We start from the raw sequence: 121,896 nt of genomic DNA, 5'->3' as shown, positions 1-121,896 counted from the left end.
GCCATAAGGTTGGGAAATCGTGACGACTGTTATGAGGTAAAGGCACCTGCAGAAGTTGTTTTTGTGATATGATCTCCAACGTTACGCTAAATAGTTTCCTTTGCCGTAAATACAAATATTCACAGTAGATTACAGCAGTGAGCAAAACTATACTGTAACATGGAAAAATATATTTTTGGGGGGGATTCCCTGACATTTGTATTCAGTATATGATACAAACCAGAAGTCTAATCTGAAACATTATTATTAACAACCATTCATCACAACCCTGGGATCCACAGGCTGGTCCCAGCAGATGTAATGCATCTACACACTAAAGCTTGTGGAAACACAGCCTCTCTTTGTCGGCTCATGACAACAATCACTCCGCTCTTCAGGAGTCTCATTGCGGGAGCTTCCAGGGGTTAGTCGTGCTCTTTAGACTTCTCCGGGACGACAACCTGCTCCTCCTCAAAGCAGAGCTTGAAGAAGGTGAGCACTGAGTTTAGCATGTAGTGTTGGCTCTTGGTGGAGGCCATGTTGTGTCCTTCGTCCGGGAAGATCTAGGAAATAGAAAACAAGGTGTCATTCATTTAAACTTGTATATGTGTACACTGCAGTGTCGAAAGCATGACTTTCTTGCTGAGGGTTAAGGAGAGTTGACACCAAACGCAACGCCCTCGACGCTGATGGCCGGACGCCGTTGAATCAGAAATGGAGGAAAAATACATCGTAGGTGTCTGTGTTCAGCGAGAGCTCTACGATAGCAGCTACTAACTGTACAGGGACCGGATCACATCTAACTTAAGAATAATGTTTCAATCACAGTGACTACGCAATACCTGAGCGTTGGAAAAAAACTAAACTTCAATATTGACTTTCCACACATAATGTAATTTAAGGATCCCAGTTGATCAAATGGTAAGTGCCGATCAGGAACTATCTGATTCAACAGTAAGATGACCAGATCACAATCAGATCAGACTTTTTCTTTTTTTTCACACGCAAACATGTCTTATGAAACCACGTCCATGATAGCATGTCCATGGCATTTCACAGCTAAACATATCCAAAATATCGTTCTGAAACTAGAGAGTAAAGTGACGGAATATTGACATTTTGATCCGAGTTCACAAACTTCACACAGCAGTGATCAACAACTACCTCAGAGATCCTCTGCTCTGATTGGTTGTTTTCCGTCGGGCGAGGTGGAATATTGCAAATGACTTTAGGAGGACACATATTTCACAGATTGACTCCTGTACGGGTCAGGATCAACATGTTCTGACTCCCGACTCGTCAATAGAGACGACCTTATACCTCAAACTCTAGGTATCCCTCTTTTGGACGTGCCAGGGACGACGTGTCCATTGTTAGATGGATAACAACATCTAAGTAGATGTTGTTATCCATGTAACAATGGGTTTGGAAAAGATTATGGTTGATGTAACTTTTATTATGCGAGTATCGACTGAGGTGACAAAATAGGTCAACAATTACTCTTACTTCCACACGGGGGCGCGTCAGACACTGAAGAATCGTATTATCAGACGTCCAAACTGATGTATTTGGCGAGTTGGGATTGAGACCGTGTTGTCAGGATATGAGCAAATATGACAAACAGTCATTTTTTCATTTAAGTTACTCGCTGTGGCTTTAAACCGTTTGACACACGATGATGCTAAAATAAAATAAAGTCAGAGAAGAAACATCCGCAGTCACCTGGAGAGTGTAGTTCACATTTGACGCAGACAGCAGTTTGACCAACTCAGCAGAATGCTGGAAATGAACGTTGGCTGAAAAAAAGAGAGCAGATAAATGAAATGAAAAATTCATCCCAGCCGCAGTACTCAGTCCATTACACTTCCACAGTGTGGCGTTAAATGAAAACTTAATTGTCGAGCCAAATCACTCGCTCAGCTAATCATATTTTGCAGCAAGTCAATTTATCACGTCTATTATTAAATTCTGTATAGAGCAGTGGTGTTGCGAAGCACACGGCTCATACCAGGTAGCATCAAGTCAACAATGAGATGGCCAACCAATGCACACGTAGAGTATTACTGCACATAAACATGCCTGTGCATGTAAAATCCCTTACTACACATTCTTAGCAGTGATACAAATAATACACTAAGAAAATATTCACAACGAAATAGCACACAGTATGTGTGGTGTACTTTTGCAACAAGTCAAGTCAATTTCCAATACAAGCGACGAAAGTGAAGAGATGTCTCATTCTAAAATGGTGCCAGCCTGCCAACAAAGCCGATAACACGTCCATGTCTGCTTTGTTGTGCGTACCTGTACCGACGTATACTCACCATCTGCTGTGCCGTGGATAACACGAAGGTTCAGAGGAACCGGTGCTGTGATGTTTCTGAGCAGGCTGGAAATCTGCTGGAGACAGTGAACAGTAAGATGAGCCTCCGTGGACAGAAATAGCAAGAGTTGTAACATCGTCTGAACAACATCTTATTCAAGGTTGTTCAACAATGGCCCCGTCTCCACCCTCCACTCTCAGACGTAAAGTAAAGTCATGTGAAGGCCGTGAGGGTTTAGTTCTGTCCCACGGTTAAATCCTCGAGTGTTTGAGGGCTCTCTGGCAGATATTTAGAGCCCTTTATGAACTCTTTCCGTCAGTCAGCATTTCTGCAGACTTTGCCCAAGGGGAATTACCCACAATTCATAGCAATATGGCATTAAACACCGGTCTACCAGTGGGAGCATGGCAACGTAAAAAAAAAAAATATATGTAGACCTCTCATTTCCTGGAAGATGTTCAAATCAGGGAACACAAAATATGAAATAAATACACACAGTTGTACATTATATGTTGTTATGGTTACGTGATATGTTGCAGTAAAGTGCTGTGCACATTTACACCATTTCAAGCCCTCACAGTCTCTTTCACTCAACGATTTACCAGGTGACCTAAGTCCCTGAGGGTTCAGGGTTTGAGGCCCTAGGGGCACACTGGGACTGGGGGGACACTGGGACTGGGGGCACACTGGGACTGGGGGCACACTGGGACTGGGGGGACACTGGGACTGGGGGCACACTGGGACTGGGGGGACACTGGGACTGGGGGGACACTGGGACTGGGGGCACACTGGGACTGGGGGGACACTGGGACTGGGGGCACACTGGGACTGGGGGAACACTGGGACTGGGGGGACACTGGGACTGGGGGCACACTGGGACTGGGGGGACACTGGGACTGGGGGCACACTGGGACTGGGGGGACACTGGGACTGGGGGGACACTGGGACTGGGGGGACACTGGGACTGGGGGCACACTGGGACTGGGGGGACACTGGGACTGGGGGCACACTGGGACTGGGGGAACACTGGGACTGGGGGGACACTGGGACTGGGGGCACACTGGGACTGGGGGGACACTGGGACTGGGGGCACACTGGGACTGGGGGGACACTGGGACTGGGGGGACACTGGGACTGGGGGGACACTGGGACTGGGGGGACACTGGGACTGGGGGCACACTGGGACTGGGGGGACACTGGGACTGGGGGGACACTGGGACTGGGGAACACTGGGACTGGGGGGACACTGGGACTGGGCCAATAAGCAATGTTAACATCAGGAATGTGTGCGCTTATACTCAGGGGAATGAACAAAGAATATCAAGCTTATGAAAAAGAGGAAAATCACACATTTGAACAGGATCTGTACCTATAGGAGAAAGTAATGTAGAGTACAGGAACTAACAAAGAAGGGAAATGAAGGTTGGCAGCTTTTAGAGACAGAAATAGACTACAGGCTAGAAAAGGCCTCTCTCAAGCACCTCTGTGTCTGCTATACTTGTATTTTGTTAATTACTGGGAATTACAATTACAAAACAAAATACTTGAACACTATGAATTCCCTTTTCCTATTTATTTAATTATACCATCCATCAATGATATTTAAAATCCAGGATTATTCAGGGTAATGTTATGGCGTTATTTAAAATGTAAACACTGCTTCTAAGAAAATCTTTTCTTCCGGTCTGGGACAGCGGACATTTCTGAATACTTTAATAGCCATGAGCTGTTGTGCGCATCAACGTAATCTTGCGAATTGAAAACAAATGGTCATTGTAGTAGGCCTGTCTCACAGCAGCCATGTTGACTTGTAACAGCAGAGGAATCACATCAACAGTGTCTCAGGGCCTTTCAGTCCGTGAGCCAGCATGTGCTCAACCTGCTCCCTGAAGCTGGCATGCAGCCATGATTAATAACATTAGTTACACCTGTGATTCTTCTGCTATGATGTGGAAATGTGAAAAATGTGTCTGTCGGGGATAAAGCCAGAGACCATATCAGTTTAGCAAATTCATCCGTTGAGTCAGAAGCTGAAAGTGAACTGAGAGATTGCTCACGTGAATTAAATGGTGCTCTGAGTGGCATAGGGTCGGATCGATGTGGCGCCGACGTGTAATCATCATAATGTATTCACAAAACTGTATTGCAAATATAAACAAAAAGGCAACCCATGATTGGACTTTCAATCTCTCCACAAACAAACAAACAAACAAACAAACACACTCAACGATAAAAGGCAGCACATGTCTGCGCCTGCAGGTTTGAGGTGTGGTGTGTTAATTGATCGTTAATTGATCGTTAATTGATCGTTAATTGATCGTGTCAATCTGCACAGACCACACCCCTTTTGAGCCTGTTTTGTTTCGCATATTTGTATGTGCATATTTGAGGCTGTATGGAAATGGAAACAAATCTGTATAACTTCCTTAATTTATATGCACATTTGATACTTATGGAACACCTTTGCGAACATTTAACTCACATGACTGTTTTCTACTGTCTGCATCTTCCTGGATATTCATGTAACAAACAATGTGTGGTTTGTTTTAGGAGAAGAAGTATTAAAATGTACCAAATTGAAACAAATTCCCGAGGACCTGAGGAAACGTTCCCTATCTGAGTTTCTTGTTTGGTGACATTTCTAAAGTTTTCTTAAAATTAGCGTGACAATAGAATGTGAACACAACTATTCTCTGGAGGAACCTTCTCTCTAGTTGAGAAATATGTTACATGTTTCAGAAAGGACAATTTTTTTGTGATTCCTGTTCACCCATCCGCTCTACACAATACCCCCAATATGAATAGAAGTGACCTGGGTACTTTGTGCTGGATTTGCAAATTAAATCGACTCCTGTGTCTCTTTTTCATGTTGAATGCGAGAATAAAAGAGTGTCGTTTGCATTCAGCTACAGTGAGTTCTCTACACTTTCAGAGTCAAACAGAGAGAAGAATGAGCATGCATTCCAGCTGTTTACTTTCTACATGAACAACTGCTGGTATCCTACTTGGTATTTGTGATCCTCTTTTGCCGGGGAGCCAAAGTACTTCTCCGTGTAGGCCGACCCTTTAAAAGGATGACAAAAGGAAACAGAGATATTGTGAGTAGCGGCAGCATTGCGGTTTTAATTCACTCACTATTCATTCACGACAACACTTCCAACGCCTTTCAGGATTCAGAATGACTTCTTCACTAAACTAGAACGTGCCATTGATGATTAATGTTGCTCCGCTCCATTTATTAGCCTTCTTGAGTTTGTTTGACATTCTGAATCGGTGGTTTAGTGTTGCTTTGTAAATCAAATCCCACCACCATGGCGTACAGCTTAAATCGGATAAAGAATACACATCAGCGCTGATGACCTATGGAATAATTGGTTTTACTGGCTGTTTGACTGGCTACATAGGCCACAAATTCAGATCATTGTGATATTGTAAGTATGTATGATATTCTATCGCTCTATGATACCATGGAGTCTCCAGTTTGTGATGGGGGCGACAGCGATGCCACACCGGAACATGGAGCTGTGGGACAGGAGCAGGAGAATGGAAAGAAATCCTCCATACGCCTGGAACAAACAGAACATTTAAGAGAATGCTGGGTAAGAAACAGTAGTCATTGGTCATGGTTATTGATTTCATTGATACAGGGGTTATGTTACCTTTCCATAAACTCCAACTCTGTTGCCATCGATGTAGGGTAGTCTGACTAGGTGCCTGAAAATGTAGAAAGCACAAATTAAGTGATCCCTTACTAATGAGGAGAAACAGCAGACAATTATCCTTGACCTTACAAATTCAGCTGAATGTTTGCTAATTTAGCTTTTTATTAGCTCTTTAGCCAGATGCATCAATCCCAATGCGTCCAAAAACCACCGCTTGTCCTTCTGTGAACAACAAGGACTTATTTGACCTAAGTTTGTTCAGTAGCTAACGGCGGTTACTTTTACAAAACCAAAGTAGACCTCACAACTAAATAAATCTACATCGAAAGACTATTCTGAGTCTCTATGCATGTATTATATTATTTATATCATATATTTGAAGGATATACAGACAGAATCCTTACATTATAGTTGGATGTCGTGTCAAAGCAAACAATTGTGTTACCACTTATTAAATCTTAAAAAAATGTATTCCTATTATATTTTTCTATACCTCTTATTCTTTCTTTTCTACTTGTTCCATTTATCTTTACTTCTTTGTTTCATTGTGCTGCTGTAATTTCCCCACATTTCCCCTCTTGGGATCAATAAAGGCGTATCGTATTTCATGCGAGCAGAGCTACGGGGGAACAGCAGGAAGAAAACTATTAAAATACACACTATCGACTCATAAAAAAGGCACTTCCACACACACATATAAGCATCAATGTCAGCCACATTTGGAGAACCTACTGTTTAAAGTTTGTTCTCATTTCTTTTCAGAAAAAAAAACAACTCACTCCAGAGCAGCGATCTGGTCCTGAACGTCCACGGTTCCCAGTCTCTGGTGGACCTCGTGCAGGATCCTCTGACCCTGGAAGCCGCTGCCCCGGCCGTCCAGACGAGCCACGAGGACGTTGTCCGAGCTGACCAGCACCGAGTCCCAGCTGAGAGAGAAGCGGTCCGTCACAGCCTGACCACCGGGGGCGCTGTCACTGTGAGAGGACGGTTTGACTTTAGTCCAAGAATTCCATGTTGAAGAATTCCATTAAAACACATCCAAATAAACTCAGAATAAATATACATGGTGGTTCACGTGTATAAGATAATATAGGTCAGTAGGTCCCAACATGTTAGGCTTGTGACCACTTAAAACAAAACTCTGTCTCCTTGCAGCCCCTCCCCCATTGGTTACGACCCTTCAAATTCAAAGTTTGTTGGAAGTTGGGAACTTCTGATTTAAGGCACACATTGTATTCTTATTTAGAAAGCATTTGATTCTTAGCTTCTTCATTTAATACATTATAGAATTCATTTATTCTGCATTGTTTTTCAATGTATGTGAAAATAAAATGACTTACAGAATTAGTAAAAGCGGGTGCTCCTTTGTTTCATCCAAACCTATTGGGACAATCAACTCCAGACGAAGTGCTGCAAAAAATATTTCTAGATTTTAATATTATGTAATTATGTAATATATATATATATATATATATATATATATATATATATATATATATATATATATATATATATATATATATATTGTATGTATATGAGTACAAATTACAGAACTACAGAACATAACATTCATCTGAACATTCAGGCCAGAGATTTTTAAGGTAAAGTTGAGTCAGTGTGGAACTTTTGTTATGCACTTGAATGAACATTGTGTATCCTTCTGACAACATCAAAGCCCAACAACATGCATGGTCAGGTCAACACAGTAGCTTCCTCCGTCATGATAGAACTCCGGACGAATCAGTTACAGTAAAAAACATGTAAGAAGAAAGAAAGTTTTTCCTGAGTTAGTTGTTTCAACGCGTTCTTTACTCACAACTCTTCAAATACCGGTTGGTCAGTGCACCTCGGCACTGAGTCCTAGCAAGTCAAGTTATATTTAACCAATCTTTTTTTACTAAACCTAACTCATTTGTTTTGTCGCCTAAACTGGGGACCTAGTGTGCCGCTCTCCGATGCCAAGGGGCACCGACCAAGCGTTGGGGTTTGACGAGTTGGTAGTGAGAATGTTTTATGTTTTTGCTTGACTTAAGGTTTGACAATGTCTTCAAACTGCATGAACTAGTGCACTGCCCGCCCAGGACGCTGTCATTCGGGGCGTGGCCGATCGGGGTCCGTGCCCACTTGGATCGGGCCAAGTGCTTGGCTTCCGGAAGTGCTGCTTGCAGCGTTGTCGGGGACGGCTGCACGGATCATTGATTGCTTGTATATTACAAGTTTATTAATATTGAACATGACATGTGTCCAAATTGCACCAACGTCGACAAAGCCCTCCCTCGGGTCACCAACGGCCACCAAGTGTGAAGAAGATCGGACGGTTTTCGAGATGGACACACAGAGACACAGACGGACGGAGATTTCTTACTTTATAGTGAGACGAGAAAGTCAAACTCAAAGATGTTTGTGCAGAAACCTTTGTGGTATGACGTGAGAGGGGTTGAAATGAAGGGGCAGTCATGGCGTCGTTGTCAGAGGTGTTAACTGTGGGAATCAGCAGGGCGAAGACGGTGGATACTTATCAGACCCAATAAAGGTCTGGAAAACTGAAGACCAAGCCTATTAAATGAGTGTTTGGTCTTTGGGGTCAAACTGCCTGAACTTACACCGAAAGAATCAAAGCGTTCTATGAAAATCCCCCAAACTCTCTAAATAAAGCTGAAATAAACACGGCAGTTCATGTGAAAAATAGGCCTCTGTGCACTCAACGTTTGATGTCAGAGCTCCCATTTGACTGTGTTTCTCATTAAAAGGCCTTTAATATGTTTCACACCGTCACTAATGATAAACACAGACTAGAAATAGGCAGCCATATGGTGAGCTGCAGTGTCTAATTGAAACGATTGGGCAATTCTGATTACGAGGGTGTTGTTTCATAATCAGCTCAAAAAGCTGTGCACCTGTTTGCTCAATTTTTCAATTCAATTCAGTTTATTTTGTATAGCCCAATATCACAAATTACAAATTTGCCTCAGAGGGCTTTACAATCTGTACACATACGACATCCCTGTCCCAGGACCTCACATTGAATCAGGAAAAACTCCCCTGAGTCAAGGTGTGTCTATCCTGAAAGTGCACGTCTGACATGCACATGTGAGTGGGCCAACATCACTACTGTTACCAGCAGTGCATTTAGGTGGTAACAGTTTGGAGCTTTAGGCCATTTTCAGCATGCTATTTATTGGGCGACTGTGGCTCAGTGGTGAGCAGGGGCATCAACCAGAGGATCGGTGGTTCAATCCCCGGCTCCGTTAACACCATGTCGATGTGCCCTTGGGCAAGACACTTAACCCCAAATTGCTCCCGTAGCTGTGTCTATGGTGTATGAATGTGTATGAATGTTAGAGGCCTGATGGGCAGGTGACACCTTGCATGGTAGCTCCTCCCATCAGTGTGTGAATGGGTGAATGATGTCATGTAGTGTTCATTGGGCGACTGAGGCTCAGTGGTGAGCAGGGTCGTCCTTCCATCAGAGGATCGGCGGTTTGACCGGCTCCGCTAGCCCATGTCGATGTGCCCTTGGGAAAGACACTTAATCCCAAAATTGCTCCTGTAGCTGTTCTACGGTGTGTGAATGTGTGTGAATGTTAGTTAGTCCTGATGTGCAGGTGGAACCTTAGCTCCTCCCATCAGTGTATGAATGGTTGAATGATGTCATGTTAAAGCACTTTGAGTGGTCGGAAGACTAGAAAAGTACAGGACCATTTACCATTAAGCTATCATGGAACCATGCTAACAGGCTGATGATTGGGCAGCTTGTTAGCATCCTGACGTTTGCTAATTCACAAGTTTTGCACTGTTAATACATGTTTACATTTTTGGTTATAAACCTTAAATTCATCCTGAGGGAGACATGAATGTTGTGACGATCCCTCCGATAGTTCAATACTTCAGATATTTCAGTCTGAAATAAAGTGGTGGACTGACTCACATTTTCTAGTGCAAAAAAAAAAGACAAAAGGCAGCTCATTTCACGACCACGATAGCTCACATAAGTGAGTTATTTTACTAAAATAAGGTGGTAAGGGAGAAATCTAAACATGTATTAACAGGAAGCAGGTTGCACGTAATCTGATTGGTCTGGGTAACCCCGTTTCTTGTGTGCATGGAAACACACTGCAGTTGTATTTCAACCTCAACTGCTTTTTCAACCTCCTGATGATTGCTCATTAACTGGACAGAGTGAGAGGTAGTCGTTGGTGAAATAAAAAAAAGAGAGAAAGTTAGATGATGTTCACATGGCACATAGTTGAAGAAGATTGAAACGTCGTACCAAAGTTGTTGATTTGTACGGTTCTTCTTTCCCACTTGGGTACCCTCCGGTTCAGCAGCGCGTTTCTTAGTGCTGTGTTTATTTCCACAGTCGCGTGCTCTGTGAGAAGACCGGGCAAGAAGAAGAAGACTCTCACGTGAAAACATATTCAACAATAACGAGACAAAACCCTCCACAACTCATCCCCTTCAAAGTGTTCACGCTCTTTATCAAACAAACAAACTGTCACTTTCAAAGTCACCCGAGTTCAGAATATGAAATATAAATAACATGAGGAATCAAGGTCAAACAGCTTAAAATGTGATGCGATGGGACTGGAATCATCAACATCCCTCGATCTGCGAGCCTGGAGAGGACGAAGACGGCCGATGTTTTGATCCCAGTGACTTCATTTACAAAAATGAGTTTGAGTTCATTCGATTGATTAATGCACCTTTCAGGCACACATTTGGAAAATCGGCATCCACCCAAACATAATGAATAAATATAGAGGATGCAATTGATTGAAAGAGTCGTGGTTAGTGCCAGAGTACTTACTGTTCATATCACTTAGTCTGTGGAGAGTAGTTTGGGGTATTCCAGGACCTGTAGGGGGAGGGGCTTTAGGTCAGCTTTATCACACATTTAACCATAAGGTGATAGTTCACCGCAAAAATTAAAAATACATATTTGTCCTCTTACCTGTAGTGCTGTGTATCAATATAGTTAAAAGTGACATTTTCAGCTCTGTTATATTGGAGAGAAGTCAGACATCTCTACTAGTAAACTCACACCAAAACAATATAGATTTACAAATAGCACGACAGGTAAGAAGAAAATATGTTACATTCATTTTGGGGTGAACTGTTCCTTTAATAGACCCGAAAAGACCCAAGCTAAATATAAAATAGCTTGTCATAAATAGTTTTGCTAATAGCTGATAATTAACTGTAATCCCTTGAGTACAGTAGTCACTCTCTCAGAATCTATTTTTAAGATACATATTCAGTGAGTAGTAGGCGTCGTATTTATTTGTTCAGCTGGCGTTAATGAATAAATGTGACACACTGACTCAATTTAGAGGAAGATTAAGATTGGGAACTCTCAAACTGAACATAATTAAGATACAGAGTTTATTCAATAATAATTAACCCTCTGACAATATTTTTGCAGCAATGATTATGTGATACGACAGTGAACCAGGTGCTGAAAAGTGCTGTGAATTAATTTCACGCTCAGTTATGATGCCTCTATGGCTCTACCTCTGCAGCTCAGGAGAACATGCTGATCGTCTGGGCTGACGATGGCGTCGTAGGAGGTGCACTTTGATTTGAAGAGCAAGCAGGTGAGGCATTCTTTATGAAATGGATCCAGTGTGGAGACTCTGATGGAGGAAAAGGTGCATGAGGACAAAAGAAGTGGAGTTCAGAGGATTTACAACCGGCATGTTTTTGGCATGCAGGCAAAAGAAAAATGTTCCCTAATACATTTCGGTAATTGATACGTCTTAACACTGTATTTAAACACATTAAATGAGTTTCCATCTCCCGGTTTCTATGCGTATGTACTTTAAAGTTGAGATGTTGTGTATGGTTAAAAAAACACAACATGTCAGAGCGCCTTGGTAGCTGAGACACGTCCACTGAAGCCGTAGCTTAACTGGAGAGGTGAAACATGTCGGTAAATCAGATGTGTGGCGCTTTGAGCAGAATAATATTCCTCACACTAATACGTGATACAAAGAGAAATGTCATATTTCCATCAGGTTTTCCACATCATTGTCTACTGTTTGAATGTTGCCTTCTGCTGATGTAGTTCTGTAAACTCGGTATGCCCTCTTCTTCTTCTGCAATGGTTCAATGGCAGATTTGAATAAAAAGAGGTTTCTCTCAATGAACCAACTTCTCATATTCCCATAACATTAATAGGCATTTTCTTTTACCAATTTGATGGAAATGTTTGCTGGAAAGCTTGACTATTGAGCTACATGACTCACTTGAGTGGACAAAGCTATTAAATGTTGTAAATACCGCCAGAAATACATAAATATAATCCTTCTGTCGTCTAATAACATTTACGCCAGACAAACAATGTGTCTAATTCTCTCTGCAGGAACGCAAATATGCATATTTCCCAAAATGTCAAACTGTTCCTTTAAGCTACGATGAGGAACTTTCAGTTTGTGTTGCTCTTAGAAAACTACTCACTTTACTGAAGGGTCTCCCTGCAGCTTGGATTTAATCTGATGTGCCAAATGTGACTCGCTGCCACCATTGAAAAGCATTAACTATATAGAAATAGCCAATCTTCTTGCTGATGGTCCCGTTCACTTTTCGAGGTCATATCAGTAATAAATTAAGACTGTTTCATAACCAGTTCAAAGTTCCTCACAGTGACTTAAAGAACCATAACAATAATAAAGACAAATGGGCGTGGTACCTGTAGAACTGCCGCTGTGTTGAGCCTTCCTCTGTACTTAGGAAATAACTGAAAAACACATTACCTGTTATTGGAGAGTTCATATTGTATTGCCTCACATGTCACGTATTGTATGGTGTTAATATTGCATGGCGTCAATAACTCATGCTTACAGTGAGTTTGTGCTCTCATCATAGGCCAGAATTTGAGAGACCTCCCAGCTTCCTGAGGTCAGGTGGCGGAGGTTGACCTCTTGACCCTCAGACTGAGAAGCACGAGGAAGAGCAGACAAAGCATGTCAACATGACCTCACATAATCGAGGCGGTCTTAAAGGGATGCACCTTGTAGTGAGTATTGCACCGAACAGATCAACAATTGGATGCACCCCATTTCTTATCAGTTCAACAAAGACACAACTGAGGGAGCCGTCTTTGGAGCCAAGAGGGTATGGATACAGCGCCCTGCTGTCCGTAATGATAACTACAGACCAAGCCACACATCAATTACAAAGTCAGCCTTATATCCCCTTAATTGGGCTCACCGAGATTCGTAAAAAACTCGACTAGTGCAACAGTGTCTTCACAGCTGCTCGAGTCCTCACTGAGGACCAGAAAGTGGATCACATGAGTCCAGCTCTGAGGTCTTTACACCGGCTTCCTGTCTGTCAAAGATTTGAATGGTTTAGTTCAGATGTTCTGCTCCATCATGTCTCAGGTGGTCTGGCTCAGGTCTATCCTCAGAGTCAAAGCTAAAACTGGAGAAGCAGAGTTGTGTGTCTATGCTTCATATATCTGGCACAAACTCCCAGAAAGCTAACTCTCACTTCTTTTAGATCAAGGCTGTAGACTGTTCGGTTTGCCGCGGCCATTTATTTTATTACAGATTTCTTTATACTGCGCTTTAACTTTTTTTCTATTTTATTTATAATGCGTTTATTTTGCACTTTGGTTTAAGTGTTTTATGTAAAGCACTTTGAATTGCCTCTTGTGTCATATAAATAAACTTTGCCTTTCAATCTAAAACCTTTGCTCCATTTATTATCTCCATAAACTGAATTCATCTGGCACAGAACCCATTGCCCCCGGTGCTTCTACTGTACTCTCCTTAATTCATTCAACTGAATGCATTCTTAATTCTCTGGTGTTTCAGGAAATGTAGTAAGAATATAGTTTAAAATGATGAGAATTCAGATTCCAAATGGAATCACATGAGCAGTGTGAATAATTGGAATGGCCTAAGAGGTCTACGAAAATACATGGAAACAAGAAGTTTCATTTATGCAGTAAATTCAGCAAACTCAATGTGTTAATTTTATTGAAATGTAATAGTTTTACTTGGTTAGAGATCATGGTGATATGGTTGAATGTCCCGCGACCACCGTGTCCTAAGGGCATAGTGATGAAGAACGTTGTGCAATCCTTGGAAAACACTGGCTCCTCATTCTGGGAAAGCAGACAAACAGCAAACATATAGACACTGCCATTAATAGTTAGTAGTAGGTCATATATATATTATGTGTTATCTGCCCTTGTTAAGTCATTTTCCTGTCACTGTCAACGTGGCTATTATTTGAGATTCGATTCATATATTTGACCAGCCATCATATGGAAGTTAAAAGTGTTCCTTACACAATGTATGGATCGGGCAATTAATCAGCGTTGGGTTGTACTAAGCTCCACCCTCTCATGTCACTTCTGGTTCCAAAAAAACTTGATGGCGACATCCATAAAACCACGTTGACTACTTCCACGTCTAACATACACTCTATGGTATTGACACGCTTATGAATGAAAATGGACTGACACACTCACCTGACGATCGAGCCACTTCTCTGATGTCATCACGTGTTTCTGAGTTGGGAAGATGAAGTCAGTGCATAACGCTTCTATCCATACATTGTGGAAGACTAAAGCATTCTCACCAGTCCCGTTCCCACCTTGGTGCAGTCACCGGTCGTGACATCGCACAGTGAAAGTATTGACGTGTTTTGCGCTCGATTCACCCAACGCACGCTCAGCCTGTCCCGTGCCACCCATTTCACCATGGTGATGTAGTACTCACTAAGGCAAGTGTACAAAGAGTAAATGGTAAGTAGTGAGCACAAAATAAAAGACATTATAAAGTTAAAGTCGTACCTCTTTTCAAAACTGTCAGGAGGTGTCAGCTCAGTTGTCAGGGAGCTGCCGTCCAGAGTGACGACATAGAGTCTGACGGTGGGGTTGATTTGTCCCATCTGGAGTGGAAACAGTACAAATGTGCCATTACATTCACGGGCCTGATCCAATCTGACTTAACATCCGCGATGCGCACCGCGTGCACTCCAGCGACATGCTTTTTCTATTTTTACATGCTACCATACTGAACAGTGCCGGTAGGACTTTAACAGAGAATATGATGAGAATACGAAAGAAGTGGCAAACAAAACTGTGCTGCAGCGTGCTGCACAGGCCCCCGGGGCGAGTCGGACGTTTTACTCAGCTTAAACCTCGCTCGAAAATGGAGCTCATTAGTCGACGTGACAAGGGACATCTAGGATGACAGTATGTATTGCACATTCATGCCCGTGTATCCGTACTGTTTATTATTCCTGTCTTCTCCAACCCTTCACTTGCTGCTCTTTTGGAGGCGCAATGGCCTCCTGGAATGGCTCCATTCTGTTCTATTGGTGCCATTAGCCGCACATTACATGACAGGTAAGCAATCTGATGGATCAAACCCATCTGAGACCAGGCTGCATGCTCAATGGCAACGAGCCAGTAAGTGTGCTTTCCCAATACATTACCTTTATTACCCTACAGCCATTGTGTTTCCACATCTTAGCAGGATTTACCTGTTCAGCAAGTGGTAATTAATCATTTGACAGAAAATATTGAGTTAGAGCGATTTCATTACTATCTTAACTTAAATATCCAAACCCCCAAAAAACATGCCACAATAATGCCTTCTCATCAGCCACCTCATAGAAATCAAAAGAATGTTGAATTAATACAATAATATATTGTTTCAATCTAGGTTTGATCTGTAGAAATAAATAAACAACGTTGTGGTTCAAAGTTTCATTGATAATTCTGATTCTATGAAACAAATCAGATATTTTTGTTATTTATGGGTGATACTGTTGGTTGAAATATAATACTGACACCTCAGAACGCCCCCTCTGGCCAATTAAAAATGAGTAATTCAATGAGCCGTTTAATACGGAGTACACCATATTTGACCTTCATTTTAAGTTTGTATTTCTTATGTTAATAGAAAAAAAATGTAATTGCAGTTTCACTGTGCAAATGTTATATTATATTTACAATAACTGCACTGTCATCTTTAATTTGATTTAACTGTACAATTGTAATTAAAAAAAAACAAGCAACCATAAAATTAATTTTCAGGTTTGCGTAATTTATGTTCATGCAAAAAAAGAAAAGAAAGAAAGTGGTTGATACATCATTGATTTCTTCTCACTCAATTCATTTCTTTAACACACTTGTGGTGTTGCTCCAGTGTTGGCCAGAGGCCCTTTTCACATGTTGACATGTTGACATGTTGACATGTCACTGCAGGGTAAACAGGTGTTGATGAAATTCATTTTGCTCCCAATCAATTTCCGCATGTCATAACTCTAATGCTCTACATGGCTGCAGCTGTGATGAGAGAAAAGGAGGAAGATGAAGGGCCATGGAGTCTGCAAAGGGAGGAGGTCATGGTGGACGGTTGGGCCCTGAAACACAGGAAACCGCTGTTTGTGATCCGTTAAGCTCAACCGTAAGTTATTCTACGTAACGTCACATCACGTGAGTACGTCGCATGGCCTAGCTAACTGTGGAGGGATATATATTTGCCAAAACCCAACCGAGGAGGTTTGTTGCCGAGGCAACGCAAGTTATTTCCTGTGAAAACCAAAGTTTGATTTTGAAAAGACAGTCTATGCATGTAACACAATGTTCCATTCCAGTGAACCAGCATGCACATTAACAGGACCTTGACCCACCCAAATGAAACATGGCCATATGTAATGTTGTTAATAATCACACCTGTGTTTTTAACCTGCAATGGCGTGTCAAAATGGTTGCTCTGAAACATGCCTATATTGTTAAGTGAGTTGTTGTGTGTATAGGTCAGGAGAGGGTTCAGGGGGTGTTCTGGTCTTGAAGGTTTTTCTTATTTTGTTCATCAAGTTTTGGTTTGATTTGTAAACATTGCTTTATGGACCTGCAATGCATATTTCATCTTTTGTCACGGTGAGAGTTATTTTTGTTTGGTTTGGTTAATGGACACACTTTTAAACAAAACAGTCCGTCCTGTACAGTAGGTTTGAAATCTCACGCATATCATCAGATTTTCTTATAAAAATAAATGCTGAAAATAAGTGCACCGTATGTTTTCTATGATTTAATCTAGCGATAAAATTAGAGGTTATTGCTGCTGCCCCCAGCAGCAATCCGGGCTTCTCATTAGGAATGTCCTCCCACTTGGGTCATGTGTCGACATGCTTACATTTCCTCTTTAGCGCTGAACCCACAGCTCGGCGGCGGCTGATGGAAATGTCAGTAGTGACAGTAATGAGGTATTTCTTTATGTTTTCAGACACTTGATCCTCATGAAGAGTACTCCCTCAGGTACTTTTACTGTGTATTGACGCACTGTTAGAAAGCCACACAGATTCATCCCCAAGTGACTGAAGCAGAAGTATATCTGACTGCTACACAGCATCAGTGTTCTCATAGATGAAAGGAAGCAGAAGGCAATTAAATCTCTGCCACATTTAATCCAATGATGTCATAACGCTGACCCTACTCAAGGATTCAAGCAAAAGACTCACCGTGTGTGTGTGTGTGTGTGCGCACGGACAATTTTCAAACTGCGTTGGGGAGGTTCATTAATTAGATGCCTTCCTATCCTAAGCCCCTCCTCCCATCGATGGAGCCTGAGGCTGCCCTTTCCCTTATGACCCTCACTCCCCCCGTTTTTCCACCACCCGTCTCCCGTCTGGGAGACATTTGAAGTGCTGAACGTGCGCATCAAAGGACGGTGTGTTCAGTTATCACATTCCTATCCCTCCCAGCGCCACAGATCCCTGCAGACATCTCTCTTCAAAGCAAGCCAAGCCACTGTTACATGAATTAAACAAGGGAAGGATGTACGAACCTTTATGGGTGAGCTAAGGTGGCGAGTCTGCAGCTGTGTTTTTCATAGCTGGTTTAATGGAGTTGCAGGTTGTAGTGGACTCAGCTTTTAAGGGGTTAATGTACATTAGTGGCAAAACCGTTTTGATTTCAGGCCATATACAGAAGATATTGGGCCAAATATTAGTGACTGTGTTGCTTCCCATACGTTACTCTGTAAGAAGATTAATATTACTAGACCAGAAAATTCCATGTGCCACAGAAAATATATGTTCTATTAAAATAACTATGCAACGCTACAGTATTAATAGTGTGCCCACATACAGTATTAATAGCATTTTTGTATCTGCTGCTCTAAAATTAATTTCAATTTAATAAATAATAAAGTGCATGGCTCACGTAAATTAGTATGATGTTATGTGTGATTATGTGCATAAGTAAAGTTAAAACAATTGGTTTTCTGTTCATGGAGATATGAGATTGGAGATTACGCCGAAAATGTAAATGTTTGCTGTAAATCTGTAAATCTACTGTTGAGATTAACAGACAGAAAAAGGTCAAATATTGGTTTCTGTGCTAATAAGTGGAGATGATTTCGCTTGATGAAGTCGAAATCTAGTTTTCAAACTAGGACATGTTATGCGCATGCAGCGTAATTTATTTGAAAACATGCTCATGCCATATTCTAATTCAAAAGGTTATGTTGGCCATAAAGGTAAAGGATGTTCTAGTGCTCATCTACTCTACAGTGAACTGTAATAATCTGCATCACGTTCCAACCATGCCATGTTATAACCCCACTTGAATTGAGAGGTAAATGAAACGTGTGTGCTCTAAGCTTTACCTTTGGATAAGGGTACTCCTTCCCCCTGGGGTAGAGAGAGCCCGTGAGCCGGGGCAGGAGCATGTTGGGAACCAGGGAATCGTTGATGGTGAGGTAGGCCAGTCTGGAGCTGTCAGGTGACCACCAGTGGGCCACCTGTGTGTGCAACACCTCCTCTGGAACACCAGGAGAAGACAGATCAGACCATCCGAGCCGGGAGAGAGGGGCTCGGTACTCTATGCTTAGTCTGTGCTCCTCTTCTTAATCTCAGGTTATTCTAGATGTGGCGGGTATAAAATATTAGTCCAGAGTTTTTACAGTCGCGCTCATTTCGGAACAAACAAGAATCACAAAAAGAGATGCCTGAGGTATAATCCTCTGTTTATACCAGTAGAAAACACAAACGACTCTGTGATAAAATGTTGGCGTTGAACGTTACTGCAAAACAATGAATATGTTTTCACAACTTTTCTACATACATCTGTTTCTGAAACGAAAAGGGGTTTTTTTTTCGCGACATTTCCGCATTAGTGGATTTCAGAGTTATAGTATTTAATCAGCTTGTGGCCCATTTCAAACATGCATTCTCAGTTATGGCTAAGGTTTAGGCGACCCAGCTACTTTGTTAGGTTTAGTAAAAGCAATGGATCTTGTTACTTTTGGTCTCACACAAATGCCGGTCTCCTGGGTGTCGGAGCCGTCCGTCCGCCTCGACCTCAGACTTTAATGAAACGTATTTGTGATGCGTCAAAAACAAATCAGACAATACGTTTCCCTCTAAAAGTAATGAATGGGAGGGTCCTTTTTAGGAGACCATTGTGTGACGAGACACACATGACCGCTGATAAATCGTTACTGCCGCCACTAAGGTTAAGAGGTTCGTGCAATAACACTCCAAAGTTAAGATGAATAGATTGTTTACAGGAGACAGCAGGGTGTATCCCAGTCACACCCCATCCATCCCATCCTTCCCCATGAGGCTTCACAGCAGTATTAACAATGTTAGCGTCTGCCTTAACCCCACAAACAAAAGTCAGAACACAGGCAATATTATTTATGGTTGTACTACACGTTTACAATTGTCATACACAAAGGTGTAGACCATTGTACAGAGTGCACAGATCATAAACACAGATGAGTATGTCTTTGAACAGCGGCCCTCCAGCTTACCCTCGTACAGCCAGTCTGAGATCCCGTTGAAGACGACGCCCTCCTGTCCAGAAGACGTGAGCCTCCATGAGCTGCTCTGAACATCCGTTTGGTAGTAAATGTTGTTTTCAAATACATATATCTGTGGGACAAGAGTAGACCATTTATATATATTGACTTGTGATAAGTACTACATTATAGGGTATAACAACCATCCATGTACACACAGTACAGAACATCTCTATGTCACCCTTAATGCATTTCATTCTTGAAGTTAACAGCACGGCACACAAGGACTGAGGAGGCGGAACAAAGAGACAAGCTGGTGGACTGATCCCACACAGAGAACCCTCTTATTGATGGAGCGGCTCGTCTCCGGTGAGAACACGGAGAGCTGCTGAGTGATGGAACCTCGTCGTGAGCGATGCGACTGACGCACTGAGGCAGGCCTTCGGGTTCCAACCGAGGAGAGCACATACATACGTTATCAAACGGCTAATTACTCCCCCCGTCTGCGCTGGAGGAAGTAATGGAGTGATTCCTCTGTGGCCGGTGCCCTGCGCCGTCCCAACAAGACGTGGTGCAGCAGCAGCTCGATTCGCCTCATTGTCGCCGGTTTGGTTTGTGTTTCCTCTCGAGTCCAAAACAGAATCGTCATGAGCCTTTACCTCCGAATACCAAATATTTCATGTTTACTGTGTCGAACAAGACGTCCTTTTCACCTTTCCGCATGCAGCAGGGGTTTGTCAATCAGCTTATTATTTCCAAAACAGAAAGATATAAAATACACAGTCATTTTCCGCTTAAATAATGATCACGCAATCAAAACGGTTGCTGATTACTTTTCTGTCCATCGACTCATTGATGAGTCAGCAAATCGTTTCAGCTCCACAGTTTAAACACCCCACGTTTTCTAATTAATAACTGGGCTAAATATCCCGAAAACATCCTCCAACCAATGAATGCTCAGAAACGCTTCAGCTGTTAGTTCACATTTCATATTGGTCGAACATTTTCCTGAATCATTTGTGCATTTCCATTTAGACTGTAGCTGCATTATGCAGGTTTACTGATATCCAGAGGAAGGATTTCATCACTGAGTGACTTTATATGAATATTACACCCATCATACTTGTTGAGACAAGGAGGATTGTGGGTCAGTGTGAACTGTGCTTGCATCTGTTTCGGGAGAGACTCACTTTAAATTGCACTTTATCTTACACTGTGCATTTTATTCTATGTCTCGTCTGCAGATTGTTTATTTGTTGTCTACTGTTGTTGCTTGTTGTTGTTTGTTATGTCTAACGTCCTATGTTGCACCACCCACCACGCTAATTGTTCCTTGTAGGTGTAAACCTACTTGGCTAATAAAAAGTTTCTGATAATAAAAAGTTTCTGATTCTGATTTCTGAACTCCGTCTGGTGTTGAGATGTATTGAAGTTATTGTGTTATTGTTTACGGACCTGCACGGGTCATCAAGTGAAAAAGTTTCAATAAAAATATCAAATTCCTATGAACTATCTTTGAACTATCTTTGGGGATGAAATGAGGAAGAGTCATTGCTGTCAGACTGACTTGCCGTTGTCCGGGCCTGTAAACTCACCAGCTGCTGGCCCTGAACGCCCCACGAGGCAAACTGGAGGACCGAATCCGACACCTCCGGAGGATTCAGCTCCCGCACCTCTCTGAGGAAAGGACGAAGCACAATAGTTCAACGGAATTTTACACCAACTCATCGGAGGCATTCATTTCTGTCGACTTGTTATTGATCCTGTAAGAACACTTTCTCGTTATGTGATAATATGAAAGATACAAAGACGCGTTAACGGCTTCTTTGTGTGTCACTGTAATATGATACTATTATTAATATGTTTGCTCACCGTGTATACAGGTTGTAGATCAGGTACGAGGCCAGGAAAGAGTGCTGGAAGATCTAAAGCCCAACACAAGAAAAAAATATGTTCAATATTTCTATGCTCTGGCCTTTGTTCCTCACCAATTAATACTTGGGATGATGAAGACTAATAACGTAGAATAGACACCAGAATAGATATTCTCTCAAATTAATGAGAAATAAAAAAAAAAACATTCTGAGGGCATTTTGTAAACATGTTTTTGTGATGTTTTTTTTCTTTTGGCACACCAGCTTTTTTTCCCTCAACCAGCTTTGTGTTATTTTCAGAGTTTTCCGCTCTGTACTTGTGCAGAATGAGGCTCTGTGTGTTTAATTGGACAGTTATAACAATAACACAGCACAGATTTTGATTTTAGAGGAAGTGAGAGTGAAGGGGGAACAATGGTCAGCTGTGCTCAGCTGTTGAAATGAAAGAGTGAGAGTGAGAGTGAGAGTGAGAGTGAGAGTGAGAGTGAGAGTGAGAGTGAGAGTGAGAGTGAGAGTGAGAGTGAGAGTGAGGGTGAGAGTGAAGGGGGAACAATGGTCAGCTGTGAGGAAGTCTGACTTTAAGACACGTTCATATGGAGCATGTGGGGGGCGGGACTCATATGCAGGCAGATGGACACGTTTCTCCATCATCATCATCATCATCATCATCATCATCATCATCATCATTATCACATATTCTTTTGTAGTAAAATGTACACGCATAGCCTGTTAATCAAAACAATTTAATTTGAATACATGAATATGATAAAGTAGCCGGCTAGACTCAAATTATTGTTAATGTATCATACATCCGCGTATTACTCCACTTCCCAGAATCCACAAGGCAGTGTGAGCGCACTACTTACTGAATTTGATGTCACACTTAGTACGAGTAGGAGATAAGATTGATTAGTTGATATCGCGAGACAGCGATCAAGCATAATAAGCATGTAGCGTATGATGCGTTCGTTTATCTAATACCAATAAAACATACTGGGAACTATGAGGAGTCCAAATTGTGCCTGAAGCAAGTTCATTGAACAAAGCCCCGGGTGTGACCTCTCCCGATATTTAAACTTTTCAAATGGGTAATTCTCCACCGTACATTTACTAAAAGTCAGAAAATAAAAGTGGAGCTGGGAAAGAACAGGATAGGAACTTCATTTGATTATTAAATATATCCTGTAAACCCACAAATGACTTGTTAATTTCCATCCTGCAAGCCCACACACACACACACACACACACACACACACACACACACACAACCATCTCATATCTTCCACTACTTTAATCTCTGCGTGTGCGATTAAAACCCTCCGAGCTCTCGTTTCAGATTTCATTCCATCATTTCATTTAATCACCCGTCTTGGACGATCTTCCACCCGCCCGGCCTTCACCCCTAATTTAGACTTCCTTCCTCTTCACTGCACACAAAAGAAAGGAACTATTATATTTGATATGGCTACTTGACTGCTCTTCTTCTCCCCCCCTCAAATAAAACAGCATCACTCAGCAGAGAGGTGACAGCTCTGAGGACTTCTCCATGAGGCTGTGCCGTGTGTCCGTGTTCTCGGCTCACTCGGGCTGCGCGGCACTTCTACATAATTCCTAGTATTACTACACGAGGGGTGCTTGGCATGTGTCAATTCTAATTACTATATACTTATACTATATATAATGTATTTGTTGCTTTCCACACATCCGAGTCATCCTCACCCTGGTGGAATCTGTGATGGAAACACAAAGCTGGGCGGACAGGAGGGAAGCATCAGACATTCGAGCGGGTGCATGAACACGCGTGTTAGATGGCTGAGCAGCCACGGCAGACAATAAATGCACAGCAAGTCCTTGCTGTGATATCAAGGAGGCAAGAGTATTCATTCAAGATTCTTTCATATTTTTAAAGAAATAAAAGCTGCACTTCTTCTGCACCGTATTTGGAAATAAGTTCCCTACTCTATGTGCTGTAGTGCCGGTAATACCGTTTGAACAGCAGTAATAAAACCGACGGCAAATTCCACGTCTGAAACGTGAAGCATTCTCTCCGAAGGCCAGCAGGGGGCGACTCCTCTGCTTGCTGTAAAGAAGTCCGATTGTACGCAATGGCTCTACTTGTCACTCTTTTTCTGAGGGGATGTTAGCTCGCCGCTGTGCTCTGGTGCGTCACTGCGGATGATAAAACAGGATTAATAGAATGGTCTGACAGGCTGGCTCTGTGATTGGCTTACCCCAGACTCTCCTGAGGTCACTGTAGAAGAGAGGACAAGGGCCGAGGGAGAAACAGTTGTGTATTGTGTAGGCTATTTGGGGCGACTGTGGGTCAGTGGTTAACATGCCCGTCTTTCAATCAAGGGGTTGGCAGTTCAATCCCCGCCCTAGTCAATGTGTCCTTGAGCAAGACACTTAACCCTGCATTGCTCCCCGTAGCTGTGTATAATGTAACATGTAAAGTGTCTTTGAGTATCTTGAAAAGAGCTATATAAATTAAATGGATTATTATTATTATCCATCACACAGTGTTTTGAATGGACTCAGAGGCTCATTCAGTGAGTGCCTATATGGGCCTCGGTGGTCTACTGAATGACTCAGAAGATCTTTTGCTCCAGCAGCGGTCCAATTTTTTAATGAACACTTTTAGATGTGGTTTTTAGATGAAGCATCTTTCTGCTGTTAATCATGTCTCAAATGGCTTTTTTAAGGTGTTTGTTTGTTGAGTGCTGTGACAACTATGTCTATTGTTTGTTGTCTGTATGAGAATGAATACATCTTCATAACCGGACCGTAATCACGGTCCCATTTAGAATCAAACTGTCAGGACTCAGCCAGCCGGACTCCCTCCTCAGCCCGTTGGAGGCGGGGCCAAGCCAGGTGAGCTCCAACTCACACCTGAAGCCACTCAGCTCGTCCCACAGCTGCAGCTCGTCAGCTCGTTGTATTCGGGGAATAAAGATCAGGACTGTCTGTGCTGACGTGGTGAGTTCGTGCCATGATGTCTGTGGACTTTCCCCTCCTCGGGTCTTTAGTATTTTCTTGTATAGATTATTTTCTGTTCGACCATCAAGTGGATTACCTTTTTTCCCTTCCCCTGGAGAAGAGGAGTTTTTTTTGTTTCTTTTGTGCTCAAATAAACTACGCCGTGTGTTCGGCTAAGACTAGAACCTTCCTGTTGTCGTGCGCTTGGGGGTCAGAGACAAACCGTAACAGTCCGTACTCGCCATGACGACCCAGCCGACACGCAGAGTGGATTGTCCAGCTCTGTTCAGGTTGCCCTTAGTAGGCAGCTGCATCTGACCAACACCCACTCTCACCAGCTGGAGGCGGCCTCCGTTGCCGTGCAGAACCTCCAAGCCCAGGTCCAGCCGCTCCACGCTTCTGTGGAGATCCTGACTCGTCAGCAGGCGGCATCGGCAGACCAACAAGCCGAGATCCTGCTACAGCTGCGGGCGTTGACGATGGCACTCACCACCCAGCCTGTGAACCCGCCCCCTGTGTATCCCTCTCCGGTTAACCCTGCGGTTTCCAACCCAGTACCACGGGAGCCTCTCCAGCCCACGACCGTTCGAGGGCGATTTTGAGACTTGTGCCACCTTCATCATGCAGTGTGAGTTGGTTTTCGCTCACCAGCCTAGCAGGTTCACCTCTGACACCGCTCGAGTCGCGTATGTGATTAACCTGCTCGCCGGCCGGGCAGCCCAGTGGGCTACCGCTTCCTGGGCCATGGGTGCCAGCTTCTGTCTCTCCTATAGGGAGTTTGTGGGGGGGAGTATTGTCAGGACTCAGCCAGCCGGCCTCCCTCCTCAGCCCGTTCACACGGTGACACCCGGTACCTCAGAGCGCTGCCAGGGCGCTACGGGCTTGGAGGCGGGGCCAAGCCAGGTGAGCTCCAACTCACACCTGAAGCCACTCAGCTCGTCCCACAGCTGCAGCTCGTCAGCTCGTTGTATTCGGGGAATAAAGATCAGGACTGTCTGTGCTGACGTTGCGAGTTCGTGCCATGATGTCTGTGGGCGGTCCCTCCTCGGGTCTTTAGTATTTTTTTGTATAGATTATTTTCTGTTCGACCATCAAGTGGATTACCTTTTTTCCCTTCCCCTGGAGAAGAGGAGTTTTTTTGTGTTTCTTTTGTGCTCAAATAAACTACGCCGTGTGTTCGGCTAAGACTAGAACCTTCCTGTTGTCGTGCGCTTGGGGTCAGAGACAAACCGTAACACACACAGACCAAAAAGCAAGGTAGGCTTTGGGGCGGGGCTACCTCGTGATTGACAGGTTGATCCCACAGCAAAGTGTGTTTTCACTTCATTAAAGTAAATTGTAACATTGTGGTGCCCTGTAATTGTCTTTATCAGTACTTAGCTCCACCCTCTTGTGTCACCTCTGGTTGCAAAAAACAAGATGGTGACTACCAAAATGCCAAACTCGAGGCTTCAAATTGTCAGTCCACAAACCAACGAGGTCCACTTCTTATACACCTGGTCAACCTATCCTGCCTGCAGCTCCCCATCCCCCAACTCCATCCCTCCCTCTGTTCATCCCTATTGGTATTCATCCACCCTCTCTTTCCTCCCCTCTTATTGAGTCCCATGCAATGCACACCTCTCCCCTCTCTGCTCCTCCAGGCCTGCATCTGTCTCGTGTGACTCATCCCCGGAGACAGACCCCCCCACTCTGAGGCCCAGTTCACACCTGGCCTCAGAGGCCGTCTCCACATGGGACCACCCGTGATCAGATCTCACCTCCCTCCTATATGCAAATAGAGGCATACGTCATAACTGTTTGCAAAGTCCCAAAACCTTGTTTGGAATTAACGGATGTACTACGGAAACAATATTTCATTCACTGTGGAGCTCAAAGGCTGGAAGGTTATTTAGCACATTAGAATAGATTAGATTAGATTTGACTGTATTCATCCCCAGGGGGAAATGTCATTTTTTACAAATATACAATACAATAAAATAGCAGGGAATATTACATTTAAGAATTTAATAAAGGAAATTAAAATGTACAACATAAAATAAAAGTGTATACAGTGTATCTAAAGTATAAGTGACAGCGGTGAAAGGTTTATTGATGTTGTTGAATTTGAGGAGGATTTTACCAGAGATGATTTATTATAAAGTCTAATAGCAGTGATCAGGAATGTTCTCCTGTATCTGGCATGTTCTCCTGCATCAGGAATGTTCTCCTGTATCTGTCCTTGTGAAGCGGCGCTGAAGCAGTCTGTTGGAGAACGTGCTCCACTGTACCTGCAGTAGGTGATCCGGGTTCTCCAATATGGACAATACTTTCTTCAGTGTCCTCCTCTCCACCAACAAGCTGTGACACCTTAAATGTCACTAAGACAACATTGATTGTTTTTTAATTTAGATGAATTTAATACACTTATGCAAATTGCATATATTCTTTTCTAATCTATTCTATTTGACTATTACATTCATCTTGGGTTCATTCACACCTGTCCGGATTACCCATGGTACCCCTACATTCATCCCTTCCTTCCCGGCCTGAAGACACTGCTTCCTCACATCCATCCTCTAGTATGCCGCTGATTTCGTTAAACGGTTGTCCACATGGTCCTTGCTGGTGTTGAGGTCACCACTCAGCGTGCTTTACAGATAGGACACAATGCAGCTTTTAAACTGAGGTCGGCCTGGAGGTCGTTCTGAGACCTCTTGTGTGACATGGTTAATTGGCAAAGCATGTGGTTCATTCATCGGCTTCTAGTTCACCATCGACTCTCCTGAATGCTTTTGCAGCTGATGAATAACAGCGTTCTTTGCTTATTTACACACTACAAGTGCATTGGCATGCTTTTCTGAATGAATCAAAAGCACACTCTTTATATTCTGCACAGAAAGCCAGAAAAAGAAGCAGAATTTTGTGGAAAGCTTTGACGCAGCAGAACAGTGCAGTGGAGAGCTTTGCTTGATTATGATGAATTCACAAGACAACTTGAGACAGTGGTCCAGCAGCAGGCCATTACTCTCCATAGATTCAGGCTGTCACATTGATGATTAACACATCTGCTGGCACCTCGATAGAATTCTGCCGTCTCCATCCCATCAAGCTCACAAAGCTCATTATCAAGCCCGCTTAGTTCGCCGACACAGAGATTGTTCCCGCGGCCAATCGCATTACACATACATCAAAGAGCGTGGGGGGGGGGGGGGGAAGCAATTTCCCCGGTATTAGACACGGGGACAACAATGTGTTCGTGTTGCGATAAATGGCACGTGCTACATTTAGAACTGCGTCTGTGAATAGAAAAAATGTCTTCTGCAGCATCACAAAGTCTCTTTTCTAACATTCACCAAGGGGAGGTGAGAGGAAAAGGGCTCGTGGGTAGCAGCTAAACCATGTGACCCCCCCCCCCCCCCCCCCCCCCCCCCCCCCCCTCCTCCTCCCCGTGTGTCATATTATGCACGACAGTACTACAGCGTGGAGCTGGAGGTAGATGGAAGTGATTCAGCAGAGTGAATTTATCCTCAAGATAGTAGAGGGAATCAAATTAACGTGAACATGTAGAAATGTTCCATCCTAACGTTGATTTCAAACTCTGATAATCCCCTTTATCAGTTCATATTCCGTTTGATGATATGAATAAAGAATTATATCACAGAATGTACTTATTCCCATGAATTACTGAAATATGATCTCCGCACTGCTCTAATGTCCACATATTAAGTACTGTATGTCAACCAATGTTTCTGTATCCTCGACAGACGGCGGTGCAGTCAGAAGGGAGCCGGAGAGCCGTAATTACCTTCCAATAAATCAATGATTAATTAGTCTTACAGTACATGTCGTCACCGCGGTTGCACCGTGGGACTGTGCAGAACACAATATTCAGAGCTGATTCACAACTCTACTGATGCAATAAGTTCTTCAATTATCCAGGTGCCGCTGGCTGAGTTTACGACACTGTCGTTAACCTCATTATTCGATAATTAGATGTGGGTTTTTAGGGGCAACATGCAGCACCAGTGGCAGCAGGTCCTGGTCTGAGTGGTGTCGGTGCTGCACGTTAACTTCATGAAGCAAATTCCTAATTTGTGATATTGGGCTATGTGAAATAAACTGAATTGAAATAATCTGAATTGAATGTACTTGTTTTCAAATTCATGTTTTGTGAGAAAAACAATTGACCACAAACACAATGTTGTTGGGTTAAACAATGTAACATGAGCTTTAGATAACTAAACTACATTGTTAGGTTAAACCAAAGTTTGATTAACTATCAATGTACCGTTCATAAAGTGTTTCCCTTGCGTTGGTTGAGCATTCTGTTGATCACACTTCTGCACCATCAAGCCTCTAAACAGCCGGCAGAAGCTGAGGCAGAACTTTGCTGCACTGTACATACACTAGGTGCAATGACGATGATGATAATCATGCAGAGCTGCCTCGGATCTGCACCTTATCACAACCATCGGATGCATTCTCAGCTTGTTCAGCTGATTTTAAATGCTGAAACGAATAGTATCAGAAGTATGTTTCCCTGTAATCACAACAACTCCCTTCAGTGATCTTTTTAAATAAATCCTCTCTCCCTTACTGGTGGTACCCTGGCTAACAAGTGCCCTCTCCACGCTGCGGTGTTAATGAGTTTCCCAGGGTTGTGTACACAGCCTGCTTCTATCTTTGGAGCCACACCTTGGAGGCCAGAGGCCCTTATCTCTCCTGCATGATGGGATCACATAGCTCAGCTTGATGAGATTAACACAAAGAGTTACTGATGAATGGTGATTGTTTGGTATAATATGTGGGAATACAGACGCAGTGCTGCAGTAAGCAATAGAAATATTAAAGAAAAACAATAGAGCTCAAAGGAAAAATATTGTCAAATTCCGCCAGCAAAAATGCAGATGTATGTTTTGTGGCCACACTTTTGAAGTAACCGTGAGCCTCGAAAGTCAAAAGACAGCCGGCAGGATTTTCTCAAATATTTCTCCTAAGACTACGCGTACAAATCCGTCTCGTCTCATACAGATTGATTTTAGAAAGGTTGAATAGCGAAAAAAACACATGATATGAGAAAAATCTCCGTCAGATTTCAAAGTGAAGAGGTGCAGAGCAGAATGCATGCTGCCTCTCACAGAGCGCTATGGAGGACAACAACAATAGAGGAGGGCAGACTAAGTATCCACTATTGTCCGTTGTAGACTTACATTGTTACATGAATAATTTCAGAATAACGAATGTGAATGTTAACTTTTCACCTTTTTCAACGAGTAGGTATAAAGCAAAGCAGTTTGCTCCCATTAGTAAATTACAAAAATGTGCTGTAACGTGTGTATGAATAATTGCTTCATAAGTATCTGGAATATTTCAAAGCTATTTGTTTTGCAGCCAGGAATCGGTAAGCTAATTCAATGTCATATGTGTGATATATGACGCAGCTAAGTACCATCTATCCAAATACTGTCTCTATAAATACAGCTAAATGACCTTCTGTAACCTCTTGGAGATGGTTTCCTTTTCAGCAGATTATGGCTTGAGGAAGATGTCAAATGTCTTTCTCCACTCAACAAATGTTGATCTATTATTTCAATATTGCTTCGGGATGGCAAAGTCAGACCGACTGTGTCCACCACTTTGGTCCTAACTGAAATAACAATGCAATGACACTTTATGCAGATATTCATGGCCCTTTAGTGCCACCAGCAGGTTCACTTTTGTGGTTTTGAATGAAATGTCTCAACAACTTTTAGACAGATTGTCATAAAAGTATGCTGATTAGTAATTACTTCCCTGACTTTCATCTGGCCCCACCATGAGGTCAAAAGATTACATTTTTCCAATACATTTTCCAAACTGATGTATTTACATATATAGTAGCAGATTATTGTGTTAAGTGAACACTCAATTATTGCACGAAAGATGCCTTGTGCTAAATATAGGGTTTTTCTTCATTCTTCAGAGCTCGCAACAACTTCATGGTGTGAATGAAAGGGCCATCTTCTTTAACATGATTGGAGGCCATTGGAGGTAGGGCAGAAACTAGCTTCAATTAAAAAATCTAGGGAATGAAGCTGTACCCTGAATAAGTGCATCAGGGGCCATCCTGCACGATGATAGCAAGAGGTTATTTTCTTTCAGGGAAATGGTTCAAATGGTAAAATCGCACACGGGGCAAGAGGCACAATACATTTTAATTTATATGTGGGTGTAAATACTAATTCTGGATTTTGGTTCTTGTAGCTTTCAGCACAGTGACCAGGAAATTGTCTCCATTATCAAACCTTTTCTCGATTTCTTTGCCAATGTCGGCATCTGGTAGTTTAAGGACCTCTCAGGTTGTTGCAGCGTCATCCATCAGGGACAAGTAATGATTGTGTATGATTTGTACAGAGTAACATGACTTTTTATACTTGATACATCTTTAAAGCCATTGCTTTATTGTAATCATTTGCTACATGTGCAGTGCCAGTTGGGAAACGGCCGGTTGCTTGGCTACTAAACATCTTCGCTCCCTTGGGTCATGAGCACACCTGCCATCCAACCCAGTACAGCCAAAGCATGGACTAGAGGCTCTGTTACACACTTTGACGCAATACTGGGTTGCACATTGTTGCATCCCAGGAAAAGAAACGTTGTTCAGGTTTGACAGTTTCTTCTGACTTTTGCAGTCTTTATATCTCCTGGGTCATGATATCAACAGTATATTTGTAGGTTTAGCTACGAATGCTGGTTGAGAACAGCCTGAAATAACACACTATTAATAAATATATCCTGTAGCTCTGAAGAGCTCACACTCTATTGTCCTCAACAATTCATCTGCCCAGTGCAAAGTTGATCGGATGAACGGGTGTTGAGAAAATCAAAGGACAGACATATGGAACGAGACTCGTCCCATTATAGTTAGATAGGAGAAGTAATTTACTAGTTTGTATTGTCCATCGAACATTTTGAAATTGGCTCCCTCTCTTCAAAATGCTGCCTCATAGTATTCATTGCAGTCATTTGAATTATATCTGCCTGAGCAACGTCGATAAAAAACTATTCCACCTCTGTACCAGAATCTGCTCACAACAATAGAAAATGCTGAAATAGTGAAATGAAAAGTGCTGTGCATCAGCAGTTGAGCACCAGGCCATACAGAACTGATCGGCCTGATTATCGTGTCTGAGCGCATTCACTCAACACGCACAAACAATCCTCCATCTCCATCTCCACCGGGTAAACACCACGTTAAAGGAAAACCGGCAGTTGCTGGGCCACAAAACTCACTGTTTGTTTTGTGCTATTGCCATTTTAGAAGAGGACATGCTGATGGGGGCTCAGAGTGCTGATCCTCAATGACGCCACCATTGAGGTGGGATTTATTCATTTTTTTGCCAAACCAATAAATCCCAATAAAGGATATACATTAACTTTAATCACTGTGGGACATATGTGGGATATGAATGGGAAAAAAGTCTTTTAAAACAACAATGATTTGTACTGTATTCTAAAAGAAATAGTATTCCTGTCAAGTTTTGGGGTTTATCCACGTATCAAAGTGGGATGCTCGGGGCTACTCTGCTTCTAAAGGGTTTGAAGGTTGGTGTCATTTCTATCCCCTTTGCAAAAGTAAGGAAGTAAACAACATGTTTAACATATAATGCTGTGTTCACACAATGACTCGATTACATACAAAGACACCGTGTACAAACAATAACGAGGCTGTCGTATATATATATATATATATATATATATATATATATATATATATGTTTTATATACATTAGATGACGTTATTTTGAGTGTTGATGGAGCAGCTACAATGTTAGCACAGCCTAGCACCGATCGACCAAAGCTCCGTAAGTATTTTAAAAGTTGTTTGCTTGTCATTTTGCGACGAGAACTAACAAAACATGAATTCATGACTTAACACATGACTTAACAAACCGGCATCATTGTGTAGCTATTTCAGCATCCCTTTTTATTATTTATTGCAATTAAATCACAGCTAAATCTGTTTATTTTGGGTTCATACAGATGTAGTAAACGTGTGGCTTGCTAGATACAGTGAATACAGGTCGATCGTATGAACCCAGACAAGACAATGTTTAGTTTCCCGTGGTAGCTGGGACTTTCCAAAACGTGTATGAAGCAGCAATAGTAGTTATTTCTACCACGGTTGATGTCGGAAATAAGTGGTTTAGTTGACAACAGTTTCCATGGAGATAAGCCACTCCTCCTCTCCGGCGCAGATTAAGTGAATGACGCAAATAACCACAAATGATCCCACAAGTTAACTCCTGCAACTAAGGAAATGCAAAAATTTGCTTCACGTTTGGTGTGAACGCAGCATACCAGCGTTGTCGCTACTGCGGAGTGAAGCTAATGGGGAAGTGTCTTAAAGCTGCATTCTCTCTACTGACCAGCAGGGGGCGATTCCTCTGGTTGTATAGAAGTCTATAAAAAATGACTCTATTTCTCTCTTGATTTATTCCCTCAGTAAACATTGTAAACATGAGTTTATGGTCTCAATCTCTAGCTTCAAGTCTTCTTTAATACAGCGTGATGTTCATTTAGTAAATGATGGTCATTTAGAGTCAAACAGACCATAAAGAGGAGTATGCTTTAGGGCGGGGCTAGTGTGATTGACAGGCCACTGCCTCTACCGGAGCCGTATATGGCGTCTCTAAATCCGCATTCCAAACTATGGAAACTTATGTTCACCGGTTGCAAAAGGTCGATATGGTGAAGACCATAATCATAGATGGCGACAGCCCAAACCAATGGGTGACGATGAGCACGCCCACTTCTCATATACAGTTAGAGCTGTGTGCACACAGCCAATCCCGGCTGTATGGTCTACAGCTGCTGCTGTAGTGAGACAATCACACATTGCATTAAATGGACCAACGCTTGAGGTGACTGGCTGTGAGCAAAACAATGCAATTAGCAATTGTGTTGGTCTATTGCAGGTTTTTCTTGCCTAGAGAAGACTCGATATAACTTAGTACTGGGTTATTACTGCTATAGTCTACTGATATCCAGCCCTGGTGATGACCCTACCTAGATTCTGAAAGGTTAAATTAAATGTCTGTTGTCTAGTGGGCACTTGGCCTTACCTGCTGGGAGCCAAGAGTGGCTGCCAACCCCATCCAAGGCCCTCGGATGGGGTTGATGCAGTTATTTTTTTTTCTGGGGCCAGCTTGTCTCATAAGCCAGCTGAACCTCACCCATGAGACTTGGCTGGACTTGAGGGGCTAGTTTAAGAGTCTAGCAGCCTGGGAGTGCAGCTGCGTGTGACAGCAGGAAGGGTAAAAGTTTCTGCGAGGAGAAGCTGGAAGAAACAGCCACAGCCGGAAGTAGTTGAAGCAGAGCAAATACTGATTGCTTTGACTGATTTAGACCGTCGACTTCTTCCCCCCGTTTGCAAATGTAAGAGGGAAAAAAGGATTGCTTTGTTGAGTGTGACTGCAGGTTTGGCTTGGTGGGTGCATACTGTATATACAGCTCACATGAGTAAGTGAGTGATTAGTGAAAGTCCACAAATACACCCGGGCTACTATTTTATAAAGTACAATAGTACTTTATAAAACCCCTTCTAATTGGTTTCTAAATGACACATGAGTGGTGGTGGTGTGTTGAGCAACAACTGCATGTTTTATATTATGCTCATGTATTGTGCCAGTTGACAAACATTGATTAATGTGTTCCCTATTGTGCCATACAGGGTTGTGAATCATATTATACAGGTAAGTGTTATTGATAATGCATTAGCAGATTGCTCACTTGAGTTAATCTGGTGTTAGCCCGTAACTGTCTTAATCTGGAGGTGATTAGGATGTCTGTGTGCGTCATGGGATTGAATATTTAATCAGACTCAATGTAAAATAATAAATAAAAGATTGATATTGTATTGTGAGTATTATTAGGGTTAATATTATGATTATTGGCATGATTATATTTGGATTATTATCATTTACATTATTATTGTTGTTTTTATTATTAATGACAATAATAATAATATTTAGTAGAATAATGATGATTGTTAGATCAGACTGCAGCATTTTATAAACAAAAAAAGCAAGTTAATTTCGTAATACATTTACATTAACGACTTCATACTCACAGCACTGATATCCACATCAACATATCTTAGAATAGAGCTTTTTTTTTTTTCATTGCTTATTTACTAGTGAAAATAAGAGAAAGTAATGAGCACATTGTCATAATGTGAGCTGTTGAATTGGATTGCATTGAACAGGTTTATTTGTGTTCACCCCCGTGCCATCTGTCATTGTACTCTCATTGTGAATCATCCAATGGCCTCCAAGGACTGATTCACTTTAATGAGCCGAGTGCGACATTGATGATTATTGTCTCGTTTACTGATGATTTCAGCCATGGTTTCGGCAATCGAGCATGATTTTGTGCACATGTGCACACCCTCCGAAAGCACTCTCCTTCTGAAGTGAACGTACGGGCGCTCTCGCTTTGCTTTCGACTCGGCTTCATTGGAAGCATCAAGCGGAACAGATGTGTGTTTCCATTTAACAAGCGGCAGAAAACAGCTTGAATAGATGAGCATGCAGGAACAACATGTTGCGTTTGATAGATCCTCCTTATTAATGTTTGTTTAAAAATACAGTGCAACGCTGAGTACATGACATGTAGAAAAGATGGCAGGCAGACCAGATTCTCCTGATCGGGTGAACAGGAACAACTGGAGCTGCCTCGGAGTAAATATCTGGTGCTTTGATAAAAAGTCGAAGAGCGGGACAACTTAGCAACAACTGCGGAGGTGGTGACACCGTTGAGAAACTACAAATACAATCTACAGTTTAAATCGATGACATTATGGATGGATTTGACAGCGATGGTTTTGGTCTCAACTTCAAAGGAGAGGGGTTTCTGCTCCAGGTCTGACTCACGCCTCTGATTGGTTTCTACAAACAGACAACACATGATGTCACATAAACAAAGTGGAAATACTTAGAACTGATGAAAATAAACCTATAGGATGATTACATTGTGTCTTTTGTTTAGCTTCACCGGACGGTTAAACGGTGACGAGTCCGACAGGGAACGAGGAGAGGGAGGGAGGGGAGTGACAAAAAGGCCCCGATGTTCGGTGTTTTTATGTTTAGTAAAATGTAAAAAATCTTTTAAAGTAAAACATGAAATGTGAATACAGAGTTGGGAAAAATAAAAATGTGCACAAAGACGAAAAAGACCCGCCAAAATAGAAAGAGAAGCAGCAACATTAAAGTCATGTCATCAACAATTGTGTTACACAGAAGGTGTGAGGTCATAAAAACTAGGGGGAAAAAAAATCAAGTCCTATTTTGACGTCCTACAATAAAACAGTATGTAGCCAACTGGGCAATAAATAGAGAGAAGTGTATACTGTTCTAACCAGTTTAGTATGTAAATCGAATTGCCACTGCTTTCCAAACACGTTTCCTCCAACATGTTTGGAACCCTTTGGCAGTAAATCGACACCCTAAACGACAGGATTAGGGGCTCAACTGGACCGGTCGGACACCGGTCATGGACACAGTCTCAGTTCCTCAGGTCCAAGTGGACGTGAGGAGACATCTGGATGGTACGGTGAGATGATCTTTGGCGTTTCAACTGAAAACAGAGACACATGCAGTCACGAGCATTGTCCCGTTGTTGTCTTCGTCCTCATCATGTGCACATTGGAAACAATTGATTCACAGAATTCAGAGCAGACCTCCTCACAAACCGTACGGGAAGGTGCCGTATTTTGAATGCATGCAACCCAAGACAGTATCTCTATGCCCGTCAGGCCCATCGGGTCTGAGAGCCTCGGCATGTGGAGGGGCGGGACAAAGCTGCTGTGTTAGGGAATGAGACCGGGCTGCACACCCTGCTCATTGGCTGGGGCTTCCACCACCACGTGGGGTCCCAATGCTCCTCACTCACGGTGGGAAGAGTCCTGAACACGGCAAAATAATATGAAGAGAGAAAATACAGATAGATGTTAGATCTATAGAGATACTAGGCGGCAACATCCGGTTCTGCCGAGTGATGCCAATGTGGAAGTGTCTTAAAACTTGCATTATCTCTAACAGCAATCAGGGTTCTTCTTCTACTCTTCTGGTTGTATAGAAGTCTATAGAAAATGACTCTACTTCTCTCTTGATTTATTCCCTCAGTAAACATTGTAAAATTAGTTTATGGTCTCAATCTCTAGCTTCAAGTCTTCTTCAATACAGCATGATGTTCATTTAGTAAATTATGGTCCATTGAGAGTCAAACAGACTATAGAGGAGGGTATGCTTTAAGGCGGGGCTACTGTGATTGACAGGTCGCTGCCGCTTTTAGAGCCGTACACTACGTCACTGAAAACCAATGGGTGACGTCACGATGATTATGTGTACTTGTTATACAAAGTCTATGGTAGATAGAGACACCACAACCCTCTTCTAGAGGGTCATAAGTGATGATGGAGAGGGATTACGTTGTATCAGTTTATACTTTTTTTTTTCAGGAAATTGTTGCATATTATAACTTAAAAATAATTAGCTATTAGCTATTTTCCCATATTTTTGTGTCTAAATGACCAATACGGACAACAATTTCCAAAAATGTGTCCAGTATTGGAACGAGCTAAACGAGCTGGAAGGCCCAATGTAACTTTATGTCCACTAAAAGATTGTTATTATTTATAACGTGTATAATATTAGTGTCTGACAACATAATGGAAAGGACCCCTACAGAGAATAAATGTGTTACCTTTAGCTTAAACTGTTTGTTATTGTGTGTCTCGCTCAAGGTGAATTCTCGCACTGTAGATTGAATATCAGGCAGCAATAAGTCCCACATTTTTACAGCATTCATCCTCTGTGGTGAATGGCCATTCTCCAAGCTGCGTGGCCTTGCAGCATCTCTTTCTCTCTCTCTCTCTCTCTCTCTCTCCCCTCCTCCGCTCTTTAACTTGTAGTAGCACTTCATCCGTAAACACGAATACACACGACAAATCAAAATTCAACTCGAAGTCCTCATCAACGTGGACAAAATCCCCACGAATATTCAGACGTGGCAACACAACACTAAGCTCCACTTTCAGTCCTCCAACACAACCAACTCATCACCTCGTCACATGTCAGATGTTCCCTCGAGTGAAACTTATATGACGACCGATACTTATAATGACAATTGCGAGTGGCAATAAGCATTTGAAGCGGATGCACATTGGCGGTGCCAAAGTGCACGGCTGTGATTACATTGCATGTGAGCGTGTGCCGTCTTCAGCGCTCGCCCTCAACACCGGACCAGTTGGTTCCCACTAGTCACTCAGACAGAAATATCTAAGTTACCCTTTGACTTAATGAGGCTGCTGTGGGAAGCCAACAATAGCACCGTTACTTACCTGCATGTCTTGTAAACATATTCATTTGCAGTGGTTATAAGGGAAATTAACTCTAGCAGCAGGTGCAGAAGTAGATGTTAAGTGGAAATAATGAGCTTGCTTTTTCCACTTCTGTCCGTTTATTGTTGAGAGAACATACAGTGTGTACCTTAGTAAAGGATGTTTAAGTGGACTTTCATAAAGGCATCTCCAGTAAGACATATGTCGACAGAAATCTAAGAGTAATATCTATATCAATACAATTTAAACAACCACGGCATCATCCCAACCGTCACGTTATTTAATGAATAGAGAATATATCATACCTGATATTACATTCAATGTAATACCACTGAGGAGTATGACAATCAGCATTTGCAGAGCATGGTGGTGAAAACACCAGTAGCCTACTACTTATTTATACTTTAAATATTTTCCTCATTGTCATAAAATCCCAAGAAATAAAAAAAATATTGAATCCAGCAAAAAATTCTCACAAATGAAACATGTGAATTCCTTCTCATATTTCCAAAGCTGGTGCCCTCCAGCTCGGTCAATGTTGGCTTTAGCTCACTGACTCTGCAGAGATTCGTTATGTGCATGTGGCCTCATGTCCATTTCAGTTCATGAACTGTAAACCTCCAGCATAGCCCCAAGCCAAACACTAGAGCCAGCAAAAACATATGCAAGCAGAATAATAATAATAATAATAATAATAATAATAATAATATTAAGAGGTTCTCACCTGCTTGACATCATATCCCAGAAGAATGTAGTTCAAATCTGGAGAAACTGCAAACTTTGATGCCTTAAAAGTCACCTGTGGGAAGAATAAGAGGTGGATGCGATATCTTAAAATGAATAATTCCTGAGACACACACAAAAGGAGTTCTCAATGCAACGCAGACATCGCTCTCCAAAACCAAGATTGGCGTAACAAATCACAGTGAAAGTTGAGCTGACCTTAGCAGGGTCAATACCTGCCGAGGGGAGGGCTGGGTTGCCATAGTAACAATGAGACATGATGCTCTCAAAGAGTAGAAAGCAGAAAATACAATGTTGCATACAATAAAAAAATGTGAGATCATTGTAATTTAATATTCTTTAATAAAACCAGTTTAATAAAAAACTGGTGTCATCTTGTTAATGTTAGATTTGTACTTCATAAAGCTTTATGAACCCCAGTAGAAAAGAGGGAAACCTTCTCAATGCACTGGAAACATAGCTCACGCTTTAAGAAACAAAGACACACTCACAAATGTTGTGTTCTTCAGCAGGAGCTCTGTGTCGTTGCTCTGCGTGCTGACTTTCATAATGTCTCCATCCCAGCTTCGAAAGATGATCTCCTCATCTGAAAGTATAAACAGGCGTGCTCTTAGTACTGCGTGTCATATCATCATATTTGTTTATTGTTTCTAAAGGGTTTGAGCATTTGAATGAGCAATGATGTTGATAGATTGACCCTGCACCAAGAAACAATTGATTTGTGGTCGACAGAATTCTAAATGGGTCAACCCATTGTTATGTGATTATTGTTTTTGTAGGAAAAAGAAAAAAAAAGTAAAATCCCAGAGTAAATGAGTAAAATGTCATGTTTCTTTGCACGCATGTTGAAATTAATTTAAAAAACGGAGATTTCTCGACAAGAGCGGTCACAGTGATGGTATGCAGTCTTGACTGCATTCACCTCCATTAACTTTAAGCGATTCACAATAGTGCATGTGTTGCCGTGGCAACCTCAGCCACATGGATTTGCTGTCATGCGGGGCTCAAAAGTGTGCATTATTTACGAGGCCACTTGATGTGATTTGCATACAATCGAAAAGCCACCCGACCACTGCTGGCATCTGGAGCTCTATATGAGACCGACGAATAAACAAGGATGTGTTTTCACTTCACAGCTGATGTTTTCAGATCGATTGTTAGAGCGTTGTGTTCGGAGAGTTCACATTCAAAAGACACATTTAACATCTTTGAGATGTTTCTCCAAAACTCTGGATTGTGTTCACTGACATCATCATTCAATGGTTATTAGACATGTTTCACAACATATTGTACATTCATGAATTACCCCCTCTGACTTTGCCGATCCCCGACTCTGTGTTCTTGAGTGAAACATCTCAACAGCTATTGGATGGTTTGACATCTGGTGCTCACGTCCAGGCCTCGCTCAGGATGGAGTGTAATCAATTCAATTTCAATTCAATTCAATTCGATTTCAATTCAATTCAATTCAATTCAGTTTATTTTGTATAGCCCAATATCACAAATTACAAATTATCCTCAGAGGGCTTTACAATCTGTACACATACGACATCCCTGACCTTTGACCTCACATCAAATCAGGAAAAACTCCCCAAAAATAACCTTTGACAGGGAAAAAAGTGAAGAAACCTTCAGGAGAGCAACAGAGGAGGATCCCTCTCCCCGGATGGACAGAAGCAATAGATGTCATGTGTACAGAATGAACAGCATTTACAAAGTTACATAAACACATTACATGAATATGACAATGTAATCCCGTTCATGATCCCTTCACTTTTCATCGAGCGCCATCATCGGGGCAAATGTTAACGCACTAGCACACTACTAAACATCAATATGTTAACATTGGTATTGTGAGCACATTTCAGGATTTTGGCCTAAAATCAGCCCCAAGGAACCCGCCGGCATGGCTGCAGACAAGCCTAGTTATGAAAATCTTTTCATAATATATTCAGCAATATCTGTGCATACCAACCATAGTATGGTTAAATCTCGGATTGTAATAATTGTGGTCATGGCAGACTATGGATAAGGATAAAAGCTGAGGAAAGGTAGCTTGATAATATGAATTGATAAAATGCAAACTCTGCTACTCAAGCCCTTCAGCTTATTTTTCATTACTTTCAGAGTCGCGACACAGAGGAGAGCACTACTTTCTGCACTGAGACTGAGTTGTTATACTAAAATCTTGACTAATTTGAGGTATTGGTCCTTCCGGAAAGGAGAAAAATGCCTCAAGTGGATCTAACGGAATTCCTCTGTTGATCATATTGAAAGCCTACATCTAATATTCTTGGGAGGGGTTGAAATCGACTCACGAGAAACACGCGCAAGAAAATGATTAGAGAACGATAGATGCCGAGGATGCCCCTGAGAGAAGAGTGTAAGACAAGAGAGACGAAAACAACAATAATAAAGACTCATTTAGGAGGATCTGTCATAGGCAGCTGGGCTCAGGGAGATTACACTTCAACTTCCAACAGTGGAAACAATGACAGAAGTGCCTGCAATAACTCCATTGTAATCCCGAAACAACATTACAGTCCAGAGAGGCCGGAAATTCCATTAATGCATTTGACAGGTCTAAATCATTTCAGGTCCCCATCTCATGTAAATGTCAATGAATACGCTCTTAAGGCATCAATCTCAGACAAGAGGGCTATAAACTAGCACACACTCAAAACACTTGAGAGTATTATGACAGGAAAATGAATATGATAGACAGATGGATTGCTTGTTTTCAACAAGAATGGGAATCTTCAAAAGGGTTCTTGTCATTTAGAAAGTGCATCAAACCACAGTCCTCTCTGCATATTGTATATGCAGGGCATGTATCAAATCGATGATTGTATAAAACATCTCACAGCAAATGTAATTGAAAAATGGGGCTACTGTCCTCCTGAGTTGACAACAGTTCCATCTATAAACCCTCCGAGGATAAAGGTGACACGCAATCTCAGCTGTGATTAAAAGTGTCTCAGCTATCAGATGGTTTGTCTCCGTTCTTTAATGCCAAGAATTAAAGGAAATCTCCCGTTATGATGCTGATGGTGCTCTTACCCAACCGATGGCAGGTGGGATGAAGAAAAGAGTTTTAGATAACAGTTTTGAAGCCTCGAGTTCGCAGTTTTCATCAGTTTTGTTACCAGAAATAACACGAGAGGGTTGAGAGTTCAATAATGGGACCAACATCATGCAATTAACTTTGATGAAGTGAAAACGCACTGTGATAGGGTTAAAGTTCTAACTCCCTGCTGTAGAGACCAAACATAGAGACTCTTGTAAGTCTCCCAACTCTTTGGACATGCAATGATAAAGCGTTGCTATGGCTATATTGATATCTTCATTATGTGGCTGTGTGATTGCAGGTTTGAACATTGGAGTTAGGAGTTATGTTCTGACCCTTAATACATTTAGGATGTTTATTTGGTCCTGATAAGTCCATAGCACTGAACTGTAGAGACCTTGAGTGACAGCTTTCACTTTACACATGGTCCTTTGATTGTTAACCTAAACTATATACGGATATGTGCAGCTTGAAGTGAAGAAAACTAAAAAAGGTACATTTAAAAGTACAAAGTACACTTCTGCTTCGGTTGGGACCACGCTATCAGCTATAAATGCTGTATCAGCGCATACAGTGATTGGACGGCCTTATTACACTGATTTTTCTTTTTGTCCGTGCATTTCATTCATTGATTGCTCTCAGGATGTCATTTTTTACAAAAAAATAGCAAACGTGTTTTTGAAGAAGATAACCAACCCTTCCTTTGAAGGAATACGTCACCCACAAAATTACCATTTCATTACTCCACCCCCATGTTATCTTGAACTTTTGAATAAAACTGTTTTTTTTCCGCCTCCACAGAGAACGAAGAATCCAAAAATGGAGAAAGGTCTTAGTGAATTTAAGTAAATGTGTGTGTGTAGGTGTGTGTGTAGGTGTGTGTGTGTGTGTGTTTTTTGCTGTTGTGAAACGCGGCCCCCATTTACTTCGATTCATCAAGACTTTTTGTCCTTTTTTTCCTGATCATGGTTCATCGAGGAGGCATGCAAGCAAAACACACGAGCTGAGTAACTAATATACAGGTAGATGCTTTGTAGGTAAAGTATTTCTTTAGTGCAAGAGCATAAAAAAGAATAATGATAAGAAATACTTCATTCTGGTGATTACATCGGTTTAAACAATGTACAATGTTTTGTTAACCTAAAGCTGCATTAATCAATATTTTTAATATCAACAATTGATTTTATGTAGTATAGAATACTCATTTCTGCAGATATACTGAGCTTTTTAGCTTTTTGTTTGGCTTCTCATCAAATAAAATATAAAATATCAATTTACAAGAATCAAACTGCCAAGAATCGACAACTATTTCGCACACGGATTGCGAGGATGACAGAAACACAGCAAACTGACAGAACTGTATCCTGTGCTGTAAAAACCATTCAGATATGTCATTCCCTTCAATAACTGCACATCAAAGGAGATATAGGTTGTTTGGGAGAATCCAGCAAAGACATGAAGAAAGCTTTCGGAAGGTTCCTCGAGGACTTGTGTTCCCGTCCTCCAGAGACATGCGAGACGTGTGCGAGCATTCGAGGGGAGCACATGTGAAAAGTCGAGTATTCAGAAGTGGAAAGCTAAATGAGGAGCCGGCCTCTGCACACACCAACACGAAGAGCTGAAGTCACCATTCAGCAGAGAAAGGAAGAAGAAGAGCACCATTCCACTCATGGTGTCTGAAGGAGAAGAGTCTCGTGGATGAGCATTCGGATGGTGACTCACACATCTCTGACTCTGACCCCAGCCTGGAAACACACTGATATGGCTCTCTGCACTCACAGTGCACATGGAGGCGAATAAATGATATTGTTTTATTGTTACATACTGCAGTTCACGTTGATATTTTTATTCTTCTCTAAATTCAATCTGTAACATCTGTGATTCACATCAGGAACTTCATATCACACAGACTGTGCTGCACATAGATGTTTGAGTGATCACATGTAAGAAACTGAGCTTTGGCGTCGGAGGAAAGAAATAAGACTATTAAGTCATACTTTAAAAAAAATCCACAGAAAAACCCGGTTTTGTTGTTTGACACAGTTGGAAAAAGTTCCATAATGATTCACCTCTTATATGGTTCTGTTGAGGTACTGCAGCACTTGGTTAAGGCCAGAGAAACATTGTGGTCTTGATTAAATTCAGAAAAAGTTGCGTTAATTAACATGTTCTCCAAACCTTGATCTTTCTCCGACGTTAACTAAAGAGATTGTGTTGGCTAACAACAGACAGGCCTCAGGATGTGAACCCTGGTCTCTGGTTTCTCAGGGTGTGTACAACACCCAAAACCTATTCCCAGGACTCTGTTGCTGTACCTACAAGCAGCGCTTGATACGCTTGAGGAAAAGGCAGCTGTCTCTCAAACAAAAGTTCAACATGCCACCAAATTCAATTTGAAAGCTTTTGATGTTCACAAAATGACGTGTAAGTGCAGCTGATGTGCTGTGTTTGTATGTCTGGACACTTTAAAGGTTAGTCATGGGGCAGAGTGTTTTACTCCAACCCCTGGGACTCTGGCTCAGGCCCTTGCTTGAGAATGACTGCCGAAGATTAATAGTAAATATATATATATATATATATATATATATATATATAATATAATAGCAGCTGCCCTCGATGGACTGGCGGCCTGTCCAGGGTGTCCCCTGCCTTCGCCCTATGTCAGCTGGGATAGGCTCCAGCGCCCCCGCGACCCTAATGAGGATAAGCGGTATTGAAAATGGATGGATGGATGGATAATAGCAGCAGTTTTTAATCAATCAGACCTCTCCACACACAATGCTCTATGCAGTGGCGGATTTAGCAAATTGGGGGCCCAAAGCGAAGGTATGTATGGGGCCCCCCCATCCGATCTTTAAAAGAGAAGGAAAAAAGATTTTACCGACTGAATGGTGAAAAAAAAAAAAAACTTCCCCTTTAAACCCTGCATACACTTCTTTACTCCAAAATGAAGATGGAAAGCAGAGAACACACAAAGTGTAGCACTACACAAACTAATAGTCACGATGGAACCGAACAGAGAATAAAGTTTCAGATAACACCTGTCTTTGCCAAAATGCCAGGAAAACCAGCACTGTTTATTGTGTGTGTGTGTGTGTGTGTGTGTGTGTGTGTGTGTGTGCGTGTGTGAGAGTGAGTGAGTGAGTGAGTGAGTGAGAGAGCTGTACCTGTAAAATGATAATGATAGTAATAATAAAAAACATTGTCACCAACTAACAATATGGTCTATGAACAAAATTAGCTTCTTTCTTCTATCGTGAAGTGAGAGGATACCAAAAAACAACAGCAGTCCATCATTGGGATTAAGAAATATGATTTTTTGCATTGTTAAATGATTACCTTCTCTCTTTTGTGTCTGTCCCTTCCTTTCTCTCCCTCGTGTTTCTCTTCCTCCGTATGCCTGTTTTTACTCTTCCTCTCCTCCTTTTTCTGCTTTTCTCCTGTTCTTCTTTATGACTGTGTTAGTGCTGAGTGTTCCATCTGCTTTGGTCTCTGTCCCTTACTCTCGTCCTCCCTCTCTTCTTCCTGTATTTGTTTGGTCTCTCATGTTAACACCAATCTTACTCTAGTTCTGCTCATAGCACTGGGCTAGGGCTATGAGCAGAACTAGGCAGTTGACTCAAAGCCCCATCATCGACGTCATCGTTGTCAACGTCGTCAATAACAATGTGGGTGACAGTGGGCGGTCCTCTTCATTGTCTCGTTATCCTCACCTAGCGCCACTTCACAGCTAGCTGCTGCTGTAGCGGCGTGTTCAACGCTGTGGGCGTTCCTGCCTGTATCCCCAGTAGCCGTAAAAAGTGTGTCATCTTTGGCAGCGTTTCTAAATATTTATCGGCGTCTTTTCTTTTTTTTCTTTTAATTAAGCTGCTTGGATAACTTTGTTTCATTTGTGCTTTTATTCTTGTCTTCTGAATCGTCTCTGTGTAACTTCCAGTCCTCCTGTCACTCCGGTCACTATCGTTACCGTTACGGACTAGTCCATTTCATGGTGAAAGTAGGGGTGTAGGGCCACGACAGATAACCATGAACTGGACATTTTAACTACTACTTCAACGTATTTCTTAAGAATATGAATACAATTGACCCTGCTTTTGAAGCGTTCATGATGATAAGGGGCTTTTTCTTTTCTTTTTTAGGTTGGTTGGGGGCCCCCCTACTACGACCACTGGTAGGGGGCCCCAAGCAGCCACCTACCTATGCCTCTATGTTAAGACCGCCTATGGCTCTATGTTGACAACTTCAGACTGTATTCAGGTTGCCTGTAGAATGAGTGTAGTAACACAATTCATGCACCAGATGGAGACAGACCGTATTTTGACAGGCGCTTGCAGTGTATTGTGCATATGTTCCGACACGTCATGAAAATGAGCCATTAGTTGCATTGATATGTCCTCGAACACAACTTTTGATCTCAAAACAGCAACGGTAAAACGTGATTTATGGTTATGGCTGTTTTATTCCCGTCTTCGGCTGCTAGTTCAGTGAGATTCAGTCGTTGTGTGGTGCGCTTTGAAAGTGGCATATTGTCTGTTTGGCTAGCATGACGTAGCAAAACTGCTGGCATTGTTTGTCTCCTTCCTCAACTAGGAGAGACAAATGAGAAGAAACCCGGTGACCACCACAATTAACTATTGTAAAGAATAAAATACCTTCATGAAGGTTTATTTACCATGACCATGAACAACCACTGCTGTCATGTAGAAAAAAAACACATGTGACAACTTTTCATAAAACTTCATAATTATGGACAGTGTTAGCGGCTATGTGAATTCAGCTTTGTGACAGATTTACCACTGATCCACTTTGCATCAGGATCATGTATTTGGAAGTTTCTTTGAAAGAGGTCATCCAGTGTCAACTGTGAACCGAAGGGTTTACCACCATCATCTACAGAAGGAAAAGAAAAGAACATTTCCTTTACTGTCAATCTTTATTCAACAATCAGACAATAACAACAGACATCAATACAATTTGACTGTTTTTTAAATTTAAAGTCTTAAAATAAAGTTACAAATAAACATATTATAAATCACTTTTTCCACATACAAACACACACAAAACCAAACTGTAATGTTATGAAGGAACAGGCAAAGGATACAGTAATATTATACAAAGACAAGAGGCTCTACTGCATCTGGACAAAGCTTCATGTTTCATGAATGATTGGAATATCAAGTTAAACCACTTAAATACAATCCTCCATTCATCTGTGACCCTGACAGTCTCTTATATCTGTAGGGAGCCTCACCTTTTGACAGCAGAACGATGGACAGACCAATGAGAGAAAGCACTGCCACAATAACCAGCAGGGAGATGCCGATGCCCTTCCAGTTTCTTTCTGGTCCGATAGGTCCTAGGTCCTACACAACAAGGGAGACAAATCGCATCAATCAATCATGTAAATAATGAAAAAACAGCCACACTAAGGAAATAGATTCCCCCAGTACGGCAACCTGCTGAAGTGTCCTTGGTCAAGACACATCACACCAATCGGTGCACTGGTTGACTGAGCCTATGCATAAATCCAAGGTGACACAGAGGGCACAACTTCCCCCTTTGGGCATTGATAAAGTACGTAAATGGTAAATGAACTGTACTTGTAAAGCGCTTTATCTCGTCTTCCGCACACTCAAAGCGCTTTAACACTACATGACATCATTCACCCATTCATACACTGATGGGAGGAGCCACCTGCTCATCAGGACTAACTAAAATTCACACACCGTAGAACAGCTACCGGAGCAATGTTTGGGGTTAAGTGTCTTGCTCAAGGACACATCGACAACCCTGCTCACCACTGAGCCACAGTTGTACGTAAGACTAAAAGCACCCACCGTGTTCAAGTTGCTGAAGCAAAACAGTGTTTGTTCCCTGGCTTCCCTGAACTCACTGTTCGGATACTCTAGACAAAAGGAGATACTATGGAAAAAAGGCCATATACATAAATGTGTGAAGTATCAGAATATTCAAGTCCACCCATCGCTGTCAGAAGAAAAACTAAATATTGATACTTAATACTTTTCAGTTTGTGAGCTGATTATTGTTTGATGGTATCACACTGTGTACAAAATTTAGCAGCAACCCTTTGAATAGTTTTGTAATCCGCTGCTTTCTAAATAAAACCGCTCAATGCCATTGGTTTGAACACTTGGAGGTCTTTCTCTTCTTCTACCTTCTTTTATCAAACCATTCAGCGTGATATTGTTGAACATGATGAGGAAGTAAGAAAGGTGCTGCACAGACAATGCTCTGTAAAAATAAAACGAAAAGGACCACCAAGGTTCTCTGCCCTGCTCGACACCCTGTGAAGTTGGTTGTCACAAATTAGCAGCTGCAAGGACAGCTTCAAGGATCAATACGCACATTGACTGCTCATTGGTCTCTGATGAAATACTTCCAATCCAGGATAGAAAGCTGAAAACCGGCTTGGCGACGGAATCATGATAATATTTCAGGAGTTACAGAGCTGAGTGGACGGGTGATGATGCATGGCTGCAGAGTCCCCTAGCTGTGAACGAGCCATTGCTTGTGATGGATATATGTAACGGCAGGTCCCAATCGGTGGCATCTATAGACAGTAGAGGAATGGACACAGTCACGGTGAGATCACCCATTGGTTTGTGGAATAACGGTTTTGAAGCCTCGAAATTTCATTTTGGCTGTCGCCATCTTGGTGTTTGACTGTTGCCAGAATGTTATTTCTTCAACCAGATGTGTCACAAGAGCAAAGTGAAACCAAATGTGACCAGAATGTGACAATGTACTTTCATGAAATGAATAGACACAGCGAAAGGGTTAACGTTATTAGACAAAAGAAAGACAACTCCCAGATGAGAAAATGCTCTGGTAGAGACCTGTCAATCACCTTGTAGCCCCGCCCTTAAGCATACCCGGCTTTATGGTCTATTTGACTCTTAATGGACCATACTTTACTAAATGAACATCATGCTGTATTGAACAAAACCTAAAACTAACGATTGGAACCATAAACTTGAGTTTACAATATTAACTGAGGTAGTAATCCTGACATTAGACATTGTGTTTTGTTGTATTTTACTTTCTCATCGTTTGATGTCCCGCAGACCCCAAATGCTTTGTGTACAATTATTGACAGTAATTGCAAAATTCACAATTTAAATTGTTATAAATAAGTATTTCCAATATCTATAATATTACCACACATAGGTTAGCACATGATGAAGATGATTCTATTATGGAAAATACCATAAAGCATTGTAATCAGACTGTAACATAAATGTTTCTCTTCTTTCTCCATGAAACTAAACTAAACCTGCTACTTGGAAAAAACCCAGAGGCTTGTGGAGTCGTCGCTGTTTTCACTCTGCAGAACTTGATGAAAGCTTTCACAGTGTGAACGGGACAGAACAATTCTGTGAAGACCAGGTCCATTTCTGGACGCATCTCAAGCTCTTTGTCTTCCTGACATCAATTATGAAGCCGTATTTCAATTGCAGCGACAGAGCGGTGTTATAAATAAATCCATCTGTTTCCATACCCCCAAGCTACCAAAATCCTGTTTGTGTATTTATGGATCTATTTGCTTTCCAAGTCTTTTCATTGGGGGGCAGATTTGACGATAAATATCCTGGAGACTTTCCATCCCCCCTAGTTCTACTCTTGGTGGTGCCCAGCAAACAATGTGGGCTATGTAGATAACTGGCAGACTTTCTGGGGAAAACCTGATCTGATGGAGAGGAGGCATTCATCCCACTTTGGATGGAGCGGGTCTCATTTCTGCAAACATGGCCAAGTTGATTAACGGACTTAATCCATGACAATCTAGAGTTTAGATCAGGAAGCAGAAGCAGAGTTGTAGTCTTAAACCCTTCTCTGCACTTCCATTCGAGCAGTTACCCACCCTTAACCTTAACTCTATAGAGACTGTGTCTGCCCCACGGCCACTTAAATTAATTAAATCAAAAGTAACCAGAAGAGGAGTCATACAAAATAACCTCATACAAGTTATCACCACTATTTCAGCAGTGCAACAAAACAGGATAATTAAATGTGGACACCTAAATATTAGATCTCTGTCATCTCAAGCTGTATTAGTAAATAATTCAATATCAGACAATCACATTGATTTATTGTGTCTTACTGAAACCTGGCTGAGTCATGAAGAATATGTCAACCTAAATGAATCAACTCCTCCAAGTCATATTAATACTCACATTCCTCGAGGCACCGGCTGAAGAGGTGGAGTAGCAGCCATCTTTGACTCAAGCCTATTAATAAATGTGCTGTAGCTAAATTTAAAGAAGTGATTCCTTCTGCATTTGATTCAATACCACGTCTCAATGTGACGGAGGACTCCTGTGCTAACTTTAGTCCGTCCCAGATTGATCATCTTGTCGATAGTGCTACAGGCTCACTGAGTGACACTAGACTCGATAGCCCTTCTGAAGAAGAAGACAGTGAGGCAAAGGAGGTTTGCTCCCTGGTATAACCCTCAGACCCGCGGCCTAAAGCAAACTTCACGAAAGCATATGGCGTTCCACCAATCTAAAAGAATCACGCTTAGTTTGGCGAGACAGTCTTAAAACATATAAAAAGGCTCTTCGTAATGCCAGAGCAGCCTATTACTCCTCAGTAATAGAGAAAAATAAGAACAACCCCAGGTTTCTCTTTAGCACTGTAGCCAGGCTGACAGAGAGTCACAGCTCTGTGGAGCCGTGTATTCCTATAGACCTCAGTAGTAATGACTTCATGAACTTCTTCAATGAAAAGATTTTAATCAGAAACAATATTTTATCTGAATCAGGTTTTAGAAAAAAAACATAGTACAACCACAGCAGGTCCATCTCGATGTTACCTGCCTTGATAACGTATCCCAGAAAGGATACCTCAGGAGGTGTGTAACTCACATTTCTCAGCTTTCGCGAACAAGTGGTTCTCCAGAAGTCTTTGGAGAACTTGCCCTACATGTAACACATGTTCCTGTGGTGACTTGGAGAAGATAAGGATGTTGTTTAGATAGACAAAAAAGGAAACAATGATCAGGTCTCGGAGAACATCATTGACCAACCCCTGGAAGACAGCAGGGCCTTTGGTGAGTCCAAAAGGCATCACTACATATTCATAATGTCAACTAGGAGTATTAATTGCTGTCTTCCACTCGTCCCCCTCTCGGATTCTCACCAGGTGGTATGCATTGCGGAGATCGAGTTTGGAAAAGACGGTTGCCGCTTGAAGAAACTCAAAAGCAGAGGAAACAAGTAGAAGGGGGTACATGTTCTTGACCGTGATGTTATTAAGACCTCTGTAATCAATGCAAGGGTGCAGGGATTTGTCCTTGCTGACAAAGAAGAAGCCAGATCCAGCAGGAGATGAAGATGGCCTAATGAGACTGGCTGCTAAAGTCATTAATATAACTCTCCATGGTTTTAATCTCCAGAGCCGATAGGGAAAAAAAGTCTACCCCTGGGGGGAGACGTACCCGGGAAAAGGTTGATTGCACAGTCGTATGGGCGATGTGGTGGTAATGAGGTGGCACGGGCCTTGTTGAAAACCTCCTTAGGTCATGATATTCCTTGGGAACACCGGCGTGATCTGGGGACTCAGCAGAGACAGACAGACTAGGAGCAGATGATGGAACAGGTTTCAGACAGACCGCATGGCAATGAGCACTCCATTGTAAAACAGTGCCCGTAGACCAGTCAATGTGAGGGTTGTGTTTCCTAAGCCAAGGATAGCCCAGTATGACAGGTTGTTGGGGAGCATGATTGAGATGAAAGGTGAGTGTTTCTCTGTGATTACCTGATTACCATGTGAAGAGGAGTGGTTTGGTGAGTCACCCTAAAGAGAAGGTGACCGTCTAATGCCGTCTCGTGGATAGGTCTCTCCAGGAGTACCCGCCCGATCCCCAGCTGAGAGGCGAGAGTCTTGTCCAGAAGATTAGCGTCTGCACCTGAATCAATAAGAACTGAGACAGATTGATTCCTCCCTGAGAGGAACAGCTCTGAATGAATCAAAGGGCATACTAAAGTTCACGTTCCGGCTCACCAGCGCCCCCTGGGTGACTGGCGAGCCTTGTCTTTTACTGGACAAGAGCTTACAAAGTGGCTGCTGAGGCCGCAGTACAGGCATCGGTTCTCCTCAAGGCAGCACTGTCGTTCCACCGGGGCGAGCTGAGCCCGTCCCAGTTGCATTGGTTCGGGTGCATCAACAGAACTGTCGGACCTCTGTTGTGGTGGAAATCCTCTTTCAGGCGATCGGCGAGGCGAAGATTGTGAAGTGGCGGAAATGCCCGTTCCCGCAGACGACTGTCGATCTGAATGGCGAGAGCGACCAACTCATCCAACCCAGAAGGAAGAGCCCGAACCGCCAACTCATCCTTTATGCGGTCTGATAGGCCGTGGTAGAAGGCGTCGAGTAGTGCAGAGGCGTTCCAGTCGCTCTTCGCTGCTACAGTGCTGAAATCAATTGAGTAATCTGGCGCAGATCGCCCACCCTGCCGCAAGTCAAACAATCCACGAGCAACCTCCCTACCAGGCGTGGCGTGATCGAAGACCTTTAGCATCCATCCATCCATTATCACCCGCTTATCCGGGGTCGGGTCGCGGTGGCAGCAGGTTCAGCAGGCCGATCCAGGCCTCCCTCTCACCCGCAGCACTTTCCAGCTCATTCTGGGGGATCCCGAGGCGTTCCAAGGCCAGCCGGGAGATATAATCCCTCCAGCGTGTCCTCGGTCTTCCCCGGGGCCTCCTACCAGTTGGACGTGCCCGGAAAACCTCTAATGGGAGGCGTCCAGGAGGCATCCTGACTAGATGCCCGAACCACCTCAGCTGACTCCTTTCGACACGAAGGAGCAGCGACTCGACTCCAAGCTCCCCCCTGATGTCCGAGCTCCTTACCCTATCTCTAAGGCTGAGCCCGGCCACCCTACGGAGGAAGCTCATTTGGGCCGCTTGTATCCGAGATCTCGTTCTTTCGGTCACGACCCAGAGTTCGTGACCATAGGTGAGGGTTGGAACGTAGACCGACCAGTAAATGGAGAGCTTTGCCTTCCGGCTCAGCTCCCTCTTCACCAAGACGGACCGGTACAGCGCCTGTTTTACTGCTGCAGCCGCACCGATCCGCCTATCGATCTCCCGCTCCACCTTACCCTCACTCGTGAACAAGACCCCGAGATACTTGAACTCCTTCACTTGGGGTAGGCAGTTTGCCCCCACCTGGAGGGAGCAATCCGCCGGTTTCCGGCAGAGCACCATGGCCTCAGATTTGGAGGTGCTAACTCTCATCCCTGCCGCTTCGCACTCGACTGCAAAACGCCCCAGTGAATGCTGGAGGTCACGGTCCGGGGAGGCAAACAGGACCACATCATCCGCAAACAGCAGAGAGGTGATCCCGAGACTCCCGAACCGGATCCTCTCCGCCCCCTGGCTGCGCCTAGATATCCTGTCCATGAAGGTCACGAACAGGACCGGTGATAAAGGCCAGACCTGGCGGAGGCCAACACCCACCGGGAACGTGTCTGACTTACTACCGAGGAGACGAACACAGCTCCTACTGCAGGCGTACAGAGACCGGATGGCCCGTGCCAACGGGTCCGGCACCCCATACTCCCGCAGCACCCCCCACAAAAAACCCAGAGGGACCCGGTCGAAAGCCTTCTCCAGGGACCTTTAGCATCTCCTTCGAAAACTGCTGAACTAAAGAGCAAATAGGAGACTGCTTCTCCCACTCGGCAGCCCCCCCAGTTCTTAGCTCTGGCCGTGAGCAGAGACATGATGTACGCCACACGGAACCTCTCTGTGGGAAAGGCGGAAGGCTGAAGCTCAAAGGCGATGGAACACTGCACCAAAAAGGTCCGGCAGGAACCAGGAGCACCAGAGCAACGCTCTGGAGAAGGAAGTCGGGCATCCAACACTGGAACAGCGTGAAGCAGAGGACTGGAAGCAGACGGGATGTCCGGACAACGATCTGTGACAGACAAACTCTGCAGATGATTGTGGAGAGACTCCATGCTGCACTCGTGGCGGCTGGCTAGCGCCTGCATAGCCTCCGCCAAACTGCTGGTCATGGCGTTGCAGCATGCTGGCTAGGTTCGGAGGTTCCGGCTCGGTATGCGCAGAGTCGGCTGTAAGAATTGTACTGTAAGGGTGTGACAAACTGGAACCCAAAAGCACAACTCCGAGACAGGGTTAACAAAGATGAACGTCTTTACTCTGTACAAGCAGGGTCAAAACCAGAAGATCAGTCCATAAGGCGAACAAGTCCGAAAATGGGCAGGCAGAGAATCGAAGGTCAAGGCAGGCAGGAAGTCGAAGTACGGGGCAGGCAGGCAGGGTCAAAACGGGCAGGGTCAAATCAAGCAGATCAGGATTAAAGTAATGCTGGAGAGCTTGGCACAAAAACACAAGACAATCTGGCAGAGGACAAGTGCAAGTAGTGAGTGACTAACGAGGGAATGGGCTACAGGTTAGATGGGCGTGAGAACCAGGTGAAGGGAATGAAGGATGACCAGGTGTGAATGACCGGGTCTGAAATGACAAGAGAGTTAATTAAACTAGAAAACACTAATAAGAAGGGGAATTCGTGACTTTTTTTATTGTCTGTAACTGTTTTATGTTTTATGTCTGAAACTTTGTTTAATGTGCCACTGCTGTCTTGGCCAGGACACTCTTGTTAACCAGGCTTTTCCTGGTTAAACACATTTAAATACAAAAAAAATAAAAAAGATTCTAACTATTAGAGGCAAGATTGATGATCTCTTGCCCTAAACCAGTGCCAATCTGTCCTCAAGTGGAGTGGCCTTCTAAACCGTCTACCTATCTCTTGGACCCCATCCCGACGAGGCTGCTTAAAGACGTTTTTGTCTTTAATTGGCACCTCGATATTATTAATGTGTCTTTGCTAACAGGCCATGTACCACATTCAGTAGCTGTAATCAAACCCCACTAAATTAAAGCCCACTCTTGATCCAGAGGTGTTGGCTATGAACTGATTCGCGACTACTTGAGAAAGTAGTCGCGAATCAGTTCATAGTTTATTTGAGGAGTTTCGGTCAGTATTTAGAAAGCACCATAGCACAGACACTGTGTGAAACTTACAAATGACCTCCTAATTGCATCAGATAAAGGACTCATCTATGTACTGGTTTTGTTAGACCTTAGTGTTGATAAAGGACTCATCTCTGTACTTGTTTTGTTGAACCTTAGTGCTGCGTTCGACACCATTGACCATGACATCCTATTACAGACACTGGATCAGTCGATTGGCATTTCAGGTATCGCACTAAGTTGGTTTAAATCCTATTTATCAGATCGATCTCAATTTGTATTTATAAACGATGAAGCCTCAATGACCACCAACGTCAATCACGGAGTTCCACAAGGTTCTGTGCTTGGACCAATTCTATTTACCTTATATATGCTTCCTATAGGCAATATTATCAGGAAAAACTCCATACACTTTCATTGTTATGCAGATGATACTCAATTACATCTATTAATCAAACCAGAAGAGACCAACCAGCTTGCTAAAATTCAAGCATCTCTTAAAGACATAACATCAGGCACATCTTGTCTCAAAAATGATGCAGAAAAACTGTTTTATGCGTTTATTACTTCCAGACTAGATTACTGCAACTCCTTATTATCAGGCTGCTCTAATAAGTCTCTTAAGTCCCTCCAGTTGACCCGGAATGCTGCAGCTCGTGTACTCACAAAAACTAAGAAAAGAGATCACATTACTCCTGTATTAGCTGCTCTGCACTGGCTCCCTGTAAAATCAAGAATCACATTTAAAATTCTTCTCCTCACCTACAAAGCCTTGATTGGTGATGCACCATCATATCTTAAGGAGCTTGTAGTACCATAATGCCCCACTAGAGAGCTGCGCTCACTAAATGCGGGGCTACTAGAGTCTTCAAAAGTAGGATGGGAACCAGAGCCTTCAGTTATCAAGCTCCTCTTTTATGGAACCAGCTTCCACTTTTAGTCCGGGAGGCAGACACAGTCACCTCATTTAAGAACAGACTTAAGACTTTCCTCTTTAATAGCGCTTATAGTTAGAGCTGGATCAGGTTTGCCCTGGTCCAGCCCCTTGATATGCTGCTATAGGCTTATAGGCTGCTGTGGGACGTTTTAGGATACACTGAGCTCCTCTCTCCTCTTCTCTCTCTCCTTATGGATGAATTTACATCACTCCATTGCACATTATTAACTCTACTTCCTCCCTGGAGTCTTTGTGACTTCACGTCTCATAGGGTCCATTCCCAATGGCCCTGCCTCCTCTGTGCCTCCTGCCTCAAAGGTCTGACCTCATTGGTCTAGCCTCTTTCATGATGCCTAATGCCTGGTGGGCCGGCCTCCTGCCTCGGTGGCCCTGCCTCCTGCCATGGCCCTGCTAATGCCCCCCTCCTCTCTTTCTCGTTCTGTTTCATGGATTGTGGAGATCTGGATCGTGGTCCATGCCTACTACTAATTATTCATACATTTCTGTCATATTCATTGAATGTGTTGTAACTGTAACACTGTTCATCTGTACACATGACATCTATTGCTTCTGTTCATCCGGGGAGAGGGATCCTCCTCTGTTGCTCTCCTGAAAGTTTCTTCCCTTTTTTCACCCTGAAAGGGTTTTTTCACATCGGATCAGCCTTACACCTAGTCCTTGCAGCTTCTCCATATTAACATTCACAAGAGAAAAGTCATTTTCCACACACTTTTCTTCCAGTCCAGATACAACATCATGTTGTTTTTGTTGCCTTTGTCTCGTTTAGCCTCATTAACCAAGGCAACCCTCATTACACGTCCGGGAACATTGTTTGCCATTGTGATTCTTTTTCATCAGATAATTTTTCATAGGCCTCCAATGATATACTGAGCTGTTATGTTCCTGATAGTGTACATTTTCGTGTGTTGGAATCCACTGAGTCTCGTCAGCCCCTGCTGTGAAAATGTGCCATGAAGAGTCGTTCAAACAATGCTATGTATCCATTAAAAAAAACAAAAAACATTTAAATTGCCACTAAAGAAAACTATTAGGCAGTTCTATCTACAATATGAGCAAATTTTGAATATCCAGCTCCCGAACAAAGCAACAACAAATACAACTCAGTTCAATGAAATGTAATTAGATCCAAATCGTTTCAAGTTACCCAAAGAAAACTTTCCAACGCTTTAAGAACCTTAAAGAAGTGCACCATTTTGACCATAAAATAGCATAATCTTTATTTCATTTGTAATAACATAACTTTTGACCTGACCAAATCATTTGTGATTAAACTTAAACTGTCCACATTGTATTCAGTTGAGACAGAGGCTGCTGTAAGGAGCATTTAAACTGAATTAATGCATTTTTTGACCACTTGGAACAAGCTGTAAATTAATTTGACTCGTAATCAATCTAATAAAATCAATATGGCGAGCGTGCTTTGGTTTGTTATGGCTCTCCACCAATTCGTATTCATCCTGCTCTAAGTGCAGGCTTCAGCTGTCAGCAGTGAGACCGAAGCTACACCAGTGAAGTTGTGGCCTGCAAGACCGAAAACAAGATCTGAGAGAAGGTTCAGGTTGATGGTTTGGCACAGTCAAGTGAAAACATTGCGCTTTGAAATGAACAATGTTGCTTGAACAAATATGTCGCTCGAACGGCTATTTCTTAAGTTGACGTCCAAAATCGTGGACACTTGCGCTGAACACATGTTCACTCTTAACGCTTGTCAGTGGCCCTAAAGCGACACACGTTGTCAGAATAGCCGATGAAACAGAAAAGCGAGGGTGGTAAATTGAGAGGTCTGAAACAAGGCTACCTTTTTCTATTCAAAAGGAGAGTGTTTCAGTTTAGGTGTGTTTAAGGTTGGTTAGATTCAACATTAATCTATTTAGCTTCTATGCGTTGCATTTCCATTCAAGCGGATCACGGGACGCAAAGTCATTGGTGATGATGTCACACGGAATAGGTAAACTTCATCAAACTTGTCCACACCTTGTAAGTCAGTTTTTATTTTCCCATGAAGCAAATGGTGCATGGGCTACAGACAAGAAGTCTGCTTTTTTAAACAATGCAAAGGCAAGGTGTTGCTGTTTGTCAGCAGCATGCTCGAAGGCTTCTTGGTTACACAGCAACACTATCCAACAGATACCAAATACAATGATGCTGTATCTCGCCGGCTCACCTGTCAAGAGAGGCAAAGCATTCCCCCAACAACCTCCAACAAACTGAAGTGCACATTCGATTCCTCACTTTGTCTGTGAGACGGTGGAATGTGATTTTACTTCTAGTTAAAATGTTCTCAGCTATCTGTAGCACTGTGCCAGGTGCTGTTTTGAAGATACACAGCTGTAAAAGTGAAGTGCACAGAAAACGAGCGTTGAAGTGCACGGTGTTATAGAGCAGCTAATCTCAGTCACAATCTCTGTCTGAAATGAAGCCTCCAGCTTCTTCTTTATAGGGTTCACTGTGTTTGGAGACCACATAGCTTCGGAATCGGAAGTATGACTGTCGGCACAATTTAACACAATAAGCGATTCACAGAGTAAGATTTATCCCCAGATACATTTTTAAAGAAAACAACAAATTAAACACATACAGTATATACGGAAAAAAACATTTTATGAAGCTCAAGTGGAAGTTCTATAAGGAAGACACTCTTTATACTCTTGTTTATTCATAAGCAACCACTTAGTCTCACAGCAATTACTCCATCAGCTGATTGGGGGCGTGTACGATGAATGAACCAATCGGAGGTGATGCAGTTCTTTAAACCAATCACAGCGTTGTTGGCACACTTTTAAAATAGGTTCTCCTCTCTGCTGCTGTCAGTTGTCATTTCAGCTCAAACCGATGGACCCTCCCCCCCCCCCAGGCTCCTCCAGTCAGCATCAGTCCTGCTCATCATTCATCATCTCGGTGTCTGGACTCCAGGGGGATTCTGCCTTCACAGATATCAGCATCACTACCCCTTGCTTATCCTAATTCAGGATGGAGTCCAATCGCCAAAGACTTTGCACTATATTCAAATATATGCAATTGTAATAAATTATTGTTAAACTCTAAAAACAGGTCTCTCCTGATTGAACTAATGTTATTCATATTCATTATATTTGGTTGGTATTTTAAGTGGAACAACAATATTAAAAGTGGTCTACCATATATTTGAGATTTAAAAAAACAATGACAAACTAAACAGAATTGTCAGATCATAAACCAGTGTCATCCCTGTTCTGAACTTTCTAATCCGCAATGTGGAAACAGTCCCAGATGGTTCCAAAGAGAAGCTCAGGAAAAAAGCTGTAAACTCTTTATTGAAAGTTCGAAAGACGTACATTTGCTGGAACTACTGGTTAGTCTTCATCCATGAATTAAAAATGTGTCTTTTTAACTGTTTCTCAAAATATCTGAGTGAGGGCTCTAGTGTAATAAAACCATCTGCAGATGTTTTTCTGTATTCTCCGGGGAGCCGCTGCCAAATATGTTGTTCGTCTTGCATCCAGTGATGTGAGAGTGTCGTTGTTAGAGGAAAGGAACAACTACAGAGTGCTACTTGGGACACAGGTTCTTTGTTTTAGTTGTTGCTTCAATTGAAAATGAGTTACGTTCCAATAACAGTGAAAATGGCATTCCAAAATATTAGTGCAGATGATGTTATGGAAGAGGTTCTTTTTCAGTGGATTTGGCTGGCTTTATTCAGCCAGACGCTTGAGGCGGCAGCTGCTGCGAAGAGAAAATGACCGGGGGGGGGGGAACCTCCAGAATCTGAACTGCCGACGGCAAACATCAACTTATGGTTCCTTTGCTCAAATTGCCCTCCGATGCCAACAGAAACGGAACCATTCATGTGACAATCCAAGAAGAGTGAGTCGTGTGTGCGTCTCAACAGACAAATGAGTTGTGTTATTGTTTCTGTCCAGTTTAAATGACTAGCGTGTTTCGATAAGTTAACATTAATTCAATGTAAGAGAGAAACTAGAATTCAAATGGAGTACGGTTGTTTTTTTTCTATTAAGGCGTATACATATGTTCCTTCATTGACACTTTGTGAGTTTATTTTGTTTATTAAAGACACTCGGACAGCTTGTGTAACATAGACCTGGGGAATTGATTTCTATATTTATCATCACCTCTGATTGGACATCCACATAATGTTTCCTTTCATGACATACATTTGTCTTGCTTAACACATTTGCTAAACAATTAAGACTCTGCAGGTGTAGCTGAAAAGGTGATCCAGTTTTGTTACTGGCCTTGCAAGGCGTTACAATTCTTTGGTATTGTTAATGAGGCTGGGAGAAGGCAATATACATAGTGGTCTAAAAGGTACCAGAGTGGATCCCTGTTGTGTTTGTATTGTGCAACACGATACACGTTCCTGACAAAACACACAACGTGCACACACACAAGATATACTGTACATGCGGCAACCCCAAGTTCCTGCAGGTATTCTTTCCTGGAAACCAGGGCAGATTTTGACAAGAAAACCTTTGACATATCAGGATCTGAAATTGCAGCATTCAACCCTTACAACAAGCCCAAACACGTATGATTACTTCTCATTGGCTTTGCAGTGAACATCATAATATGTCTTTTGGTATGCTGCCACGTTTCACACTGTGTGTATAGTTGTTGCCATGTTTTTTCTTTTTATTCAACCAGTGGTACATTATTTATTTATTCTTTTGCAATTTCTTGCCATTTTTAGCTTCAACAATATTAAGTAGCTGCATGATTAGTTCCTACTGCACGTGTGTTTTATTCCTCCTGCACACTTTGAGTTTTTAGTCATGGTCATCCTCATATCTCTTTGCTAGTGTCAATGCCTGCACTCAGGATAGTGCTCAGCCATGTTAGTGGTATGAGTATTTATTTATTTAGGAAACCAGTAAGAACCCTCTCTTTCTTCTCCAGCTCTTTATTAACCACATCTCAGGTGGAGACGCTGTTTGTTTGATGTAAAGGGCATTCAAAAAACCTAGCATAGATAACATGTATTTTTAGTGGTAACTTAGAGATGAATGTAATTGTGGATTAATGGCATTGGTTGCTGCTGTCATTTGCTGTCAGGTACTGGATGGAACAGTTTAAAATGGTGTTTTTAGATGTGCTCGCCTCGACAGGCTGCTATTTGGTGGGATAGCCCCACATTTACAATGTCAAGTGCCTTGAGCCAAGCCGTTGGTGGTGAAAGCGGATGGCACAGCTTGGCTGCCACGTCGCGCTGATTGCCTGTTGCACCTCTGCTAGGGCATTGGCTATTTGCCCAGCATTGTTGTCGCCCATTTGCTTGTATTTGGCAGAAGTATTGTATTTTCTTTTAAAACAGATGTAAATGTGATCACCGTGACCGATAAGCAATCCGAGGGATATTGCTGTTAACCAAAACAGCAGGTCAAAATAATCAGATTCAACACGGATTGGTTATTCTGGGGGGAAAAGATTACAAACTGCTAGCTTGTCAGAGAAGCGACCTGAGATGGCACCCATCTGTCGCTCAAAGCGGCCATGCCCTTAATTGGGCATCATTCTTTGTCTTAATATAATTTAAACAGGAGAGTTATGTAAAAATGTACCCTTTGTAAAGTTCAATCAGGAGAGATAAATCAGATGAAGAACATGTAATTGTTTATTATTAACAGATGATATGTGATGATGAAGTCTTGACAGAGTCTTTGGTGCTTTAACTCCACAGGAAGATTTGTAATCGAGTGGCATCCGCCCTGAACAGAGGCAGGATAAATCCCCCCGTGGAGTCCAGACCTGGTGGTGGTGGCTGATAGTATGATGAGTTAATGAAGCTGATGGATCTGTGAAGACTGGGCGGAGATGGGGAGGTGGAGGTGCGTAACAGCAGCAAGTTCAAAGGCTAACCATGTAATTGTTTTGTTGTGCTATTGGATAGAGGAGGCCAGCTGATCAAAACAGCTGATATCATGATTGAGGCCCGAACAATGACAGCACGGACATTATGAGTGAGCATGCATGAGGAGTAAATGGCAGATGTGCCTCAGCATCCAAGAGAATATTCTTCCTGACTGAACCCATTGAGCTTCATTGGTCATGACATTGTACAGGCAACTATTCACCTGATTGAAAACTTAAAAATGTGATGAATGTCAGGAAGATTCAGGAGTTACATAAGCATATCCTCGGAAAGCACAAGTCACACTGCATCTAAAAATGTCTTCAACTATTTGTGTTCAGATTGGACAAAGAGAGGTTTCAGAGCACCAAAGTATAACTGTGTCTTCATCTCTCTCCGTATCTTTGCCCCCCAGTGAAACGCAGTAAATGTTTCCTGCCTATTTTCTGACTTTGGATGTGAATACATTCTGGATGGCATTAATGATTTTCTCTGCAGTCCTGACTCTCTGTTGTAGTCTGATCCTGTCCTGTTTGGTAGCTGATCCAAACCACACAGTGATGGCTGAGCAGGGACCAGACTGGCCAATTGCAGTGTAAATAGGACTGGATCAACGGCTCCGGTGGCAGGTTGAACTTCCTGAGGCGGCGCAGGAAGTACATCCTCTGCTGGGCTTTTTTTCTGATGGTGTTCATGTTTGAAATCGATTTGAGGTCTTGGGAGATGGTGGATCCCAAAAAGCTGAAGGCTTCCAAAAAAACAGGGTTACTCAAAATGGTTTACCTCTGCAGTTTTCAAAACTGGAGACTACTCATTCATCAACCCTTCTCCTGCCGATGCAGAAAGCATTGTCAGTGGTTGGAGTGGTGGAGTGGTGAATACAGACAAGTGTGAGACTGTTACGTTATAAGCGTGTCACTTTGTGAAGGGAAAGGGATGTTCTACTTATTCAATGTTGTACATTTAAGTGAATCTGATGTATCCTCCCAAAACCTGATTTGGTACCAACCTGGCTTGATTTCCAGCCTCAGGGGGTCTTGAATGCTCTTTGTAGAGTCTTTTGGCATCATGGATATGAAACGTTAGTATGCTCATCTATCAACAACGCAAAGCTCATGCTCCATTTCCATTCAACATTTTACCGAGCTCTTTGGCAGACGGGAACAACATTTACATGATGAAATGGCAGCGCGAAATATTCTAATAAATATCCCAAAGGCTGAATATGAGAGATACTATATCACCTTGCTTTGAGTGTGGAGCTGGGACCACTTGACATTTCTGTCGCATGAAAGCAGGAAAGAATGCTGTGCTTCAGCGGTTATTTGGGACAGTGTTAAGAGAAAGTAGGCGTGGGAGATGTCCGTACTCAGACCTTGATACGTCTTCAGGCCTTCAATCGCTAGGGACTATTTCTTTGTGCAATTTGTTTTGTGTCTTTTTTGTACTTGTAGAGACTTGTGGAACAAGGTTGTTTCTTTGTGAAATTTGGCACTGCGAATAGAGGTATAGTATCAGGCACCATGTTCAGAATGGATCTATTCAAAATGTACACTTTTATTGGTCATCAACATGGAGACTCCAAAGTCCATTACTCTGTTCAACCTTCACAAAAGCAGCGCAGACCAGATACACTCTCTCCATTCTTAGATTTCACAATGAAAGCCATTGAAATATTCACTGTTTAACAAGTTTACCAGAGAGAACTCAAATTTACTCAGAACAATTGTCCATCAAGAATAGCAATCAGCGCAAGCTGATTTAGGGATTATGATTCTTTGGAGCTGTTTGGAGTTACAAGAAAATAAATGGCACCCCACTGGTTGCCGAATCCCAATGCTGTCTTTTGCCACAACATAAGTTCCAAAGTAACGTATGAAAAGCAAGTCAAACTAAGTCAACTAGACTTTTGGATTCACACGGGACTAAAAGCAGTGGTCTCCTGGGTCCTGTGTTGGTTTGACCCATACATCAACCCTAACCTCTTTCCTATGTGGACTCTTTATTTGGGCTATTTATACAACATCAACTGACTTCCTTAAGCTTGGTTTATGTTATCTATTTCTATTTATTTTTTCTATTATCTGTGTCCATAACAGCCTAAAACCTAAAGAGTCTGGCTCAGAACGAGGTAGAGTGGCAGTTGGATGATAAACAGTCATGAATAACACACGACTTGTCCGTATGTAGTTATCTACAGGAGATATCTGAAAGAACATGGTAAAATGTTGATGCTGGGCCACTATGCCACAATGTAATAATACAATAAAAGGTTTAAGATGCATCCACCTCTCTTTAATGATCAAAGAACTTGTGTTCTAGTGTAAATAAATATGACATATTTTTCTTACTGAGTGCAGATAACAAGTGCAAAGTCCCAGAAGTGTTTTTCAGTTCATAGTATATCTGAGACATTTCAGCACACAGTGGAGCCCCAAAAGCAAGAGATAGAGGAGGAATGCATCACATTAACACAGGAGGCTGCGAGCATGGTTGAAGAGCTGCTTGCTCTCTCAGTGTTTCTGAGTGCGTTATCGAGCAGGCGCAGCTTGCCTGTTTGGTAAAGTGGGTGGTTGTGGTGGGCTGTGTGTGTACGTGTGTGTGTGTGTGTGTGTGTGTGTGTGTGTCGAGAACCATATGGGAAGTAGAGCAAGGAGTTGAACTGCATAACACTAATACAACAATATTATTGTTTTTCCCTACTCCTCGTTGTACTGCTTCTTTTCTGTGATAGTGAGGAATGTTCCTACATTTCAGTAAATCTAAATGTATGTGAAGTGGGGAATGCTCCCCAGAGAAGGAAGGGTAGGGTTTTCAACGGCTGGCTCCTCTCCAATCAGTGCCAGCATATAAAAAGGCACCTGTTGTCATTGCCTCACTCCCTTTTGTCCCCTACCCTCACCCTGTGGTGGCTCATGGTTCACCTGCTGCTGTTTTGCATTGTTTGGCCATTGTAAATTAGTTGTGCATGTTTTGGGGTTTTATTCATTTAGTTTTGGATGATTTTCGTTGATTCCTCGAATAAACTTCTGGTTAATTTGACTAAACACGTCTCAGTAATGAATCTGTGTCCTTAACAATTCTCAAACTATATATCTTGGGGTCGTTAAACTTATATTTCTTGGGGTGTAAGTCCCCAGGTGGCTTTCTTTTCCCTCTCACCTGAGGCCCTGTCACATATACGTACAATTAAAATGCTGCAGAGATGCGACACACGCATGTCAAAAGTCATGGAAGAGGAAATCTGTGAATGTCCAATCAGTGTTGACGGTAGCTGTAGTCGATTGAAGCAATACATTCCTCAGTACAGGCTATATACCAGAAAGCTGAGATCTCCTAATTGCAGAGTCATGCCAGCAGTGCCTACATGTACCAGAATGCATTGTGCTGGAGCAATGACAGTATAACCCGAGGGTTAGAAGTTCCACCTGACTGCAGGTACTAAAATAAAAACATGGTGGCTTTTTAGTCATTAACCAGCCTGAACCAACAAGGCAAGACGGTCTTTACTATTTTCCATTCCATGGACTTCCCTTGTCAGAACCAGAGGCTGCCCCCCGGACCACTTCCCTAAAAAGGAACTCAACAAAATGGCTTACAACAGTCACTTGTTATCTATGGGAGCGTGTTAAAAAAGCATTTACTCTAAACTGCTGTGTTTCTACCCGCTCAGAAATAATAAAACTTGAAATATTGCATTGCGATCTTTTTGTTGGCTAACTTTTCTTACAAATGTTGCTGAACCCAAACAACAGATACACAATTCACAGAAATAATGAACAAAAGGTACTTAATGCACTTATTGTAAGTCGCTTTGGATAAAAGCGTCAGCTAAATGACATGTAATGTAATGTAATGTACAAGTTATACAATATGTCAACGTAAATACATTATTTAACACTGTTCGCCCATGGCTTCCGCGTGTTTTCCATAACATATGAAGGGACGCCCTGAAGCCTTTGGATTGGATCTGCCAGTCGGGTTTCTTTTTAAAAAACTGATAAATGTTTCTATCTAGTTTCATAAAACCAGGGAGACAGTTGCAAAGTGACGTTTTTAGAGACTTGTGAGTCTAGTTTAGTCAAATTTAGAGATAAATATTACTTTTCTTCTGCACTCCATTTATTTAACAACTGTACTTGTTACTTCAAGATTTTTTATACAAATTGTGAGAATATATTCTCTGTAACTTTGGTATAACGGCTTTAGTTTCCTGTCAGAAAAGGTTGTCAGATTTTGTCCCACCTTTGTCACGCAGTAATCTGCTAATACTAATTAGAACTGTCATGGGGCGTGTCCGATAGTCCACCCCCGGTGTGGACTATCGGCTCCACATTAACAATCCAGAACATTAAGGAAAGAAAACTCTGCACCAGATTTAGTGAATTAATCTGACGGGTTATAACAAAGTGAGTTTTTCATCCACAGACAGGTTCTTCAGACTCATTTGCAGAGGCGAGCAGAGCCAAATTGAGGTCAGACAAAAGGTAGTGATGCTATCAGGCAAATTCATCTCCTTTCAATGAGCTTTTTAATTAAAAGAAAGGAATGTCAGTTAAAGGTAGTCTTCCCATCCTAGATACTTGCTGTCATTTCAGTGAAAAGCAATCAATTGATGTATCTGCAGAATTACAATTAGTACAATTTGCCTTGTGAAAATAAGGTCAGACAGATATTTTATCAGGCAGGTTGTTGGATTATTATATATTGCTTGCTGTTTAGTTTTCCTGCTTCTGTATAGCCTTGTGATAGTGTGGTTGAATAGTGTAGGAATTAATGAGCCTGCCATATAAAGATTCTAAAATAAATCCAAATCATTTGTAAATTAAAAGTTTACATTTGTATTATTAACAAAACAGATTATATGAAATCCCGTCGGCCCCAAAATATTTTTTGCGCATTTTTTTCTACATAAGCCAAATTTAATATTTGGGTTATTTACGTGAATGTTTATACAATCTTACAGAATGTCCACATCCTCTCCCAGAACTCTCAGCGGTTGTGGAGGCGTCGTCTTCCTCCTGAAGTCCACCTCCATCTCTCTGGTCTTGGCCACGTTCAGAAGCAGGTGATTTCTGCCGGCCCGCTCCACAAAGTCCTCCCCTACTGCCCTCCATCCTTTATACACCCGACCACTGCAGAGTCATCAGAGGAATGACCCTGAGTTGTACTGGAAGTCACTGGTGTACAGGGTGAACAGGAAGGGAGACAGAACAGTTCCCTCTGGGGCTCCAACATCACGACCACCGTCACAGACGGCACACGGCCCAATCGGACACACTGTGGTCTGCCTGTGAGGTAGTCAGTGATCCAGGAGACGGTGGACGTGTTGAACCCCACCACCCTCAGCTTCTCAATCAGCAGCAGTGGTTGGATGGTGTTGAATGCACTGGACAAGTCAAAGAAAGTGATTCTCACAGAGCCACCGGTTCCATCCAGGTGCGACTGAGCTCGTTGCAGCAGGTATGATGGCGTCGTCCACTCCTACACAAGGCAGGTAATCAAATCCCTGTGGGGTCTCGTGATGATTTCACCTGTGTCTCATAACACTCATGGCAAACGCTCCAACTTTGGCTCATAGTCGGTTGTCATATAACGCAACCGGTTCTCCCTCATAGCTCATCATGCTTGGTCAGTAGCCCTCCTGTCCCATACCAGTGCATGAGACACCTTTTAGCGTATGCATGAGATGCATCGCTAACTAATTCCAATTTGAACCCATTCAAGTCACTATTAGACGCTCAGAGCAACTGCCGTAGTATAAAGAGCAATAAAGGATGTTTAGGGTGGGCGGGATTTTAGGATGGGTCAAACAGATACAGGACTTTCACCCAGGAGACAGATCTTGTCTGAAACCAAGCCAGTAGAACATTTAAAACTCTCCACTAAGCTACTCTCATGTCCCCCAACTGTTCCGACAAACCTTCCTGTGATGTTTGCACACTATGAAAACAGACTCTTTGAAATAATGTGTCAAGTTAATGTCCTTGTTCCAGATGTTGGAGAGGATCATGATCACCCATTATCACAATCAGATTAACCAACATGCAACATTGTAGTCGTTGAGATCATGTTGCAATCATATTGTGGTTTTTTTTCCAATCAGATGAAAGCCTTAACAGTGTATGGGCAGTGATGAGGTAACCACATGTTGCTGCCATCAAACACCAATATCTCCTCAGACAAATGATTACGGAACAGTGATTCAGCTCATTTCAGATCAGGTTTAAGGTCACTGAATCAAAAAGTGATTATGGATCATGTTGGAAGGCAATGACAAACTGCATAATTTGTTGTACAATGTATTTCTCAATACATTTATCTTTTTAAATAGCAATGTTGGCCCCGAGTTAAGGTTGTTTTGTTGTTTCAAGGTGAAGAATAAACTGTCTGTAATGGATTCCTTCTTGAAGTCCATTAAGCCATATTTCTGTGAGGCTTGTTTTAAAGTTGCATCCATTCAGGAGGTTACTCATTGTTTGGTGTCCAGCAGTAGTCCAGTAAATGAATGAATGGAAGGGCAACGTGTGTAGGTGTGTGTGTGTGTAGGTGTGTGTGTGTGTTAAACTACTACAAACAAAATAGAATATGCTGCGTGAAGAGAGAAGATAATGTATACTTTGTTAAATGACCTATTTAAAACCGTATGAAAAACAATTTCACCCTCAGTGGTTGTTAATTTATCAACAATTAATGGGTGGACATTAGGCACAAATACCAACCACAGTCTAACAGCATACTTTATCATAATAAGGAATCTAACTTTCTTCCTCTAAAGTTGCTTAACCAACAAAACGTTGATGAAGTAATTGGCTCATGGGAGGTAGAGTTGAACCACGCGAGGGAAAATTGGCGAATATAATGCTTAAATCAAGAAAACTTTTATCAACTACTGCAATATCTCTCCTCTCTTAGGTGGGAAACCTCTTCTTTAGTGAAAGCTGAGTCAGTTTATTAAAAATAACTAGACAAGAATAAGAAAGGAATGGAAGTTAGATATGTAGGGGTTTCACAATGGAAAGTTAAGGGCAGATCATTCAGTTTATTTTATTATACTAGTCTCAGCACAGCTTCTGAATTAAATATTGGACTAAACCAATTATCCAGTGGGATCCAATAAAACAAAACTAATTAAAATAAAGAAGAAGAATACACTTGCTATTTCCACATTTACATCTGTATGTCTATATACATCATTGACCACAAAACCATATGTTGTGCTATAAAAGGGTTTAAGAGCCTTTATATAAAAATACATAAAGAGGAAATGAGCAGTAACACAATAACAACAATAATAGCACTATTACAGCAGGGGGGTGTCAACTGACTCATTTTTAAGGCTTCATTAAAGCAGATTTAGTAATAAAAAGGTTTTTGGTCTCCTGTTTGAAGAGTGAGAAGAGTGAAGACACAGACTATTATATTCTATTATATAACTGCTCTTTTTGGAAAAGAAACGTCTGAAAATGATGTTTTTTCCAGGAGAGACATTAATAGGGTTCCCTTTCATCTCCTCACAAAAAAAAACCCTAAAACTAACTAGAAAACAACTTCTTCTTACAGCCTTAATAATACCTTTCATCTGCGTGATGGCACATAAACCCCGTCACAACCAAACCAGCATTCCGCATTGGTCATGATGAGGTTGTTACAATGTTGTCCGATGCTGTGTGCTTGCCGGCATACATCCTGTCTCTCCTCAACATCTGCTGTCATTGCTCGGCATTGTGCGAGGGTGGACCTTTTGCAGAGCGCCATGGAGATAAGATAGGACACTGTATAAGACAAGCAGGAAAACGATTCACCGCCGACTCGCCATGCGGCACATCTCATTACCGGCGCCACCCTGTCAGCTACGGGATCATAATTAATCTTCATTGAGCCACTGGGCTGTCTGGCTGACAGGCTAAATGATTGGGGCGGCCGACAGGGTGGATAACAATGTCCTCCAATGTGACGTTAAAGCGGGATCCATCGGAGTTTAATAACAGGTTGAGGAACTGGTGACTTTTGACACCTGAAGGAGAAAACGAGCAGAGCAACAACACGGGGCTCAGGGATTAGAGTCCTGAGGGCATTACAGAAGGAGGAAACTACTAGCCATGCTGCTATGGCATGCAGTACTTCAACATCATGGTAGAGAAATTGAATTTGAGTTTGAATCCAACCCCAGTGACTCGCCGCTGTTGAGCTTTAATCTAGAGAGAAAAAGTGTAGGCATGGAAACCCGCTCATTTCATTTGAATATAAAATAACAGCGGGCTCGATCCTCAGACCAAAAAGATTCACTTTAGTTTGTTTAGCCCTGGCAGTAACCAGATTGGGATCAATTCACAAAATGCATTGTAACTCCCTTTGAGCTCATCAGTTTATTGCGTTGCAAAACATCCGGCCAAAAGAAGAAAAAGATTATTCCACCAGTAATGGGATGCATACGTGCATATAATGTGAACTCATATCCACTGATGCTTTCAGACTGTTTGATGGACAATCAAAAAGAGCTGCTGGATGACATGTTTGAACTATAATCTCCTTTAGCGTGCCAGATGCCAGAAAGTCTGTCTCAACTTTGACGGCAACAAACCGAAATATTGAATCTTTACCACGAATGTGCAAACACTGTGTACGTGATGTTAGCCCATTGCTCCATTTCGTGTCATTGTTCACCACTAGTGCTCACTCCCAATGTCGGCCATACATGGATGCCACAGAATGCTATTTAACTTGGTTTTGATGTTATTATCATGGGCTCAGAAAGCCTCATTGTTCACCCTAATATCTTTTTCCTAATTAATTTTCCAGTGCCTCTTCAGTAATTTAATTTATCATGTGATTATGTTTTTTCTTTTAAACAGCCGGAACCACAGTGTCAGGACTCAGCCAGCCGGCCTCCCTCCTCAGCCCGTTCACACGGTGACACCCGGTACCTCAGAGCGCTGCCAGGGAGCGACGGGCTTGGAGGCGGGGCCAAGCCAGGTGAGCTCCAACTCACACCTGAAGCCACTCAGCTCGTCCCACAGCTGCAGCTCGTCAGCTCGTTGTATTCGGGGAATAAAGATCAGGACTGTCTGTGCTGACGGTGTGAGTTCGTGCCATGATGTCTGTGGACTTTCCCTCCTCGGGTCTGTGCTGTTTTCCCTCGTGTCTTTAGTATTTTCTTGGATTTTTTGTATAGATTTTCTGTTCGACCATCAAGTGGATTACCTTTTTTCCCTTCCCCTGGAGAAGAGGAGTTTTTTTGTGTTTCTTTTGTGCTCAAATAAACTACGCCGTGTGTTCGGCTAAGACTAGAACCTTCCTGTTGTCGTTCGCTTGGGGTCAGAGACAAACCGTAACACACAGGTGCTTATGTTTACTGCTGTATAACAAAAAACAGTCCTTTTCTTCAATTCACCTTACTTACAATTATGAGAAATATCACAAAAATGTGTACGTGAGTCATGACCATGAGAAAAAATAGGTGTAAATGTGTATATCTTCAAAACATGTATTTTAACAACTTTGTGACACACCTATACAAATCCTCTATTAGTTTTCATTTAATTATTTTCATTATTTTTTTTTAACTGACGTAGATACACAGAAGGGGGTATGTGTCCATAAGTCCATTAATCTTGTATTTTTTGCAATAGCCTATCATTACAAATAGAAATATCTCTATGGCACGACTGGAAGCGTGTTCATATTCTGCATGAAGACAGACCATAGACCACTTACATATTTGTACAAACTTCAAAATAATGTTGAGCTACCGTGCTCATGAGACACGTTTATTAACATCATAGCCGACACCAAGTATGATTGGCTGGAGAGAGATGTGTAAACATCCGGAAAATAATTACAATAAGAGAGTACTTATAAGCGTCACATAATGGAATATGTAATTGTACAAATGAGTTTGCTGTTATTATTATATATCACTCTACTCTGCTTAGAGCGTGTCATGCCACAGAGTAAAGCATGCATAGAGCTCTTCAATATGCACATCTTTGTCCATTTGTTTCTTTTCTCATTCTTGTCATGTTCTTTTAATAAAAATGAACAATTCCTATGTCTAATGATGTGTGCAATCCTGATTTTTAATAAACGCAACTCAGATATGAATCTAATGGCTCACAGAAATACGTCAAATGACCACAACCTCTTCACAGCACATTACAGGTGGCGCACAATCCATTCAAATGATGTGCTGGCACCACAGAAACAATTCCAATGCAAAGGCAATAAGTTCCTCCTTCCTGTCATGGTGGACACATGAATTCCCAGGTTCAACGGAAGTGCATGAAGGTTGAAAGGGAAGAGGCCGGGGTGGACGGATGGGTCACACACAAGACTTTCACCCAGGTGGCCGGTGTCCTTGTCACATGTGAAACCATGTTACAAAAGTACGAACTCGAACGCTGATCTTTTCTTTCATTAACCAAACCAAACACCAAATGCCGGAATGTGAATGGTTAAAAGTGTTCAGAGGTCTTGGTTGTTCAGTGACATCCTGTTGGTTTGTTTGCTCCTTGGAGGAACGTGTCAGTGGAGAAGAAGACTTGCTCTCATTCATTACATGTCTCTCGTTTCTTTTCCTTAGTAACACTTGAACATACTGATGTTAAGAAGCCTTTGACAAGATGCAGCTTTGTATTCTAGTCGGACAAAAACGCTTAAAAGAAATAAAACACGTACCTTTGAAGAAGTGGAAAACCTGATGCAACATGCTGCCTTGGATCTAAAGAAAAAGTGTTTACATGTTACCACCTTCCCAGCTATCTATTAACTAGAATTCATACACAAACCTATTTCGTTATGTTTGCAACATTTTACTCAATTTGAAAAGTTTAAAAAGAACGCCTGCTTCTTCAAACAGCAGCCAATGGAGGACCCATTGAGTATTCTGCTGGCCACTGGGCCGTGAGTCTAAATGAGTAATGAGGAAGCTTAAAAGGCTGGATGAGAATCCTTTGGAAAAGAAGAGCACACTGCATTCATAAACTGTCCCTTGCTCAAAGTGTTGCTTAAGCTTTGTATTAGACCGCTAGTAATTAAGGCGATCTCGTTCAGGGTATTAAACATGCAGAATACATAAATATTCTAGCCTTCTGTGTTCAGCATTCATGTGGACAAACGGTTATCAGTCATTGTAATGCCCTGAAGAGCTTTACAAGAGAATGCAGCGATAATCCTCTGTCATTGAATAAAGAAGCTTTGTTTTCATTCTGTGAACACCTGGGTGTCTGAAACAAACATTTATTTCCTGAATTGTCTCCAACAAAACTCCTCTCCTTTGATCTGTCAGCTGAATGGTGACTAGTGGTCCTCCACCGATGCTTATCGTCAGGAACACGTCATTGCATTGCGTTCAAAGGAAATCTTGAGTTACTCACTGCAGTGATGACTGACATGATGAAAGCTTAGGTTTAATTAGATTTTTCCTTGTCAGGTCAGTCATAAAATAACTCGACTAAGTGGATTCCAGAACAACCCGGGTCAGGTGGCTGTTCAAGTCACATGCTTCATGCACACCATGATGTATTTGAGAAGCCAGTTTTCCATATTCAAACAATGTTTTTATTGATGGACCAACCATTCCACCTCAACCAGGCGTAAAAACTAAAACACTGTTTTTATTTAATTTTAATTTTTTATTATTTATTATTTAGCTGACGGTAGAGCGAGGACAGGAAATGATGAGAGAAAGAGTTGGGAAATGGCAACCAACAAAGGTTTCCTGGCTGGACTTGAACCAAGGACATTGCATTGTCTGCACCTTGGCAGAAGAAACACTCCGAGATTTGACATTTTACAGGTAAGTAACAGTACCACAATGTAGAAAATAATTCTGTCTCACCCTTCTCTAATGGCTGGCCTACCGAGCCACTTTAGAGGGTGGCCATGAGTACTTTGTCTTTAGACATTGTTGGACACCACTTCCTATCAATTAGTTTATTTCAAGCATTCAGATGAGTTTAAGAGTTTTGGGGTGTTTTCATCCCGAGTATAACAACCACTCGTCATTGTTGCATGATTGTGCACGCAAAGGGACCAGTGCTGTTGTTTTCTGGTGAGCCCAGTTTCAAACCTCATCCATTTTTTAGCGATACAAAGACTCTGCATCAGCGTTCGGCTGTCTAGCCTCTACTGTCCGTCAGTCTGGGGCCTTTCCTGTGCCTCCTTTTGCTGTACTCCCGCATTACTATTGGGGAGTACTGTAGAATAGAATCTCCATAAACACAATTGCTCGCCGATCCACTGGGACCGGCTCGATTTTTTTCAAGGACATTCATGTTTTCATCTTTTATATGAACGGTGTCCATGCATGTGCTGCCCTCGAGCAATACCATTGGCTCGAGGGCTATTCATACAAATGTTTTTTCTTCTTCTTGACCATATCCATCATTTATGCGGTGATTTACTGGGATTGATACATTCCTCATCATATAGCATTTCATTCCTTTGGAATCTGCAAAGGTAATTGTACATGAGTATAATACAAATCATGTGACCAACATCACCTGCAGGTCTCTGAAATTATTCGAAGCTGCATTTAATATGAGCTTTTAAACTGCTATGCGAATCTCCCTATCAGCAGATGGATTTATTAGTAGTTTAGCTTATGAAATCATGCTGAAATCACATATCTGCTATCAGACACACCACCAACCAACCACACCAGTCATTGGAAGTAGACCAATGTTGTTGTTCCAGGGTTAAATTGACAGCTTTCACAACAGGTTGGGGGTGAAAGCACCCTCAGTCTCACCACTCTCATCACCCCTGTTTCCAGTAGCAACAGGCAGCTGTATGAAGCTCAAAAGCTCTGGTAAACCCACTGTCAGCTTCTTGTCCAACACCAAATAGTAGAAAGACACCGTTAGTGTCGCTAGTGACTATTAGCAAGTTATAAATGCATGTTGAAATTAAAGAGACAGATATTTTGTATCAATAGGTGGAGGAGAACAGGACAGAAAGACGGACTGAGGGAAGATTATTGGATTCATCACAAGTCTAAATTAAAATGTGTGTCTGCTGTCGACCCTGTGTCTACAAATTAGATTTATACACAACTCATTTGCAACACCAGATGTGTTTTTGAAAGGGAAATGTAAGTAAACATTCTTAATTACAATTGCTAGTCCGTCTTTATTGTCTATCTGCGATCATTTATTGTCTCTCATATTTAATTTGCTCCCAATATCCCTCATGTCCCCTTCCGTCCCCCTTGAAGCAACGGAAACATAATCAACCATTTTTATGGTTCTGTTAAGTGAAACCATTTGGTTTCAGGCACATAACCAAGACAGGCAAACATCCTTCCACCTGCCAAGAAAATAGAAGAAAAAACAGACCGATTAGACATCGGTGCGTCCACGGCTATGTGTGCTCATGTCTGGTTCTGAGGAGATGCCACACCCAAACACCAGCCCCTCAGAGGAAGTGAGGGTGCTGCAGGAGGCTGAGGTGTAGTTGTTTTGGTGTTGCACACCAAGTCGAGAGGTTTTACCACCACATTTTAGTAACATTTTACCAGCCCATTCCATAACTCTCTGAATGTTGGCATTCATCAGGAGACTCTCATAGAGCTGAAGCTGTGCGCAAAGCTTATTCAACTCAATAACAAGAAATGCAGCTCTGCAAGCTCAAAAATCACAGAAATAAGTCTTTAAAATGCAAAGCTTCTCTCTGGATAGGACTTAAATTATGGAGGGACTGGCAAAAAATCACTGACCATGTAATATTAAAATAATTTGATGTACCCGAGAGAAATAAATCACATCCAAATGGAGCTGTGGTATAAAACAACAAGGAATCACTGGCAAAATGGAAAAATAGTTATATTACAATGGACTTGGGTTTTCTCCAGCCACTTGATGATGAAGTATATTCATCTTTCATATCTCACCGCTGTGTGTGACTCAGGTGTGGTTTTCCGGTCAATTCAAGCCAGTCAATACCCTCTAATCCAACTTTTAAGGCTGCGCAATTTGTGCCATCTGTTGAAAGCTCAGCGCTGAATGAACCAGTTCTGCAACTCAATATTCCATCAGCTGTGATTTATAAAGAATCAGATCCCCAAACTGGCGGAAGTGATGAGAAATTCTCTCTTGGTCGTCCACAGTGCAGCTGACTGTACTTCAAAACACTAAATCATAAAGAGATTGACCTGACCTGTGAAAATCCGCTAGTGTTCTGTTAAAGTCCATGCGTGGTTATTTATGAGTAGACACATTGCAAAAAATGTTAAACTGACACATTAAAAATCCCCTTTGATTTGCCTCAACCGATATGCAGCCTATCGGACTGAGCTGTAAAAGACTTGATTTATTTGCTTCTCTGTACTCAAAAGAACAACTTTCATGGGGGCGAAAGATGATTGCAAACTGTATTTCAAATAAAAGTGTACAATTTTATTAGGACAAATGAAGATATTTATTCTGTGTACTGCAGTGACTCTTGGAAACGTTTCTAATCATTCACATCCGTGCTAGTGGTGTCGCTCTACGGACGGCTGTGTGGTGTTTCCCATTGAAATGCACCCAGATATTCACGGCCCCAGAGGATGAATACTACTTCCATATTTCAAGGAACGAGCGCCACCATCAGGTCAAAACTGTGATTTTTTTGGTTTAAGATCAAAGCATTCACACCTAGCCTCATATCATGGAGGCCGATAACTCATAAAGCAGTGAGGGCTGTAGCATTATCCACCTATCTCGTGAATTTACAGTAATTACAGAAATCACCATGATATCCTTATGCTTTTCACTCATTCCAGGAAAACGGCTGAACATGGATCTCTGATTAATGACATCATGCGGAAGAATCTATTTCACTCTGTATTACTGTATCAGTGTTGCCACAGAACTCATCGTCATCACCATTATCTTACTTTTTTTTAAATAGTGTCCCATGCTTAGCCTCTGCAGCAACGATTCTATTAGAACTGATGAGGCTGCTGAGCAACAACACAGTGCTCCTTGGAAACCGGCTCATTCGCTTTGTTTTGCCTCAGAGCTTTCGACGGATTAAAATTAGTTTGTGGCAGCAGTTTATAGAATATACCGTCACTTGTTTGATGATTTGAATGAGGGAAACAGTCCTTTGACTGTTCCCACGCCATTTGCACAAATGCGGGAAATAAACCGTTTTCACTGACAACGCAGGAAGCTGTTTCAACCCTTTGGAGGTTTAGTGATAAGGCTATAAAATCCAATGAATATTGGACATGGTTGTATCAACAGCCGCACAGACTATTTTTGATGCTTTAATAGCGTGAACAATCTAGTTATGTTCCTGAGCCTTATACTTCGCTGTGTAATTTTGTTAAAATAGCATCGGGGCAATTTACGAGGTGCTTAGGACTGCATTACATTTTATGCCTTGATTTATCTCTGGGGATAGCGCTCGGGTCTATCTCAGGCTGGGTGATACAATTAAGTGTGTGGGAGGTAGTGTTTGGAGCACAAATTAGTGCAGGGACCTCCTTGTTATTCTTTGGAGACATTATTTTACCCCAGAATTATCAGGAGAGTTTCTTGGAACACTTAAAAGGAGGCAAGGCAGGGGGTAATAGCTGGTAATCAATCTGTGAAACAAACAAAAGCATGTTCATTGTGCTGAGCTGGTGAAGTGCGTCGAGAGAAAACTCTCTGCCCGATGACCCGCACCACCCAACCGCTCAAGTCAATGCCTACGCTTAACCAACTTGCGAGAGCCCGAGGAAACGTCAAAACAGCTGCAATACGGTATTATTTTTTTCTTTTTCTTTTTGCACACTCATAAGTGCATAACATCCAGATAATTATTTATATAAAACAATAAATGTGTCAGGGGAGATCAAGAAGCCATGGACTCATACAACGGACCTCTCAACTTTTGAAGATTTACCAAAAAAAACAGTACGGGGAATATATACATACATACATACATACATACATACATACACTCCAAGAAATAATTACACACAACGCAATATAATTGATGACAATTTCCTTTTTAAATATTGTAAGAATAAGCTCTTGATGTCGTGTACTTTGCCGTTTTGTATCTGTACGTTACAATAGCTGAAGGAGTACTGGTCTTGTTTTGTTACGGGGAAAGGAAAGTGAAGAAGATCAACCTGTCTGGTATTATGGGAATACTATCCTCTCAGTTATTACAAAAATGTCATTAAACATGTCTCATTTAATCATCAGACATTAAATACAGACAGAGAAGGGTCCTTTCAGGATTCAGAGCTGTGATGCAGCTGGCCCAGTCAGTCTGTGAAGCTAACGCTAGCTAGCCTGAGCAGCTGTCTCATAATTAGGGGAAGAGGAAGAGACGAGGGGTCAACTGGCATAAGCTTTGTCACACATTTCTGTTGGCAACATACAGTATGGCTGTTACCATAGCAACAAATAATTCAAATTCACAAAACACCCTTCCAGAAACAGCAGCACAGTCTGCCACAAACGGTGCAAATCACGAGCAGTGCATGAAGGACCTTTCGTACAAGGAAATGGAGAATGGCTGGACGCAATTCTTTTTACACAAAGGAACACCACCAAAGTACAAACTACTCAATAGCAATTGATCTCAAAGGGGTCCATTGGTGCCGGAGGAGCACCCGTGGTATCGGACTGATTCATCACAGACCCCTGTGAGCAGATGGGCTCTGCTACATCGTTAGTCTCCAATAAGCAGGGGCGTCCGTGGCCTCAACGGTTTCGGATTCGTCTCGGATCAGAGTGAATTTTCATGATTTGTGTTTTCTCCCCGACAACGCGATGAAAGCGGAGGGCCGTCGAGCAAATGTGGTTGGATATGGATCTCTCCCTCATTTATCATTGGTTGGGTTCGGGGAACGTGACCACCAAGGCGCGGCGTGGGTGTGACACATGGCACTTTGCAACATCGGGCAGATGTCAATGTTTTGCGGGGTAATATGAATTTTACTCGCACACAATTTCCGAGTCTCAGATGTCTTTCACTTTGTGTTATCTCCACTGACGGCACTGTGTCTACCAGCTAACTTGGAACTTATCAGCTAGGAGAATGGGACAAGGGGGTGATGGACTCCTCTATTAACTTGTCACTCAGCATCTCTCGACCCATCCTGGCAAACAGAGGGGGAGCGTGGCGCTTCCACTGCTCCGGTAGTCTTCGCCTTCCTTATTTTGTTTGCTGTCGCACATTTTAATCTGCTCCGTTGATTGCTTTTCGCCCGCGTTGGCTGTCAGCCCTACAGAGCCTAATCACACGGGCCAGACTTGTATGTCACCGCTGCCCAAACATAATCAACTGGACAGATTATGCTAATGCTCTCACGTATGAGGAGCAGAGTAAGCCTCGGCGCTCAGATAGGAGCGCTCTCCCAATCAAAGACATGCGTCTGCTCTTTAATTCATCATTTAAAATGTACATTGTGATTGGTATTTCCCTTTCATTCAATAGGGGTCTTGCAAAGAGGTCGAGGTCACAAGTTGGTTTGAAAATGCAATTGTTAATTATTTCGTGGCATTTCTTCTATTTGGTTTCTCTCCCTGTAAATAACAAACATTGGCCTGCCATGGTGTGACAAGTACATATATATGTTTAGCTCTTGCAGCATTCATCTATTCCGACCACCAAGCAGAGAAGTGTGATAACCACTGACAAGGACGATTTAAATAATTGTTTTGTCTTCTCAGAAGAATAATGTCATTGGTAGCATCAAAGCTTAGAGGATACTTGTCTATATGGAAATGTCCCATGACAAGCAACACAGTGATTCCCTTTAAAATGTCACAGAAGGGTGCAAACTACATATTTGTTGGCGGTCCTGTCGTGTGAGGCTCCGACTGAGCCAATGTGTCACTGCGTCTGATGGGAACCAGTGGCAGCTGATACACAAGCACAATGAATGGTGAACATGGAGAAACAAACAGCTTTTTTCATGGTAACCTGACTGTTTTCAACCTTTTATAGCACTTCACATGTCAACATGAGATTGTTCCACTTTTAGAAAGAATAAAACCCACATGTATACAGACTGTAAAACCTCTTTGTGTATTTCTGTATAGACTGAATAGAAAACTAGTTTTATTAATATTCTAATCTCCGGAGTAAATTCTCTGTCACAGTTACCTTCATGTTTCACTTTACATCGGTAATGTAGCCGATAGACGAAGGGCACCAAGTCTTCAGGGGAGTGGTAGACTCCCTTCAGGGTGCTTTCACACCCGTCCTGTTGGCTTCGGTTAAAACAAACTTGTTTGTGCTGGTGTGAAAGCTGTCAATTGAAAGCCTGGAGTGGACCAAGCATCCGAAGTGAGACCGCTTTTAAAGGTGGAAACAATCCAACCAACCAACCACAGGATGCTTTGCAGAGACGTGATTCAGTTTGATTTCAAAAGCTGAACTGAAATAAATACATCTGCTGACCGTGAAATCTGTTCACCCCTAACCCATCTGCTGAATATTTCAATATTCATACAAATATGCATGTGTGCACATCAGCGCTGGTATTTTTTTCTGATTTAAACCTATTCAAATTGCTTGTATCCAACCCTGTGCACATTATCAGTTCATTAAGTCTGTTAAAGTGTGTGACAGTAATGCCACAGTAATTAACCACGATTCATTACTGTACAGACGCCCACGTTCACGCCACTTATCTGGGAGCATGCAAAGGGGCTTTTTAACCGTGCTGTCTCTACCTGTTTGTCATTATTCATAACATTTTGTGGATTTTCAGTCTTATAATACCAATAATGCCAATCATAAGTTATTTCTTTGTGAGCAGGAGCATTGAAGAGCGTCCCCCATGTGGTAGACGTGAATGATGCAGGATGACAATCATCAATGGACGAGTTACCGGTCAGTGTGATGAACATCCGGTGTTACCAGAACTAAGAAGAGTTTGGTTGAAAAGTTAGTACATCCAGCAGCAAAAGTGAACTGCTGTCAATGAGTCGCAGTCTGTAAAAGTCAAATCAAAGGCAAGGGATTTAATATAACTCCGTCTTGTAACTGTACGCTCAGATATACTGGGGAATACGACACAGTACAGAAGCTTAAGACCCTCTAAATTCTGTTTCATCGGGACTTTGAAGTGTGTTTTAATAACACACTTCATTTAAAAAAAACATTCTAAACATAAACTTTTGAAACAATTCCCGAAACGCTTAGGACCAGCAGGGTGCCGAGGAAGGAGGTGCCAAGGTTGAATATAGTAACATAGAGGTGCCTTGGAAATTTCTAAACAAAGGCCTATCTTAAAGGTGATAATATGTAACGATGATCTGGACCGTTAAACATCTAGATATGTAATATTGTGATATATTCGCCTCAGACAGCTTAGAATATGTCACGTTAATGGGAAATCATCACGTAATAATATTATATTTGATGATGCTTTAAGATAATATATTAGCTACAGTATATCACATGATTACACTCTTTGAGCATAATGAGTCAATTGAGTACTTCTTCCAACACTGGCCATTTGGAACGGGTTGGAAGGCTCGACATATAATGTCATCGTGCAGACAGGGCTGTTAGGTCAGACATCTCTTCTAGAGGTCGCACTGGTGAGCGTTGTGTCACAATGTTGGGCGGACGTCTTGGATTATTCTTTCTTTTGTTTTAAAATTGAAGAAACCAACGTTGCACCATAGCTAACAAGGAGGCTTGCCTTCTATAGATGTCTAACTGGACCTGTCTACCTACCTCCACACACTCTAACAACTGATGCCAGTTGAACCACAGTGGCTGCATCCCGGTCTCAGTATTCATTCTATTTTGAGTTGAAAGTTACTGGGGCTCTGGGCTTGAGCACGCATTGGAATTCTGCTCATGTACTGACCGACTGGCTTTGATGTAGTCTCACAATTTCATGGCTTGCACAGATCCATATTATTTCCTCAAACTTTCTAATTGTGTTTTACTCTCTGTTCCACCTCATGTAGCAAAGCTCCAACTACAAGTGCAGTAACGTGCTGAATTTGCCTTTTTAAAAGTTGGGCCAACCAACTGTTATTGCCCAATGGTCCAATAAGCCAGGTAGGAATTTCAAGCAATCCAAAGATACAGTATTAGTATTTTCAATTTCTTTTGCTATGAAATTCATGCTCAAGTTAGATTTGTACCTTTTATAATCACAAAACATAAATCTTACTGTGTCATTATGCCTCGCCTTTTGAGTCCTCATTACAGAAAAATATCAAAACTGCTTTTCTTATTTTTTCTAATAACAAAAATGATGATGGCCGGGGTTTAGTTTTTTTTTAACTCAAGTTAAGTCTGCCGGCGACCGTCGAGTTGAGAGTGAGAATATACTTGGCTTTGAATGTTTTTTTCTGTGGTGAGCCGTATAGCCTTAAGCCTTATTCAATTAGTATTCAGGCTGCGTACATGTAGAGGCAGAGACCTTGAGGAGGTAGAAGTGAGTGGCCAGGTCTTGCTACTCCTTGCTCATTAGAAAAAAATGAAGGAAAGAGGCGGAACAATGCACTGCCAGCACTCGTACCTCTCGCTCTCCCTCAGACAGCAAATGCACACATACTTCTGTGGGCCCACTAATAGATCCCCACATCAAAGAGGGGAAGTCTCTTTGCAGTTGTTCAATGCCCAGGGCTTGAGTACACCACTCCTGCACATTTCCATCTCAGCTTTGACCATCCAAGGCTGTCAACCCCTTCTGGTCTATTTGCTCTCAGCACTGTCCATCCCAAGAGACATTGTGTGTGTGTGCGTCTGCATGAATGTTTCATAAGGCACGGACATATGACGCATGCAGATGAAGATTGGACTTCTGGCTGCCCCATTCACATCTGTGTGTTTGATTTACCATCCTGTCTACACGGACATGGGTACTCTACACTCTTTCTGTACAGGTCTAAGATTTAATTATATATTAGTGCCCTCACCCGAAACTCCATAAAGTGGAGTGAAAACGAGTTTTCTCTTTCCTCCAGCCCACAAGTGCAGATCTGCCAATTCCAAATGTCTGAGTCACGGACTGAATCCACATTATGTCACATCACTCACAGGGACACACTTCAGAGTGACTGGAAATGAGTCACAGGTTTTCTGGTGGCCAAAAAGTTCATGCCTGCGAACCTACTTAGCTATCCCAGATTTACCCATTGATAGGAAAGCACCACTTGAAATTGAAAAAGATAAACCATAACCTTATAATAAACATGAATCATATTGCCAATTAATAAAATGTATATGTTTTTACGCTTGAAGTCCGCTGACCCATTCACTTCCATTCAATGCGAGAAAAGTGGCAAATAAAACATTTGCATCCTGAGGCAAAGCAATTTTCCAACGTGGCCACGAGGGAACAAAAGACGTGAATGGTCGTGATTCTCTGGGTGTAAATGGGTACCAGATAGAGCTTTGTTTCATTGAAAAGGCTCTGACAAACCCACTGATTGCTAACTGCCCAGCACCAACCTGCACTGACAAAGTGCAGATGTTTTCCTCAGGAGTGGAGACCAAAACAGAGGTAAAAAAAGAGCGTCCGTGAACACAACTTCAGACAAATGCTGGTGTTGCTCCATGTCTGCTGGATGAGTAAATATGCCATTTTTGTATTGGGTTATGGTAAGTCAATGGTGTGTTTGCAGCTTGTTGCATGACAAAAAACATCAAGGTAGTTCTTAAAAAGAGTAATGTGTTGGAGCAAAGACACGGAGCTCCCCCTTAGCTTTGCTTGGTTAATGCAAGATCATTGCTGATCATTTGCCTTAATTTTCATCGAACACATAGAAAGAAAGTCTGTCATTGAAGTTGTCTATTCCTGATTAATACAGTCTGTTGATGAAAGCTAACCATGAGCATGTGCTGTTATTTGGTTGCAAACGTCATGAGGATTTTGAAATTGCAATGCAGTAGGAAGCAGACCAATTCACAACAAGAAAAATAAAAATAAATGTAGTTTCCCTCTCAGTTTCTCTCTGTGCCACCAAGCACTGTGGCTCAACTGTGAAGTGTTTACGGTGCCACATACATACTATACACGTTGTTCCCATAACAGCCAGGTTCAAGTTATATCTGGCACAAACTGAGCATTTTGGTAATCTCCTGGAATCCACCTGTCAAATGCAATATTTGTTTTAGTGCTGGCTTGCCCACCAACTCCGGAGCAAAAATATCCAGGTTTCTTTGGCTTGCTCCATGTTTGAGTCTTCATCACATCGTTGTTTACTTTAGCTCTCTGCTATTTCATACAAGGTATGGTCGAAAACACAACAATCGGCTTATGCGAGCGTGTGTGCTGCTGTCTGCCGTTTTTCGAGGAGTGTGTGTGTGAGTGGGCAGACGGAGTCAGAGAGAGCCTCTGGGACTTCATCACACCGAGCAGCAAACCAAAACAATGAGCAGAGAGCAGCTCAAAGCTGAGGAGCGCTGCAGATTCCCACTGGGGCCGGCACTACTCCCACTTCGCGGGCCTTTTTTTTATTCAATAATATCCTGTTGCTTAATTAGGATTGAACAGCTGAGGTGATAGAAGGTAGGAGACCGACGGGGAGCTGGTTTCCTAACGTGACCACTGCTACGACCTATGAGGAGTCTGTCTAATAAGAACAGGGAGTTGACAGCTAGACAAAAGGCAGCGGAAGCCACTTCAGATTGGCGAGAAGTCAGATGGAACCAAGACGGGACTAAACTAGAAAACATGGTGGATTGTTCTTGATCTCAATTCTGATGATATAACTCATCGCTGGAAACCAGGTCCGGCTGTTATTTTGCTGTGCAGTTTCACAAAAGAAATAACACGGCAGTTTTGCTAAAGCCTGGACCTAAAAAACTTAAACAAGATGAAAAATATATCATATAGAGAGCAAACATCTATAATGCAATACACAACTCTGGAGACATAAATCTACAGCAATGGATTCCCTAAAGTCCTTTGAGGAGAAGAATATAATAATAATGTAACACAGGTGTGCGATCCATAAGGCTCCGGTCTGATGGTTTAAGTGATCCATGAACTGTAATCACCCAGGTATATTGCGAAGGCAGGATCATCTTCTGTCTTTTAGTCTGCGATATTTAACTTCTGACAACAAGTGTTCCAAATGACGACATTCCCACAATGTTTCTCATGGCAAATGTTTGCAAAGGTACCATTACATCTTGGATCACATCCATTCATCGACAGCACGCCTGTCCAACTTTTAGCTAAAGCATATGATGTGGTATCGATATTATTCAAATGCCATAGTTATATGATATTTAAGATTGCGAACGTACGTATGCATTCGTGCACGTTAGAATAGCCACTCCTTAAAATACGAGTGATACCAGGCACATTATAACCTCCAGGATGATGACTGTACAGCAGTTGTTTCTATGCATGTCGCAGTTTTCAGCTCTCAGCGTCCTCCATGCAGAGAGCTGCAAACACCTCCGTGTGTCTTGGTCTCCACGTGGTGCTGTGGGCGGATGGACAGCACGTAGAGGAGAGAACACAATGCTGCCAAGCTTCAGAAAAGCTGTGTTTTTCTACTTGGTTCCTTGCTCTTCTCGCTTTTTAAAAGACACAATTTAAATCTAAACTGCATTGTCAACTATGATCCGAGGGAAACACATTTTCTCCCGGATTACGGTTGCAGTCTTAAACATGTGGGTAACGCATTAAACTACGTCTTTTCTATGTCTTAAAAGTACGTTTGTTATGTTATTGCAGTTGCGCACGTGAATAGCAAAGAGTATTTTGTCTGTTCCAACAATCCGACGTGATCGGCCTCCCTACTTCCGCGGACTATATGATTTTGTGGTACGTCACAAACGAACGAAGACAGTACGTTTCCCTCAAAACGTACTTGAGCATTTCGTTGTGTTGTCTGAGAACAACAGCCTGACTATGAGAGTCAAAGGTAACCCATGGAGTTATTCTTTTTCTGTAAACAAACCAAGTCCTCATAAAACATTTGAATTTGAAACCCACATTGTTTAGGCAATCTTCTTGCTACTTTCCTGGAACTCTAGCCCAATCAATTGTCGACAGCCTGAATGCATAGCAGAACAGTGTATGATGTCATCCAAGTCCTTCCATGTCCATGTGCGAGTGGACAACTTACAAAGTAAATGCTTAAAACTCTTCTCCCATAGAGGTACAGTACTGACAAATACTCCAACAATGTGTAGTATCGGGGACATACTGGATAACTTGTATTTGCATTGACAGCCGCTGACCAGGAGAAGGACATGCTGGAGGAGAACTGCTCTGTTGTCGTGTATTTTTCTCCAATTATATATGTTATTCTGAGCTGCTCCATAGCAGTAAAACACCTCTGCTCAACATGAATTTGAAAAAATTAGACATGCAGCGCTTTTGCAACACAGCCCCCCCCCCCCCCGCGCTGTTGGAATAAGTAAACAGGCAGGAGACAGTCGAAGCTGTGTAACTAACACATGCAGCATCTCTATGTTGACTGCAGTGTGTGAGCGACACCATTTCTGTGAAGACAGAAAACAAGCTGACTGAATGTTTGTCTTGATCTTATGTGGTTTGAATGGAACCAAAAGGCTCCTGTCTCACTGACACTGAGATGAATAAGACAGAGGAGTGACTGCCGGGCAGCAACTTTGACTGCAGAAAACACACATTTCCATAGATATGAGACAAAGCCCCCGTGGGGCCTTTGATATTTCACAGAATATTTCTCTGCCCATTTGATTTTGATAAGGTTGGAGACAGTGTAACAGATGGAGTAGCAGCCTCAGTAAATATGCTTCTTCCAGCCGAGGATTCAATTCTAGGCAGCATATGACTGACCTCGTGGCTTGAAATAGATGTATGGGGGATCATCCAGATGAGGTCGGAATTATAGACTGCTGGGAGAAAAAAAGGGCAAATAATCATCAGAGGGATGAACAGATGGAAACAACTGGCCTCCGTGGCGCTCCTTTGAGGTGCTGTGTGTGCTGCATCACCAGCTCAAGATCAAAGAGGAGCGACTGCCTCCGCGGTCCACCTGAAGAAGCTCCTGATTACAGTTTGTTGGGTTCAGTCCTTTTGCTCCAAGTTAAAATAGGTAAGAAAAAGAAGTGTAATGACGCTGGTCCAAGACGTGGAAAACATAATGACATTGACAGGATTAGAGGGGAAACCTGTGACATTTTATTTAGTTCTTTTACTGCGTTTTTCATCATGTGACTACTTAACCTCGCTCTACTGAGGTTAAAGTATGTGGGTGCAAAAACAAAACAATATCTCCACTGGTTATTATTATTTAAACAAATTCACCTGCTTAAAGAAATTTGCCTTGAAAAACATTCACCCAAGAGGTAACACTGCATGAGATAAGAGGCTGACAGGAAAACAAAATAAATATTTCTTCCTCCTGACATTAAATGTGATCCACCAAGAGCCGGCTGAGGTCCATACAGTTGCATGCCCAGGTGTGTTCCACGTCCCTTTTGAAGGACTCTAAACTAAAATTCAATACATTAACTCAGCACAGTTTCCAATTTGGAAATAACTGAAAAGGTTATCTCGGATATTTTGAGGTGGGGCTCCATGTTCTGCAGTTTGTGTGAATGGAGTCTGGTGGCTTTAAAGGGAGCGATGTGACGGCTTCACTTCCGCTTCTGAAAGGCCTGTCTGACGGCGAGGTAAAGCAGATGTGAACGGGGGAAGCAGCAAAAAAACAAATAAAATCATTAGTGTACGCTATTATTAGAATGTTCGTACTGCTTTTGAAGTTTGAAAACACATGGCTCAGTGCTGGAGGAGCGTAAGACACACAGTCAGTGTCATCAGCCTGGCTTGGTGATAGGCCCCCACACTATAGACACGGATGGCCAAACATGTCTGAGTGCAGTAAATAGATAAATAAATGGAGCGTGGACGGGCCTCCGAGTGTCAGAGATGTGCTCAGAAACACGTCGGTCCATGAAAGGCTCGACGGATGCAAAGACATCCCATGGTATTCCCCTGTGAAAAAAGCAGTCAACTTTTTTTCTAATAGGGAACTTTTCATAAAAAAATGTCTGAGAGGGGTTTTATGAATCAATACCTCTACTTCAGGATAGCATGATGACCCTTAGAGAGTAGGGCAATGTCTGGGTTAGTACACGGTTGCTGCAGAGAGACAATTCCTTTCTTTCAGTAAATAAGAAATAAGTATTTTCCAATGCTCCGCACAATCTTTATGTGTCTCATTTGTTAACCTTATTTTTATTTCCTCAGTAAACATTGTAAACATGAGTTTTTGGTCTCAATCTCTAGCTTCAAGTCTTCTTCAATACAACATGATGTTCATTTAGTAAATCATGTTCCATTTAGAGGCAAACAGACCATAAAGCAGGGGATGCTTTTGGTTCGCTAAATTCTAATATTTTTGCTCGCCGAAGCTGCAAAAAAAAAACGTCATCCGGTTGTACTTGGCTCCACCCTCTTGGGTCACTTTTACTTGCCAAAAAAGACATACAAAGCAACGAGCTGGGGAACACAGTGGAGCATTTAGCAGCTAAAGATACAGACAAAAAATGTACGTTCATTTGTGGTTGGAAAATGGGTCACAAACGGCGGTCTCCCTTTGGCTTGTTTTGAGTTCATATTTCATCACCAGCCACTGCCTGGCGATTTGTATTTATTTCTCTGTTTGCAGTGGTGTATAATCGGCGTGTGTGTGTGTGTGTGTGTGTGTGTGTGTGTGAGCTCCAGAGCTCAGAAGTCAGTGGCAGCTGCTTGGGACTCAGCCACCACACTGACCAGTGAACCAAGACAATGGAGCTGAAAGTGGCTGAAAGCTGCAAAGAGCTGGAGTGATTGATGCTATTGATCCTGTCAGAGTCGTTTGAGTCAACCTGTGTGCGTTGCACAAGGAGTTCCATTGTTCTTGTATGTACAGTATAGAGACATTCATAATAGACCATATCTTGTTTCACTACACTTTAAAGACTAAGAACAGTATATCTAATTAAGCTTGCGTATGGCAAATTGACAATCCCCCCATTATGAATATTAGGACTATCAATCAGAATGTCCTTATTGCCGGGGTTGAGACTATTAACATGAATTAATGAGGACCATATCCAATGTTCTCCATCAGGGGTCCTGTTCCCATGAAGGATTTGACTTACATAAAAGGGGAGGGAGAGACAATAACAGAGGGAAGTTCCTACAATTCCTGGATGTCTTTTCACAGCCATGTATAACCATCGGTGGACACGTGTCTATTCTTGTTGAGTAGACCTTAATTCTGCCACAGATAAAGAAGAACAACAAAAGCCCAGCTGAGTCAACCCTCTCCTGCCTGTTGACGCCGTCTTCCCATTAGTCTTGTATTCAGAATCAGGATTTTCAGTGAAATATTGTGTTCGACACCGGTGTGATCGAGCTCCCTTTGGGGGGTGGGGCGGGGGAGGTTATCAGCTATATATCTCCTGAATGCAGCCTTTTGATATCTCTGCCAATGAATTGAAGCTCTCCGGGAAGAGATACGAGAGGAAAGAGAGCGGTTGGAGCGAAGGGTAATCTAGGCCCGAGTGCAGAAACCCATCCAGACTGACAAGCTGCTGATATCCTTTTCTAAGCATGAGAGGCTTCACGTGGGAGCTCGTCGCCGTTCAAGTGAGGAACTTGTCCATCTCGTTGCCGTCCCCGCGCCGTGCTCTCACATCTCGGGCTCTAGACAACCTTCGCTTGTCAACATCTCGCCGAAGAAACCGTGATTACTGTAATCAAGCATCGACGTGGAGGGACTTCTCACAGCTAACACTGCATGTTGGTCACTTTGTGTGAATGAAAGTAGCTCCATGTAGACAAGAACATAGACTAGAGGTCATAAACACATGATGATTATTTACACAATCGATATATTATTTTGATATGTACCCATTTTACAGATATTGTATACACACTCTTGCAAAGTAAATCCCACATGCATACTGGAACCACACAGTCTTTTCTTTTGAGTTTTTGTCCCCATCCTTATTTAGACACCGGTATTCACTTACTCCAATGTACCAAGCAAGCTTTTGCTCAGTGTGAGACTGCCCCCCACTGGTTGTAGCAAGACATTACAGCACTTTCCCCTGCAGATCCAAATCCCAGGGAGCCACTTGGGTCTCTGCTGCTGCAGTGAGCTGGTCGCTGGATTCAAAAGGCTCGTCTGAGGGAGGACAGCTGCACACATTTGATTAACGTGCAACTGTTTCAGCAAAGAGTATGTTCTTGTGTCATAAAGGACGGGATGCATCATGTAGACAAAGCTTCAGGAGAAGAATTAAGTACAACCGTTACCAAGTCTTTGGTTTATAAATACCCTGTACATTAAAGCAGTGGCACAGTATACACACATATATATATATATATATATATATATATATATATATATATATATATATATATATGCGCGCTGTAATGAATGCAGTCTTGCATCATTTAAGTAATCAGTGCAAAACTGTGTGAATGCTGGAAGGAGGTCATTCGATTATTAATTATCCTAACAATAACTTGCAGTAAATTAGAATGTAGAATAGAATAAGACCCTCAAAGTCCTTAAAGTGCTCAGAGAAGAAACATATAAGGAAGACAGAAGGTTTCAGGTCGGCCGTCAACAGGTAGAGACAGCACTGAAACTGATAAGAAGACATGAGGAGACGTTTCTTACCAAAAGGAAACTCTTGTACCCTGTCGGGCATATGAGTCAGCCCTGGAACGGCAAAGGTGCCTTCCTTTTGCTTCTGAAGAACACTTGTTGGAAGAAAGCGTTTTTCAAAGGCTCTTTGTAACACTAAGGGTTCCATTAAGAACTCATTTTTCAAAGAGCCCTTCTTGGAAGAATGGAAGAAACTGTTCTTCAAGGATTGTTGAAAGCATCGATGTTACAATATATATATATATATATATATATATATAACGTTTTAGCAGGACTCAAAAAGAGTTCTCCTCTGGGGACAAGCCAGAGAAGCCTTTATATAAAACTCTCGATTGAACAACTGCACATGGCCACCCCGTAGAGCAGCGGTGAGCCAGCCAGCGCTAACATGCACCACAAGGCACGATAACAACACACACAGAGGGAGAGTGACCAGGTAGACATTACTCCTCTTTACCTAGATAATAGTTGGTTCCTGCTATAATCAATGATCAATGAGCTCAATTTAAACAACCATAAACTTTTACAATTATTTGTTTTTCTTCTTACAAGTTCAGTATTATTTTACTTCCATGATAAACCTTGCATAACACAATGTAACTGGCTGCATTATGGCCATGTCAACGAAGCCAATTTGACAGATGGTGACAGTACTTTTTTGTGGATTAATAAAACGTGTCTTTGCATTCATGTATGTATGAAACAGACCAGCGTGTTTTAGTTCGCCGTCGAACCTACTAATCACTTCATGTGACTTTATTTCTATGTGAAAATATGTGGATTGTAGGGAGGCGTTTTACCCCCTGTCGCTGTTAGTGATTCAAAACCGGCTGAGCTCAATCTGAGCTGAGATCAATTAGGCCGCCTTGTGTGGATACACCCCGAGGTAGCGCTTCTTTTGTGACAGTCCACGAATGACATCACAGATCCTTCAGGTGTGAATTGTGTGTGTGTGTGTGTGTGTGTGATTTCGTTTCCATCCCCAAACAACGCTCGTTCTAATAGCTTCCACCGGGTGCTCTTGTCTACAGCAACAGCACACGTCCGCTCTATGGTTTGTTGAAGCAGCTGTATTTAACATTCGGAACCTCGATAGCGCCGCAAACAACTATTAGCTAGGTAAAGATACGGTGGAGTAATGTCCACCTCAGCAGAGAACGGAAGTCTCTCTCTGTGTTATCAGAGCTGGAGTTTGTGCCCCTCCCCCCCCCCCCCCCCCCCCCCCCCCCGCGCTTTGCACTGCTCTTATACGGTGGTCACAGAAGTTCCCCCTCGGGTGAACACTGTTGGGTCTGTCGGCGCCGGCGATGCATGCAAATATGTAGGCCTACTGTGTGCTGTGTGCTGTCTAAATCGGGACACGCCGTAGAGTCGGAGAGCACATGGGGGGAAGTTTCATGTGAAAGAGTTTCAGGTGAAAGTCAGCTAATTGAGATGCCGCAGGGAAGAAAACTGTCCAACCTTCTGCCTCCGGGGTTCATTCACCAGGGAAAGCATACTAATGTGAAGATGAGTGCAATGTTTCTGCTGCTTTCCAGAGGCACCCCAGGGCAAGTGATACAAGGGATGCTCAAAAATTAAACCACCCGGAAGGTTTTCATAGGGCTCCTTTGTCTGTGACTCGTGGAAGAGTTGTTGGATGCCTGACACACAGACATGTACAGCAAGGGACACCTGTTTCCTTCGTCTAGCTTCAAGCCAGAGGAAGCCAAGGTGTTTGGAGCTGTTGTGCTCATTAAAAGTTGTTTTCTTTCATCGTTAAATTAAACTTTAATTTCAAGTAAAAACTTTCATCACTACTTCTGTTTCACTCTATATATACAGTACATATATACTGTATATACTGTATGTGTGTGTGTGTGTGTTTAACTACAAAGAAAGAGCAGGTTCAGGTTGTAGCTATACCTGCAAAAAGTAATGCACAATCATTTGTATTTAACCCACATCAACGTATATATTCCATGTGATTGTGAGCCGGGGCTAAGCGATGATGTTTGGGGGAAGTCAGTTAGAGGGCTGGGGTTTACAAAATGAATGGACTTCCACCCAGGAGATCGCTGTTCATGTCAACGTTTGCTTTTATATCACCTATTTTAAGTCACTTCTGTAGATCTTTTCCTAAACCTAATTATGTGTTGTCCTCAACACAGCAGGAGCACAAAAAAGTAACTCTTCATAAGACGTCATAAAAACAGGTGTATGAGGATAAGTTGCACGTTACTTAGAAATACTTGATTTGTATTCTTCTTCTACAATGTGAATGGCACGCGGGTGTCAAATAACAAAGACACATAGATGCGTACTTTGAATCCTGTCCATCATTGCGTCGTCAAGATAGTTGTAAAACTTAGGAAGATGCTGCATCAGATAGCATCGGTATGAGCAAAGTTATGAGGAATAAGCTGTACGCATGCGTGAATAGGATTTTAATGGAGCTCAGACAGGAAGACCAGACCCCTCAGCCCGCCATTTATTCCTCACATTCCTGCCAATCATCTCTCACACATGCTCACTCATTGTTTACTTGCTGTCATTGTTCCGCGCCGTCAATCATGACACCAGCTGCGCAGATCAGCTGATCCCCTCTATCCAATAAGCACACGGTAATGATGACATGGTTAGCCAATCATCTTGGTGCTGTCTCATTTAAATATGACTGTCTCTCTACCTTCAGTTCATTCATGCTGCTGTTACGCACCCCTCCACCTCCCCATCTCCGCCCAGTCTTCATGGATCCATCAGCTTCATCAACTCATCATTCCATCAGAGATGTGTCTGAGGTGTCTGATGCCTGTCTGACCGACATCTCTCAGTGGATGTCCGCACACCACCTGAAAATTAACCCGGACAAGACTGAACTTCTCCTCCTTCCAGGAAAATGCTCTCCCACCCACGACCTGACTATTAACTTCAACAACTCAGTGCTGGTTCCGACTCCGACTGCCAGGAACCTCGGAGTGACGCTCGACAGTCAACTCTCCCTGACTGCCAACATTGCTGCAATAACACGCTCCTGTAGGTACATGCTGTACAACATCAGGAGAATACGACCCCTTCTCACTCAGAAGGCGGCACAGGTTCTGGTCCAGGCTCTGGTCATCTCACGGCTGGACTATTGCAACTCCCTCTTGGCAGGTCATCCAGAATGCAGCTGCTCGACTGGTCTTCAACCTACCGAAATTTACCCAAACTACTCCGCTCCTCCGCGACCTTCACTGGTTACCGGTGGCCGCCCGCATCCGCTTCAAAACATTGGTACTTGCGTACCGTGCTGCGAACAGATCGGGTCCAGTCTACATCCAGGACATGGTCAAACCGTACACCCCAGCCCGTTCACTTCGCTCGGCTTCTGCCAATCGGCTTGTAGCTCCTTCACTTCGAGCTAAACACTCAACAAAATCACGACTGTTTGCTGTGCTGGCTCCTCATTGGTGGAACGAGCTTCCCATTGACATCAGGACAGCAGAAAGTCTCTACATCTTCCGGCGCAAACTAAAAACACATCTCTTTCGACTATACCTTGAATAGGTAGCACTTAAATGCCGATAGCACTTCAGTAGCACTTAAATGGCACTTACGGATAGTACTTTGTAGTTTAACTTTATTGAAGAAATTGTACTTGCTTGATTCTTGTTGTTCTGAGTTTGGACTCACGGTTTAATGCACTTATTGTAAGTCGCTTTGGATAAAAGCGTCAGCTAAATGACATGTAATGTAATGTAATGGTGAGCCGGCCTCCCGCGTTGGCCCTGCTGATGCCCCGCCCCCTCCTCTCTACCTCCTTCTGTTTCATAGATTGGAGTTCCATTCATACATTGTCATATTCATGTAATGTGTTTATGTAACTTTGTAAATGCTGTTCATTCTGAACACATGACATCTATTCATCTGTCCATCCGGGGAGAGGGATCCTCCTCTGTTGCTCTCCTGAAGGTTTCTTCACTTTTTTCCCTGTCAAAGGTTATTTTTGGGGAGTTTTTCCTGATCCGATGTGAGGTCAAAGGTCAGGGATGTTGTATGTGTACAGACTGTAAAGCCCTCTGAGGCAAATTTGTAATTTGTGATATTGGGCTATACAAAATAAACTGAATTGAAAATTGAATTGAATCAGCTCATCACCACCAGGTCTCCACGGGGGGGGGGGGGGGGGGGGGTCTATCTCGTTGCTGATCGGGGCGTCGGCCCTCAATTGCATATCTCCCCGTAGAGTCCAAGCGCCAACGACTCTGAGACTTCATCATTTCATATCATCTGTTAACAATAAACATGCATCCTTTCTTCATCTAACTGGTCTCTCCCTGATTGAAATGTTATTCAGTCAGCTGAGAAAAACAAGAAGCTAGGAAGTCACTGATTTTGATGCATGAGTGACACAACTGATGCCAATCAGCAGCCGTGTCTCAGCCAAATGTGTTTCGATACAACTAAACTGCCTTCTCTATTACATTCTCATTGTAAACTGAAAGAAAACAAAAATGCAATAAAAGTTGCTTATGTTTACTTGGTTAGATTTATAAAACATCATGGGTTTGATTACAATAAGTAATAAGTTTGTTATGCTATTTAAGTTACAAACTTAATAATGTTGAATTAATAATAATAATAATGTTTTCACACGAGACACAAACACCTGTCGCCCAGGTGAAAGTCCTGTGTTTGTTTGACTCAGCCAGCCATCCATCCCAACACTATGTATTTGTGATACGTCATAAACGTAATTGACAGTTCAGTTTTGTCGCATGGGAACGTCGTTTTTAGGAGACCAGGCCACAATCAGCCAATACAAGTGAGACGCACTAGCACTTAGATTTATATAGATGAAGATGACAGCTCTACTCGCACTTTCTCGAGTGTACCTGTCCCATCCCTGCCTCTGTCACAGTCCATCCAGTCATCCATCCATCATTCAGTCTCCAAATGGCTAATGTGAGGTAGCCAGTCCTCTGCGACCCTGAAAAGCACAAGGACTATCCATCTGTCACGCAGGTTCCCTTTGCTAACAGCGGCTACACACTTTACTTAATCGTCCCCTACATCCCACCGCCACGGTGCTGAAAGGCATTCTGGGAATTGTAGGCGTGGTAACATGACAAGCTAGAGCAAAAAAATGAAGATTGTAGAGCAGTTTGCTTGGCCGTTACTAACATGGCTGTGTGCACGTCAACAGCAGGTATGGTCATTGTAGCCACAATAGATCTCTAAATTGACCCGCGGTTCACTGCCAGAAAATATCAAAATCAATTAATTAACCATGTTTTATTCAAACAAATCAAATGCAATTCAAAGTCCTTTACGAATGATTGACAGGATGAACAACAAGACAGAGATGGAAAGATGAAGAGGCTAAGATACAAATAAATCCATGAACATGTTGAAGACATGTTAAAACCAATCTTATCTCGACAACCCCTTCACATGTTTCCCTTGTGACATGTAGCATGGAGGGTGTGCCACGTACAGTGCATCAAAAAGACGCGCTGTCATGTGTCTCAATGGTTTACGCATTCTTTTACTTCAAAAGAGAAAGAGAGAGAGCGCGAGAGAGAGCTGTGAAAGAGGGGCATACTGCATGCATATACAGTACACTTCATTCCATGCATACCCATTTAGACCTAAGGGGAAACACAGCCCCCCCTGTGGATTCATTCCTTCAGCATGTTCGGTTCTTCAAAGCCAATTCAAGCTCATGCATATCTGCATCCTATGGAGGCTCTCTTTAGTAGGATTAGCATAATGAGGCGGCCCTTTCCAAACCTGCCCCTCAGATCTTGTCTTTCACTCACAGGCCGGACGAACACCCCCCCGTCATCTCACTCTGCGGGACATCCTATGGCGGCAGAAGATAACACGCAATAGGTGCGGGGTGTTATTTAGACAGAAGGTGCACACAGCGAGCCTGTAAACCACGGTGTAATCAGATGTAGAGACAGAGGAGCTGCACGGATTAAGGGTGTCTAAATGGAGGTGCAATGAAGGACAAAATGGTAGATGGTGAACGGAGAACAGGATGGTGTGGGAAGTGGTGCAGAGCGGACAACGGAGGCTTAGCGTAATCAATATTGTTTATGAGATGGTGTGTGTGTGTGTGTGTGTGTGTGTGTGTGAGGAAGATAAGGAAAGTGTTCAGAGGTACAAAAAAAGCCCAACATAGGTCACTGAATATATGCAGTGCACCTGAAGAACAAAAGTTTCACTGAACAAAAAACGTGACAAAACATCGTAAATTACAAAAAGAGGAAAAAGAAGAAAAGAAAGTAAAATTAAAGTAAAATAATAGGGTGTCACCAATCGCACTTTACAATTTTTGATCCATTCTTTTCAGGTCAGCTGAGAACATTACTCATCTTTTCTCTTGTATACAGTCTATTTTCTCCAGCTTTGATCCTCAGGAAGAGAGTACATTTTTCCATAGAGTATATTTCCTCTACAATGTCCAGCCACTGTCCTGGGCTTGGAGGGGCACTTTTCAACCAGCTCCTTGCGATGGCCTTTTTACTTGCGAGTATCAGGATTTTAAAGAGGTAGATGTCCTTCTTTTGAATTATGTTGCCAGGTATCAGTCCCAGGTACACAATCCGTGGGTCCCTGGGAATCTTGTAGCATAGGATCTCCTCCAGAGTCTGAATAACTGTCCCAGAATGTTTGTATTGCTACACATGTCCAGAACATGTGTGAGTGGTTGGCATTCATCTGCCCACACTCTCTCCAGCATGGCTGCTCTTTACCCAATTGTTCACGTTTTGTGTGGGGCGTAATGAAAGAGAGGATTAAGTTCTTCCAACCCTATTCCTTCCATCTTCTAGAGCTGGTGGAAGTTCTACACATGGAACGTCAATCACTCTTCGACAGTTTAATGTTCAGTTCTACTTCCCATTTCAGTTTTACATATAGTGTGTTTCTTCCGTCTCGTTTTTGTAAACTTTGAGAGGGTTTGTTTGTGTGCACTTCATTACCTACTCCTGATATTCCTCTTTTAATTTCTGTATCTTAGAAATGTCTGAACAGGTCCACATTTTCTAAATTAAATTCTCTTTTGAGTTTTACAAAAGATTTACAGGTTTTTCCCTCTATACGTGTAAATACATGTTCCTTTTTCTCAAAAGTATTATCTGTCTGTCCCGGTCTAAACCTGGTGGTCTGAGAGGGCCAAATCAGAAGTGTACTGTCTCCTTCCAATATGTATTTTCTGACCATCTCCTTCTAAATGTTCAGTCATTCTTCTATAATGGAATCTTTTCCGTTTTGGTCAGTATATTCTTTTCCGCCTGGGGTTGAGATTGATTAGTTCAATATGTTTCCATCCAGCTTGATACTGCGGGGAGCACCAATAAACAATGTATCTCAATTGAGCCGCGTAATAGTATTCTCTGAGATTTGGCCGTGCTCGGCCTCCGCTCTCCTTGTCAATTTGGAGTGTGTTAAGTTTGACCCTTGACCTCCTCCTGCCCAGATAAACCAGGATGTCTGTTTGTCTCATGCTGTAAACTGAGAAACCTTGGCAGTACATTTATTTTTTTACCACCTCAATTCTTGAACTGTAATCCAATACTAGTGTTGATCATTTTGTTATATCTTTCTGTATCCTATCATTTATTATATTGTAATTTGTTTCATATATTGTGTTCATTTCCTGAGTAATTAACACTCCCAGGTATTTTTTTGATTTTGCTTCCCACTTGAGTTTATATTTCTGCCTAATTGCCTTACTTGGTGTGTAGTTAAGAGAGAGTACCTGTGTTTTTGTGATGTTCAGTTTATAGCCTGACATCCGACCATAGTCAGCTAAAATGTTCTTAAGTTTTGGAATTGAAGAGTTGAGATTTTGGAGATAGGTAATAAAGTCAACTGCGAAAAGTCCTATTATATGTTCCTCCTTTGCTATATTGATCCCTTTCACCTCTTTGTTTTGTCTGATAGCTTGAGCCAGAGGCTCTATGGATATTGCAAAAAGGGAGGGACTAATGTAGCAACCCTGGCGAGTGCCTCTAGACAGCTTAAAACTACCTGACAGGTGGCCATTGATCTTTATTCTAGCGGTTTGGTCTCTATATATAGATTGTACGCATCTAATGAATTGGTTATTAAAACCCAGCCTTTCTAGCACTCTCTACAGAAAAGACCAGCTGACTATCAAACACCTTTTCTGCATCGAGACTGACCAGAGCTGCACTTAGATGTTGTTTATTAGCCTGTTCTATTATATGTAAGGTTTGTCTAATGTTATCCTGTATTTGTCAACCTTTTATAAATCCTGTCTGATCCTTCATTTGTTAATTCAGGAAGAAAGTGTTCTATTCTTTTTGAGATTATAGATGTAAACAGTTTGTAATCTACATTCAATGTAGAAATTGGGTGTTAGGATTCACAACATTCTTTATTTTATTCAGGGTGACTGATACCACATGCCTCTTTCCATGATGGTGGAGCCACAGCTTTGTTGAGTGTCCAATGTAAGGATTCAAGCAATGCTGGGGCGAGGACTTCTTTAAAGATGTTGTACCACTCATTTGGAAAAAGGTTGCTCCCTGGGCATTTATTTGTTTTCAATTTACTAATCCAATACATTTTTTTGTCAGAAACAGATTCAGAACCTTTTATTGCCAAGTATGTTTTCACATACAAGGAATGTTTCATGGCGGGTGTCAACACAGTGCAATAATTAAGAATATAATATGTCCCGGGGATGACAGAGTCAGTCAGTGGGGGACCCGGGCTCTGTTCATGAGCCCGACTGGGAAGAAACTGTTTGTTTGGCCTGAGGTCTTGGTACTGATGGACCTCATCCTCCTGCCAGAGGGAAGGGGCTCAAACTGTTTTTGTCCTGAAGGGACGGCAGATTGCAGCCAATCACCCTCTCAGCAGAGCGGATGGTACGCGGCAGCCTGCCCTGGTCCTTGGCAGTGGCTGCAGCGTACCAGACGCTGATGGAGGAGCAGAGGGTAGACTCAATGATGGAGGTGTAGAAGTGCACCATCTTTGTCTTTGGCAGGTTGAATTTCTTCAGCTGCCTCAGGAAGAAGATCCTCTGCTGCGCCTTCTTGGTGATGGAGCTGATGTTCACCTCCCATTTGAGGTCCTGGGTTATGGTGGAGCCCAGGAAGAGGAAAGATTCCACAGCGTCGACGGGGGAGTCACACAGGGTGAGGGGGCGGGTGGGGCTGCGTTCTTCCTGAAGTCTACAACCATCTCCACTGTCTTGGGAGCGTTGAGCCCTAAGTTGTTCAGACCGCTCCAGGTCACCAGATGGTCAGTCTCCCACCGGTAGGCGGGCTCATCCCCACCAGAGATGAGTCCAATGAGGGTGGTGTCATCCACAAACTTCAGGAGCTTGATGGACTGGTGACTGGAGGTGCAGCTGTTGGTGTACAGGGAGAAGAGCAGAGGGGAACGAACGCTTGGGGGGAACCGGTGCTGATGGACTGAAAGCCTGAGACATGTTTTCCCAGCTTCACGTGCTGCTTCCTGTCAGACAGGAAGTCTGTGATCAACTTGCAGGTGGAGTAGGGCACGTGCAGCTGAGAGAGCGTGTCAAGCAGCAGAGAAGGGATGATGGTGTTGAATGCAGAGCTGAAGTCCACAAACAGGATCCTGGTGTAGGTTCCTGGGTAGTCCAGATGCTGGGGGATGAAGTGAAGGGCCATGTTGACAGTGTCTCTGTTGGTAGACTGCAGGGGGTCCAGAAGTGGGTCGGTGAGGGTTTTGAGGTGGGACAGGACTAGGCTTTCAAAAGACTTCATGACCACAGAGGTCAGGGCGACGGGCCTGTAGTCATTGAGTCCGGTGATCCGAGGATTTTTGGGGACGGGGATGATGGTGGAGACCTTGAAGGCTGGAACGTGGCATGTCTCCAGGAAGGTGTTTAAAATGTCTGTAAACACCGGAGGCAGCTGATCAGCACAATGCTTCAGGGTGGAGGGGGAGACAGAGTCCGGACCGGCCGCTTTACGGGGTTCTGTCTTTTAAACAGCCTGTTGACGTCTCTCTCCAGAATAAAGAGTTGGGATGGGTGGTACAGAGGCATGAGCCCCTGATGGTCTGGGGGAAGGGGGGCTGGTGGTCTAGGGCTGGTTAATGGAGCTGTGGGGGATGGAGTTAGGACTGTCCCATTATCTTTCAAATCTACACTAGAACTCATTCAGCTCGTCTGCCAGGCGGAGGTCATTCATGGAGTGGGGGGTTTTGGGCTTGTAGTTGATCTGTCTGAGCCCTCTCCAGACAGAAGCAGAGTCACTTGCTGAGAGCTAGGTTTTCAGTTTCTCAGAGTACAGTCATTTAGCATCTCTCACCGTCTTGCTAAACCTGTATTTTGCCTCTTTGTACAAGTCCTTGTCCCCACTCCTAAATGCCTGATCCTTGTGCAACCTTAGCTTTCTGAGTTCCGCTATGAACCAGAGTCAAAAAGCAGTAACTCCATCCTGTGAGTCCAACAAGTCCCATGGAGAAATGATACCCTCACTACCAGATAAATAGTGATTAATATAAAGCCAAAATACAAATCTAGTGTAGTCAAGTTAGAGTCTCAGAATTGTAACAGTCATACCGGGTCGTGTGGCTTGAGACCCCGTTCATGTTTGCTCGGTGCGTCCCCTGTGGAACTCTTGGAGTCCCTCGGTCTCTGTGCCACGGCCTGGTCCTTTCTCCTGGCGACCCGATGCCTTCTGCCATCCCAAAAGTTCACAGAGCCATGTTTCCGGGTTGCTCTCTCCTTCGGTAGTCTCCAGCTCTTCCACGGGGAATCTGCGTCTCTTTAGCTCCCACCGCTGTGCACTTCTTGTGCACTGATGTATGTTTGGGTCTCCGTATCCCAGTGGATCCGGATATTCGTGTATGGTGTTTGGATTGTTTGGAAGCGAATCCCATTTTCCTTTAAGGCTTTCTTTATCCCGTTGTATTCCCTGCGCATAGTCGTGGTCAAGGTAGAGAGTTCTGTTACCCAGTTGGGTTTTTCCCTTTTTCCTAGCTTCTCTCAGTACCATGTTCTTGGTTGTGAACTCCTGGAAGGTGATAATGATAGGTCTCGGTGGGGTTTCTGCGCCCCGGACCTATGAGCCCGCTGTATTTTCAGATCCAAGTCTTGTGGCAATGGCAGCTCACTTCTGAGGACTTTCACGATGAACTGTGGTACCGAGTTTCCCTCTTCTCCATCTGCCACTCCAAAGAGGCGCATGTTGTTTCTCCTGGACCGGGACTCTAAGTCCGTTAGTTTTTGCTGCAGGGTTCCAGGCAGGTGCAGAGTGCTCCGGTCGCCTCCACCGCCCAGCCCTCTACCTGTTCCACCCGGATCTCCGCCTCTCCAACTTGGTCGGACAAACTCTGCATTTCCAACACCAGGCTGTCAAGTATGCCATTTGTTTCTTGTCCCATGTGATTAATTTCCTGTCTCAGTCATTGTCCACCTTGAGATCAGTTTTGAGCTCATTTATCGCCCTAATTATGTCACTGGGATCAGCTGTTTCATTTTGCTTGTAAGCTTGATCTGCTTTGATGTTGCAAGCTTTTGCTTTATCTTGAGTTTTTGGCATTTTTTCTTCTCCTTCATGGCTTCTGGTAATTATTTTCCCACTCATATATCTCTTTCTCTGATAAGTTTGTCCGTGGATAAATTGGGATTAATCTGGGAGCGCGATTTCACTCTAACTACTCCGTTGAAAACCGCCAGTCTCCACCACAAAAAAACTGTTTTAAATCCATGTGGGCGTTTCATGCCTCTCCATAGATACTTATATATGTTCAGAAATCTCTCTCGGAAGTAAGCTTAAAGGCACAATCTTTGATCCAAAAGTAATTTAGAAAGAAGAGTACATCATTTCCAGTTCAAAGGTTTTGGGGTTTTTTCAACCTCAATTCCACATGTGCTAATTTGTTTCAGTTATTTTTTGGTTCAGTTTTATATTTTTCAGTTGAAGAATATTTTTAGCTTTAACAGCATTTTCCATGTGCTCTCCCAAGACCTGCACCAAAACACTTTTAAACTGCCATCAGGGGAAGAGGCTAAGGCTGATCTTTTTCATAGTTTCTCTTCCAGTCACCCCCCTTCCTTTTTTCCATATGTTTTCACGCATTGTTTGTGTCTTCAGCATATTTCAGCTCCTCCCGTTTCCGAGTTGCTATGGAAGCCATCCACACATTCCTCCCCGTCGGCTGAACACAACAGCCGCGTTCTGAAAAGCCTTTCATGGGCTGACAATTGCCATTAACAAGCGGGGAGGAGGCACCTCCGTTCCAGCGGCTGACTTATTCAAATCAATCCCTCTCTCAGAACAACTGGAATTGATTATAATTGACAGGTATCCAAAATCTGATTCTGTGCACTTGGGTTTTCTGTGCGTTCTCTTCACAGATGCCTGTCTCTTCTGGTTTGTTGGGCTCAGCCAGCTGGAAAAGGGACTGTAACAAGAGAACATTTGCAGCTATATGACTATTTATGAACCACGCGAGACAAATTAATTTGCAACAATGAACTAGGAAATATGCTGAACGATAAAATGAAAACTTTTTTAAGTTGAACAGAAATGTAATTCTCCTCCACTTGAATGTAACAAACTAGTGATATGTAATTACAGTGTAGCTTGTGAGCATATATTTCCATTATTCAAGAGGATGAAACAGTTCGGCGATATATATATGTGGAAACAATCTTGGAGACATGTGACATTGATTGACTGACATTTGAGTGTTGTTAATGGATGCTCTGTCAACTTGCTCGGTGTGCTACTGACTGGAGCACATCATAGCCTTCAAACGTAGAGACAAGTCGTTTTTTTTCTCCATTTTTCAGCAAGGCCACATTGTGTTATTTACTGTTCGCAGTCTAAGCCCCCAAAAAACAGGCTGTGAAAACTCATTGCAACATTTTGTCCTCTAATCTTAGCACTCCATACATTACCCTGTGATTGGCATCATAACAAAGAAAAATAGGGCTTAGGGAACATTGGGCTGAGAAAACTACTGAGGAAACATTTGTCAAAGGGAACATGGGCCGAGGACACATTTGGCTGAGGAAACATAGGACTGAGGGAACATAGGGCAGAGGGAACAGAGGGCTAAGGGAACTTTGGGCTGAGGAAACAGGACTGAGGAAACATAGGGCAGAGGGAGCATGGGCCGAGGACACATTTGGCTGAGGAAACATAGGACTGAGGGAACATAGGGCAGAGGGAACATTTCGCTGAGGAATCATAGGACTGATGAAACATAGGGATATGGCAACATTTTGCTGAAGGAAGATTGTGCTGAGGGTACATAGGGCTATGGGAACATTGTGCTGAGGGTACATAGGGCTATGGGAACATTGTGCTGAGTTTACATAGGGCTATGGGAACATTGTGCTGAGAGTACATAGGGCTATGGGAAGATTGTGCTGAGGGTACATAGGGCTATGGGAAGATTGTACTGAGGGTACATAGGGCTATGGGAACATTGTGCTGAGGGTACATAGGGCTATGGGAACATTGTGCTGAGAGTACATTTGGCTGAGGGAACATAGGGCTCAGTGAACATATTCTTGGTCTGCTATGTAATAATGTGTTAAGAGTTGTTAGTCCAATGGAAAGAAGGGTCTCAAAGCATCGGTTCTTCTGGTTTGAAGCTAAAATTACATTGAAAAGTAATTTTCATTTGCTTCCAATCCAGCAGTTAAGACACCATCTGGTGCTTCTAAAGAGTACATGATGAATCATTACCCGCTGCTTTTATTCTCTTGAATGGATTTGAGACGACAGAGCTCATGTCACAGTATGTACAGTTTGCAACAAGTCTGCAACTCCTGGATATTCCACAACTCACAATGAAAGTATTGCTACTGTTTACACAAAACGGACGATATTGGGTAACCGTCATCGCAATATAGATTTGTGAAATACACAGACATCTAGTACATTACATAATGGAATACAGTAAACACCAACGTATTATATTTCTCTTTTTAATATTTTTAGAGTCTAACTTTAACTTTCTAATGTGAAATTCTAATTCCTCAATATTTCAAACTACAAACTTTTTATTCGAAACATATGGTTACTGTTCCAAATTCAAAGGATATCATTTCTAGGAGACAGGGTTGCACATAATGTATCATTGTGTGTTAACAAGACACGGTGTGATACAACAATCTATTACAGCATGCTGTGTGTGAGCAAAGGGGGTTAAAAGAGAAACAGAAAAACTGGTGTTATCTCTATTTCTTTGATATTTTCCAAAATGCTCAAGGTTGGTGGAAAAACTGATATAACGTATTGTGTTTTGTTGGGGGATGAAGCCTGGCTGAACCAAAACAGCTGGTCAACAGAGCACTCCTACAATGAGAGAATGGATCCTTTCAAAACTAAAGATTGTAAAAAGGTCTTTGATATGTGTGTTTTGGATTGATTGGAAGTTTTTTTAAATGAAGAGCATCTTTGCTCAGTGTCAACTGAATCTAAATGGTCTTAGTTATAGACTCTAGTTTTTACGTTAGCATTGTTTGTGACATAATTTCAGTACTTATGTTACGTTTGACTTATTCAACACTAGTTCTTACAATAAGCCCAACCCTGAAGTGTTTCCGGTGCCGAAAGCTGTTTTTATTGGAATTCACAATGTCGCCACTGTTCGCCGGGCTTTCCAGTGTGCTCGGAAGTGACGCCAAGGAATCTGATATAGCGTCAGAAAGTTGGAATGAGAGGCCGTCGGTATTTCTTAACCTGAAAATGACTCCTTGATCACAATTATTGGAGGTGCACGGCGGGTTTGTCAGCTCATTACACAGACCGCACACCTTCCCTAACAAATCATTCTGCTGCTGCCACCACTCTACCTGACCCAGATTCACCCCCATTATTAGGTGATATTTCTTGCAGCTAAGAACTGTACAACTAATAAGGCAGTGTGTCCTTTCAGAGCGAGGGAAGTGACTCTACATAAGGATTGAGATATATGGTTCTGGAGCCCTGGAGCTGAGCTCCCCAGATTCTGATCTCTACCCCAGGTAGAATCTGGAGCCGGCCCACTGTCTGCCTCCAAGAGCCTCTGGAGCTCCGTTCCCTCCCCGCACGAGCTAACGCGCTAAGTTTGGATGAAATTGGCTGCTTGCAGAAACAGCTTTGTTCTATTTTTATGCTTTCCATTTCTCCATTTGAAAAGTTCCCTTTTAATGTGTCTCTAAAAAGCTCAGTACTTGTTTTGTCCTTTTTTATTATGATCTTTGTCCTCCTGCTTCATGAGCTCGTTAGTAGCAACTATTTGTGGAATGGTAGAAGAGTAAAAAAAAAAAAAAGATAAATTAACTTTTGGCATTCCTCACAATTCACAAAACCTTTCAACTATATTTGCTATGCACAGTGTATTAAATGCCATTGAAACACGGTTATCCAGTACACAGGAGGTATTAGTACAGTACTCAGCATTGCCATAAACATCAGAGCTGCAAGTATGTTATGTAGGATTAGTCTCACTCACATAAACTCAATCAGGAATTATACAGCATTTCTTTAGAAATGCAAATGTATGTTGTATTGAGCCCACGACTTATATAAATACCTGACATTATCATAATTGCATTTTGAATCTGCAAAGTAAAAAATGTTACGACAGCTGAGAATAATTAATTTGTTGGGGGAACTGTTGGAGTGACCCAGTTTTCAAAGTTGGCTGGTTTCTCAAGGATGTTGTTTGGGCACAACAATGAACCACTCCTGAACAATGTTTTCCGAGGGGCTTTCAATTAACGCATGTGCTTCCCAGAGTGCATCAGTTTTTACCAATTTGAACAGGAGTTGAGAAAGGTCAATTGCTTGCTCATAAATAAAGACCCAAGAGATCTCATCCTTTTCCCTCCGACAAATGTAAGAATCTGTATTATGAAGGACGTATTATTGTCCCTCATGCTGCTTATGTTTTAAAGTTCCTCACCTTGGAAAGCCGTTTGTGCTTATGGCTTGAACAAATGCTTTATATGTTATAAAAAAAACATAAGTATTGCACTGGTTATTGTAATGTTTTTTAAGAGAAGGATGTTGTCCTTGACCATTTTCAAATCATAGATGAGAAACATGTTGTGGAAGTTTTTTTGTGGAGACGGTCCTGCAATTAAGATAGCATGAACAGGGTAATCATATTCTGAGTTTGTAGTGAGGCCTTTGAGAGTGGACACTTTTCCAGCAAAAAATCAAAATAATAAAAATGTTTGCCTGAAAATGTAAATTGTGTATGAAGACTGTGAGTCAATAAATGCATGATTAAAAAAGGTTTAACAGAGTGAATATATCACATCATGCATTTGGAGTCATCAGCATGTTGGTAAACAGCAGATCATCAGCTAGCTGGTGAACGTATCTTTATACAATAGTTTGTATAGTATTTTACGAAAAGTTAATTCCTCATCTTTCATGCGTTCTCTTATGAATCTCCAGCAATATGGGCTAACGTTCGCTCGTCACATAAATACAATCAAAATAATCGCCCATCTTCCCAGGATTAGTTTAGGTTAGATTAAGCCAACAAAAAGAAGATATGGAAGTGGGGTTACTAAAATATGAAAGTTAGGTTAAAATAAATCTAAGTTGACTTCTGATTTCATACGGGACAATATCATCAGTCTCCTGTTTTTGGACCCCTACTTGGAGTTTGCCACTCGTTATACATCCTGGGTCACCATTACATGGATTACATATGAATTGTTTGTGTATTGGTATAGCTACGAAGGGTGAATGGGAACAGCCTGAGCTAATATACAATCTACCTGTTACTACTGACACTACTGTCTGATCTAAAAAGGCAAATATGCCTCTTTCATGCATCTTGTAATTTTGGAATATCAGTGGATAGATTATTTTAGGTTTTTCATTTTGTGTCTTGGATTGTCCAAAAAGGTGGTTTGACGTTATGAGAAAAAGGTAGAGAGATCTTGTGGATAGTATGTGGTGTATTTTGTGGTAACTACCAGGACATACCTTTGGCATAGATTCTGAACCAGACTCGAGGGATGAACATCATTCTCCCAAAACATATTCTCTTGATTATTGTTTTAATGGTGGTGGAGACTACTGTCCGACACAATGCTCAAGAATCTCCTTTTGGTGCGCGAACAAAAGACCTTCTAAATTGTTCCGTAGAGCATCACCATATCTTAAACTGGTCACTCCACACACTTTTCAGGGCGCTTTCCAATGCCGCATATTTAGTCTGTTTAAATCTAGCTCTAGTGCTTTTACTTTTTGGAATGTAGAATACAGAAAGTGTATTTTAAAAAGACACTATGCATGTATCCAGTCAACGTATCCTCATACAAGGATATCTTACGAAAAGTTACTTTTCCTACCAAAGCCAGCAAAACGTGTCCATTTCTGCTCATTTCAGGCATACAGTCTTTTCAAAATTATGAATAGTTATGTTTAACAAGTTGAAGAAAGGATTGTGTAAAAGTAAAAAATAGGAAACAAAACTACTTGTGTTTAGGAAAATATTGTCGTTGAGTTAAAACTACGGAAGTGCCGTTAGTGAAGTAACGCGGCAAATAAATCAACGTGCACTTCTCGCTTCACATGTTTCATGATTACAGAAAAGATACTAAATCATGTTGTGGGTCATATCTATAAATTACAGCGTACTATTTTTTGTCGGTATTGCTGAATGCTGGATGGCACCAGCCTGAACCAGAGTAAACACACCGTCCCTGACACGTCCAAAACTGACTCTAGAGGGGAAACTACAGCGTTGTGGTTTGAAGCTTGGGACCACTGACCAAGCGTCAGTGTGAATGTGTTGTCTGTTCCTATGCCTTGCATTTACCCCAACGGACACCATGTGACTGAGCAACTGAGCATTTTTTTTTAAACTCAGAAAACCAATGACTGACGCCTTGTGCCCTACGTATATGGAAACATATAGTTGTGATGTTTGTCCAAATTTGGATTGGGTTATTTTGGCTGCTGAAAGGAAACTTGGAAATATAATTTAAAACCATATATTCCAAACTGCCAGAGGCAAATGTGAGAGGTTATTAAACAAGTCCATTTCAATTCAATATCCCAAGACCAGATCGCCCATTGCATCTCTGCTTTCTTTCCTGTGATGCATGTATGTCACGGCCTGCCAGCAATCCCAATTGACATGAAAGTGTTCCTCGTCAGTGTGGGTTTACCACATTTTAACACCATCTCACACCTGCAGAAGGCCCGGGGGGCCATGTCCCATGTCAGTGGATATGCCATGTTAAAGGCAGACATATGGATAATATCAAAAGGAGTCTTGATGAATATCTTTAAAGTAAGAAGTTACAGAGAGCCTGTCCATGTTTGGAAACATAATTTGCAGTTGGTCAGCTTGAATGAACTCTTTAAGTCATGACTTAATTTCTATTTCTGAACGTTAGTTTCTTCACATGTTCAGCTACTCTTGTGTCCCACTTCCCATTTGAACATAATCGCCTCCATCACCATTCATCAGGAAATCTTCCTCAACTGCGTCTCCGTAGCATGAAGAGCAGCACAGCCTGTGATTGACAGGAAGAGGTGCTGTCCTTTGTAGAATGCTTGCATGATTGCTGAGTTTGGCTCACAGGATTTTCAGACGGGGGCAACTGCAAAGCGCTCAATTATTTTTCCACGCCTCGCTGACTGCTTTAAAAGAGCAGAAGAAAATACTGATGGATATGAGGGATTGGCAGCTTTAAGCTTTTCTTTATTTAATTCAATCACCTTTGAGAAAAAAAAGCAAAGAATGTTGAGAAAGCAAAAGGATCCAATACACTAACGGCAACCAGTGTGATTAAAAGCTGTGGGTTTATAGGCAAATCCAGTGGCCGATTATGTGTTGCACTCAGTGATGTGTTGCATCCCTGTAGCAGTCGAGTGGAACTGCACACATTTACACTGCTGGAGTTAGACCTCCTTGTGTTAAACACAGTCCTCCCCCCACCACCCTCCCCCACCCCACCCGAGACAGGAAGGTGATAAATGGGTCTAAATGGGTGATACATTTAAGTCTTAAATGGGTTATTATCTGGTTTTGGTCCTTACAGTAACGTACCGCTCCTGTCTGACTGTGGGTGTCAAGGTGGAGTAACTCAGGCATACAATTTTGTAAAACTGAATTTTTCGGTCAGGAAATATGTTGCCAAGCGAGCGATAGATATTGGAATGGATCAGCACCTTAATAGGCAAATAACTTGGCTTTAGCTGATCTGTTGATGTCTTTTCTTGGAAAGCCGCTTAGAATGCAGTCAAAACATGATGATTTATTCATTATGGAGTTTTCATGAAGCAAGGGCTTGTGGCTTTTACCTTTTTCCAAAGTCCAAAGTTCATCATTGGAGCAGCAATTTCATAAAAATAATTTTCTTAAGGGTTGGTAAGACCAAAAACAGAGCAAAGAAAGTAAATATTGGACTCATATTTATCAGGGTCCTCAATTAGAGCTGGGGTTGGTCATCTTGAGAAACTAACAATAAACAAACAAGTACAAAAAAAAAGTATCCAATGTAAAAATAAATAGCAGCTGTAGCTCCAAAGGTTAATTAGTCTATCACAAAAGTCAGCAACACTGACCTCCCTCCAAAGCCACTCCCCCAAAATGTCATAATGAACATAAACCACACACATGGATATCGCTAGTACTCACAACTATGGAGCTATCAGCTTGTGCCAGACTGGTGACTCGCAATGAGTGCATGGGCACACTGCAATCCGGTCGACCGTCCATCATTACAATCAGTCCCGGATGAAGTGATTGGAAAGGCTTTTTCTTTTCTTTTTTTGTCTCAGAGCATTTTATTCATTGATTGCTGTTGCTGTCTCAAGATAATTTCTATTTATAACCATATTCTGTATATAATAAGTGGACGTAGTCATCGTGATATCACCCATGGTTTTGTGGACTGCCGTTTTGAAGCTTCAAATTCTGCAATCCGCCGTCGCCATCTTGGATCAAGGCCGTCGCCATGTTGGTGTTTTTTCGCAAACAATGAACAAAAGTGACCATATTTGGAATGCGGAGGAGTTTTGTAGAGATGCTGTATACAGCCAATCACAGTAAGCCTGTCCGAAAGCATACTCCTCTATGGTCTATCTGACTCTAAATGGACCATCATTTACTAAATGAACATCACGCTGTATTGAAGACGACTTGAAACTAGAGATTGAGACCATAAACTCATGTTTACAATGTTTACTGAGGGAATAAATCAAGAGAGAAGTAGAGTCATTTTCTCATACAACCAGACATATTTTTGCATACGGAAAAACGCTTGCTTCTAACCGAGACATTTATGAAGATTACCAGCCCTAGCTTTAACTGCTGGAAATGTAAATAGCCCAACAGTATGCATTTAAATCCTGTGGACAACATGCAATGATGAGAACACTCCACACCTGCACTCTAGACAATGATACAATCGATCAGCAATGCATTTCTGCATTCCACCCGTTGTCTTAGCTTTGCTCTCCATACGCCTCACAACCAAGCTGGGGGAGGTGCTGGGGGAGGTGCTGGGAAAACTACAATCACAATCATCTCTTTTCAGACCCAGATTGGCTCTCCAGCTGTTTAACCCTTACCTTTCATAGGGCATCGACACCAAAAGACCCGATATTAAAATGAATGCAGTTAGAATTTGCTTTGACACTTCCCTCAAAAGCGCTTCATGAATGTCATCAGAGTAGAAATCTTGAAAACGTTTTTTTTTTTTTTCATTAGTCCTCAAAGGCAAATAATATGACAAGAACTGCAATCTGATGACAAGAACTGCAATCGTAGCCTGTCTGTTCGTTGTTTTGTCTAATTACAATGGCACCATGAAATCTAAGAAGCTTATATACAACAAACAAAGGATACAGCTGGCAGGGGTTAAGTCAGAGTCGAACCAATTTGAAGGATTTTTCTCATGACTTCATGAAGAAAAGCTGACAGCTGGATTTGTCCTGCTGTCTGTAAGCAGTAGTCTTACAATGGTAATTAAATGTCTGGTATCTGTCTAAAACCATACATATATTTAAAATGAAGAAGCACCGCCACTCTACAAACACTATAAAGTGCATGGAAAATTATAGACCTTTCCTGTCTCTAATGGCAAAAAGCACTTTGGTTTCATACATTCCTTTTTCTCAGTTATATGCAAAAAAGTTCCCAGTCAGCTTCGGGTTTTATTTCCACACCCATAATCTAAATGCTCAACAAGTTTCAGGAGCTATTTAACAAAATTAATTAATTTCCAGAATACCTTCAAGAATAATCTCTTGCGTGGTTTATGCTTGGTAGATGCATCATGTCTATGTAATCTGTCTATGCATCTGGCATAATTTTGGCATGCAATCTCTGAACAAACACCTACATTGAGATGCTCAGACCACCTGTTTTCCTGCTGTAATCCTACCATGAGCACAGGCAGAGCCCAGAACCAAGGGTTGTCAAACTTCTACTCCTGAAGGTGCTAACTTTAAGGATTCCAGGTTTGGGTAGAACAGGTCTGGGTTTTGGTGGATCTGTCTTAATTGACCAAACCACTCCATGCAAGTTGTATTGCACTGGTTTGGATGGAAGACGAATCAAGCCACTTGTACTCATTGATATTCGGGTTGCCATAAATGACCTTTGTTTTTATTTCGCCCTTGAGTGGATGTTTAGACCTGAATCTGCCCCACATGATGCTGCATTTGTGGCTGCGTGTTGCTTCAGGTAGACTGAGGTCTACCTGAGGTGAGACATGGAATACAATCCAGGAAGTCCATTTTGAGCAAGGAGCCTAAACTTAACAGTTTAGTTTAATAAATAATAGTTTTGCTTGCTCACTAACAAACATCCATGAGCTGATGCAAACACATGGATGAATCTCTCAGATGGATCTCCACTGGCCCCTCCCTCTCTCACGCAGAGCATTCAATGATTGAACTGAGCGCAGGTCTGAAAAATGCTGCAAGACCTCGGTGCACCTTCTCTATGATACGATGGGTTGAGCCCCTGGAGCCCCTCTTGCTGTCGCTTTAATCAGACAGAGAACAACAGCTGATTTCTGTGTAACTTCAGCTGCCATTTTCCACCACCGGGGAGAGGTTTTAACAATCAGATTTCAGATTTTCTTAAATGCTTTTTGGCATCGTGAAACTGGCGAACCTGGACCGTGCAGAGCAATTGGATGGACAAAGAGCAGGTGAAAAAACATCACAAGAGCACCAAGCCAACCCTGCTGTGAGCACAAGGCGAACACCCACTGTGGTAAAACCCCACGTGTGCCTTTTATCTGCACTGTTCCCCGCAAGAAGCAATCCAGCCTCAAAGCACGTGTATACCCTGGTGACATATTGCTTTTGATGACAGCATTCCTGCTGGGGAAACTGAGCGATGTGGGATAACGGCAATCTACCAATCAGTAAAGATTGTTTGACCATGACTGTGGTTTGAAGTGCACAGAGACAAATCTTTAAGATTCGCTTTTGTCCTCCTTTTCTGAAAATGCATGTTGCTTTTACGCATGACAAACACAACAGTTTGTCTAGTTCGTTGTTGACGTGTGAATTAATTACAAGAAAAAATACCACCAATGTGTCAATGTCTCTAATTATCTTAAAACATTGAGACAAATATTCTAGTTTTAGGAAAATACATCTTGCAGGGTAATACTGAAACAAAATGAGCGCTTCAGACAGATGGCAGTGAGGAAGTGAGGAACTCATAAACTATGTGTATTCAGATTGTTCAGAATGTGTCGTTAGAAAAAGTAAAGAAAAATTGTACCGCTCACAATCTTTAATGGATAAACTGGAGGAGGCATGAAAATGAACAACTGGGTAGCCCCCAGCAATGCATACACACTTATTTCTCTCTCAAAGCCCACGAGTGCAATGTCACAATTGTCCTCATTTTCTGCAGCTGGTTTTAATGGCTACACAATGCTGTATGTAATAAGACACACGCACGGACTCTAGCATAAAGCCAAGATGATTGAAATGAAATCTGTTCCTTAAAGAGAACGTGTCATTTGTCACTATTAGCACGGCTCGGTCCATTCGTCTGGCAATCCAACACATCCAGTAACTTCTCAGTCCTTCACAGACAGATTGCCATCACATGTACAACATATAGAGGGCACTCATAATTTGGATCCACTGACTTTCCATCGACTGCCACAAACACGTCGACTTGGCCTCTTGTTCAGCATCGTGTGACTAACCAAACTCCAGGAAGCCTCAGCTGTACTTTGACTTGAACGTTATGCAACATGTTGCACTAAAGCTAAACATGGTAATGAGCTAAATATTGCATGCAAAATGCCAACATGATAATTCCCAGTAGTTGGTAATACCCATGCTAATTTTGTTTACTACTAGTCTACTACTGTTATCATCCCATCAGCAAGTTGCAGTGCAGGCACTCCTTAAAGTAGAAAGTAAATACATGTTCCCAGTTTTAATCCTTGTGTTAATTGTTCATTTATTTGTGATCATATACCAAATATTTGTCAAAAATTCAGTATCAGATTATTTTTTTAGGTCAAGCCCCTGTCATTTACTTTTGTAAAACAGTTTGATGACTCATCCTGCACTCAAGAAACTCATCAAATCAAATGAGACTTTGAGCCATGACACAACACACTTTACTGCTTGTGGATTGTAGAAGCTAACAGAGCAATATGGAGAACATTGATTGGCTGGCTGTGGTTTTAGTAATTTAAGGGAAACTTTGCAGATCTTCAACTGGCTGACACTGTTTAGACTGATGGTAAATAGACCTCTACTTGGAGATCTTTTCTAGTCTTCCGACTACTCAAAGAGCTTTAACACTACATGACATCATTCAGCCATTCACACACATTCATACACTGATGACAGGAGCTACCGTGCAAGGTGCCACCTGTCCATCAGGACTAAATAATCATTCATACCCAGGGTTGTCGTTAGGCCTATTTTTTTGGGTGGGGGGGGGGGGGGTAAATATGTGATGTCCAGGTAGTTACAGAATGTGTCTGTCTGTAGTTTTAACGAGTGTTACCTGATTACATTCAGGTTTACCTGTAAGTCCAGGTAGTTACAGAATGTGTCTGTAGTTGTTAACAAGTGTTACCTGATTACATTCAGGTTTACTTGAGGCAAAGGGAAGTTAGAAACTGTCTCCATTGAGCGAACGTGAACGAGCTTATTCGAAATACAAGAAATAACTATCGACATCTCTCTATTCTTTGCATTAATATATAATATTATATTATGTTTTTTTCCATTGAATGATATATTTGACACTGAACTAGTTCATCTTTATCTCAGTGATAGTGTCCAAATGAGCATAAAATATCACTATGACCCTGAAATTCTGTCTCTTGTGTTATCATATACTGAATGAAGCAAAACTACAGAGCAAAATCACACTTCTGATTGAACCAATCTATGAACTGTCAGAAACAATGGATATCAGGGGCCCCAAGAAATATTAGAATGTGTCACATTCACAGAAGTGACACTCCCCTTGGGGCTTAGCCCCCGCTTTCTTTGAATCCTACAAACGCCTCTGTACCATTCAGCAATGTGGGGATAAGTGTCTTGCCCAAGGACACATCGACATGGAGTGGAGCCGAGGGTCGAACCGCTGATCCTCTGATTTAAGGACTTCCCTGTTCACCACTGAGCCCATGAAAGTTAAGAAATGCTGACTTTCAAAAGACTATTAAACCCTTATGAACAAAGTAGTGCCACCCACAGGCCAAACTTCCCTGTGCATAAAACCATGCTGTCCTTCTTACTCATCCAACCATTGAGTTTGGTGTCATGGGAAGCACAACCTTTACTTTTAGCCTCATGCTTACCCTGCTATCTGAAAGTGTTTTCAACATTCAAACACATTTAGCCAAGCAACAACGTCGATTACACCCGTTTCACTGAAAGAAATACATTATATATTGATATTATTGAATGTTAAATGTTAATGTCTAATTCTAATTAAGACCCATACATCATTAAATAAAGAAGATGCAGTCCAGAGAGAGAGAGAGAGGGGGGCACACCGTGTGTCCATCCAACCTGTTAAATCATTCATCTAGCATGGTGCCATGTAAAGGAACACGCCAACAGATCAAATGTCCATCCCACAACTTCCTCCGCGCTTGTTTTGCTTCCGCCGCAACTTCTCCGAGCTGCTGCCAACTTTATTCCCCCACTGAGAGTTGTGTGTCACCCACAAAGACGAGAGTCCTGCGCGTTCAAGCCACGGTGACACAACACCGCTCCACTCCGACGGGCTACGTGGTGATGGATGCACGCGGGGTGGGCGGCGCCGTGCTTACCTTCTCCTCGCTGGAGTACCGCCGGCTGTGCTGCGCTGCTCCGGCGCTCTGGTTCATGTTTCAGCACCGCGGACAGCTCCGGTCGCGGAGGAGAACGAGCAAGCCGCGGAGAGAGAGAGAGAGAGAGAGAGAGAGAGAGAGAGAGAGAGAGAGAGAGAGAGAGAGAGAGAGAGAGAGAGAGAGAGAGAGAGAGAGAGAGAGAGAGAGAGAGAGAGAGAGAGAGAGAGAGATATCCCGGGGAGCAGAGCGGCCGTCACGGAGCCGTTTACCGGTTCGTCCGTGTTCTCCGTGACTCGAACGGGTTCTCAGCCAATGATGCCCGCGCGCGTAAAAGAGACTGGTGCTGCGCCAGCTGTGAGTGCGAGCAGGCGGTTCATTCATCTGACGGCAACGCTCCAGGTGAGCCCTCCCTAAACCCGGAGGCAGCAGAGCAGGCTGTGAACAATGCGGCCATGACACATATACACCTGTAACGGTTTATGATCCATCCAAAGAATATGTCCTCAAATAAACCCTCAAATCACTGGACACAGGAAGTAAGCTTTTTTCCCTTTTTACTTAAGAAAACGCTATTGTTCCCAGTAGACCGGATTGCATAACATGATGTGTGTCAGAAATGCAGCTCTGTAAACAGGCAGCAAGCTGTTTCTGTTATCTGCTGTCAACCTTAACATCCCCCGTTTCAATTTACGTATTGTTTCCTGATTACAAACGATAAGCATTAGGGTTTTATACGAAATCAGTGTGTGTGCGTGTGTGCGTGTGTGTGTGTGCGTGTATCTGTGTGTGCGTGTGTGTGTGCGTGTATCTGCGTGTGCGTGTGTGTATCTGCGTGTGTTTGAGTGTGCGTGTGTGCGTGCATGTGTATCTGTGTGTATCTGTGTGCGTGTGTGTATCTGTGTGTATCTGTGTGCGTGTGTGTGCGTGTGTGCGTGTATTAAATAAGTGAAGAATGTAGCTTTAAATGACCTCAGGAAAAGCAGTGGCACAAAACTGAAAGCTTCTTCTATATGTTTTGTTCGGACCCTGGGGACGGGGAGCAAGCCTGTCTCAGCTTTTATGGGTCAATGATAATGTTTTGAAATCAATAATTTGACACAGGAAGCCAGGAAAAATAGGCTCTGAGAACCGGAGTCATGTGGTCCACTTTCTTGGTTTCAATGAGGACCAGAGCAGCGTTCTGAATAAACTGCAGTTGTCTTTTGTTTTTTCTACGGAAACCAAAGACACTGTTACAACAATCAATTCTTCTAAAAAACAAAAGGGATGAACACAGAGAGAGAGAGAGAGTCCTGCAGAGAAACAAGTCTTTTGAATCTAGCTACATAAATGTTAAAGTGGTAGTCAGCTGATTGATATAGATATTTAAGTCTGAGTCCAGAACTACGTCAATATTTCTGACATGGTCACCATCACGTCACTTACAGTCATTTTGGTTTACATTTATTCTCGATCATGAACTTCCAAGAAATCCTAACAGAGGGGCATTTTATTAATAACACATGCATACATGCATATACATATACAGCTGGGAAAACTGTGAATCAGAACATTTACCCACAGCCCAGTAAAACACCATGGATGTTAACGAGCTGTATGTCTTGATCACAGTCACTGTGTTGTCAAGAGACTCAAAATCACAAATCACATGACAGTTTCACGGTGACTTTGCGAACTATTCGGTACCCTGGGTATTAGTGTCACATGTTAGTCCATTATAACCGTGGGTCAAGGTATTAAATCAAGTGTACAACAATGTGTCCGGTTAGCCAAGAAAACAGGTCTAGCTGACTAGACTCAATGTAAATGTTCTTCATTAATTACGTGCCCACGGACATGGGAGATAGAACGGGGTCCCTCTGGAGCCTATTACTGGTGGAGTAAAGCCAGCAGAGGGGGTGATGGAGTCTCTCAGGTCAACCTCTCAAAACATCCTGAAAGTCATGGTGTTGATGCCGTTCCAGCCGGCTGACTTTGAGCAGAAAATAACCATTTGACTCAGGAAATGTGGGCACAGAGATGATTCTAGATGTATATGATGCCGGTCAGCTATGATGACGTAAGAGTTTGTGAATGAGATGACCTCTCACTTCGGGGAAAGCAGAAGCGATAAAGAGGATAACTCAATTCAATTCAGTTTATTTTGTATAGCCCAAAATCACAAATTATCCTCAGAGGGCTTTACAATCTGTACACATACGACATCCCTGACCTTTGACACATCGGAACAGGAAAAACTCCCCAAAAAGTGAAGAAACCTTCAGGAGAGCAACAGAGGAGGATCCCTCTCCCCAGATGGACAGATGCAATAGATGTCATGTGGACAGATGAACATCATTACAGAGTTACATAAACACATCACATGAATATGATATGAGTGAAGAGAACACTTTTACAATAGAGGAATAAAGAAAGACAATAATAATGTATTACTAAACTGCCTCCAAAACAACAACAATCACGATTAATTTGTGCATGGAGCTGTTTTTATCGTTCCTCAATGTGTCAAATGCATCAGGATACGTTCTTTTCAGTTATGACTTCTTATTACGACAGCCCTAGTTCATAAACTCCATCATGAATTTCAAACATGTAATCTATAAGTCCAACCCAAACCCAACCTCCGGGTCTGTGTGAAGCCAATACGAAGGTGCACTCAACTTGTATCAGTCTGCTAGCCAGCAGTGGTATAGTCCCACTTCTCACTTGATTTATTGCCTCAGTAAAGTAAAGTTCTCAGTAAAGTACGGTGTGATTGAAAGATCACTACCATGATGTTGTTATCAGGGTGTTGTTCACAGTTCGGTTGTACTTTTCTTTTGTTAAGTACATTGTGTTTTAAGCATGTCTTCCGCTAGCCAAAATTAGCATCCGAGCTAATGCCACAGTTAACTTGAATTATGCATGTACTTACTAACCAAGCCAGCTAGCTAGCACTAGTCTTAACTCATAACTTAGCAGTTGCTTTGCTGACAGTAAGTGATCCACCCTCTGGTCCAAATATGGTCACTTCTGGCTCATAAAAACTGGCGAGACGGTAGTCAATCCAACCATTGTGTGACTTCCCAGGTTTTTACACTTCAGTCTATATGGTTCCCATAACAATGGTGAACAACTCAGATTCTTCACGGTCTGTCACATGAACGATGCAAAAAGACCACAGGTTCATATTCCATCATATTATTTTGTGTTTGTTGTTTGCTCTTTCTGATATTCACACTTGATGTGCTTTTATCCTCTGGACCTCTCTAGAGTTACAATAAGATAATCCTTTATTGGTCCCGCAGCGGGCTAATTTACAGGATTTACAGCAGCATAGTGTAAAGTACAAACAGGAGACATAATGAAAAGAAACAAGATCAAAACAAGTATTATAAATAAACAAATATGCAATACAAAACAGTAATTAAAAACAGTAAATAATCCACAATGACTCAGAATAACAGAGTTCTACTGAACCGTTCTATAATTTTATATAATCAGAAAAAAAAACATCAACCGCATTTACTACCATGCACATATAGCAATGTATAGCAATTGCAGTGTGCCGTTTAAGAAATAAAAAATAAAAAAAAGAACAAACACTTTATTCAATGGCCAGATGTGTTCTTTTAGAATGAATACTTCTCTTCTTAGTGCTCCACACAGGTCACAAGCAATTTCCTGAGTGTTTTGCTGAAGTCTGTTCTTGGCATTTAAAGAAAAGGTGTCGGTACTGTACTCACCCTATTACTCATGGCAGCCTTGTGGTGTTATTATATGAGAAAAAACAACATCCAAATGCATTCTCATGACAGGGTTTGCTTTCAGCCATCAAGCATCAATGTGGGTGTTTGACGTGCAGGAAGCCAGCTCCAACGGGATGTTACCTGCGTTGGACTGCAGGGACATTTTAAGACGATAAGCCTGAAAGACATCCAGCGTGTAGTTTTTAGGAGATGTGTCGTGCCAGTTGCACCTTGTTTCTCACTACCAGGCAGTGGTGGTGCAGTGGCCGTCAGCCGTAAACAATCCGTGGGGTTGGTCCACGCTGCCCCGTGAATCTCTACATCAATTAAAAGCCTGCTCTTCTAAAGTAAAAGCCTGCTCTTCTGTCGGCTAAGCACGGAGCCCTTTGAAGGCCACCGCTCGCCTTCCTTTGAAAGCGTGTGTCCAGTTTTAGAGAGTGGGAGATGCAACCTTTTGATGCATGTAAGGTGTTTCACAAGTGTGTCCAATAGCCGAACACCTGAAATGTGTGAGTCTGTAACAACTGTGCTGTGCATTTAGCAACATGCTGTACAAAACACTTAAGCTGTTTAATTGTTTTATGGTGCACACCGAATGGGCAATGAAGGAGACTGCGAGCTCGTAAGCAGAGATGCCGACAAGGCCGGTTTCAAACTGCAATCAATGTTTTATGACGAAGAAAAATGCCTTCAAGACATCGAAGATACACGCAATGTGTTTTGGTGAGTGGCAGTGAATGTAAACATGACTTTTGTCTCATTGTTGTGTCTCCCACACCACTAAAATACATATTCAAATTACTTTCCAACACACAAAACACATTTTCTCTGGCTGCAGTTGTAAACAGTTTGACACTTGTGGTTGAAGCAACACAACTTTTTGCTTCACTCGGGGAACAAATAGCAGCCTCTTAGATGAAAAGACCTGTGTATTTTAGAACACATTGTAACACAAATACGTCAAATAATGCAGCTTAGTGGAAGATAATCTTCAAACTACAACGCATAACGTACTCCTTTTACAACGCGGCACTATACTCGCCATACATACATATACAGACAGCGATCCTTCCGCCAGGGGGCCGCTGTACGTTCCCCATATGAGCAAGAAGTCAACCGTGATTTATTTCTTACGTGACTTGTGTACTTCAGTAACGGCACAGTTATTTTTCAAATATTTTGATAGATTTAGTGTTTATAGAACGTCCTGTTATAAAGAAATACCACTGTATAAAGCTGTAATTGAAGAATCTGAATCAAGTGTTCAACAATGTGTAATATAATTATTTACTATTCAATTCAATTCAGTTTATGTTGTATAGCCCAATATCACAAATTACAAGTTTGCCTCAGAGGGCTTTACAATCTGTACACATACGACATCCCTGTCCCAGGATCAATATCATATGCACATATGATATTGCCATTTTTAAGTGCAGACTAGGCTCTTAGTGTCTTTGCCATGCAACTACTAACTTCCTCCTTGAACACGTGTGGTTTTATGCACAGGCGTGTGCAAACGTTCATAGCTAGCGTGTAACAGCGGATCATGACCTTCACACTGTTCACAATGTTTCATGTACATGTCAAATGTGATGCTTTACTACAGTCAGGCAGGAATCAGCCTCTCCTTGTCTCCACTCACATTCTGCACAAACTGTCATGTTTTTCTTGAATATTCTTTCCTCTGAGGAACATTTGAACGTGCCCTCCCCACCACACTATTACACTGTTAACAAAGATCCCAAGATATAGCAGAAAATAAGCTGATTCTGTGTTTTCAGCCCCGCCACACTGCCCTTGCCCAAATGGGTGCCAAGTGCACTAATCCCTCGGACTCTTTTATAATCCGTGGCACGCGGGTAACGCAGCTGATGTTACGTAACAATGCTTTTCTTTCTTATTTAAGTTACTTGTAGACACTCTATTTTTGCTTCTTTTGACTGAGCTATATTAATACACCTGTTTTTTTAGGACTTGTATTTGATCGTTTTTAGAGTAGAGTCTACATTTGTATTAAAAAAACAACACATGAATGCAGGTTTACTAAATTACTGCCCTGATGATGCGCATGACGTTCGACTACAATGACAGCGCAGCACCAGTCTACTCAGAAATTCCTTTAAATCTGTCTCGTTTTTTTACCCTGTGCTACTCTGCTCTCGTTCATACCCTGCGTGTGTATTTCTTTTTTTTTTGCGGTTATGATGATGGATTCCTCTTTGATCCGCATGACTGAATCGTTCCCTGCTGATGCAGCCAGGAGCTTGAGCTGAGGAGGAGGAGGAGGAGGAGGAGGAGGGGGAGGGGGAGGGGCCTCGGTCAGAGAGCAGTGCTGTGTCAGTATAAACCTGACCTTCTGAAGACACAATCTGTCCATCAGTCCACGAGACCAGAGTGATGTAATGTTTCTACTTTCCTCTACTCGGGAAGTCGAAGGCGGGTCTCCTTCAGTTCCTCCTCCCATCACCAACTCGTCTTTCCATTCCCAGAGAGTCTGCAGGTTTATTTGCACATAACAACTTTGACAGTTTCTTCTTTTCTTTTTTCTTCTTCTCTCTTTTCTTTCAATTCTCTGCATTTCAGTCCCTTAGCTGAGGAAATACTATTTAGACACACACGCGTGCACATCTGACGTGTTACACTTGAGCCAGCCAGCTTGACAGCTGTGCATAATCATTAAATACATCTCCACCTCCACTCCCCACGTTGACAGACGGTGTTATTTTTGTGTCCGGCACTTTTATTAGCACCGAACACAACGG

The 121,896-nt window shown here is 42.4% G+C and overlaps 1 protein-coding gene across 1 annotated transcript; it reads right to left on the bottom strand.

Moving 5' to 3' along the window:
* Window positions 1–404: 404 nt before the first annotated feature.
* Window positions 405–53,804, bottom strand: LOC117750026 (inactive dipeptidyl peptidase 10-like). The gene is made up of 29 exons (XM_034560869.1): window positions 53,466–53,804; window positions 51,863–52,232; window positions 51,539–51,689; window positions 51,219–51,357; window positions 47,010–47,121; window positions 46,553–46,648; window positions 39,183–39,277; window positions 38,672–38,746; window positions 21,607–21,659; window positions 21,330–21,411; window positions 19,747–19,867; window positions 18,598–18,752; window positions 14,769–14,866; window positions 14,570–14,693; window positions 14,445–14,483; window positions 13,968–14,075; window positions 12,806–12,897; window positions 12,654–12,701; window positions 11,477–11,598; window positions 10,773–10,820; window positions 10,236–10,334; window positions 7,306–7,375; window positions 6,745–6,939; window positions 5,963–6,017; window positions 5,770–5,869; window positions 5,309–5,367; window positions 2,304–2,376; window positions 1,702–1,775; window positions 405–542 (listed from the first exon to the last, which is right to left on the bottom strand). Exons 1-29 carry the CDS (start codon window positions 53,802–53,804, stop codon window positions 405–407), a joined length of 3,330 nt encoding a protein of 1,109 aa, XP_034416760.1.
* Window positions 53,805–121,896: the final 68,092 nt, after the last annotated feature.

Source organism: Cyclopterus lumpus, chromosome 21 (assembly GCF_009769545.1).
Source record: "Cyclopterus lumpus isolate fCycLum1 chromosome 21, fCycLum1.pri, whole genome shotgun sequence".
NCBI classification, from domain to species: domain Eukaryota; kingdom Metazoa; phylum Chordata; class Actinopteri; order Perciformes; family Cyclopteridae; genus Cyclopterus; species Cyclopterus lumpus.
This window is presented reverse-complemented; position numbering and strand designations above follow the sequence as displayed.

Bases quoted from the DNA above. Each gene is read 5' to 3' on its own strand.
- LOC117750026 (XM_034560869.1), bottom strand. From the start codon at position 53,804: ATGACCAGCAGTTTGGCGGAGGCTATGCAGGCGCTAGCCAGCCGCCAC. The intron at 46,649-47,009 runs GTGAGGCTCCCT...TTCCTTCTGTAG, and splicing joins CATCGTTCTGCTGTCAAAAG to ATGATGGTGGTAAACCCTTC. The intron at 14,076-14,444 runs GTGAGTGTGTCA...CTGCTTTCCCAG, and splicing joins AGAAGTGGCTCGATCGTCAG to AATGAGGAGCCAGTGTTTTC.